This window comes from Ruditapes philippinarum, unplaced genomic scaffold, assembly GCF_026571515.1.
Source record: "Ruditapes philippinarum isolate M1 unplaced genomic scaffold, ASM2657151v2 ctg4318_1_1_1_1, whole genome shotgun sequence".
Taxonomy (NCBI): Eukaryota; Metazoa; Mollusca; class Bivalvia; order Venerida; family Veneridae; genus Ruditapes; species Ruditapes philippinarum.
The window spans coordinates 84,262-192,794 of NW_026853119.1; the positions used below are offsets into that span (position 1 = coordinate 84,262).

At 33.7% G+C, this 108,533-nt stretch overlaps 3 protein-coding genes across 4 annotated transcripts; all 3 read left to right on the top strand.

The window, feature by feature from the left end:
* Positions 1-7,428: 7,428 nt before the first annotated feature.
* On the top strand, positions 7,429-64,324 carry LOC132734445 (GRAM domain-containing protein 2B-like). 2 transcript variants are annotated; one of them, XM_060721191.1, is made up of 16 exons: positions 7,429-7,760; positions 11,089-11,130; positions 20,077-20,250; positions 22,320-22,368; positions 35,082-35,169; positions 36,223-36,326; positions 38,751-38,846; positions 40,182-40,262; positions 47,629-47,661; positions 49,216-49,263; positions 55,292-55,691; positions 55,872-55,929; positions 56,172-56,213; positions 57,360-57,470; positions 57,759-57,864; positions 58,935-64,324. In XM_060721191.1, the coding sequence occupies exons 1-16, from the start codon at positions 7,696-7,698 to the stop codon at positions 58,989-58,991; spliced, it is 1,554 nt and encodes a 517-aa protein (XP_060577174.1). In that variant the 5' UTR covers positions 7,429-7,695; the 3' UTR covers positions 58,992-64,324. The 2 variants fall into 2 exon arrangements, with proteins under 2 accessions (XP_060577174.1, XP_060577180.1); XM_060721197.1 differs by lacking the exon at positions 47,629-47,661.
* Positions 64,325-77,985: 13,661 nt separating this feature from the next.
* LOC132734389 (alpha-protein kinase vwkA-like) lies at positions 77,986-79,858 on the top strand. Its single transcript, XM_060721125.1, has one exon. It carries the CDS (start codon positions 78,083-78,085, stop codon positions 79,388-79,390), a length of 1,308 nt encoding a protein of 435 aa, XP_060577108.1. The 5' UTR covers positions 77,986-78,082; the 3' UTR covers positions 79,391-79,858.
* Positions 79,859-94,257: 14,399 nt separating this feature from the next.
* Positions 94,258-97,020, top strand: LOC132734462 (uncharacterized). The gene has a single exon (XM_060721206.1). The coding sequence runs from the start codon at positions 94,433-94,435 to the stop codon at positions 95,558-95,560; it is 1,128 nt and encodes a 375-aa protein (XP_060577189.1). The 5' UTR covers positions 94,258-94,432; the 3' UTR covers positions 95,561-97,020.
* Positions 97,021-108,533: the final 11,513 nt, after the last annotated feature.

The window sequence follows — 108,533 nt, forward strand, 5'->3', positions numbered from 1 at the left end:
GTCACACTTACCCCGGCAGCACTACGGTAGTTCCCAACTAACCACCCAGGATGCGCTCCGGATCATCCAGGCAGAGCCCAGGTGAAGCTACGGTTCATGCCGGTGCTTCCCCGGTCGTTCCTGGATGACGCCGGAAGAGCCCCGGTTGACCCAGGCAGAGCCCCGGTCGATCCAGGCAGAGCCCCGGCAGAGTCCAGGACGATCCAGGCAGAGCCCCGGTAGAACCCCGGTGGATTGAAAACGCCCGAAAATGATAACATTGATACATAATTTTTATTTAATATAATATCTATTCTTCCGGAAAAGTAATTCATGATGATTTTCTGAAAAATCCTTATGCCATATTGGATAGAAGGGAAATGGGAAGGGTTTTAATACAAACAAGTGAAATCATCTCAAATTGTCGTTATTCATTTGAAATGATCCGGGCTTTGCCGGGGCTCTACCGGGATCAACCGTAGCTCTACCTTTATCCTCCGGGGCTCTGCCTGTAGTTACCGAGGCTGTGCCGGCATATACCGGGGCTCTACCGTAGCTCTACCGGCTATATCATACCCCTGATCATCCCCGGTTTGTGCCGGCAGAGCTACCGTGCTTCCCCGGTATAACCCCGGTCGTTCCCGGCAGAGCTAAGGATGAAGCCGGCAAAGCTATACCTTCCCGGATCATCCCGATATTAAATATTTTATTCCATCCGGGGTCGAATGCCGGATATTCCGGAATCATCCCGGATCATCCCGAACGTTGCCGGCAGAGTTACGGATGTACTCCGGGTGTTCCCGGTTGTACCCCGGTCGTTCCCGGATCACCCCGGACGTCTACCGGGGCTCTGCCAGGGGTTATAACTGATTTTCCCTCTCTCTCTCTCTCTCTCTGTCTATTTTTATAATAACAAATCAAAGTGCTGCAGCACTGAATGCGACGGACATGCAACCGGGGAGACATTTAGGGTTATTTAGAAAAAAAAAAATAAAACACAAAATATAGGAATTTATAACAGAGAAAATTTGTTCCATACAAGGAGCAATATATTTTGTGTCCCAATCTGATATAATCCAGATTTTCTACTTTCAAGCAGAATGAAATATATGCCTAAAACCCTGGTCAAACTTGTAAATCAGTGTCATTATCGATTTATTCCAAGAAATGATATGTAAATGGAAAAAAAAACTTTCAACGACATATTTCTAAAATAAAACCATGCAAATAGACTTCAAGCATAATACATTATACCACGGATAAATCCGTGATTATACATGTGAGAATGTTATTTAGAATTGCTTCGTGTTTTAACATAGTGGGCATATAGACAATAAAATATAAGTCATTTGTATTTTTATTTCTTTTGGATATGTACGTCTCATTAAAAATATCTTTGGTTAAAATCATCAGCAATTAATAGTCACCGTATTTTTTAGATTTCTTTTATTTGCAAGGGCCAGAGCACATCGTTTTTATTTTAATCTAAATGTCACAATTTTTTTTTAAAAGCACTATAGTGTTTAGTTGTCCTTTTCATTTTCACACTAAATTACATTTTCAACTTGTTTGCTTCTTACAATTGTATAGAATTTCTAAAAGTATTGCATGTGAACAAAGTAAGTATCCGCTGGTTTATAACATGTATAATGTGTACTCCCTACTGTCCGAAAATCAGCACAGGTAAAGCAGAATCTATTTTTAGAATAGCGAAGGTTAACTCATATCGTGACCTAGAAAATGTATCTAATTTATTAATAACTGCTGAATATTCAGCTAAACCCGCGGTATGAGTCACGAAAATAGTTCTTCTTTTATTAATGCGCGAGTTATTCTAGAGTCCAAAAAACTTTTGATTTGTTAATAATAATGTTTTGTATAATGTAGAAATATTTATTTCCTACTAATAATTTCTTGGAACTCAGAGCTTACACCTTTATTATAGTATAATTTGCTGTCCTATTTTTTCGACAGCGGTAAATCGTTTCGGCAGTAATTTGCATAATTGCGCAATAATACTACGGGACTACAACGTTTTTATCAATCATATACGTCCATATTTTAACTTGGATAACTTAATTTGAAATTGAAAAGGCTAAATATGGAAGATTTTAAGATATCCCGACATAGTATGGGAGTTTTAAAGGATCAAATTCATGTACTTTTTCTTGGGCTGTTAATCGGTTGAGGACACTTTGCGCGAGTGTAGCAGACGAAATCCCATGTAGATGACTTAGCTCTGAACGCGCCTGAGGGCGCGTCCGTCGCAAAAAGTCGGACAGCGTTCTCAAGTCGATGACTGGCACAGTATAAATTGCAACAAGTTCAAGATGCCATGATGCCAGAATGGTGAAGTCCCCATCATTGTCCATCTAATTTGACATTAAAGGTGGCCATTTCTACATTAAAGTAAAACGGGTATTTCTTATAAGAGAAAAAGAAAGAAGTGATGAGATTAAGGAGACCATTCTCATTGCTAAACAACTCCAACGGTATAACCTTTTTAAACATTTGCCTTTCCAAACTGGTGGTTTTTTTTTATTTATCTTGATATAATACATGTATATATTTGTATTTTTTACGTAGCGGTGTTGTTGTTCTTGTATGTTTTTATCATTTATTATATGTAGTGTTGTAAACAGTATTTGCTCTACTACCATCAGTCATTCCTCTCTTTGTGACCTGTTGTATGAGGTTTGGCGTTTAGTTGTGTATTTGTCACTCATCTAATTTTCCCTCTCCATACTATATTCTGTCACCTCGATCCCCTCTGCGCACAGAGTGCCCCACTGGATGGCATTCAAGTATGTCTCGTCTTCTATATACATTTTGTATATCTGGGGGAAATATCGTTCGGTTTTGGGATCCCTAAACGTAGGTACACCCACTTTTGCGTTCAAATGGTCAACTGCATAATTTACTCTGCGGAAAAAAAAGAAGCTGCTTTTCTAAGATTGTATAATATTTAAGATACAGCTGAAATAATGTATGTTACAATATTTTGAAACATTAAAATATGACGTCAATATCGTTTGATTAGAATGTAGAATATGATTTTGAAACAGAGAATTTGTAAATAATCTACTAAAGTTTTAATTTTCTGATCCAGCAGACTGCTTTAACATAGATTAGACCAAAACACGAATAGCGCATATATATTATTTTCATTGAAGAAACAATAATGAGAATAATTCCTTATGTATATAACTGCTTTTTAAATTTGTCTTTTGACGTCTTGTCTGTGATATGCAGGCTTCATAACCTCAGATTCCCTTTCAAAATTCCATTTTATTTAGTTCCGCCCATTGTTTTCTCGTTAAAGGCACACGCAAACTTTTACTTGGGGACTATACGTCGCTTTTCATGGAATGACACTACTGTGTCACATTGAAGGTTCCATGATAACCGCCGTAAGAACACATCTGCGGATGTTTCTGAATTAAAAATTTCACAATTTTTGTGTTTAAATGTTGAATTCTGCTTAAGCCAGTGCTAGGGGCGTGGACGATAACTTGCACTTTCCAGTACCGTCCATGAACAGGCTCAATCAAACCGAATCTGCAACATTTTACAAGTTTGCCGTGTTGGGCTTTCTTTAGGGATTCTGTTTTTCTCTATTTCATTGTCACATCCGTGTTATTTGTGCCGTGTGGCGGCTGTAAAATATCTCCCCGTACATTTAATCAATGATGTTATATTTTTGATCCTTGAAGATCGTTCAGCACGACATTATTGTTGTGTATACATTCTAGATGTTATTTATAGTTTCTTATATATGGAATTTTTCAACTTGGATGGTTCCAGTATTCCTACTTGAATACTGTATAATAGCCCTTAGGATATGATGCCTGCTTTTTATTTGTCTTTTGACATCTTGCCTGTGATATGCAAGCTTCATAACCTCAGATCCCCTTTCAAAATTCCATTTCATTTAGTTCCACCCATTGTTTTCTCGTTTAGGGCACACGCAATCTTTTACTTAGGGACCATACGCCGCTTTTCGTGGAATTGCATTACTGTGTCACGTTGAAGGTTCCATGATAACCGCCGTATGAACACGTCTGCGGATGTTTCTGAATTCATAATTTCACCATTTTTTGTGTTTAAATGTTCAATTCTAAAAACAGAATCTCCAAAGAAATTCCAACACAACAAAATTGAAAATGTTGCAGGCTCGGTTTGATTGAGCCTGTCCATGGACGGTACTGGAAAATGCAAGTTACCGTCCACGCCCCCTAGCACCGGCTTAAGCAGAATTCAACATTTAACACAAAAATGGAGAAAATTGGAATTTAGAAACATCCGCAGATGTGTTCATCCTAAAAAAGAATTTGCATTCATATAGGTCAGTCTAAAGACCTAACTGTGTTTTAATGGTCTTTGACGGATGCCTTCACAAATGTCTTCAATAATTATAATTTCTTATAAAATCCACACTTTTCAGCTATCGTTTTGCACACAAACAAAAACTTTTAATAACTTTAAGATATGTTATAATAAATCTACTTTGATTACTCAGTACATGTACCAATTAAAACTGAAATATGGTGGGTGATTAGTGACAAGTATAGTTTTTCGTGTGACCCATCGCGATAGGACGGAATGCGATTTCGTGACCGCTTTCCTGTGTTTTTGAACTTTTGCCCTATGGACGTGAACATTTGAAGATGCAACAAAATTATGGAGACAATGCAACACATTTTAGGTGTCGTTTTTCGCCTAATATTCTTCATAATTTGACTTCGTCGTCCAATCGCCTTTATGCCGCATCACGTGGAAGTTTATAATGCATGCCGCACTTGGTAAAACCACTCAAAGTGTATAAAAACTAAAACCAAGTAGAATCCATTTGCAAACATTGCAATTACTAGTATGTGTAAGTGATATGATTTGGATTTATTTAAGCAAATAAGGGTCGTTTTCGGTATTTAATCATTTCATCGAATTCTTTCACTGATTTAAGTAAACATCATATGCTTTTTATGACATAGACATTAATAATTTCATTATTGAATTTGATTGTCACACTGTAAAGGCACAATATTCCTCAGAAATTAAAGCATGTTTCCTTCTTTAGACAGGACAAAAGTGAGTTTTATCTAAATGATAATGGTTTAGAACACGAAACGTACATACTTAGAAAGAAGCGCTGAGTATGAAACTACAATTATGTATTTGTAAAAGAATATAGACGAAGTAGTTTTTTGACTTTCATTTAAATACATAACAACAATTAATGTACTAATTTATGTACTAATTGCCAGAAGGAAACAGACGCAATAGATGATTCAGGTAGCTGGCTAAGTAGTTACTTTTTGGAAACTAAAACAGGACATCAAAAATAAAAATAAAAAGTTTTTAGAGATACAAATGTATCAAAATTAAAAAAGAAATGCTGGTGAAAGGTGCCTTAAATTTGTATAAGAGCTCAAAACATTTACTGCTTCATTGTCTGTAATATTCTAAAGTACATGTATAATGGTGACTTGTGCAAGAATCAGAGATTTATATCACACAAAAAACCGCACAACTTTAAAAGAACTAAAAGGTACTGGAACGTTATAACCAAGTTATTCTGCGTTACGTTCACGTTCACATCAAATTATCATTTCACTTGGTCTATGATAGGCACTTTGAAAGAAAGAAAACAATTTAACTACCTTATTTTCTTTGTTTCATACGACGTGTCTCGGGGTCTTCATTTTTATCCCCTGAACACACTCTATCAAACCGAGTCCTTGTTTCCCCATTGCTCGCGAGGATACTTATTTGATTGTAAAATAGCTTAGGTATATAACTACCGTACAAACACATTTAAAGTTTACGGTTTTCAATATTCAATAATCTTATGCAATGATTTTTCATTCGTCAACTGGTCACTGAAATATGATACGTTAGTTGCCATAAAATATGGTCTTCCACGTAACTATGCGTTCATCCCCTTACAAGTTTTTGTCACGGTAAAAATACATGAAATATTTATACCTGTTTTCCTTTGAATAAACTAATTCAACTTTTTGGGACGCTAATTAAGGCGCTCATAGATTTTAAGAGATAATAATGATATTAAACTGGCGAATTGCATTGATTTAACCCTACGATAAGTGTGATGATAACAAATTTTATTTTTTAAACACTTCGTTATAAGAATACACATCTTATTATAAATTTGTGAAGGGATTTGTTTTCAGTATGTTAATATCAAATAATAAAGTTAAATATGTTAACATCAACTTTTCACTGAAGACAAAAATATTCAAAAATTATTTTGCTGAGAAAGGTCACAATAATTTCCCTTTCTGTTCGGATGTTTGATAAAAAAATGCTTATGTAAGTGATGGATATTTAACAAAATCGCGGTAATTAAATTTAATTCCCGTGTAGTGTCGCCTGGTATCCGAGGTCAATAACGCAATGAAAACAACATTCAACAGTGTCGACATAACGACGGTGTCATTAAAGAATAATTATATAGCATGTTTGTCCTAAATTTTGATCACACGATAACCTTATACATTCATTTACTTGTATAAATCAAATCTGAAATCAGGTGTATAAAAACGTATCATATTTCAGTGACCAGTGGACGAATGAATAAATCATTGCATAAGATTATTGAATATTGAAAACCGTAAACTTTAAATGTGTTTGTACGGTAGTTATATACCTATGCTATTTTACAATCAGTATTTTTTATAGTATAATAGATGTTGAATTTTATTTTATATCAGGGATCTTGCTGTTATCTAAAATTATTCAAGAGTTAATTCATGTACACCATGTGCTTTTATTTGGAAATTCATTCGATAAATTAAAGGAGAAGGGTAGATTAAATTTAAATACCAATTTTGGATTAAAATCTCATTCATGTTTTTAACAATGAACAATTAATCGCAATTAACAATTAATCGAGCATAATAACATTACAAATGATAGTACATTTGTAATATATTGAATATAAGAGACAAGTTGTTGATTTTAGTTTTTGTCTTTTTTTTATTCTTTTCTTTTTTTAATTTTGTCTTGTTTTTGTTGTTGTTGTTGTTGTTCTTTTTTGCTGTTGTTTTTCTACAATAAAATCATACTCACTATAGAAGACTTTCAGTCGCTAAGTTCTAGTTATAAGAAATATATATATAGAGTTTATAAGACAAAACTAGGTCAATCATGTAAAAAGAAGAAAAAAAATATATATAGGTGAAGAATAATTTACATTTGAAACTTTCGTGTTTCCAATCTCGATGGGGTTTTAACGATTTATTTTCTTTTACAGAAAGACACGTTGCAGAAATAATAACAAAGTGCTAAATGTTAAAAGCCGTGCTTTGGTTTAAATCGATTAACTTGATCATTTATACATGTAACCTGAGCTACTACTTTTGTTCTGCTATTTCTAAATACACTGTCAATATAACCTTCAGATTTTTTAGTGATTTAAATGTAGGCAGTATTTGTAGAGCATAATATTATTAAAGACTTTAGTGCCACTTAAAATGGAATTTAAAATTACACCGCTACAAAGTACAAAATGTGTTAAGATATACCCGAAATTTTATTTTCGAATAATGACCATTCAATATAGCTGAACATAAAAAGTGATCGGTTATTTTTCAGTATACTATGACAAAGCTATAAATCGAAAGGTAGTGTCAACAGGTTAATTAGGATTTGATTGAAATAACCTACACGAAATGGAATAATACTCAGTTTACTGGAATGTCCGTTCAACACGGAAACCACGTGCGGTACCCTTTGCCGAAAAAGAAACTGGATTTCTTAAGGTAAACATTAAACTATGTCTTTGTTTCTATAATGTTTATTTCTGATCAAGTTTAATGATTATTGGATTGAAAATCTTTTTAATGTCTAACATTTTACTATAGTATGGTCATTACTAAATATAGATATTCTGTAAAGAACATTAACATTATGTTTATTATGAAGCTCATAGTGTAAATTAATTTATATAATTATTATAATCTGATTGTACAGCGGGACGGATCAAAAGAAAAATATTATAAATAGGCAGGGGAAAAATGAATTAAAGTAAAAGAAACATTTGAGTAATTAAACATTTCTACCTCTGTCTTATTCTCAAATGCAATATTTGTCAATTAGAAATATTTATTAATGACTTAAAGCAGCATGCCTCCAGATTTATGCTAATGTTCACGAAAATTTTGAAAATGTATTTGAAAGTAAAATACTGTGAAAAGACCAAAGAAAATAATTCACATATTGCAAATGGCACTGACATTCCACGTAAATTACCAAAAAGAGGTCAAAATATACATAAATACCTCTAATTACTGCGTTAGTAATCACAATTATTCTTATAAAGCGGGTGTTCGGTAGAACTTACAAAATTTATAACAAATTCTGCTAATTACAAACATGTAATTAATCATATGCATCCCAATGTATGCGGTTTATTACATCTAATATAGAAATAAATAAAATACTCAGTGAGCCCACATTGAAATGGTCAAGAAATGTTCCTGACATGCCTTTATCGCCTTTATTTTTTTACTTTTCTTAAGATCTTAATACATTTTTCTAAAGACTGAATTTCTTGAAATGTTTTGGCTCATCTGGAGGCGCGCAGCTTTAACAAATCATTTTGTAAGAAATGGTTCCCTTATAGTTGCATTTTATAGATTGTTTACAAGTCTAATGATATAAGACTTCAGGACCATGGAATATACTGAGTTTCAAAAAAGAGTGTGCACCTGCTTACATGGAAATTTTGCATATTTATTTTAGTAAAATAAAGGCATATTTGATATCAAAATTTGCAAACCGTTTGACTATACGATGGTTTATATTTAATTGAAAAACTTCATTATTATCAGAACTTTAGTTACGTGTAAATAGGTGAGGAATGAAAAATAAAATTTGCAGAATAGTGCATTTTGTATATTCTTTTTTGCCTATGGATATTAGAATTTTTGAATGGAACATCATACAAACCTAAGTCTATAGTCCATATGACGTCTTGTCCATGCAGTTTTGAACACTTTCGTTAATTTAATGATGAGATGTATGCAAAAGATACTAATTAATGGTCATGCACGCAACGAGACAAAAATGCGATAAAAAGCACAGTTCCGCAACTTTAACTTTCCACCCTCTACCCTTCCGTCACTTACACGAAACAAAAATTCTGATAATTATCGAATTTCAATACAAATAAAGAATTGTATGCTCAAAATACATTTCTGCAAATTTTGATATAAAGTTTGCCACTATTATACAGAATTCCCAAATAATCAAGTGCACACTTTCTTTTGCAACTTAATATAGTACGGCCAGTAGAAATGTTATATAATCTATATCCTTGTCAGAAGGCAAATCAGGAATACATGTACAAAAGTTGTGTGTGGTAAAGCAGGCTTCAGTGGTGTAAAAAATGCAACTCCATAACATGGAGCGATTTAAAAGTAAATATACAGTAAATATATGTTAGTAAGTAAAGGTACCTTAATTAAATTAGAATTTTATAGCGAAAGGATCCTTCAAGCATTATGAGATCTTTATTGTTGAGTACAATATTAAATCCTACTGGACGAGTACACAGCTGTAAAATCTATATTGTATGAGTTCAATACCAATATAGGTTTTGCAGTTGTGAACGAATCAGAATTGTACTCAACAATGTATAATGATAACTTTATTTCACACCACTAATTTTTATCATTTTGACAGAATTTTGTTTTCATTAAAAACGATCGTTGCGTCACATCGACTTTATGCTTGATAATACACAGTTTTAAAAAAGCGTCTCAAGTCTATAAGAGAGATAACTCGTACAAGAATAATTCACGACGGCAGGCAGAGTTATTTTGAGTACAATATGGGTTTCATATGAATTTGTTGGACTCTGGAAACGAGGCTAAATGGATACAGTACGGATATGATATGTTTTAAACTCTTAATTAAAGGCAATATTTTATAAGGACCATCCAAGTGATACATTTCGATTGATTTTATCACTACATGTATTTGAAAAACTAATGGAAAATGTGCACATTGTATCCATTTTAATACCAACATTTACAAATAATGTACAAGTATATATAATGCCATTTAAAACATTTTGAGAGAAAAAAATATATAAATAAAATGCACATACAGCATGGTTTCAATTCATTCCATCTTTTATTTGTATAAACAAGAATCTGGCAACATATCTTTAAGAAGATGCTGAATTATCTTGAACTATTTCCGAATCAAGTTTACATTACATGGTGCCAAATAAAACAACCTAGCAGCAAATTTATATAAACTTTTGTATTGGGGTGAATATACACGAGCTGTTGTAAAATTATATCACTTTGTGATTTTTATGTTTTCTTAGTTATTGCGGAACTCCTCGCCGATTCACCATTATAATTTCTGGAACAACAGCAAATGAAAGAAGCTTTGCAACAATTATTGATGAAACTGACTTCAGCTTTAAACGACAGCACAATACAAGTCAAGTGAGGTCCAAAATTATGCTAATCGCTTTCCTTTTCCGGAAATTCCAACATTTGTTTTGTCATTTAAAAAAAAAAACCGAAGTCATTTAAAATACACACAAAACAACGTTTAAAGTCATCATATGGTTAATTTGGCAAGTATTTTCTACAATGGGCTAGGCCCAGGGACCAAGCGGTCGCTGAACTGTGTTCTGGTCATTTCAATGTTGTTTACTACCGTAATCTGGAGGGTTAACTACCACCATCAGTACCATCAAGCGACAGTCAAAAATACGCCAGAATCCTCGTAAGGGCGACAACTTATATTTAAACGCAATAAGTAGGAAACGAAAGTACAACACATTATGTGGTCATTGGGTCTCAAGAATTTAGTCATTTGTCTGGTTGAAAATCAAAATACTGTCATAACATATTGATACTTTGATAATCAAAGACAAAAATTCAACCCAGTACCCTTTTACTATATGATACATGTGATATAGGACGGGTGCAGCTATTTCGATGTGGAGGGGATTTTTCTTTACTAGTATCAGCATAGACTATACAATTGAGCCAAATACCCGAGTATTTCATCGTAAAAAACACCGTCTATAAGAGATGTGAACCTTTCCTTTAATTTGTTTTTCAGGTCAGGAAGTTTGAAGGGAATCCGTTTGCAGAAAAGTTTAAGGTATTTTTGTTTTTATTTATCTTTCGCAACACATTTTTTGGCCTTAAATCTCAATGGAATCATTAACAGTTTAGAAATGACATTGATTGAATCATGTTGACATATGGTTACCAAGTGAAGTTTTGCATGCATAGTGATATATTGCTTTCTCAATAAAGGGAAAAACGAGTATACATGCGTGAAGATGTAGATATTTTATAGATAGCTGGTCAATTAAAATTAACGCTATCAGTCCTGCTCATACAACTTCTATATAGGCTCTAGAAAATGTTTGTTGCCGAGTGGATAAGATCGTTGATGTCTTCAACCTAAGAGTGTCCCTTATCCCTCCATGGACTATATGGATTCTTTCATCAGTTTGCTTACTGAACGGCAGGTTCCCGCTTGTGCCTGTAATAAAGCATAGAGGGGCACCCGTCACCCCACTAATTAAACTGGAAAACACTGTTCGGTATGACATGAACCCCAACCAGTCAATAAATCAATCAATCAATCAATCAATCAATCAGTTATCAATCAATCAAACCAAGACTCAGATGGATGAACTAGATAAATCTTTGAAAAAAGGGGAAAGAATTAAGATCCCAAAATATGAACAAATACCATGACCCAAATGACAATAGGCATGCTTTATGGAAAAAAAGGTTTTATGTACAATATGATATCAGTTTTTTACCCAAGTTTTCAACATTTCATAATGAATTCTACTTGATTTATATTTTGCAGATAGCAAATGTTGTCGTTTAATCAGGCTAGCGATTATCACTTTCATGTACACTTTGAATACCTGGAAGAGTTGTTTCTAATGGAAACAATTCTTGGAAATTCAATAAAATCAGCAAGGGTGTGGGGAAAGCTTCTTTAAATTGTTATGTTAGTGTGTACAAATGAAGTATGATTTTCAATCCATTTTTAAAGTTTTGTTTACTTACATATTTGAAATTTTAAATAATGGGGCTATCAAGCTAATAATTCATCACATGAAAATAATTTTAAAGAATATCGGTTTTGGTGCTTAAAAAATCAGGAAAAAAAAAGAAGACTGAGGCTGATTCTTACTATGTACATGTAAGGGCGGGAATTTAGTGGAGGGAAAGGGAGTGTAAATTTTAAGCAACATTGAAAAGTTCTTGTGATAAAATTTTCCTTCATTTGAATTGTTGAAAAGGCATTTTATCATAAATGAAGTGCGAGAGTGCTAATCATAGAAACAAACTAACCGCATATTGCACTAGCTTATATAATTTATAATATCTGCAGCCACAATACTGTAAAAGCTATATGTATGATCCATTTTAAATGACACGGTTGGTTCAAAATCAAGCAAAACTGAGCAAAACTTCACTATTGTGGTCAATTTTACTTTTTCTCTTTAAGAAATTTCATCATCTGTGATATTTTCCCAATGAAAAGATTATGACCTATATACACGTGCTATCTGTCATACATGCGCTTCTTATCATTTTACAATTTACTTCCTTGAAATTGGATGGATATATTTTCTGTTTCTGACCGGAGTTTTAAATGCGAATTTTGAATAATTCTAATCTAGCATTAATGAGCATTGAAAAAAAAGAGAAAAAAAAAGGTTTACATTATTTTCCCTAGTCAGAAATACCTGCACGTTTAAACACTAGTAGCACGAATCATAGTGCAGTAAGCAGGGAACCAGATAATAGTCATGCGATATCTACGGTTTCGGTACGAAAGAACATCTTTTATCCCAGTTAAATCCGGCTGTCCAATCAAATGTCATGATATAAATCACCTTATCCATCATGGCTGACCACAACAAATGAGGTGACATTTAAGAGAAAGTAAGCAATGCTAAATGAAACAGGACGTAAAATGATACCGGTAAACACTGCAATAATTTAAGTACGTATTTTACTTTATTTTGCATGATAAAAAATTATGGTTTTTCAAGCAAGACGTGTTATTTTGGCATATTTTTAATGTTTATTTACCACCGATTCGGTCAAAATCGGTGACACTGACGGGGAAATTCCTGGTATGTTAATTAGTCCAACATGACAAGGTGTGAATCATTTGCCAAACTTCCTTAGTGTATTATACATTGCATTCAGTCTTCTTTCTAGTCTAGAAATAGAAAATTGTTCAGTGTTGCTTGACTAGAATCTAGATGGTGGCCTAGTCCTATAAATATGACGTCGCTTTGAGATATTTTTGCTTCTGGGCAAAGCAACGTCATATCGAAATTGCTCAAAAACCCATAGCATGTTCCGCCAGAAAATCGGGCGGAACGAAAAACAATTAAGACAGCGTGTATTTACATAAGTTTTGACCTATTTATGAACAAAACTAAAAAATAAATACCTTTTGTCAAAATAATTAAACTGTCACATCCGAAAAATCATGATTTAATCCTCTCATGTATTTCAATTCTTTTTACAGCCGATAAACAAATGGCGGCCATAAAGTGCGCGAAATCTGATTGGCTAATTCAAATGCAAGCGTTTAAGTGAGGCAGAACAATCTAACGGAATATTTTTTGAACGAAATAATTGCCCATGCACCGTCAGTGTGTTCGAATATATTTTTCCGTTCAAAAATTTGGAATCAATCTGTAAAGCACCTTGCTTAACCAGTATGGCTGATAGACAAAAATAGATTGATGTTTATATTTTATTTTAAATTGATAAGTACATTGTTTGAGAGTTTTTGTGTATGATTGAGCATGAAATTGAAAGAAAAGAAGATAAGCTTTTGAATAAAGCTTGAAAGGCAAGACAATAGACATTTTTTGAATTTTTTATGATGCTATGCGTTTTTGAGCAATAACTATTAGACGTCAGGCTTGACCGACATAAACTATAACAAGCCTGTAACGTCTAATATATTGGACTAGATGGTGGCCATAATTTTTGGCACAATCTTTTTAATAAATAATATGAAATCAGGCAAAGCATATGAACCGGGAAGTCGGTTAAAATAATCGTTCATTTTTATTTTACATTTCCGTTTTGAAAGTACCATTCGGTATTCTATACACTGTTAATCACACACCCGTGCCGATTTTGCGACTCCGTAAATATGGTATTGCACGGCCGTGCATATATTTTGACGTGACGTCATTAGTGTTATACAATCAAAGTGTAAAGACGCGCTAAATGTAAGCGTTATACTATAGGCGCGTCAATAAAAAATGACTCTTATTACACTTTAAACGGTCTTTTTTGGGGGTATGTGATAAATAGAATAATATGAAAAAGGCAAAGCCTCAAAGCGAGCTCGATGTACTTTTTACGTGAAATAGTATGAAATAATCACTCATTTTTATTTCAAATGCAGTAACGAGTGCGTGTACCGTCACACGTACTGTGTTATGGCTCCCCCCTGTCGTGAAATGAATAACGAGTTTTGAAAATGTTGATAAAACTTTGTTTATTTTATTTCACTCTATAATTTATCAAGCGAAATAAAGATTATTTAAAGTAAAATTAATGTAAAACTTAAAACGTTTGCGACATAAAAATAGCGTACTTGATTTATTTGTTTTGCACGTGCTGTTTGGCGCTACATTGTGACGTCACGTAAACAATACTTTAAACGTCTGTACAGCGTTAACGACTGAATAAAAGATATTGGTGTTCGGATTCATTTTCTTAGTTAGACCATTTTCTTTCATTCTAGATAGTTTTCACAACAAAATTCGACAAAAAAAAATGTTTTTATTTATCAGATTTCAAACAAAATGGCGCCTTCGATTTTCATTTTTGATACACAGCTTCCGTTATTCTGGTTCCCTGTCCAATTATTGTTCCCATAGACGTGCGCGGGTGACCAGTCTACACATCCGTTTTCAGTCAGAATTCCTCAGTTTTTATCGTTATCTTTAAATTCGAAAGGTTGCGATGTGTCCAATTCGGTACTTTGGACGAAAGTTTTCAAAACCATCACTTAGCAGGTACTCGCGTTACCGTCAAGCCCGCTTTGCGAGCAGGCCCTTCGGGCCAGCTCGTCGAGCTCGCTATTAAATTCGTGTAAGTTCATTACTGAATTTATTGCACTCGTAGAATAAAATAATATTGTGCTCGCCAGAGGCTCGCATAATATAATTGCATTCAACTCGTGCAATAAATACAGTATTGAACTTACACTCATTCAATATCCTCTATTTCTGTTTATTCTGGTTCCCTGTCCTATTATGGTCCCCAATGGTAGGCTGCAGGGGACCAGTCTACGCATCCGTTTTCAATCAGAATTTCTCGGCTTTTAACGTAAACTAGTAAGTCGAAAAGTTGCAATTGGCCATTATCGGAATACACTGCCGTTTATCATTGCGTTACGGCGCCCAACAAGAAATGGTACTGAAAATTTCGCTGATAGGTATAGAATTCTATATGTTTTTTTTTTCTTTTTAAATATACACCTGTATTCTATAGCCGGGCAAGCAAAAGTCCGGAGCAGCTTCGTGGCCCCAGGCTTAGACTTCCCCGTATTAGATAAATGAATAATTAATCCTTATGGCTCTACATTAGCTGAGAATTTTAGATTAACATGAAAGAAGGCAAAGTTTATGCCTAATAAATTTGTTACTTGAAAAGTTATTTATAGACATTAATATGAAAAAGGCAAAGCCTCAAAGCGAGCTCGATTTTCTTTTACTTTAAAATAGTATTAAATAAGCGTTCATTTTTATTTTACATTTTCAGTTTTAAAATTGTCATTCGGTTTTTTATACACTCCTTCCGTTTATTCTGGTTCCCCCTCTCTATTATGGTTCCCATATAAGTACGCAGGACACCAGTCTACGCTTCCGTTTTCAATCAGATTACATTGGCTTTTATCGTTATCTTGTAATTCGAAAAGTTGTGATGTGTCAATACGGTACTTCGGACGAAAGTTTTCAAAACCATCACTATCTAGCAGGTACTCACATTACCGTAAAGCTCGCTTTGCCAGCTGACCCTTTGGGCCAGCTCGTCGAGCTCGCTATGAATGGTTTGCAGAAATATCTTTTTCTATCATTCAGTTGTCTGTGTAACTGTTATGCAGTCGGGTAAATTCAAGGTGTTACAATTTATAGCTGAAGTTTAATTTTCAATATTGACACTTTTGTATAAACCATCGTAATAGAAATTTTTCAGGCTGCTGGTTAAGCAAATTTTGATCTGAGGTGAGTCTTTGAATTTGTAAAATCCCCGCTGGGCTTACTGAAGTTAAACTTTAGAGTTTCACTGCAAATGTCTACTGGTATTAATTTAATTAAAAAAAAATAAGATTAAAAAATCTCATTATCTAACATTAAACAATTTATTTGCGATTTCAAAATTATCATTTGATATGAGCCCTTTTTAGTAAAAAATAACAAATTAACAATATCTTTATTTATAAGGTCATTGTCAATTACATTAATAATATAATCACAATATCTGTCCTACTCAATCACCATAATGATTGCATTTAACATTTTTTCACCTTCAGCTTTATTATACCCCCACCACAAAATGTGGGGGGGGGCTATAATGGATTTGCTTTGTCGCGTCGGTCGGTCCGTCCGTCCGTCGGTCCGTCCGTCCGTCCGTCCGTCTCCATTTTCGTGTCCGCTCTCTAACTCCTATACCAATTGAAGGATTTTCTTCAAACTTGGCTCAAATGTTCACCTCAACAAGGGGATGTGCAGAACCCATATTGCCCATGTGTCAGTTCAAGGTCAAGGTCACAATTGAAGGTCAAATATCAAACACTATCAAATATTACACAGTATGTTGTGTCCGCTCTGTAAGTCCTACACTACTTGAAAGATTTTCTTCAAACTTGGCTCAAATGTTCACCTCAACCAGGGGATGTGCAGAACCCATGTGGCCCATGTGTCAGCTCAAGGTCAAGGTCACAATTGAAGGTCAAATATCAAACAATTAAATATTACACAGTATGTCGTGTCCGCTCTGTAAGTCCTACACTACTTGAAAGATTTTCTTCAAACTTGGCTCAAATGTTCACCTCAACAAGGGGATGTGCAGAACCCATGTTGCCCATGTGTCAGCTCAAGGTCAAGGTCACAATTGAAGGTCAAATATCAAACAATCAAATATTACACAGTATGTTGTGTCCGCTCTGTAAGTCCTACACTAATTGAAAGATTTTCTTCAAACTTGGCTCAAATGTTCACCTCAACAAGGGGATGTGCAGAACCCATGTTGCCCATGTGTCAGCTCAAGGTCAAGGTCACAATTGAAGGTCAAATATCAAACAATCTAATATTACACAGTATGTCATGTCCGCTCTGTAAGTCCTACACTAATTGAAAGATTTTCTTCAATCTTGGCTCAAATGTTCATCTCAACCAGGGGATGTACAGAACTTATATCACTCTTTTGCTGGCTTAAGGTCAAGGTCACACTTTAAGGTCAAAAATTGATTTAGAAAATATTCTTAAATTTTAACATTTATTTGAATATTTCTAAATCTAGAAAAGGTATTTGCTTGAAACTTAATATATTTTTGAAGGGTCACAATTCCAATATGCTGTTCGTTCAAGTTTCATTACTCTGTATTGCATTTTACCAAAGTTATGCCCCTTTTTAAGTCTTCAAATTTACATACAATCAAATATTAGACAATATGTTGTGTCCGCTCTATAAATCCTATACTAATGGAAGAATTTTCTTCAAACTTTACTCAAATTTTCACCTCAACAAGGTTATGTGCAGAATCCAGAATCCATGTCACCTTTGTGCCGGCTAAAGGTCAAGGTCACACTTGAAAGTCAAAAATTGACTTAGAAAATGTTCTTAAATTTTAACATGTACTTGAATAATTCTGAAACTAGCGCAGGCATTTGCTTGAAACTTAAAAGATATATGAGGTGTGCAGGTCAAGTTTCATTACTCTGTATTGCATTTTGACAAAGTTATGCCCCTTTTTAAGTCTTCAAATTTACATACAATCAAATATTAGACAATATGTTGTGTCCGCTCTATAAATCCTATACTAATGGAAGAATTTTCTTCAAACTTTACTCAAATTTTCACCTCAACAAGGTTATGTGCAGAATCCATGTCACCTTTGTGCCGGCTAAAGGTCAAGGTCACACTTGAAAGTCAAAAATTGACTTAGAAAATGTTCTTAAATTTTAACATGTACTTGAATAATTCTGAAACTAGCGCAGGCATTTGCTTGAAACTTAAAAGATATATGAGGTGTGCAGGTCAAGTTTCATTACTCTGTATTGCATTTTGACAAAGTTATGCCCCTTTTTAGTCTTCAAATTTACATACAACCAATACTAGACAATATATTGTGTCTACTCTATAAATTCTATACTAATGGAAGGATTTTCTTCAAACTTTACCCAAATGTTCAACCAAACTGGGTGATGTGCAAAACCCATGTTACCCTTGTGCCAGATTAAGGTCAAGGCCACACTTGAAGGTCAAAAATTGACTTATAAATAAAATGTTTAATACATTGGGAAAATGAAAGGTTATTTGTAACTGTTTAGAACATGATTTGATAATATATATTTATACTATTACCTGTACAATTAGTCTTTTTTTCACCAGAGATAATTTCTTTTTATGTATTTGTGCCACATAAGTTATTCCCTTAACCACCTTTCCTAGTGGTCTTCTGTCAAGGACATTGGTGGGGGTATGAATCGCATTCAGCGATAGTTCTAGTTTAACTTGTGTAAAGCACAAAACTGAAAAATGGGTTTGGTGGGGGTGAAGTGTTGACAGAAACAGGGAATGCTTGCAGATTTGCAGAAGTGGCTTGAGGAAGTGTCGTAGAATGATATGCCTGTTAATCCAATTTGCATCAACTAATTTTTGTGTCGCCTTGAAAAAGGCGACATATTATAAGGGGTTGTTTTTGTCGGCGTCCTCTTAATCTTGTCCGGAGCATAAGTCAGTCACTATAAGTTTGATTGACTTCAAACTTGGTATGCATGCTTCTAATAATGACCCGAAGTGCAGTGTACAAGAATCGGTACTGTGCACTTCTTAATTTTTGAGTTATTGCCCTTTGTTAATTTTCATACTTTATTTTTGTCTGGGCCATTTCTCCTAAAGTATAAAAGCTATGGGCTTGAAACTTCATAAGATGATAGATCTCATTAAGAAGAAGTGCAGTGCAAAAGAACCGGTACTCTGCATTTCTTATTTTTTGAGTTATTGCCCTTTGTTAATTTTTATACTTTATTTTTGTCCAGGCCATTTCTCCTAAAGTATAAAGCTATGGACTTGAAACTTCATGGGATGATAGATCTCATTAATAAAAATTGCAGTGTACAAGAACCGGTACTCTGCACTTCTTATTTTTGAGTTATTACCCTTTATTAATTTTCATACTTTATTTTTGTCCAGGCCATTTCTCATAAATCATAAAAGCTATGGACTTGAAACTTCATAGGGTGATAGATCTTATTGATAAGAAGTGCAGTGCACAGAAACTACTGTACCGCACTTCTTATATATAGAGTTATTGCCCTTTGTTAATTTTCATATTTCATTCTTGTCCTGGCCATTTTCCTAAACTATATTGTTCACAAGGCTACACATTCGACTCGCAGAGTTCTAGTTTGTTACATAAACATGTCCTTAGAAGTAATTAAATTGTCTGCTTCTTTTTCAAACAAAAACACCTGGGCAACAGTTTATAATGTTACTTGAAGGTAACATTCTACATGTAGCGCTAAAAAGAGAAAGGAACCCTGTTTGATCACTTGTTTTGAAGAAATGTTAAAGCACTACATACAATGTATTCTACTTTGTTAAAATCAAATTTTAGTAAGATTTACTTTTGTCCTCTTCTTTGGGCAGATACATATATCAGTAAAATGAATAAAAATAGGGGATTCAGAATCTTTTCCAAAACTTGGTGGAAAATATATAAATATATATTGATTCAATGGTGAGGCTGAATTTAAGGGTCCTGCATAAACACATAGCTACAATGTTGTATTATTTCTTTTTTCAGAAAAAGTGCAAGTTTACCAAATACTCCACTCTCAGAAGAATTAAAATTTAATATTGAGGACAATGTAATTGAAGAATCTAACATAGATAAGAAAGGTGGTGCTGACACACAAAAAGGTTCAAAGAGAGCAGACCCTAAAAAAGTTCTCGATGAATCTGTCGTCGTAAATAACAGGTAATGTTTTAATGATTCTAAGAATCGTCTACCTTACATGCAATTAGGTACATTAGTTTTAGCTGGAATTTCTGGAAAGTTGTGGAGCTATTCCAGTGATTTTTTCTTTCTGTATTTTACAGTCGAATAAGGCTGTTTCCCCTAGCCCTATATAGATATATTTTTCCCTGTGCACTTAATCAACAGAACCGTGACTTGCATGTAATAGCAGATGAAGTTCATCAGCTAGTTGATAAATTTAATTGACTGAAACACTGTGAGTGAGACAGATGTACTTTAGATAGCCTCTGCTATGTACCAAGCATGATGAATTTAAATTGAAATTGAAATTTAATAAAATGAGTGGTTGTTAGAATTTGACTTCAGATTATCCCCTTTTTCTGATTTATTACGTAGATTTTCCCCTTCAGAAAGCCACATGTTGTTTTTAAAATTGAAAAAAAAACAACAAAGAAACTGTCATTGTCTTCCGTCCAAAAAATATCCATAACAAATCAATATCAGATGACAAATATTGATAATATATAATTTAATAACGAGTATTTTCTGACTTACTTTTAATTTCACATCTTTTTTCATGATTTCTGTAAAAAAAAAAGTTTTGTGCATAGAAATATGATGCACATATGTTCATAAATGGCCTCTGCATGTATTTTCTGATGATTCTGTATCTTTTGTCATCATTGACCTGCTTGTATAGCTTTAGACATGCCGTTTTGACAGCTAGTGCACCTGCTTCTGTTGTGTTTTTGTTGAAATTTTGTAATTTTAAGACATTTTGTCAACAAGTCAAAATTATTGAATTCTTAAAATTTGTATTCATAGAAATTTATGACGGATCTGAATTTTGCAATTGATTTTGTTGTTCTCAGATAGAAAAAAAAAACAAACAAAAAAACTTTTATTTGAATTGGATAGGAATGATATTATAAACTCCTAGGTTAGACACTCGTCTTATATATAATTCAGCCTTAATTGTTGTGTTCAAATGCTAGCCAGCTTGTAAAAAGATAAGACGTGAAACACTTGACTCAGAATGATTTGTAAAAGATCATTCTGAATGTCTAAAATTTTTATACAAAACTTAATTGATATATGTTGGTACTTGAATATTTATGATCTGTATCATGTATAATAGATATTTAATGCACTTTAGTGATATGATAGTTTTGCTTAGTCTTTTTTTACCTGACAATATGTGAGTTTTGGTGGAGGCATCTATTTTGACAACAAATTGTTATTGTGTTGAGACAATCATAGTCACCTAATATATGGCAATGTGTGTGAAGCCTGTGTTCTTAGTTTAATTCAATAATAAGACTGTAGCAGCATGGCTGGGTGGTTTACACGTCATTCTTACAAGTAATCTAAGGATTGCTAGTGGCATGGGTTCAAGCCCTCTAGGGGACAAGCTGTGGTTTCCTTGGGCAAGAAACTTTACTCTTATTGCTCAGCACAGTTTGGTTCCAGGAATGAATGCAAATGTGTGACTATATATATTCTAAATGTGTTATTTTTAGATGAATTATTTCACATATTTGTCAAATCAAAAGAATTAAGGTGTAAAGTGAAATTTGTCATTGATAACATACTTAAACAATAAAGAAACCCCTCTACAATACCTCTAATCTACCATCGACTCTCTATGTTATTCATTAGTAAAGTGGATGATTCATTTCCCAATCCTTTATTTTGAGAAACGAACATCACAGTCCTGGGCCATAAATAGCTTTCAGGCTTCATTTAAGAAAGGCTTAACTGTGACATGATGTACTTTTCCTAGGTATTATTATTGAAATACTTAGTTTGAAACATTGCACGTAATCGTTTTTCCAACAAAAAGTAAAAACTGAAGACTGCCTAAAGCAGTGAATGTAATATTACATGTAAAATTGTTCTGAAACAGTTGGCCTGCCACTGCTGGGAGTAATTTACTGATTATCAAGGCTTGAATGTAATATGTGTTAAAGTGTACTTGCAAAGTGCAAGACTGCCTCGGAAACTGTACGATTCCAGCATGCTGCTTGCTGACTTGTTTTATTTAGAGAATGCTCATTATTTATTTACAGGTCTGTTGACTTTGCCAATCTCACACATAGAGGTGTTTCCTTTATAATGGTAAGTGAAGAATCTCTTTATTATATTTGCATGCTAGACAACCATAGCTCATTGCTTCTAATCAATTTTAGGTTCTTGATGCTAATTTATTACAACACACTAATTGACGAGATTTTTATTAAAGCTTGTCTGATAATGTGCTGATAGCGGAAATATATGGGAAAATTATGACATGACGTGTGTGTGCGTGTGTATATATAAAGCTATATATCTTTCCTGTGGTTTGCAGAATTATTTTTTAGAATAAAAGAACACTGGTACTTCTAGATGCCTGTATGAAAGAAATGTTTATTAATATTTCCTATAAAAGATGCACAAAATCATTTCATACTTAAAGTTAACTTAACAGCATAAATACATGTAGTTTGCTATGGTGAACATTTAATTTTTTCTGTGTATGCACATTGTTGACGTGTGTTAGCCAAGACATTCTATATTACAAAATTGTCTGTTGAGAAAATCAGCCATTTTTTAAGATAATTTTTCTGTAAAGCATTTCATAAGATATAGCTTTTTAATTAGAAGTAAAAAAGTCATTGCTGTTTTTTTATTTTTTATTATAGTCTCCAGATAAGTTACCGGTAGCAAATTAAAAAAAAAGAAAAAAACAGGTTATATGGCCCTATATAAACGGTTGTTTGTATATATAACCCAAAGAAATTACTTCATAAATCGGCTGCAGAGGTATAAGAAGATTATGTAAACGCCACAATTATCCAATGAAAAACAATGTTACAAAACATGCTTTATTATATTAAATGTACATAATTATAGCGGGAAATCAATGTAATTGTTTATTGAAAAATAAAACAAGCAATTTATCCTTTATAACATTATTATTGTGACGTACATTTCATGATATATTCCATTTTATCATATAAAATAAACAACAACATGCTATTATACTTTAATGATGAAGGAAAATCAACTTGTTTCGGTTTTAAACCATTTCGCCATTATTGAATAAATTGTAACAATTTCAGTGATAATAAACAAAAATCATTGTATCAAGTAAATACAAATGTATAGGATGCACATTTGATCTTGTTAAATGAATCATCATATTGAGGGGAAATCGTTGCGTTTTAAATCTGATCGCATAAATTTCCTTGAATTTTCGATTTTAATGTACCCATGCGTCACTATTAAAACTGCTCAGTGGTTGTTTAACATTCAAAAGCAATTTAATATTTGAGTTTGAAAATTAAACTTTCCTAACAGTGATAACTCATTGGTTGTAATTATTTCTATCCAGGAAATTAAGTTGCATTTGGAATCTGAAAATCAGAAATCATTTTAATAGTAGGAATTATATGGTCTTTAATATGAAATTTCGGGAATAGAAATGGTTTTGTGAGAAAATACAATTTATGACGGACTTTAGAAGTTTAGGGAATAGAAAAGATTATTTGAGGAATTATTGCGAACAATAACAAACAGTGTCAAGTCATGAAAGAATGTGATGTGAATTTGTCAAAGAATTTTTGCAGTGCAACTATAAGATATATGCTAGAAAAGGTTTGCATGTTTCTTTATAGTTTGTATGATGATTGTATATTAAAATCATTTTGTTGAAAAATGATGAGCATTTGTGTTAATACGAAGTAAATTTTTGTATCCCAGAGTGAATTTCATGAAGAAGGTCTTGAAACCACTTGTAAAAGTAGGAAAAGGGAAAAATATTACCCTTGACATTTTTTCAGCGAATTTTTTTTTTTGATTGAAAGGGGGAATTTTGAATGTATTCCATTGACAGTAGCTTTTAAAGTTTTATGAAAATTTTAAAATTTTAATGAAAAGTAATTCATTTATTTAAAATTGAAGAGCTGAAAACTTGAACTTTAACATGTTTAACATTTTTTATGACTGTTTGAAAACGCTATAAATAAAACTGCACCTGATTTACATCTCTAGCTAAAACTCAGCCTCGGGCTTGAAATAGATTTTCAAGTTTCTGTATTAAATTTAGTAATTTAAGTGACATTCTGTCAGTGTGACGGTTATCTGGCTATCAATTATAAGCACTGTCTGTGTTTAGGAAAACTTGACTGTCCCTTACAGCTAGGAGGTGTTAAGTTCAAACCTGTATAAATGGATTGCTATTTGATGAATTTATAAAATTATAATTATCACTTAATTTGTTCTAAATTATGATTAAGCTTGTATCTAGAGTCATCAAATTATCTCTTACATAATGCTTAACCTGCAGAATTTATTAAATGGTTAATGGATTTAAGTCACTACAGTGATAGAGCAGTAAGTCTCTAGAGGCTTGCAGAAATCATGATCATAAAATAGATCCTTACATTTTTCATTCATGATCGCATATAAATAGATTTGAAGACTTGGCAACTTAAAGTTCATTTCGTCGGGTGAAATGGCGAAATTTTAGCATTTGATCATTCAAGTTCCTTAATTGCAGGGTATTATTTAGTGTGGTTTTCCAACTCCTTTTTTAAATCTCAATGGGCTTGTCTAAATTCCATTTTTGGGATCATCCATTATCAGATATCAAGATCAGTCAGTTAGTCAGCCAGCAATATACAGGATGGTCGGACTGCACGGTGGTGCAGGCTGGCTTGGCTTTATACTAACTAATGACAAAGACTTATCGTTTTTTGATTCCAGCAAGGTTTGGATTAAAATGTGCATCAACTTTCATTAATTTACCTTCTTAGAAATTATTGTGTAAATAAGATCCATAATTAAAGTGTCGGGTTTTAATTTAAACCCCATCAGGGACAAAGTGTTGTTTTTGTGAGCAAAAAACTTAACGCTCATTGCTCAGTACTGGTTGGTGGTTCAAGAAAAGATTTGAGATTGTGTCTATAAAAGCTTAAATTTAATTTTATTATTCATTATTTCCCTTGACTTAGTAAAAACCGTTTCATTATGTTGTTATTTGTTCCTTGAGTGCTTGAGTTAGAATCAACCAACTTTACAGGAATAATGATCAACATCACCGATCACTTAATTACAGGAATAATGATTCACATCACTTTATTATATACTTATATATAATATTGAGAAATATTGATGAAATAAAATGCATTTTCACTGTAAAAACTTATTTTTCACTGCAGTGAATCATGTTTCCAAATTTTCACTAGTGTCTTGCTGGACAACTTTCTAAATTCAGCTACCAAACAAATTAAAGATGAATTCTTCCTTTTCATAAGGTTTAAAAAGAGAAATATTGTATATAAATAGAAAATTCAAGTTTTTTTTTCTATAAAGACAGGATTTGCTTTATCTTGTGGTATGAAAATTATCATATTTCACTTGTGGCTACTGCCACCCATGAAAAATTTTTTTTCATACCACTCGATGAAAATAAATCCTGTATTTATAGAAGAAACTTGAATATTCTTTATAGGTTCCTACACACTCAAACTAAAATATATTCTGTAAAAACTAAATTAAGCCTTGAGAATTTTCTATAATTACTACCATTCTAAATATTTAGGTTTTATGTCAATATTTCAATAACTTTTATGACTTATAACGTTTAAGGTATTTGTATTAATCAAATGTCATTTTAGTGACATTTCAATTAATAAATTTTGTTAGGCCAAAAAAGTAGTTTTGGTTCTGATCCCCAACAAAAAGTAAGTGTGAATTATTTTTTTATACTTTTATATGATAATTTATTATATATATATATTATTTATATTGTAAATGAATTTGCATTGTATATCTTAAGTTGTATCTTGTAAACTTTCTGGAGAAAAAAAAAACTAGGTGTATCTTTGCCTTTAGCAATAACTTATAGTATAATCACATTTTTTCGAAATTTTACATACCAATTAATATATCAAAAGCAATAAATATTTGATGACCAGTTGACAAAGTTCTGGGAGCACTTTAAACTCTGTGTATAAATGCAACTCCTATTGTATTTAAATCTGCCAATAATCAACAGTGATGTGACTGTTTAAACAAGTTACATCAAGATACGCATTTTTTACATGTTTCTTAATGCAATGTTTTTGTATAATTGTTTCGAGATTTGTAATAGGATTAAAGTGGGTTGTGTTACAAACGCTAACCCTTGTTCTGTTTCCATGTCACATGTGTATTTTATACAGTAGAAAACTTGTGAAAAATAACTTCTAGACAGGGAGAGCTCAGTGATATTTACAGACCCTCTAAAGTTGTGACATTTGATTAAAAATATATTACACTAACTTTTGGCATTAATCATTACCGTATATTATTTGGGAAGTGAGTGTTTATTAAATGGTAATAATAGTGGATGTTTGGAAATGGCAGTGAAGGTAAATGTGATTTTTATTAATTTATCTTTATTTAATTAATTTTTCAATTTCTTTTGTTAATATATATCATTTTATGAAGCATAGTAAAAAAAATAGCAAAAAAAACCCCAACATAAATTCAATTATGCAGTGTCAGTGCAGAAATTAAAGCATCATAATGCCATCGAGTAATATTTTACTATTATTAAGTAAAGAATTAAATATTATGCAAGGGGATAAAATATAAAATTAAGGGAATATACTAATCATGTAAAGTATTATCAATTCATCTTTGATATTAATATTAACACTGAAGAATATGCAGACATGATGTTTAATAACTGTATTGATTAGTCATATTAAGAAATATAATCATGCCTAGACTAGAAAATTAGAGCTTTGTTATTGTTAAAATTGTGTATAATTTCTATAATATTGGAAATTACATTGTTATATTATCCACAGAAGATTAAAATTATATTAATAAATAAGAGATAGTCTAAGAGTAAAATAATTTTAAAACAAGAAATCATAACGTGTGTGTGTGACCCGGGTGGGGGGATGGCCTTATTATTGGATAAGGTGTCAAATGGTCCTGAAGGGATTGTGGGTTTGAGCTCCCTAATACCAAAAGCAAACATCTGTGCTAAATATATTATGTTCTTGCTGTTTGCTAGGGAGTTCACTTTGCATACGCAGCATGCAGTGTACATGTTGTATACTATTGAAAAAAGAACACAATATAATGCGCAAAAGGATACTACATGTATAATTTACACTTGAAATACACTGAACAATGATAGGTAGTTTTAGAAGTACACTTCATGTACTCTGCAAGAATTATAAAATTGTCTTTAAAAAGAGAAATACACTTCAGATGAGCTCTTTAAATTGATCTTGACTATTAATTGTTTCCTGGTAACACCAGTAATTCATGGTTAGTTCCTAGGAAAGCAGACTTAAAAAGTGTTATTTAAATAGTTTCAAGAACTCGTTTCACTGAAAAAAATAATTTAAAACAGCATGCGTCCATTTGAGGTTCATGCTAATTTTCATGAAAATATTGAAGATTTATTTAGAAGAAAATATTGTGAAGTGAACAAATATATTAATTTACACATTACAAAAGTGCTTATGATATCCCAGTAAATTACCAAAAAAATGAGGTTAAAATATCCAAAAATAGCCATCACTGCATTAATAACGCAATAAATACTGCAAAATTAGCCATTATTTGCAAATAACATGTAAATTATTACTGGAATCTTTTTGCTCAAAATCTAAGTACAATTTTCTCAAGTTATAAATATGGAGGCATGCACCTTTAAAACTACATACATCTATGTGTGTCACTGTGAATATATATGTATTTTTTTATTTTTGGAGGGATGGGGGTGTGTGTTAATTTTACTATATTTCATATGAGTTAATAGAATTTAAAACTTTAATATCTGCATGTGAAATGTGATGAACATTCACCATATAGTCTGTATTATAAATATGTAGACATAATATATTCCAAACTCCACAGGGACAAGGTTCATATAAATGTCTTATATCATAGATATTATTCCACAGGGGGTACTCTCTTCATTAAAATCAATAGGGTTACGGTAATACCATGAATTCCCATTTCATATCACAATAGCTTAAAAATTGCCTCTTATGCGATCCTGAAAATTGTCTGATCTTGTAATCAGATTTACTCATAGAAGCTCGCGTTTGCTATTATAGTGAATAGACAAGCAATTTTGTTCACATCACAATAATTTGCACAATGAAAATACGTTAAGAGCTTCGTAATTAAATTTATCTGACTGAAGAAAACATTGTGTTATATAGAAAGAGTAAAAATTTAACGTTATCTGTAATTATCATTTATAACATGCTTTTCAGTAGATAGTAAAAACTATATTTTGACAATTAGTTCACAGTAACATTACCAAAATATTATTATTACACAGTTAATCGCTGAACTTTACAAATTTGAATGCTGATGAAATGAATACCTGGTATGTCATAAATCAATGGAAATTTTTGTCAGAAAATTACAGTTTGTCATTTCAAGCAAAAAAGGAAAATGTTGGATGATAACGAGAAGCACAAATATTTGGACACAATTTAATATGTTAAAAATGTCACTAAATTTCAAGAAATTTAACAAAATTATTTATCAACATGAACATGAAGTTAAAAGCTTATGACATGATGCAGCAAAAAATAGTACAAGTATTAAAAGTGTTTTAAATTTAAGTTTTGGCTGCTTTATTGGTGGGTTAAAATTGGTCAAAAGTCCTCCAAGAATTTTTGTTTCAGTGGATTTTGTTGTATATTAAGAAATAAGAATACATGTATATCGAGGAGATTAAAAGAAGATGCAGGTTGACAAATTTTAAAGCTAGTAGCCACTGACTGAGATGTTCGTTGGCAGTCATGTTTATTTTGCTTCATGAACTGCTGTTTACCAAACTGACTCGTTGACATGTGTCAGGAACATAAATGAATATATTTTATCAATCCCACCAGCTCTGATTGTTTAATTATCAACTTTTAATAAATTTTGGTTGTTTAAAGACTGCAGTTAAATTATTGAATTATCTTAATTTTGTTTAATTCAAAGATTGCTGACTAAAGGAAATCATTTGCTAATTTCACAACTAAGGGTAACATCACAGTGACTGAGGGTAATCACAACAGAGGGTAAATATAATCAGTTATCGGATGGTGAATTCTTTCATATAAGGAAACTATGTTGGGATAGGTTAAAAAGGTCATTGTCACAGATTCAGTTCAGGGGTGGGGGTCAATGATCATAATTATCTAAAGTGAAATATGGAATGAGAAATGACATTATATTAACTTAATTACAGAGTTTGCATGACAAATAGGACATAATTCAAAATTGTTCACCTTTAGAGCAGTGGCAATCTCACATTCTGGTACGAAAAGACACAATTTCTCCACAGATAAATTTGTAGGTCAAAAAATGGGATAAAAAATCCCTTTAAGATGCATTTCTAGGTCATAGGAGAGGTAATAAAGCTTTTGAGGTCATAGGTACATTAACTTTGGAGTATAGAATAAAATTTTAAGGGAAAAAAGCCTCAACAAAAAGTTTTTTTAAAAATTATGCAGAGTGTAGAAAAATGTACAGTTTATAGTAGATATTATTTTGACCAATAAAAGGCTCTTGGCTTAATAAAACGCAAGAACTTCAAATCATAACTTCTTTTTTTTTTCAAACTTTTCAGCACTCTAGATTTCTAATTTCAATAAAACAGATATCCATTAACTATTTAACATGTTCAGTTGATAAGAAACTATAAATATTGTGAATATATGATTAGTTAAATGTCAGGTGTAAATGTTTAATAAAAGGAGAGGCTATATAAGAAAAAAAAACCAGCATCTCTGGTATATGTCTACGCTTTATCAAACATGATGTAATTGATAAATAAGATAACATCTGATATGAATTTATTTACCTATGATAACTGAGATATAGACATTTAGAAATGAGGGGAGAAAAAAAATTGAAAATTTCCAAAATGCTTAAAGATTGCGAATTGTGGCAGCATTTCTTTTTTATTATTATTTTTTTTTTTTTTTTTGTATGGGAGGGGGTGAGTGTGGGTGGGGGTTTTAGGTTTATATCTTATTATGTCACTGAGTTTGTTTTGTTGGTGTTGAGAGTTGTTACTTGTTGTCAAGTATACTGAGGGTTATATTAGAAGTGCTCAGGGCCAGGGGATGGGGAGTGGGCAGTGGTTACAAAGGCACGAAGAGGGTTTGGGCCAGTGTCACAACTTGCTGTTAGATAAGTGCACTATACATATCAAGAAATACAAAACAGAATTTTTGGGCACCTTCAATAATATGAATTAAATGTTAGAACTTTTTCTAAGCTATTTTCGGAAACATGAAATGATTAATAACCTGACAAATAAACTACCGAGATATGGTGGCTATTTTTAAAACACATACAATTTCAGACTAGCTCTCCAACTGCCTTTTAACAAATTACTTCTGTTTCAGCTAATTAACTTTTATTGAGAAAATAATCAACTTTAATTGAATAACATGCACCAACGCAGTATTGATTATCGGGGTTTTCTGCTTACTGTAAGGTCAAAGGTCATTTCTACTATTTCTGGCTATTTGTTTTTCAAGCATTTCATCTGTCCCATTCTTCGATTTGTAAAATACACATGTAAATTTAATTGGCTCGCAGCATTTTCTTTAGGATAAATTTCATTATACCTTTTGCTAGTCGATTCATTGAAAGCTATATTTAAGTGATTTGGTTCAATATTTTTTTTAAACCCATTGCATACATCCCTTTCATGATAAAAATAAAAGTTCCATTATAGATCAATTTATGGTATATTTTATACATATTTTAATGTGCAGGGCCAAAAAACCCTTCTTTGTAGGGGCCGAATATAGGCTACTTCCCCAACCAAACTAACTGCTTTTTTTCCCCAGTTTGGTCCTTAAAATTCCCCAGTCTTTTGAAATTTCCCATAGAATTTAGAACAAAATTTAAATGATGTGTTGAATTAAGGATTTTGACTGCCTTATTTGTATTTCCCAGTGCTTTTTGCTTTTCTATTTTGAAGAACTTGTTAAAAGTTTGTGGTTAAAATTTAAAGACCCTTTTCCAAAGTATTTGCCAAAATCACGCATATTTTCCCCAAGAAAAAGGCTGAGGTCCCTTCCCCAAAAATGGTGTTTTGGCACTGATGTGTTAAATGAATGTAAAAGCCATAAAAACAAGTACAGCACAAATTACTTCTGTGGCTGATGAATTGACTCAAAATTGAAAAGTGTATAATACTCCATTCACATCTAAGAATCCCTGTTAAAATAAGATTTTAACACATTTTCTATAAAGAAAACAAATCTTGTTTATACCATTATAATATTAGTGAAAGACCGGGAGAGTGCATGGGGATAATGGTCGATTTTCCGTTATGTGCAACTTCTACAATTTTGAATAGGTTTTAACTTATTATGCCACCCTTGGAAGAAGTGGGGGTATATTGTTTTGCCAATGTCGGTCTGTCTGTCTGTTCGTCGGTACACCATATGGTTTCCGCTGATTATCTGAAAAAAACTATTTATCACAAAGTCTTCATATTTCACATAGTGATTGGTCATAATGAGTAGATGACCCCTATTGATTTTGGGATCACTAGGTCAAAGGGGCATTATATGTCAGAATGGTTTCCACTGATTATCTTCAAAACTATGCATCACAAAGTCTTCATATTTTACATAGTGATTGGTCATAACAAGTAGATGATCCCTTTTGATTTTGGGGTCACTAGGTTAAAGGTCAAGGTCACAGGGGCCTTAAATGTTAGAATGGTTTCGCTGATTATCTTGAAAACTATGTATCACAAAGTCTTAATACTTCACATAGTGATTGGTCATAACAAGTAGATGACCCCTATTGATATTGGGGTCAAAGGTCAAGGTCACAGAGGCCTTATATGTCAGTATAGTTTTTGCTGATTATTTTAAAAAGTATTCATCACAAAGTTTTCATATTCCACATAGTGATTAGTCATAACTTGTAGATGACTCCTATTGATTTGGGTCACTAGGTAAAAGGTCAAGGTCACAGGTGCCTTAAATGTCAGAATGGTTTCTGCTCATTATCTTGGTTACTATTTATCACAAAGTCTTCATATTTCACATATTGATTGGTCATAACTAGTAAGTGACCCCTATTGATTTTGGGGTCACTAGGTCAAAGGTCAAGGTCACAGGGTCCTTGAATGGTAGTATGGTTTCCGCTCATTATCTTGAAAGCTATTTATCACAAAGTCTTCATATTTCTAATATTGATTGGTCATAACTATTAGATGACCCCTATTGATTTTTGGTCACTAGTTCAAAGGTCAAGGTCACAGGGGCCTTAAATGTCAGAATGGTTTCCGCTCATTATCTTGAAAACTATCACAAAGTCTTCATTATTTTTTTTTTTTTCATAACTGAACACTTCCATGTACCCCTTTATGGCAAGTTTCTATAACAAAATAACCAATAATGTGAGTCAAGGGCTAGAAAGGGGGGCATATGTGTCATTCGATATTTCTTGTTTTAGTCACATTAAATATAGTATATCACATGTAACTTGTGCATTTATTGCTTTGTCACTGTGGACACTTTTTTACGGCAAGCAGAAAATTGCAAGGGATGTTCACTGGACAGACATCATGACAAATCACTGTGGACAATTAATAAAATTCGCTCCAATCAGCAGTGGAAAATCACTTTTTAGGTCTTTCAAAGTTTTTATTTCTGTCACATCTGAAATTTGTTAAGTAATATAGTCAGTCTCGAAAGTAATACATGTACAGTCTTTCAAATATCACTGTTTCTAAAATGAGACTTATAATAAAGTAATCTAGAATATTTTCACGGACAATGTGCTTTTATCGTTAAGTAATGTACATCTCCGTTAGTGGAAAATACCATCTTGGGAGGCATTATGTACAAGTTGTAGACAGCTAAACTTGACAAGCTGAGCTTTTCGACCTTAAGTGCAGACGAAATTTCTTGCTACTGAAGGTGCTAAATTGACATCAGTGTGGGAAGGAAACTTTAACATTTAGTTCTCTCTGACCTTTAGTTTTGGTGGAATAGACTGGAGAAGTTTGAGGCAGGATTGAAAGTGATGGCAATGTATATATAAGGAAGAGAGTTACATGCATTTTTCATGTGATTTTGATGTACAAAATTTAATGTAAGAATGATACACTCTCACTCTGTAATATTAGAATAATGATGCTTTGTACTAAAATTTGACCTGGGTACTAGTATGCAATTTAGCATTATTTTTCCTTCCTGTTATTTGTACTGATTTACTAAATATGTACATAGAAGAAGGTAAAATGTTAGGTGAGAAATTGCTAATTATTATTCAGTTTATGATCATTACATACATATAGTACAGGGGCCAGATTGAGGCTGTTGCTGAGTGGTTAAGGTCTCTGACTTCAAATCTCTTTGCCCCTCACTGCTGTTGTTTTGAATCCTGAGTCAGGGACTTTGGATTCTTTCATGTGAGAAAGCTATCCCGGTAGCTCTGTGCACTCTTCACATGATTCCAGTTTGCAGCAAGGATAATGCAAGAACAGGCACCTGAGGTCTTACCATTCATCAGTGACGCTCGAAAGTCAAGTTATGGTGTTTTTATGTACCAACAGAACACTCAGAAACCCAACACATCAAACAAAATTACATGACCATTAATTGCTGTACAATTAAGATATAAATAATGCCAGGGATGATCTTGAGCATAACTCATTTATTTTTATACGAAAAGTGTATACATGTACTTCACTTGAGCCAGGCAACAATGTTTCCTTACAAAACTTGATATCAGTAGTTAAGTTCAAGCCTAACTTGATTTACAAGAATGTTTCCTTATTATAAGAAGCAGGAAGCTGATTCTGAAATGATATGTATTATAAACTTGTATATACGTTACTTCATTTGTTTAGTTTTTACTGCAACTCTTTGATTTTAAATCTATATGGAACTAAGCAAGCAGGAAATTCTTTATTGAACTTAAATAAACAAAATGCCTGTGAAATAAATTGTCATAGACTTAGTTCATTTAATCTTTGCAATCCCACCAAGATCTTGCTTCAATTATGGAAGACCTTTACCGCCATAATTATTAAGCTCACCTAGTCAGACATTGTATTTAGTTTTACATGTGTACATAATCAACTGCTCAAATTGTAGTATTTCTATATTGACAGTCCTGCAATTGAGAATGGACAGCCCATAATTCACCAGTCCATAAACAGATTGTTATAGTTGATATGTGTTTACAATATTGAACAGCCAGTCTCCTGTGAATTTTGTTTTTGTTTACTGAAAAGGTCGTCCATGCAATTGATATGTATCTACAAATGTATATCAATATTAGTGCATTAGTAGTCTGTAAATTATTTATGTGGTAACAATAATTTTGTTTCATGTTATGAATCATATGGCATTTTATATTTATTGCATGTTTTCTGTATTGTCTGGTTGATTCACAATTTTAAAAAACGGGCCCGAAAACTTTAAAAAACCCAAATCCATGAGAGTGTTTGGGGATACTTTTTACGGACAGAGAGACCTGCTAAAATTTAAATACGGCATTTGGGTTTGGCATAATTTTCATTCCCAAAAAAAAAAAACCCAAAACATATTGGAATTTGTAACAGTTGTTACAATCATTTGAAAATTGTACACAAAAAGGGTTTTTAAAGTCCAAACTGTAGGATTTATTGTAAATCCAATTTGATGAAGGCTTTTGTTAAAAGACTTTTTGTTTCACAACAATAAATGTCATTACAAGTACCAACCCCTCTTGTACATTCTCACAGGCTTATTCAAATATTTGTGAAGATGTCAAATTACTAAAAAGTAAACTCTTTTATATTTTTTCAGGACTCAACTCCAGTATTGAGTAAATCAAGGACACAGAAGTTTCATAAGCTGTTCAAAACTGTGCCGGAAAATGAGTATCCAGTTGATTGTAAGTCAGATTTATTTGTAAATTTACTTGGGTTTGTAAGTAAAATTAATTTTTAAATTAAAGGGTTTCATTTTTAAATTAGTTAATTGTAATTTAACAAAAATTTCATTTTTTTAGAATTATTTTGTAAATTAAAACTTTCTTTTTAAGGGGTTAATTTTTTAAATTTTCAAGCATTGATTTTTTTTTTGATTGAAAAGCATCATAACAAAGCTTTCTTTTTAAAAAAAAAGAAATTTATAGTGGTGAGCTTCTATTCTTTTTTAGTAGAAAATTTATTTTTATTTACTAAAAGACCCAAAGAGCCCCGCCACGAAAAAAAAAAAACATAAAAGGGGTTTTCGACAGCATGGGCCAGCCCGCCCCGCATCCCCGCAGTTGATAAGGGGAAGTGTTCCTTTAAATCCTAAACAAATAAAAAAATGAACGAACAGGCTTTGGGTGCGGGGGCCCGTTGGATCCATTGCCCAAAGTTTTGGTTTTTGTACGCGGCCCTTTATTTTTTTGTTTAACCCAGATCTCTCCCTCCCCAACTTGCCCCAGCCCCCCCAAAGAATAACTATTACAGTCTGTTATATAGGTTGTGGTAATTGACTGTTGGTTTACTGGACAAATATTTTTTTTTTTAAATGATTAAATGTGGTTTATATGATAATAATAAACAATTTTGCAAGTTTTGCTTTTATGAATTCCAACGTTCACTTTGAAGATATAGTAGCTAAATATTTGCAGACTCATGTTTACTCAGGGAATTAGGATCTGACAGTAACTTGATGCCATTATTTGATATCATAATGGCATATTTGATGCCATAATGACAAATACATGGTATATTATTTGGAGCATTGTATATCATAGGTTTCCCACTTGACACTAAAAAAAAATTAGAACGCCAGTTATGATGTGATTTATTGCTACAAGTTGCCACAATTTTTTTTTTATATATCATAATGCAACATTATCTGTCATATTTTTACTCCATATATTTTAATTAATTGACAGTTTGTGTCTCAAAATTTTTAAATAACAAAGATGACATTTTGTATTTTACAGACTTCTCGTGCGCGTATATCGGAGATATCCTATTACAAGGAAACTTGTATGTCTCTCAGAACTGGTTCTGTTTTTACTCAAGAATCAGGGGACGTGGGCGATTGGTAAGTAAGATTTCCAGAGGGAAAACATTTAAATTGATATTTTACCTTTTTAATCTGTTACAAATTTGTAGCCCTAAAGTTTTCTTACTATAACATGCTGTGGTTTTACATGTGCACAATCTGCGCTTCTAAAGTAATTTATATTAATCCTGACCACCCTAAATATTTTAAATGGACTCATCCATATGTTTCAATTTGGATAAAACCATTCATCATGTGTATGGAAATTTGTAAATTTGTACTCAAGTGCATCTGTGTTCCTATAACTTGCACTTGATACTGTATTAATCACTTAATGCATGCGTTTTGATATAAATTTCCTATGCTGTTTACAGGAAAGGAAATTCCACATAATTCTTCAATAAATCTTTTTGATATTCCATGAAATCAAATACTTTGTATGGGAAAAATGGTGTATGAATCACATGTGATCACTGTTATATAAATAATGATTCCAGAAGAGTAAACATTGTGATCAAATTAATCAATTTGTGCATGAAACAAATGCAAGGAAACCACAGAGATATGAATGTGTTGAAATCCACATAAAGACCTGGGGGGAAATTAATGCAGAAAAATATAATTTAGTAAATTGAAGTTCCTATAAATCGTTTGATGGCTACAGAATTGACCTTTGCACACTCAGAGTAGCAGGTACATCTGTGATAATGTTAAGTGTTTGGTCAGTCCATATTTTGAATGATGAATGGTTTTGTCCAGATTGAAAGATGGTCAATTCCTTTTAATATATTTTGCATGGTAAGAGTAGAAACTAAGGCCCAAAAGCCTTAAAAAAAAACAAAAAAAACTAAGGCAAAAACAAAACAAAAAACTGAGGTCCAAAAGTCTTAAAAAACAAAACAAAACAAAAACTGAGGTCCAAAAGCCTTAAGAAAAAAAGAAAATCTCTCAAAGATCAATTAGGGCTCATAAAATATGCAAAAGATGATAAATAAATATGATTTTTTACAATTAAGTAGATAATGGATTTTTTTGTGTGATTTGAGTTAAAAGTGTTAAATACTTTTCATTGTTTGGTTATTTTGGACAATTTAAATGATTATTCTTGTAAAACAGATTGGGGGAATGATCTGAAATGTTGCACACAAAGTAATGGTCCCGACCAGTATATCAGATGGTACCAAAAATATATTCCAGACTGCTGACTGGAATCCCTGTAGAGCCATAGTGCTATATTCACTGAAATGAAACAAAGAATCTTTCAGCAAGAATGAATAAAATATTAGTATAAAATAATCATTGCTGTCCAAAATTGTTTGAATATTAAAGAATCTGACTTGTGTATCATTTCTTATTCATGAATTAGCAACGCGAGTATCCCCTCTGAATTCCATATAGGTAAATGAATTATCAGTTTGTACTTTTAGTCACTTTACTAACTTAAGTCACTTTACGAAGCGGAACATTTCACGGGTGATTCTGAAAGTTGGTCATAAATTCGTTTTACGATACATATATATATCTCATGAACTTTTTTTTCTCACAAATGAATACAAGTGTATAGTTATCACCAATAAATGATGTCAAGCTGATCGTAACATTCCCCGATATCATTGGCAGAAATGACATTGATTTTCCCACTAAGCAAGAATTGCCTAAGCTGCGAGATGAAAAATCACTTTGCCAATAATTTTTTTCTTTCCGTATCAGCTCCTCTAGATATCTATTTATATAGTGATGGAATAATCTGTTACTGATTGTTTGTTAAGATTTCTTAAATTAGAAAAATGCTAAGTACAATTACAGGTCAATCTTCAGTTCCATTTTATATTATGTGTGGGCCTACATAGAAAACCTAATTAAATAACAAATACAATTTTTTATTTCTTGTAATCAGATTTCAATTATTTTTCTGAGTTTTGCGAAGACCTGGGCCGTTTGATCATGGTCTCCTCAGGTTTGTTGGTGCTACATAATACCAAACAACCCCTCCCCCAATATTAAAAGGGAAATTGGAACAAAAAAAGAATCTTATTATCATTATTCTTTTTATTGTTATCTTCATAATCATTATTATTATTATCATTATAAGTAGTAATATTCTCAATGAAATATAATGAAATAAATTTAACATTACTTGCTAAGTATATATTGCTAACAGAGAGTAAGACATACAACCTTATGCAGTTTGAACAAATTTGACGGAAAACATCATCATCACTTTTTGCGTTATTTTTCTTGTTGACGTCATTGACGTTATTTCATGTATGGATTTGTAAATAACAAAGTGTAAGAAAGAAAGAGGATTTATATGTGATTTAGAAAATAAACCCCATGAAAAGTTTGCGGTTGATGAACTTTGTGAAATAGATAGTTATTTGTCTAGATTGGAGGATGAGCATCTGTTTTATTATATTAAGCATTGTAAAGTTTTGAGATTCAAGTTTTATTGATATTTTTCAGTTGGAGATCCCTATGGACAGTGTGATCAGTATAACAAGAGAGAAAACTGCCATCATATTCCCTAATGCCATAGGACTTCAAACCAAAAATGACAAGGTATAGTCAACTATTGTATTATTCTTGAATGGTTTCTGCATTTGTTGAGTAGTAAGGTTGTTAAAGGCACATTATGCTTTGGATATCTATTTTTATTAAATTCTCTTGAAATTTCATACACGTGAATAAAGGATTAAAAGCATGTTGGATGCTAAACAGTTGAGGAAAGTAGCGCTGAATGTGCAGTAATGTTTCGTAAAAGTAGCAAAATGTAAACAAAGTAGTATACAAAATACTAAATCAATATAATAATATCAATGCCCAACAAGGCAAAAGGAGCAAAGATAGTTCATTTATACAGCAATTGAGTATTTGTTTGAAACTGTAACAAGATAACAAAAATAAAAAGTTTTTGGGGAAAAAAAAAAAGATTTCTGAGGCATACTCTGGGCCTTTAAGTGTAAAAGATTTTAAGCCCAAATCATGTGCTAAACACTATACTCCAGAAAAGTGTTATAAATCTAAATCTAATCCAAGATGATTGACTTACAATTATTATTATAGGGTTTTAACATTTGATAATTTTAGATTTTCTGCAGTCCTATTGCAAAATTATGTTCATCATTATATTAATGAGTCTGAAAATTGTGTTTTACCATTACCATTTGTGTAAGATTGGACTTTTCTATAATTGGACTTTTCTAGTTTCACTATGTGGTTTAATCATATTTATTTAAGCCTGATTGCCAAACAGGATCTTACAACTTATAATAATCACTTTCGAGTCCACTTCTGGAACCAACCAGTACTGGTGTCATATGAAGACCCATGGTCATGACTCATTAAGGGCTCGAACCCATGATCCATGGGTTGGGAGGCAAACACCATAACTACTAGGCCCCCGCTCCCCTTCAATTTGTGTATTCCATTAGCAATTTTAGGGGTTACCAGGATAAAAAACATTTATAAATTTGTGACCACTTAGCCTTATGAGACTGTATGAATGTGCCAACTAGCACAGTTCTATGCTGTTAGCCTCATAAGTTGGATGAAAAAAAATGACAACGTGATATTTGTTTAGTTATAAAATCTTTTGTTATAGATATTTCAAATTTCTGTTGAAATATTTGGCTATTACTTTAGTACATTAATTTTGTAATGTTTGTAATGATAATTATGGCCTTATTGTCATAGAAAATGAAAAACCTTGCAAAGTGTGTGAAGATAATGATAAAATACACATAATATTGTATGAACAACATACAATTTTGCTTGCTTTTCATTTTTTCATATTACATAATGAACATAGACTAATATTTGTTAGAAGTAAACTGTGCTTGTAAGGAAAACAGTGCCTAATAAAGTATATTAAATTTTGATTTTTTTTATTCACAGTATGCCTTTGGATCTTTTATATCCCGAGACAATACTTACAAGTTCTTTGTTAGCATGTGGAAGAAATCTCAGGAGGCCAAGGTATGGTATATTTTGTTTTTTATGCATATTCAGCCATTGTCTGAGTGGGACATTTAAGTTTAGAATCTGATTTGTTTTTGAAAAGCTAAGGTCCTGAAAATTCTGTTTTTAAAAAATTGAAAAAGTGTTGCAGCTATTTACTGTTTTGCTGCTATATTGTTCCCTGTTTTGCCAGTATCTTACGTAATGTTATGCCGTACAATGCATAGTATAATGCATACTGTTATGACGGTATATATCGCATACTGATTGCCAGAATATATTGCATATTGTTATGCCAGTATATATTGCATACTGCTTTGCCAGTATATATTGCATACTGCTATGCCAGTATATATTGCATACTGTTAAACCAGTATATATTGTATACTGTTATACCAGTATATATTGCATACTGTTATGCCAGCATATATTGCATACTGTCATGCCTGTATATTGCTTACTGTTTTGCCAGTATATATTGCATACTGCTATGCCAGTATATATTGTATACTGCTATGCCAGTATATATTGCATACTGCTATGCCAGAATATATTGCATACTGTTATGCCAGTATATATTGCATATTGTTATGCCAGTATATATTGTATACTGTTATGCCAGTATATATTGTATACTGTTATGCCAGCATATATTGCATACTGCTATGCCAGTATATATTGCATACTGTTATGCCAGTATATATTGCATACTGCTATGCCAGTATATATTGCATACTGCTATGCCAGTATATATTGCATACTGTTATGCCAGTATATATTGCATACTGCTATGCCAGTATATATTGCATACTGCTATGCCAGTATATATTGCATACTGCTATGCCAGTATATATTGCATACTGTTATGCCAGTATATATTGCATACTGCTTTGCCAGTATATATTGCATACTGTTATGCCAGTATATATTGCATACTGCTATGCCAGTATATATTGCATACTGTTATGCCAGTATATATTGTATACTGTTATGCCAGAATATATTGTATACTGTTATGCCAGTATATATTGCATACTGTTATGCCAGAATATATTGTATACTGTTATGCCAGTATATTGCTTACTGTTATGCCAGAATATATTGCATACTGTTATGCCAGTATATATTGCATACTGCTATGCCAGTATATATTGTATACTGTTATGCCAGTAAATATTGTATACTGTTATGCCAGTATATATTGCATACTGTTATGCCAGAATATATTGCTAACTGTTATGCCAGAATATATTGCATACTGCTATGCCAGTATATATTGCATACTGTTATGCCAGTATATATTGCATACTGTTATGCCAGTATATATTGTATACTGTTATGCCAGTATATATTGTATACTGTTATGCCAGTATATACTGCATACTGTTATGCCAGTATATATTGCATACTGTTATGCCAGAATATACTGCATACTGTTATGCCAGTATATATTGCATACTGCTATGCCAGTATATATTGCATACTGTTATGCCAGTATATATTGTATACTGTTATACCAGTATATATTGCATACTGTTATGCCAGCATATATTGCATACTGTCATGCCTGTATATTGCTTACTGTTTTGCCAGTATATATTGCATACTGCTATGCCAGTATATATTGCATACTGTTATGCCAGTATATATTGTATACTGTTATACCAGTATATATTGCATACTGTTATGCCAGCATATATTGCATACTGTCATGCCTGTATATTGCTTACTGTTTTGCCAGTATATATTGCATACTGCTATGCCAGTATATATTGCATACTGTTATGCCAGTGTATATTGCATACTGTTATGCCAGTATATATTGCATACTGTTATGCCAGTATATATTGCATACTGCTATGCCAGTATATATTGCATACTGTTATGCCAGTATATATTGTATACTGTTATACCAGTATATATTGCATACTGCTATGCCAGTATATATTGCATACTGTTATGCCAGTATATATTGCATACTGTTATGCCAGCATATATTGCATACTGCTATGCCAGTATATATTGCTTACTGTTTTGCCAGTATATATTGCATACTGCTATGCCAGTATATATTGCATACTGTTATGTTGATATATATTTTATACTGCTATGCCAGTATATTGCATACTGTTATGCCAGTATATATTTTATACTGCTATGCCAGTATATATTGCATACTGTTATGCCAGTATATATTGCATACTGCTATGCCAGTATATATTGCATACTGTTATGCCAGTATATATTGCATACTGCTATGCCAGTATATATTGCATACTGCTATGCCCGTATATATTGCATACTGCTATGCCAGGAAATTGCATATTTTTATACCGGTATATAGCGATGTATTTACTGTATAGCAAGATATTAAGTATGGGTTTTACTGTTTCATTGCACCACTACATGAAAGGACTGCAGTGATTAAATGTTTCAAAGAAGGTACACAAATTGGTATTGTTTGAGTTGATAATTAATGTGACAATTTTACATTTAGATCCCGTTTGGTGAAAGGCAGAATCTTAATCTTAAAACATGTCTGCTTTTATCAATGGTAAATACTTTAAATTCAAACATAGAAACTAACTGGTCTCAACCGTAGTTATAGTTTGAACGTAAATCAATGCAAGTGCTATTGTAGATTTGTTTAGGTATGTAAACGTAGTGCATCGATATCTTATATAAACCTTACATAAACATCTTATTTGTTGTAGGTATAGAGAAACTCGTTAATTTTCACATTTACAACAAATTCATTTTCTTCTGTCAAAGAAAAAATTTAAAAGGATATTAACCTTTTACCCCATGAGCATATTGCGAAAAATGGCCATTTTCATTAAAAAGCCTCCTGTCACAAGTTCATACTGCTATGAAACTATGAAAAATGCTTCAATACTAATGAAACTTGACACAAATGTTGACTACACCATAGCCTCTGTAACAGCATGCTCAATGGTAAATTTCCTGTTACCATGGCAACGGAGGGACGTCTCAAAATTGCCAAAAATCACTATTTTGCATTGTTTTTTTCCATCAAAACTGATTTCAAAGTGCTGCAACTTCTCAATGAATGGAGATAGAGTAAAAGGCTTTTCAGCGTCGGTTACTAGTTACCCTAAGATCAACCTGAGGCCATTTTTAGCCTGTCACATGTCCAAAATTTTCTTGGCGATGAGGGGGACTCCACCCCCCTTCAAACCCCCCAAACAAAAGGGGGCACATCCCCCTTCTGGCAACCCCGTGATGTAATATTTGGATGGGGGCCGGCGCCGAAAAAGTGGTCACTTTTTTTAACAACATTTCTCAAACGAAAAACAGTGTTTGGGGTCTAAAAGGGCATTTTTTCACTGTTTGAGGCCTCAAAAAGGGGGGTGGGGGGCAAAAAGCCGTTGAAACACGCTTATATAAGGGAAAATGTTAAGCCTTTGTAATAGGATGACAATGATAGTTTAAAGTGCTGAAAGCAGGTTATTGCTGCAAATGCCTTAAACATGCTGAATTTGTGAAATGGTATAGCCCAGTTTTGAATTCGGAACAGACCGTTTCCAAGTTCAAGGGAATTTCATAGCAAAATAGAAAAATAGTATTGCTGAGAAAAATGATAGATATATGTGAGTACTTTGTTGTATGAAGAAACTGGGTTAGAAGTTATAAAACTTTCTCTGAGCTTTGTCTCGAATCTCAGGATTTTCATTGGTCTATGTATTTTCTGTGCCAGATTCTTGACCAATCAAATATCAGAATTCTGAGTTTGAGATGAGAATGTTTCTATATAACATTGAACACTGGTACAAAAACAGTGTTGACAGTGCTGACAAGTATGTACTAGTAGATCTAGATAATATACATGTATAATATTTAAAGAATAAAATGCTATACATGTATATAGGAGGAGTGAATAAGATGAGAATATTGGCAAAAACTTTTTCACAACTCAATCAAATAAGTGTATTGAGATCTCAATAAGGTATATACAATGTAATATCTTTGATCAAAAAAGAAAATGACTTTATGAGAACGGAATTATTGCTATGGCAACTCAATATAGCAATAACAATAGTAAATAAGATATTGTGCTTTCTCATGATATTGTTTTGAGAGAAAAGTGTGATATGATTTTATGGAAATGAAAGCATTAAAGTACATGTATAAGGTTTAAAAATGTTTTTATATGGATCCACAAACAGCCTTGAGTTTATAAGTATGTTTTGCATATTTGTTGATTGTGGTTTTTCTGAAAGGTGAATGATAGATAGAAATATTTCACGGTTTCTTGCCAGAATTTTGCAAGATATTAATGAATAAGCAGAATTTTGTTTAGGTTAACTAAATATACATAAAAGCATGATTTTTTTTCACCAGTAGGGGAATAGGTCCTTTCCTTAAATTTTGGAGAGAAAAATTCAAGGTATTTTTGCAAAAAGGGGAACTTAGTCAAAACTTGATGTAAAGCAAAATTAAGGGGAAAACTGTATGAGTTTTATAAATTTTCCTTAGGGGGACGATTTTTATGCCCCCACAGAGTGGGAGCATATAGCGTTGCACTTGTCCGTCCGAGTGTCCGTCCGTACGTCTGTCCGTCCGTCCGTCCGTACGTTCCGAAATCTTGTGAACGCAACTCCTCTTAAACCGCATGGCAGATATTGCTTAAACTTCCAGGGATGAACAACCTTAATGTGTAGATGGTAGTAAAGGAAGGAATTTGTGCTGCGACCAAATTTAACAGAATTATGGCCCTTTGTTGATTTTTTTCACTGTATACTATGTAGAAATTTTGTGAACACAACTCCTCTTAAACCAGATGGCAGATTTTGTTTAAACTTCCAGGGATGAACAACCTTAATGTGTAGATGGTAGTAAAGGAAGGAATTTTTGCTGCGACCTAATTTAACAGAATTATGGCCCTTTGTTGATTTTTTCACTATATACTATGTAGAAATTTTGTGAACGCAACTCCTCTTAAACCGGATGGCAGATTTTGCTTAAACTTCCAGGGATGAACACCTTAATGTGTAGATGGTAGTAAAGGAAGGAATTTTTGCTGCAACCAAATTTAACAGAATTATGGCCATTTGTTGATTTTTTCACTATATACTATGTAGAAATTTTGTGAACGCAACTCCTCTTAAACCGGATGGCAGATTTTGCTTAAACTTCCAGGGATGAACAACCTTAATGTGTAGATGGTAGTAAAGGAAGGAATTTTTGCTGCGACCAAATTTAACAGAATTATGGCCCTTTGTTGATTTTTTCACTATATACTATTTAGAAATTTTGTGAAGGCAACTCCTCTTAAACCGGATGGCAGATTTTGCTTAAACTTCCAGGGATGAACAACCTTAATGTGTAGATGGTAGTAAAGGAAGGAATTTTTGCTGCGACCAAATTTAACAGAATTATGGCCCTTTGTTAACTTTTAGTTTTCAAATTGTGGCACATGTAGTCCAAAAAATATTTGACCTAGAGTCATAAGATTGACAGAACAGTGGCGTGTGGGGGCATCCGTGTCCTATGGACACATTTCTAGTTTTGATTTTTTTAGCTCACCTGAGCTTGCTCAGGGTGAGCTTTTAGGATCGGTGAATGTCCGTTGTCCGTCCACAATTGCTTGTGAACACTCTAGCGGTAGCATTTTTGCCTCAATCATCATCAAACTTGGTCGGGATGCATTACTAGTTGAAAGCTCGGATGAGTTCGAACATGGCTCATCTCGGATGAAAAACTAGGTCACAAGAGCTAAAAATAGAAAAACCTTGTGAACACTCTAGAGGTCACATTTTTGACCCAATCATCATCAAACTTGGTCAGGATGTTTGTCTAGGTGATAGCTCAGATGAGTTCGAACATGGGTCATCTCGGATGAAAAAGTAGGTCACAGGAGCTATAAATAGAAAAACCTTGTGAACACTCTAGTGGTCACATTTTTGACCCAATCATCATCAAACTTTGTCAGGATGCTTGTTTAGATAATAGCTCGGATGAGTTCGAATATGGGTCATCTCGGATGAAAAACTAGGTCACCGGAGCTATAAATAGAAAAACCTTGTTAACACTCTAGCGGTCACATTTTTGCATCAATCATCATCAAACTTGGTCAGGATGCTTATCTAGTTGATAGCTTGGATGAGTTCGAATATGGGTCATCTCGGATGAAAAAGTAGGTCACCGGAGCTAAAAATAGAAAAACCTTGTTAACACTCTAGCGGTCACATTTTTGCATCAATCATCATCAAACTTGGTCAAGATGCTTGTCTAGGTGATAGCTCGGATGAGTTCGAACATGGGTCATCTCGGATGAAAAAGTAGGTCACCGGAGCTCAAAATAGAAAAATCTTGTTAACACTCTTGCGGTCACATTCTTGCATCAGTCATCATCAAACTTGGTCAAGATGTTTGTCTAGGTGAGAGCTCGGATGAGTTTGAACATGGGTCATCTCGGATGAAAAAGTAGGTCACTGGAGCTAAAAATAGAAAACCTTGTTAACACTCTAGCGTTCACATTTTTGCATCAATCATCATCAAACTTGATAAAGATGCTTGTCTAGGTGATAGCTCGGATGAGTTTGATAGCTCGGATGAGTTTGAACATGGGTCATCTCGGATGAAAAACTAGGTCACAGGAGCTAAAAATAGAAAAACCTTGTTAACACTCTAGTGGTCACAATTTTGAATCAATTGTCATCAAACTTGGTCAGGAAACTTGTCTAGGTCATTGCTGGAAATAAATCGAACATGGGACATCTCGGATGAAAAACTAGGTCACAGGAGCTAAAAATAGAAAAATCTTGTTAACACTCTAGTGGCTACTGTTGTGATCCAAATATTCTGTTAAGTGGTCTGAAAGTTTGTTTTGATGATTTCTAAGTCAAGATCGAACATGGGTCATCTTGGATGAAAAACTAGGTCACACCGCCCAAATATGGAAAAACCTTGTTAACATTCTAGTGGTCACATTTTCGACTCAATTATCATCAAACTTGGTCAGGATGCTTGTCTAGGTAATTGCTTGGATGAGTTCGAAATCGCATGTGAAACTAGGTCACCGGAGCTAAAAATAGGAAACCTTGTTAAGACTCTAGTTGCTACTGTTTTGATCCAAGTATCCTGGAAATTGGTCTGAAAGTTTGTTTTGATGATTTCTAGGTCAAGTTTGAATATGTGTCACCTGGGTAAAAAACTAGGTTGCACTGCTCAAATATGGATAATCCTTGTTAACACTGTAGTGGTCACATTTTTGACTCACCTGTCATGAGACTTGGTCAGAATGCTTGTCTAGGTAATTGTTTGGATGAGTTTGATAAGTCAGGTGAGCGATCTAGGGCCATCATGGCCCTCTTGTTTTTGAAAGTATTCTAAGAAATATTTATTATTTTTCCGGAAACAGCTCCTGTGTGATAAGTACATAGAACATTACCAGGTATTATAATATCCACACCCCTAACTTTTATGCGAACTAAACTATAATGATATGACATTACTATGGGATGGCTTTATTATTTTACTATACATAGCACCTGCATGGGACGTTTTATTTTTATAACCTTTTTTATTATCTTTGAGTGAATTGTTTTTAACAAGGAATTTTTTTTTAAGGAAAAAAATCTGGTTACAAGATTGATGAATGTTACAACAGGCCAGTGTTAATAATTCTTTAAGCTTACATCTACTCGTACATTTATTGAGGGATTATACCCAAAACTTTTCACCAAGTGCCCTGTAGCATGCTGTCTTGGTTTAATTACTTGTTCCTGAATTATTGACAGAGTTATGGCCCTTTTTGAATTTAATAAATAGTCTACATTTTCAAGGCTCTTGTTTCACCATTTAGCATTATAATTGAAAGCTCATTTACAAGAAAAGACTTGTTCATACTGGCTTGCTGCAGCAGCAACAACATGTCAAAATTTAGCCATCATAGGAACAGGCTGGTTTATTTAAACAATTGTTTGTTTTTTCTTTAAATGTTTTGTTTAAGGATGACACTTGTATTTGATATAATAAAATAAATATACATGTATTAATCTGATATTAAATTTATCACTGGTACAGTATTGATTAACATTCTTGATGAAGGTATTGTAATATGAAAAAGGGCATTTTATAGTGTCCTAAAATATGCAAATAAAGTGTCCTAAAATATGCAAAAACAGTGTCCTAAAATATGCAAATACAGAGTCCTAATATACGCAAATTGAGAGTCCTAAAATTCGCAAATTGAGAATCCTAAAATAAGCAAATTGAGAGTCCTAAAATAAGCAAATTGAGAGTCCTAAAATAAGCAAATTGAGAGTCCTAAAATAAGCAAATTGAGAGTCCTAAAATAAGCAAATACAGAGCAACACCTTTTGGGAAACAAAGTTTTGATTGATACTGAGAGATGATGCTATAGAGAAGTTAAAGTTTTGTGGTCTTACTGTCTGTTTTTGTAAATATATATTGCTCTACAGATGGCCACTCTGTGGAGGTCACACTGTAATTTTGATTGGTGGCTTAAGTCTTAAAGTTTAAATTTCTTGACAGAGTTATCATTATTTTGTTCTCTTCTGGTCTGTTGATGAATACTGTACCAAATTCTTTATTTGCATACTCATGGCTTGACTAACATATTTTGTTTATATACATGTATATCAAATTTTGGTTTGCACTGCAATTACTAGGTTTCATTTATGTGTATGGAGATGTGTTTTTAAAAAGTTCAAGATAAGATGCCTTGGTTTTTTTGTGTTTTTTTTTTTAATTTTGACAGGCAAAGCCCTTTAAAAAGTCTAGACATTGTTTCCTTTTTTCAAGTTTTAGAAAATTGTTCATATTTAGATTTATTCTGTTCATTTCATAGAGAAAATGATGATCTTCATGTTAAACAAGGGAATTAAGTCTGTATAGTCACTGCATTTTATCAGATAGACTTGTCTCCCTTGAATGCATTAGAAAATATCAGTTTATTTTGAATTTATGCCTTCTTTACTTGCAGACTTCAGAAGGTTTGGATGGAGGGTGTGACACATTAAAGGCTGATAGGGTTAGTAAATACACTTTCAAATTTATTCAAAAATATCGTTCATTATAATTATGTAATAACAGTTGTGACTGAGATATTGAGTCAAACCTGTGTTAATAGACCACCTCTGATTAAATATCATCCTGTAAATAAAGGCCACTTTACAACAATCCTTTATTGATTAAAAAGAACAACATGACCTCCAAATAAAGACCACTAAGTCTTGTCTATAAAAGCCATGTTTAGTCTATCCCTTGTATGACCTTTGTTATCAGGTTTCACTGTAGATGGTTTAGGGCAATTTTACTCTTTATTTGTTGAAATCTTAATTATCCCTCTCCCTGCTGTAACTGAAAAGGATTAGGTTTTGCCACCAGTGAACCTGGCTAGTCTGACCAAGCTCTACACTGTTGTTTGACTCAACTTTAAGACTCGGTCTCACCATAACCCGGCAGAGCCCAGGACCATCCCGGTAAGTTACCGGGATGATCCGGGACGATCCGGGATGAAATTATTGTTGCGGTCACACTTACCCCGGCAGCACTACGGTAGTTCCCTACTAACCACCCAGGATGCGCTCCGGATCATCCAGGCAGAGCCCAGGTGAAGCTACGGTTCATGCCGGTGCTTCCCCGGTCGTTCCCGGATGACGCCGGAAGAGCCCCGGTTGACCCAGGCAGAGCCCCGGTCGATCCAGGCAGAGCCCCGGCAGAGCCCCGGACGATCCAGGCAGAGCCCCGGTAGAACCCCGGTGGATTGAAAACGCCCGAAAATGATAACCTTGATACATAATTTTTATTTAATATAATATCTGTTGTTCCAGAATAGTAATTCATGATGATTTTCTGAAAAATCCTTATGCCATACTGGATAGAAGGGAAATGGGAAGGCTTTTAATACAAACAAGTTCAATCATCACAAATTGTCCTTATTTTTTTTAAATGATCCGGGCTTTGCCGGGGCTCTACCGGGATCAACCGTAGCTCTACCTTTATCCTCCGGGGTTCTGCTTGTAGTTACCGGGGCTCTGCCGGCATATAACGGGGCTCTACCGTAGCTCTACCGTAGCTCTACCGGCTATATCATACCCCGGATCATTCCCGGTTTGTGCCGGCAGAGCTACGGTGCTTTCCCGGTATCACCCCGGTCGTTCCCAGCAGAGCTAAGGATGATGCCGGCAAAGCTATACCTTCCCGGATCATCCCGGACCACCCCGGTGATATTAAATATTTTATTCCATCCGGGGTCGAATGCCGGATGTTCCCGGATCATCCCGGACGTTGCCGGCAGAGTTACGGATGTACCCCGGTTGTTCCCGGTCGTACCCCGGTCGTTCCCGGATCACCCCGGACGTCTACCGGGGCTCTGCCGGGGCTCTGCCGGGATGTTAGTGAGACTGTAGCTTTAAGAATTCATCTTGATATCTTGGCTGCGTTTCATAGAAAACTCCGAAGTCAAGTATATTCTATAGTCCTAGGATTTAAAACAAATTATAGGATTAACATAAGTCTGTTTCAATGAATATTTTCATCTTTTGTCAAATTTTTAGACTGTAATTAATTTTAATTTAATTTTTCTTCAATCTTGACTCAAATGTTCACTTCAACAAGGTTATGTGCAAAACCCATGTTACCCTTTTGCCGTCTATTAAGGTCAAGGTCACACTTGAAGGTCATAAAATGACCTAAAAAAAATTCTTGAATTTTAACATGTATTTGAAAATTTCTGAAACTAGCACAGGTATTCCCTTGAAACTTAAAAGATAATATTTATATGAGGTGTCACTAGTAAGATATGCAGGTCATGTTTCATAACTCTGTATTGCATTTTGACAAAGTTATGCCCCTTTTTATGTCTTTAAATTTACATACAATCAATACTAGACAATATGTAGTGTCCGCTCTATAAATTCTATACTTATGGAAGGATTTTCTTCAAACTTAACTCAAATGTTGACCCCAATTCGCAGAACCCATCTTACCCTTGTGCCTGCTAAGGTCAAGGCCACACTTGAATGTCAAAAATTGACTTAGAAAATGTTCTGAAATTTTAACATGTACTTGAATGTTTCTAAAACTAGAACAGATAATCATTTTAAACTTCAAATATAAGAAGTGTCGCAGGTAAGAAAGTTTCATAACTAAAAAAAATGGGGGGGATAACTTTGTATTGTATTTTGACAAAGTTAAGTCCAATTTTTTTGTCTTTAAATTTATTTACTATAATATTTCTTAAACTAGAACAGATATTTACTTGAAACTTAAAATTTATATGAATGGTTACAAGTAAGCTCAGATGACGAAAGTTCTACAATTCCATTGAATTATGACACAAGTTATGCCCCTTTTAGGCTTAGAAAATGTTCTGATATAACCATTAATACTTAAATGTTTCTGAAACTAGAACAGATATTCACTTGAAACTATATAATATATGAAGGGTCATAACAGTGTGGCAATACCACGTGACATTGACGTCATTTTAGGCATCATTTCCAAGACAAATGTTGCTCGATTCGGAAAAGAAAATAGCCGTAAATGTTTTATTTCTGTACCAATTTCTTTGGGATATGCACCAGTCTACGGGGAAAAATATAAGCTTTCCATAGAATATTGGATCTTCGTCAGTTTATAAGCCGTTTTATCAAACACTTTGCCTAACCTTGGAAGTTGCTTGTATTAGAGCGGGCTTCAGTTGCAAGCTATTTCGTTTTCTGGCGTTATCTGGTCTACGCCATGATTAAAAAGTCAGGTTTACATCAACCGGGAGTACGGAAGGCAAAACTCTACCTAAATATGTTCATATTTTTATTACGAATGACATAAATCTTACATTTTTCTTCAATTGTCAATTCTGGCACCAGTTCCAAGTCGAAATAAAGGACTACAGTTTAAAGCAGATTTTAGAATCCGTTGCAAATGCGAAGCAACATGCCTACCGTTCTCTTTCTACAATTGAGTTTTTCATTGTTGATCGTTCACAGAGAGATTGTGAAAAAACTGATTGTTCCTTAAAGCAACAACACTTACTTGTATCGCATGTCAAATCACGTAGATTTAGTCCTGTCGGAAAATAATGTTTTGGTTCGTTTTGAAGATGTTTAAAGTATTGCTCATCTTATCCTATGTAGTAAAATTATTCTATTTCACAATGGCGAAATTGATAAGAAATATATGCTCTTAGTGAGAGAAAGAGTTAATATAAAAAACACTTTTGTATGATATGGAAAGGGTTACACTTTAACGCGAGTGTTGTAAAGCTAAAGGTATTTTTTCAGTTTATTTTTAAAAAGAGTAACGGACAAATACTGACACTCGTGAATGTGACGAATAGGTTATTCTGTCCTCAAAAGAGAGACTTTTAAAAGGTATATATTTTTTCTGGAATTGTTGTATAATAAAGGTCTATAGAGTTTGATAAACTAAAACACAATTTGAACTTGGAACTTTGCCTTGTAAATCTGATAGTATTGTTACTTAGTTGCATTACTTATGATTCTCTATTTATCAAAAAGACCCAAAATAGCCACGAATAAGAACGAGAATGGATGCCATGTGGAGTAAACAAAGTAGAAAATAGTAAACAGATAAATGATTTTACAAAGCAACAGCCATCGATCACAGTCAAATTTCTTGAAACAAAACATTCAAAAAGACAAAAATAACAATGATTATCAATAATTATATAAATATTTACATTAACATCTGTAATAGCAACATCGGCAAGATCTATGACTGGGGTCCATATGCCACTGATGCCATTGAATAATTGATAAAGCTAACATAAGCTTAGTAAAATTACGATTACATTTGAAGAGTATATTCATTTTTTATCCTTCAACTGTCAAATGACTTACTTCTTTATTTACATATCAGATAATTCACTTATTTAGTATATATATGCGTCATGTTTATCATGTTTTAGATTTTAATGTGCGATGCTTTTTTAAATCTTAAAATGCTACAAATTTTTAAAAAGCCTGTTGAGGACATCTGCAGGTCATGCCGCGTGCAATAATCCATGCATTTACAGCCAATGACCACATCGATAAGAAATTGTCCTTAATAGCCCTATCGTTTTTATTCAGTTGAAAGAGACATTATTGTTAAAAAGCTCTACTCGATTTAAATGTTTTCAAACCATAAATATTCCGTTCACTTTCTCTCTTTACAATGTTTATATTGGTGAGCTCCCTGATAAAGCTGAGTTGACTGATATTATTAACTAAATTTGTCAGATATGCAGTTCATCAACAGAAATAAATGCAATTATAAAATAGATAGGGTTTAATAGTGTTCTTAAGTAAACGAAGTTATATCCAGTTCACGAAAAACGGTTACCGTGGGTATGAAAACAGGATGTAAAAATATTTTTATCAACGAGTGCCACTGTGTTAAAAAGCTTAATCTATCATACTAAAAGATTGCTACAGGTTCTTTATATATATATATATACAAAGGCTCTTTACAAAAGAATAACATTTGACTTTAAAATTGCCGCGTTGAGGCGCAACCCTTTTCACAGCATACAAATCGAAGTGATCCTGAATGTGCACGTTAATTGGACAGGCTAGCTAAGTCAATCAGAGCCTGAAACATTTTCAATTTTGCCGTTTTGGGCGATATTTAGGGTTTCTGTTTTCTATTCCACGTTTAGTATTGCTACATGACACAAATAGATTTTTCACAATCATTACCGTGAAAAGAGCAAATCAATTTCTTTACAAATACAGACCACATTTTACGACTTTTAAAATCACTTATAGCGCAGCGAGTAAAAATCATTTAAATATTCATTTGTGTTTATGTTAATCGTATAGTAAATAAAATGTTTTTCATGGTTAACATAATAATAGAAAGAGAACGGTAGGCATGTTGCTTTGCATTTGCAACGGATTCTAAAATCTGCTTTAAACTGTAGTCCTTTTTTTCGACTTGGAACTGGTGTCAGAATTGACAATTGAAGAAAAATGTAAGATTTATGTCATTCATAATAAAAATATGAACATATTTAGGTAGAGTTTTGCCTTCCGTACTCCCGGTTGATGTAAACCTGACTTTTTAATCATGGCGTAGACCAGATAACGCCAGAAAACGAAATAGCTTGCAACTGAAGCCCGCTCTAATACAAGCAACTTCCAAGGTTAGGCAAAGTGTTTGAAAAAACGGCTTATAAACTGACGAAGATCCAATATTCTATGGAAAGCTTATATTTTTCCCCGTAGACTGGTGCATATCCCAAAGAAATTGGTACAGAAATAAAATATTTACGGCTATTTTCTTTTCCGAATCGAGCAACATTTGTCTTGGAAATGATGCCAAAAATGACGTCAATGTCACGTGGTATTGCCACACTGCATAAGTAAGCTTAGTATGCAAAGTTTTTCCACTCTTAATTACATTTTGACATAATTGTGCTATTTTCTTAACTTTACTGCTTTTGTTTGTTTTAGAACATTGGGAAAATGAAAGTGTTTCGAACATGATTTGACAATATATATTTATACTATTAACTGTACAATTCGTCTTTTTTCCACCAGAGATAATTTCTTTTTATGTATTTGTGCCACTTAAGTTACTCCCTTAACCACCTTTCCAAGTAGTCTTCTGTCAAGGACATTGGTGGGGGGGGGGGGGTATGAATCGCATTTAGCGATAGTTCTAGTTTAGTAGTTTAGGACATTTTCTTTGAAACGAAAATTGTTTCAGTTTTGGTCTTAAGACATATTTTAGGCTTAGGACTTTCCATGAAGTGCAACTCAGTGAAATTTGATAAAGGATGCATTCAAATATAGAAGCTTGACAAGTCCATTTATGAAATTTAGCAGGTTAAAGGGTTAACTTAATTTTTCTACCCTTATTCCCCTGTTCACTTATATAACAGTCAACATGTCCAGTTTGAAAACTCAACTCTAAATCTAAAGCTTGCCTGCTTAGGCTCCTCAGTTCTTCTTTCATAAGATTTTCTAGAATGTTATCATGTTATATAACCTTAACTAATTTTGGTATGGTCATAAAATCCAATCTTAAAATACTCACATTTTTTTCAGAGTTCGTCATCGTTTGCGCAAGACGGCTTATTAGGAAAGCGGGATAGCTCATTCAGCACGAACACGGCTGCCAACGGAAATCTGGAGGAAATGCTTTCAAACAGATCACAATCCAATTCTAAGTCAGACTCTAGTGATAATTCCGACTGTAGTATATGTATCGAAAGAGGCTCAGTAGATATTAGTGACATTAACGAGATGGGTTTAAATGATCTCAGTGTAAAGACGGATAGTAATTCAAGTCCTGTAAGGCAAGTGTCGCGACGCAGTAATAAAAGAATACCAAAGAAGTTGACAAATACGGATAAAAAAGGGGTACCGGTTAGGAAGAAAGGTACGGAATCGAAGGCGTTGACAAATGACGGGAAGAGACTCCAGTTTCCATATTCTGTGATTCATTGTGAGTAAAAATGATCATTTATATTTGTATGCAAGCAATAACATCTTTTAATGAGGTAGTGCAATTAAATGAAAAACACTAGGTAAAAATTTTAAAATATTGTTCTTGGCTGCAATTCAGTTTAATTTAAATAATAATTTGTAAAAATCTTCTAACCTAGTGATTTAACTTTATTTTCAGGTATTGACAGACAAAAGACTATAATGGCCTTGCAAACTTCTGCGACAAAACTTCAAAAGTAAGTATGATTCCTATATGAAGTTTTGACTTATCTAAAATGTTGATATTGATGTAGCTCTAAAAATTCAGTATCATGAAAGATATTTTAGGGATGGAGGTGTTTTCACTCATCTAAAGTGTTACTAAAGATTCTTTTTATTTTGAAAACTCACTTCTTGATCCAGTTGACGTAACCCTTATTATTTTTTATGCCTTATTTATTTAATGAGCTCATCATGCTTTGTATATTTAAACTTTCAGAATTCCAAGAACCAATCTACTTCTGGCAATCTGTACCTTACTGTAAGTATAACGTACATTCCTATCCAATATATGAATTTAAAAAGTATGCCTTATTCCTAAGCCTGCTGGTGGCAACTGATTTCTACCCATGTCACTAGTACAGACCAAGATCAGCCTGCACATCTGTGCCGCCTGTTTATGCCAACATGGTCTGCATTGTTTGCCGTTCAGTCAGTACATATTTTGAAATAATTCCTAAAAATGATGAATGGTTTTGTCCAGATAGAAAAATGGACAAGTCCAAGTAAGATATTTAGCATGGTATTAAAGTGTAAATGGTCTTTCTCTATAAAAGAAAGATAATATCAGTACTGGATTGTTTTACAATGTTAAACACAATTGTACTTCTACATCTTTCAAATCATATGCTAGTGATTAATGATATATTGTCTGTCCATCTGTCAGAGGATGGGATTAGTAGGGGTTTGATCTGTGGGTGAAGCGTAATTTGTCCTTGACAATTAATTTAGAACATTTGAGTCGTGCCATGACAAAACCAACATAATGCGTTTGTGACCAGCATGGATCCAGACCAGCCTGCGCATCCGCGCAGTCTGATCAGGATCCATGCTGTTCGCTTACAAACCCTATTACAAGGAGTGATACTGATAGCGAACAGCATGGATCCTGATCAGACTGCGCAGATGCGCAGGCTGGTCTGGATCCATGCTGGTCGCAAACCCATTATGTTGGTTTTGTTGTGACGCAGCTCATTATTATGCTAGTGATTAATGATAAATTGTCTGTCCATCTGTCAGAGCATCGGATTAGTAGGGGTTTGATCTGCGGGTGAAGCGTAATTTGTCCTTGACAATTAATTTAGAACATTTGGTCTAATGATCACTGCTTGTTCAGACATCATACAGGATTTGTAGTTGGTCATTTGTAGAGATATTGGTAATTACTGGTTAGTTACCCAGGAGATAAGCTGGATTGACGACACAGATTTGACCAAAGTAAATGTTTTGAAATCAGCATAAAAATAACTTAAAATCAAACAAATAAATGACTCAGACTCTTTAAACTTGTATGTTTTATGTACATTTCATTGATAAGGTGGACTTAAAATTAACTTCAGTTAAGTTCTGTTGTACATGTTTATGATTTATCATTGGTTAAACTTTGTTGTTGTTTTTATATTTTCAGAGTATTATTTTTAATGTTATCTGCAGTGGGACTAACTTATAAAATTCTAAATTTGGAAAGTAAGATATCGGCTAGAAATGTGTGGACAGAGGCTGATCACAATTTTAACAGGTAAATATGTGGGAAAAAAGAATTAAGAAAACTTTATGATATTTTGCTCTTTAAAGCACAGCATTAAGCCCTATAGTTGTGGAATGAGACTAAAACATTTTATGAATTGTCATGTGTGAAGTAGGGGAGCAGTGGCTTAGTGGTGAAGGTATACAATGCTGCTCAATCCAGATATAATTGGTTCAGGCCCGAATCTGGTCATGACCATGTTTTTTCGAATGACACCATGTTTTAATAAAGATTCAGACATCAGTGAAGATTGTTTTACTGTTATATATTGTGTTATAGAGATAAGACGTACATGAACGTGATGGGTTTGCAATCCGTGATGAGAGATTCAACAGCTGAACATGTTCAAAATATATTACAAGCCAATATAAAGATTTTACATGAGGTAGAAATATGCTTACATTTTATATTGTCCTAATTTTGTCTTATGAGGGTTAATTTGAATCGGATTATCTATATGAATAAAGCTATATCTGCCATGTTAAGTTAAAAAATGTTGAGACATTAGGTATGCATTTCTGACTGTGTCTGCATTTCGAGAATTAATTTACCAGTCTACAAGCCTATCTTGTTATTGGTCAAATAATATATGTTATTTTGGTTTTGGAGTGATATATGTGGATATATTACCTGTTAAGATTTTATATCACCCGAGCCGTTAGGCGAGGGTGATATTTTATCTTGGCAGGTAATATATCCACATATATCACTCCAAAACCAAAATAATAATCTTATTACCCTTCCCCTGCCGAGTTTAGACAATTTTTTAAAAAATCATTGCTGTTTCAAATGAAACGTCGAAATAAGATTCCCTTTAGGGTACCTCTTCGTCACAACATGACGTCACATAAATACATGACGTATTTTTCCCGTACCTACCGAATGTAAACAAGAGAAAAGGAGTAGTCTATTGAACGCACTTTTTTGTAATTAATATCAAGCTTTCACAAGGTCATATTTGTTTTAGATACTGATGAGAATATGTATCATTACTCTACTTTGGTAAATATTTATCATTTGACAATTAAAAAGTGCTTTTAAATCGGAATTTACACCGCGTAAAATCGAACCGTACGCGCATCACCTCAGCGCATGTTGTTTACAACGTTGGGTACCCAACGGGGAAATTTAGTGTGTATATTACCCGTCTGGCTCGGTTATATCAATTTCTTTCGGGTGATCAATGTCCAATCAAAAAGGTGGAAAAAATCTGGAAGGGTAATAAAAACCTATATTTAGAATCAGCCAATCAGATACTTCAGATTTAGACTGGGTCTCATTAACAGTTTTCATAATCATGCCAAAGTGTATTAATTACTGAAAGTATGTTTATTTAGCTGAAAATTGGAGTAATTTTCTGTTATTTTAACATTGTGGGAATTAGAAAAAGTATGAATTTGGAAAAGGAAAATGTATTTAAACAATATTTTACCATTCTTAATATTTTATTTTCAGATTAATTCAAGTTTGCAAAGTTTAAAAAAAGCGGGAGATAAATCTGGCAATGTTTGACAGTGTGAGGAAACCTGTTTTACTACATCCACCACAATGTGCTATCCTGGTAGTTAACCTCTACCAACAAAAATCGTAACAGCGGCTAGAAGCCAAAGACATTTCTCAGGCCGAAATTAGAAGATAAAAATTGAAATCTGCAAGATCTGCACAAATGTATATCATCGCACATGTCAAAGGTTTATTAAATTGAAAAAATTAAACCAGTCTATAGATGGAGCTCACCCATTGGTTGATTTCAAATCAGTGCAAAAAATTAACCAATCAAATGACTCGTCTTAGACTTGTCACTAGTTATACTTGGAAATATTGGAAAGGCTTTAACTGTTGCTTATGCTGGCATGTGTATTATAAAAGTAAAGTTATCAGGCTTGATTGATCTGGAAATCTGGAAACTGTGTTATACACTTAAATGTTTCTTGCAACATGCTGTCACTTTCTTTTTGGAAACGGCTTACTAAGTAAGCGTTTAATCATGTACATCTACTGTGATACAGCCAGCTATCAATTTAAAATACTGACAATTGAGTAAATAATACAAATGCTTCTATTTTAAAGCAGTAATGATTTATAATACTGCATGTTTGAAACATCAATTTTTATAGATCAATCATGGTGTGTATATTTACCAATATACAAGGCTGCAGCAATTTTATGATTTATTTCCAATTTAAATCAAAGTTAAACAAATTTGGCAGTATTGTAAATTTGTTATTAGACCTTCAATAAGTTATATGGCCTTTGTTGATATGGTTATTTGCTATGTAAACTTACAACTGTTTTTATTGGGCCATATAACCTGTAATATCTATTTTAGTTGATAATGATGGTGTAAGCAGAATAAGGACAAAAATACCAATGGCTGCCTCAGTATGAAAGTGATATTTTCTTACTGAAATATTTCTAACCAATATACTAGTGTACCAAAGACTTGGACAAAAAGTCATGTGATCAGCATTTTTCCTGTAAAATGAACGAAACATTTTGAAATGTTTAAAACAACATATGTCTGTGATCTATTTTTAGCATTTTTCTTTCAGGACCCGTAAATACATTCCTGTGACAAGTGTAATCAGTATCTGTTGTTTTATATGTGTTGTTGTTATTGTTGTTGTTTTTATATGTGTTCCATATAGTCATGGTTTACAGTTCATTGATGATTGATGGATTGAGTATGAATAACAATTGGACTTTGAATGCCATAAATGTAAAAATAATGATGGTTTACATAATTATAAGACAGATTTTAATACATGACTGTGTAAATAAATGTTAAAGATATACTATGCTCATCCTTGAGTAAAATATTTTAATCACAGAAATTGATTGAAATCTATAAAATTCTTACTGAATATGTCTAATTTGAATAAAGTAATGAATAAACTATGTAAGGGAAGCTGAATTCTCTATTATTGGTTAAGCAAAGTTGGTACTTTCTTTAAAAAAAATGGCATTTTTTAATGACACTATATATTCATAGTGTGACAACATAATTATAGTGTGTAGAGTTTTAAACATATCTACTTCATGTGAAGCCAGAACATGTTTATTTTTTATTTACAAAATCATCAATATAGTTTCTAACATCAAATTTGAGCATAGTGTGTCTTTAACATACATGAGTTTTTTTTGTCATTATGAAATTTGTGATAGGAAATTTGTGCCAGGATACTGATAATTTACCCATTTCTTGTTTGTCAGTTTGTCCGTCTGTCTGTCTGTTCAGAAGCATTTATGCTGATTTTTTTTCTTATCAAATCTGTTATACAGATTTTGAACATTATATTGTATATTTCATCAGTTACAACCTATAAAATAAAGATATTTCTCTTGGGGTATTTGTAGTTTTAAGAAATACAGTTAATTTACAAGTAGTGCTGCTGAATAGGGCAGTTTGATTTTTTTTTCAAAAGTTTTTTTTTTTTATCTGTTTCGAAAGTTTATGTTACTGAAAACTGGTATATATTTTTTGTTTGTAAATAATAAAAAGTTTTATTTATTTGTCTAAATGATGCTTAAATTAGGATATACATGTATGTAAAGAAACTTGAAAATTGAAGTACTTTGTACAGTTCAAGATATTTTTTTAATATATTAGAAAAGTGCTGTATAAGGAAATACTAAAATCAGCTTTTAGCATACCAGGAGATATTTAGACAGGTTTTGATACGCCAGGAAGTACTTTAAACAGAATTTGGTATGCAAGATAATAGTTACTTAAAACAGCTTTTGGGATATTGGTTTTTGGTATACAAGGAATTATTCAAACAGAATTTGGCATACCAGGATGGTTAAAAATAGCTTTTTGAGATAATGTTGTTTTTTTTTTTTTTGGTAAACAAAGAATTACTTAAACAGATTCTTGTATACCAGGTAGTTTATTTGAACTAGATTTTGGGAAAATGGTTTTTGGTATACAAGGAATTACTGAAACAGATTTTGGTATACCAGGAAGGTTTGAAATAGCTTTTGATATACCGGTAATTGTCTTTTGGTAAATAAGGAATTAGTTAAACAGATTTTGGTTTACCAGGAAGATTTTAAATAAATTTTGCTGAAATTTGTGGTATACCGGATGTAGAGCTTTTTGTAAGAAAGTACTAAATTAGCTTTTTTGGGGAAAATTGTAAAAAAATAAAAAAAATTGGTATTCAAGGAACTAGTTAAACATCTTTTTCGGTGTGTAATACATTACTTAAACAGCATTATTGTGTGTAAATGTTACAATATTATATTTAGATGTCTTTTGCTATATCCGAGTTATTTTAAAGAATATGTGATATTGTATAGTCTTTTCAATCATGACCTTTTTGTCATCATGACATTTGCAGAAAAAAATAATGACCTTTTCAGAAAAAGGTCAAATGGATATTCTTCATAAATCTCTTCATGACCTTTTTGTCATCATGACCTTTCACGAAAAAAAATGATGACCTTTCCAGGAAAAGGTCAAATGCAAATTCTTATTTTAGGTATAGCCTATGAATAGAAAGAGGAATTCATAGCATATGTCAAAGCCTGTTTATTTATTAATTTTTTTTTGATATTGGAGAAATCCATACAGATTATTTAGATTTAAAAGGTTATCTTGGAGTGAACTATATATATGTATATCTATGTATCTATTTATTGTTCTATGAACTATATTTATTTATAGTGATGACATATCATAAAAGTAGTATTATTAAGTATCAAGAGTTGTTAAAGGCCCATTATGCCCCAGTATGCTTTTATATTTATTTATCAAATGCTCCTTATTTTTGGTGTCCCAATATGGTTTCCAAAAAATTTCTCACTGGTCAATTACCTGAATCATCTTTTGCTGTTACATTTTGACAATTAGTATAGTTGTAGTGATTAAGTATTTTGTATGGAAGTCAAAATGCTATACATGTATTTTGTTTATGTTTTACTACTTTTTATGGCAAATATTGAACTAATTTTCACATTGGGCACTATTTTCTTCAGATAATAAGCATCTATAAATGCTTTTAAACCATTTTTAACATTATAAAACTCATATTTGCTCTTTCTAAAGAAGGGTAAAATTTATTTGTTTATGAGGCATAATGAGCCTTTAAAGTAGTTCATTGAGTAGCAAGTTAGTCAGTCCTGTCAAGAAAATTAATGTGTATACTGTAATAGTCATAAAATAATGAATGCTGAATGTATTTTACTTTGACTTTGCTTTTCAGAAGGAATCTTTAAAATTTTAGGAGAATTGCATATTTTAAGCAGAATGCTAGTATGTTTTGGTCAAAAAGTTCTAATATTGAAATCAAAATGTATATTCAATACTTTTATTTTTTAAACACTTAAAAAAAAAAATGCTTTTGTATTTCTGTGATGTAGATTTTTATGCTAAATTATAATGTTAATTAATCTATTGGATATCTGTAAAGTTCGAGTCTTTTTTTTATTTGAGGCTGTGACAGAAAGAATGATGACAGTATTATGTCTGACACATGGCATAATTTTTGATGTAACAAACTTCTTGACAACTGATGCCATTCACTTATGACATCATCATTCTTTTGACACCATAGATTTTACTACAACATCTGACATTCATTTACAACATTTACCAATTTGACACCATATGTGTCACATCTGACATTTCTTCACTTATTTTTCACTCATGATATTATCATTTTGACATTAAAAAGGTTTCACAACATTTGACATCATGTAGTGATGACATCATCATTTTGACATGCAGTGATGACATCATCAATTTTGACATCATGCAGTGATGACATCATCAATTTAACATCATGATGTTATGACAACATCATTTTGACATCATGAAGTTATGACATCATCATTTTGACATCACAAACTTGCTCACTTGTACATTTAGATATAAATTGTAAAGACACTGCAACCTATCCATGATGATCTGTAGTTGACAGTTTAAAAATGTTCCTTGTTTAAAGGAACCCCACTGAGGTCTAAAGGTAAAATTGTCTTATAATATCTTACAATCTAAAAACATAAAATTTGAAATATTGCAATTATCTAGAGAAGCACTAAAAATTGAAAAATCTGCGAATGATAACAAAGAAATATACTCAAAATTAAATTAAAAATCAATTTTATGTGTGATTATTAGCCGGATTTATAATGAGAGAAAAGCGTCTCAACACTTTTCACTTTTGGAATATTTTTCACATCTAAAATGATTATCCTGGGAAAATGAGGACAAGTTACTGGAAAAGACATGACTCAATTGGTACACAAATCTCCGAAAAATATTTTTAGCCTGTCAAGTCTTAAAACCTCAGTGGAGGCCCTTTAAGGTGTTCATTTAGTATTAAATTTATTATTAGGGCAAATGAAACGGCAGCGTTTATTTTTATTTGTGACATGTTTTCTTCATGTGATCACTGCTCAGAGATGGTTTACCAGATCATGCTGTTTGGGTATAATAGATTTATTTTGCATTTGAGATCAACTTTGAGAGGCCCTTTCACATCTATCAAGGCAGTCAGCATTGGTCTTGTAAATTTTGTTTCATCAGAAACTGTTAATAATTAACATATTTAAAGTAAAATCAATAATAAAAAAAATTAGGATAAATTTTTCAACATCATTATTTGTGGAGCCCTAATTTTTGTGGTTTTTGGGGGATAGACCAATCCACGAATTTAAGATCCAACGAAATGTTGTTTCGTCTGCTGTACAAATATTTTAGTACATTGTAATTTAGTTTGCAAAAACAGACAATCAACAAATTTAAGAACCCACAAAATTGACATTTTTGGTAGGACCACGAAATATTTTCATTCTCTCGAAATTAAGTGAATTTACAGTATATACTTTGCATACTTCAAGTGATCAATTGAGAAAAAAAAAAAAAAAAAAAATTTCAGGATAATTTAGATATGAACCTTTTACAACTTGATGTCTCAATAAATGAAAAGCTATGGTATTGATTGAATTGAATAGATATATATCATGTAAAATCACAAGTTTGAGTTTGTTTAGATTTTTTTTTAAAGCTTTTAATGTTATTTAAAGAAAATTAGAATGTCATGTTTTTATAGTTTTTTAGATTGTTGTAGTAGTTTATAAAGGACTTGCATAATAAACTCTAATTTGTGTTCAGCGTGTAGGGAAAACACTCATTTAGTCGCGAGAGGTTACACTTGCTGGGAACAGTATGTGCTGTAAAATATCACCGTCATCTAAATTTACAATAGCCTGACAGTAACATTCAATTCTAGGCTAGTAAACCCTGATATTTTGAGAATACTGGACCATTAAGTCAGTTGCGTTTTATTTATGATATTGCTAAGTGTTAATTTATTTTCATGACCAATCTATGTGTATATGACATTTTGACCCATGGATTTTTGTAAACCATGGACAATTTTATAGAACTATGATTTAAAGAATCATAAACTGTAATAAAAGGTCCATGGACTATTTTTAATTGAACAACAAACCATACATATTAATTTTAAACATTGGGTTATTTTAAAGGACCATGGTTTATTTTTAACTGAACAACCATGTATTTATTTAAAACAGTGGACTATTTTAAAGGACCATGGACAATTTTTAATTGAACAACCATGTATTAATTTAAAACAGTGGGTTATTTTTTAGGACCATGGACTATTTTTAATTGAACAACCATGTATTATTTAAAACAATGGGCTATTTTAAAGGACCATTGACTACTTTTAACGATGGACATATTCGCCATGACTTTTAGAGTATAGGAGTTATTGATTGAACCAGAACTAAATCATGTTTTTGTGGTTATTTTTGTGTCAACTTATTTTCTGTTCTGAATTTGATTCACAATTTAAAGTAGCATGCCTTCAGATTCATGCTAAATGTCATGGAAATTTTGAAAATGTATTTAATTAAAAGTTAGATATTGTGAAGTGAACAAAGAAAGTAATTTACACATTGCAAATGGCACTTAAAATCCAGATAAAATGCCAAAAAGAGGTCAAAATATGCAAAAGTAGCTCTTACTATGCATGGTGATAAATACTGCAAAATCAGCGAAATCAGTCATTAATCGCTTTAAAATGTAAATTATAACTTGAACCTTGTTACTTTCCTTAATATTTTAGTATATTTTTCTCAAACTTGATTTTCTTGAAATATTTTGGCCCATCTGGAGGCATGCAGCTTTAAACATTCTCTGTTTTCCATTTTTCTTAAATGTTATGTTTTTTGCTCCAATGTTTGATATTTTGTAAATGGCAGAAAACCTTGGGGTTTAGCAATGTATGTTTTATTAATTTGTTCCTATGTTTTTAATGTTAACAAATTTTATATTTTACTAATACAATCTTTGGTGCAAAAAATTTCCATTGTAATTTGATTGTTTTAAATTACTGTTTGTAGTTTTTGTTGATAAATGATTTCATTTAGTTTTTTGTTTATGCATGTATTCAAATGTTTTAAATATGTTAAACACTTTTTTAAGACCATTTTATTAAAATAGTATTTTTCCATTATTATAAAAGTATTTATTGTAAGCGTATTTTTGCACACTAGCTTAGGAATAATTTTCTTGTTTCATTCAATATACAATGTACAGTGTTTCTTTTAAAAAGTAGCTTTAACTAGATATTTAAAGACTGAATTGAAGCAGATTAAATGTAATAGAGTTGGTAAGTGAACAGCATGGATCCTGATCGCAAACCCATTTTGATTACCCGGCTCAAATGTCTTTACTTAAAGGTACAACTGTGACATGCATGAGACATAAAGCTTTCAAATATGTTTCCTGTTATATCCAAGGTTTGAAAAAGTTGTCAGTATGGTGTTTTATTTACTAATTCAAGTGTGTTAGAAACCTTACATACATGTGGTGGGCATTATGTGTGTGCAACACCATTATTTTATGTGTAGATGGGGACCATCAGTAATATTTTACCACTTACATATCCATACAGGCTGTGCCAGTCTTGTGTTACAGAATTATCCATTGTTCTTTTTTTTAAAGAATGTATGTTTTTTAAACTGTTTGTTTGCTTAGAGCAGTTACAATAGCCTTTGCAAAAGAGCGTGGTACCAGACAAAATGTTGATTACCAGGTACTTATCATTTTTACAGTTGTCCTTGTTGGATAACATTTTTATTTTTAAATCCAAGAGATGACATTTTTAAAGCATACAGCAATTTTCCCAGAAAGGAAAGTTTTAAATATGAGGAAAAAGGTTTGATTAATGAGTCACATTAGGTAATGAACTGTTATTTTTTAAGAACAAGGGAGTTAACTATGTGAAAATTACGAGTAAATGACTAGTAGCAGTTGTCTTTTCATAATTATGATTTGTTGTAGTACATCATTAAAATACCTTTAGATTTTATTTAATAAGTTTCAAAATGTTGTGTTACACAGAAATTGTAAATAAGAAATATGGCATAATCTATTAATCCAACAAGTTTTTTTTTTTTATCTGAAAGACCTCTTCTGTTTTGAAATAGATTAAGTTCTTGGTTTTTTATGTCACTGTGAAATCATACCGCCATATATTTTTCCTTTCTTTGCCAAAAAATCATATGCTATGTAAAATTGAAATTCATTGAACATTTTAAAAAAACATTTACTCCAGTTACTAGCGAGTATCTTTAAACAATTTTCATTCGATTGATTTACAGTTCCAAAGTTTAATATCCAAAGTTTAATATCGAAACTAACAATAGCCTAAGGTATTGCTTCAACTGCTTGAACTGAAAATGATAAGCGTTTGCCACCAGTATAAAGCCAGGCCAGCCTGCACATTTGATGCATACTGACCAGGCTCTAAACTGCTGGAAGCTCAATGTTTTTGTATTTTGATATTGAAATCCCTTAATTTTTCAATGGAGTGTTCCAAATTCAAAGCAGGGCAAATCCATTACACAAAATTCAGCAAGTTAAAGCTGCATGCCTCCTGATTCATGAAAAATTTGAAAATATATTAAAATGTAAAATATTGTGAAGTGAACAAAGGAAATAATTTTCACATTGCAAACAGCACTTACAATCCATCTAAATTATCCCCCAAATAAGTCAACGTATGCAAAAAATAGCTTTTATTGTGATAGTAATGCAGTAGAAATATGGTGAAACATACTGGAAAAAAAAATGGGGTAAAAACGCACATAACACAGAAATTATTACTTAATACTTTTTATCTTGAATCTGTTTGCTTTTCTTAAAATCTGAGTACATTTTTCTCAAGTTTGATTTTCTTGAAATATTTTGGTTCATCTGGAGGCATGCAGCTTTAAGGTTGAACGCTTTCAATATTGTTAATAATTCAATCACTCCATTCATTTTCTTTTATTTTCTATGATTTGTTTGAGGTGTTGTCATACATTTTGTATTACACTAATATTTGTTATTGAGGACACTTTATCATCAGATTTGTTATTGTATCTTATTTATTCGGAAAAAAGAAACCAGATTCGCTGTGCGAATTCTTTATATTCTTTTTTTTCCCATTCTTTTTAGGTATTTTCAATAAATTCTTTGGAAATGCTAGTTTTGTTTGTCTTTACTACAGTTCCCTTATCCTGTAACAGTTCCCCCTTTGCTGCTTTGTTCAATAAGAAGAGCTTCGGAATAGTAGTCCAGGGGTCGATGGTTTGATCCTTGGGCGCAGACAAAATTTCTCCATTGCAATCGGCCTTAACTATTACTTGGTAATTATTCAGGAAAGCTGGGTAGGTGGATTGGCAGACATAAAAACATTAATAAAAACACAAACAGTTCCGCTTTCCTTGAAAATTGCTCAGACCTCAATTCATGATTCCAAGATTTAAGATTTTGGTCTACTATTATGAAAATATTTCACCACAAGGAAAGCCGGGAAGTACAATATGAACTTAACAGTGCCAGCGTGCCTTAACCACACCCCCAAACCCAATAAAAATCTGAAACAACAACAAAATAGCAAACTATGGAAAAGAATTTGACATCCTCTTGTGACTGACGCGTTGCCACCGTTTATCCTGAAGAATCGTAAGGGGCGACTAAATGGGTTTGAATAACTGAAATCTATGCATCTCTTAGCTCTAGCAGATGAAATGGTTTTGGCCCCAGGTGTTGCTTTGAAGTTTGTAACACCCGAGGTAACCAAAAAATCACCTTTCCTGTTTCGACGCCATATAACCTATAACGTTTTGGTGCGCAGTAAAACCAAACAAATCAAACAGTTGACAATTTAAAGTTTGTGCCATTGCCTGCCCAATACGCGAAATCATTGTCATATCATTATCATCATCATCACCACTATCATCTTCTTTATCCATGGTTCATACAGACTTCTCATACATAAATTTAGGGGCTTTAGGACCTTTATTACTAAATTTAGGGCTTAATTTTCATGACATAAACATGAGTCTGATTTGTAGTTCTTTGTTTATCATACAACAGTTAACTCCTTTAAAGTGATCTCCTTCAATAAGTAATGCTACCAAGTTACTTAACAATGTGCCGCATTAATTATTGCCATGATGATGGGCTAATATATAGAGGATATTGAATGAGAGTAAGTTCAATACTGAATTTATTGCACGAGTTGAATAAAATTATATTATGCGAGCCTCTGGCGAGCATAATATTATTTTATTCAACGAGTGCAATAAAGTCAGTAATGAACTTACACGAATTTAATATTCTATTTATCACATACCCAAAATAAAGACCGTTGAAAGTAAAAAAGAGTCATTTTTCATTGACGCGCCTATAGAATAACGCTAACATTTAGCGCGTCTTTACACTATGATTGTATAACGCTAATGACGTCACGTCAAAATATATGCACGGCCGTGCAATACCATATTTACGGAGTCGCAAAATCGGCACGGGTGTGTGATAAAGATCATTAGATGTACTATTTATTTATTCGCCCAAAGGACAAAATTATATGTTATTAAAAAGATGTTTATTTTGGCGCTCAATTGCCTTGTAAATCATTTAGATTTTGATAATTAACGGACCAAATAGTTTCCAAACTAAATTCTAAGGTCTTCTTTTTTAGTAATGTAGGGCCAGACAGTGCAAATTTAGGGGCTTTTTCAGGACCAGCCATGCAATTTATGGCCTTTTAAAAAGAAAAAAAAAAACATCAAAATTTAGGGCCTGTACGAACCCTGTTATCATGTACATTATTTTTACAACTACTGTGGCTGCTGCCGCTACCACCTAGTCCACTACCACCTAGTCCACTACCACCTAGTCCACTACCACCTAGTCCACTACCACCTAGTCCACTACCACGTTCACCACGACGATGCCAACGACCACAACTACTACATGTGTATGTACCACTATTATTATTATTATTTCAATTATCTTTCCCTATACACTGTATGAAGGTTACCAATTTATTTCAACGACCTTGATGGGATTACGAATGCCTATATATCATACAAGATGTATTTACTTATCTTATTAGATGTATCTACACGTATATATAGCTTGTTAGATGTATTAAATGAATCATAGACGCTTTTCAGAAGATAACTTAAATATCACGGTGAATCATAACTTATTCTAACACGGTTCTCATTATTTCCTTAATTAAACATTTGAGTGAGTAAGTGTTTAATTTAGTATAATTTCCTGATATATATTTATTTTCCTTCTAATTTTTCTGTAAAGAACATCGAAAACGTTGTACGACGTCAATCATTACTTCATTAAAGCTTACGAGATATGGCAGTATAAAATGAAACTAAACGGAACTAGATTCTACAAAGTAGCATAAACGTTGTATCATATAGAGCGTTACGCTTTGATGACGTCATAATGCAGAGCGCGTAATGTTACGCTACATACGTCATACTATCTGAAAAGTACGAAAATAAAAAAAGAGCGTTCCCTCCAAATGTTAGATCCCATTTCATCACATCACCGTCACGTCGCTCGCTTATTAAGATTATATGTTTATTTCGTATACTTATTTCTTTATATTAACACCAGCTTTGATAAATAGAGGATATTTAATGAGTGTGAGTTTCATAGCGAGTTGAATAAAATATTTTACGCGATCCTCTGGCGAAGCATAATATTATTTTATTCAACGAGTTCGTTAAATTCTGTAATTAGATCTAACTTACACGAATTTAATATTCTTTTTTTATCATATTCCAAAAATAAAGATCGTTTGAAGTGGAAAAGAAAACATTATCCATTGAGCCGCCTTGAGTATAACTCTAACATTTAGCGTGTCTTAAATGGACGTCACGTCCAAATATGATATGCACGGCCCGTGCAATACATTTTTACGGAGTCAACAAAAGCGGCAACGGGTATGTGAAAATTAGCCGTTACGATTTGATGACGTCATGATGCGAGCGACACCGCTTTCGCTTATATATGTCATACTGAATAAAAAACGTTTATCTCATCCCATCTCATCACCGTCACGTCGCTGGTTTTCAATATTACATGATAATTTCGTACTTATTTCTTTATATTACACCAGTTTGGTACAAATGGAAATTTTGCCTTTTACGGCGTTTTCTGGCTAGATGATTTGATGTCATATATTAAGCATCTTACATACGTTCTCCTTCCATACAGACTTCGATTAATGTCATTCCAAATTTGACAGAGCTTATTCGTTTAATATACAAGGAACAAAATTTAAAGTGTAACATTTAGTATACCCCAATCGTCGAGATGTACAGTATGTCGCAATTTTATTTTAGGAAAATATTTTAAGAAATCTGGAACTTTTATGTGACTCGAGACTATAATTTCACATTCTCACGATAGGCGGAAGCGCCGAGCGTGACCAATTCTAATTAAGTCCATGGAAGCTAAATACAAATTAAAGATCAAGATATTCCAAATATATAGAGGACATTATTTTTTTTCTATAAATACAGAATTTATTTTCATCGTGTGGTATGAAAATTAATATTTCAGAAGTGGCAGATAGCCACGGGAGTGAAATATTGATAATTTTATACAACTAATGAAATAGAAAAAAAATCATATTATCATGTTTTTATTTAGTGTAGCGAGGTGTTGATCATCTACACTTTGTTTATTCTCGACTATTATATTAATAACATAATGTAAGTAGGCGGCAAGCTACACCTAAGCCGGTGAAAACTAAAGAAACCTTACTGGCTGTTTTTCTAACATGCAGTGAAAATACTCATATATTAGACGTGAAAATACAGAAAATAAAAAAACGTGTTTTATTTCATCATTATTCCATTTATAAGAATATAATAAAACAATTTTATATAGCTTACATATTCAACCATAATTAACTTACGTCATTCTGGATCACATATATTTTATTTTTCTAACGAGCGTATTTGTGCATGCGATACATTCTATGTGTTCAGGTAAATGATTAATTTCGACTTAACTTTAAGCTGGGATGTACTCCAGCTTTAAGCAGCATGCCTCCAGATTCATGTTTATTTTCTGAAACTTTTGAAAAGTATTAAAAAAAATAAAATTGTATTGAAAAATAAAATAGAAATCTAAAGGCATTTTCAGGTGAACAAAGGAAGTATTTTACTCGTTGCAAACGGCACTTAAAATCTACAAATAAAAAACCAAAACAGATATGTCAGAATAATGCAAAAAATAGCCATAACTGCGTTAATTACGCAGTAGAAATACATGTATATAAAATCAGTTTTTACTGGCATATCGCATGTACATTATTTCGTAGGTTGTGAATATTTTTTCTTGACTAGTACAATTTTTTCTCAAACTTGATTTTCTTCAAAAATTTTTGCTCATCTTCAAATATTTTGGCTCATTTGGAGGCAATCAATTTTAACTGATCTCTGCTACCATTGCTGCAATCGCAACTTCTCGGACCTTTCCGTCAAACTTCGGATATGAAAAATGGCCGAGATGTTCCGATTGCTGACAAACACAGATCGCGTGCTCATGGTAAGCACGAGAATGGTTATCTCTCGGAAAACGATCGCAATTAGCGATAATGGATTTCTTCCATTAACATGCATTAAAAATATAATCTGAATTCAGTGTAGCCGGAAATCGGAAACCTATCTATTTCTAACCCCCTGTAGGGTCTCTTTGAAAAACTTTGAAAACTTGAAACTTCATAGGTGGATAGATCTTATTGAGGAGTGCAGCACACAAGATTGATAACCTTCCCTGCATTATTTTTATGCCCCCTTCGAAGAAGAGGGGGTATATTGTTTTGCTAATGTCGGTCTTCTGTTCGTCGGTAGACCACATGGTTTCCGCTGATTATCTTGAAAAATATTCATCACAAAGTCTTCATAATTCACATTGTGATTGGCCATAAATAGTAGATGACCCCTTTTGATTTTGGGGTTACTAGGTCAAAGGTCAAAGTCACAGGGGCCTTAAATGTCAGAATGGTTTCCACTCATTATCTTGATTACTATTTTATCACAGTCTTCATATTTCACATATTGACTGGTTGTAACTATAGTAGATGACCCCTATTGATTTTGGGGTCACTAGGTCAAAGGTCAAGGTAATAGGGGCTTTGAATGGTAGAATGATTTCCGCTCATTATATTGGTTACTATTTAATACAGTCTTCATATTTCACATATTGATTGGTCATAACTAGAAGATGACTACTATTGATTTTGAGAAAGGGGGGCATATGTGTCGGTTTTCTCAATAAAACACAGCATTTGATGTTCCACTGGGTAGCTCTTATACGAAGGTTTTTCTTGAGGTCAAAATGTTATTAGAAAGGTGGCTGCCATTTTGTCTAATAGGGACTCTCTCAGTTTTACATTTTTATCTGGTATTTTTCTTTTACAAGTACCATTAATACCATGAAATGTAACATACGTTACTGTCGCCACCTAGAATTTTCAACTTTGAAATTGTGTTTCAGAAAAATAAGTTCCAGAATTAACGAAACATGTGCAATTAGTCATTGATGCATGTATATGCACTTTGATATATTATTAGTAAATTTATATTTGACTGTTAAAAATCTCATTGATATAATGAATGATCAAATGTCGCCAAATGCAGATAAATAAATAGTGACAAAACCTAAACAATAAGAAGCGAAACAGAAATTACATAATTGAATCGATGCATGCTTAATAATATAGCATATATATAATTAAAGCAAAAATAAGCTTGCAGCCTCTCAAATATCATTCTGTTTTCGGAAATTTTCATTTTTTATTCAAATCTTTTCAACAGCATTTTAAAAAGAAACATACATTACCATTGTTTAAGAGCTAATCCATTCAAGGAAGACTCCAAACAAGTAAGAAAATTAACATGTGTGTAACTCTGATACATTAACCACAAATTATGGCAGGTTATACGCTCTTGCGTCCTTTTCCAACTCATTTTCAATGTAAAAATGAAACATACCTTACAAACTTTTTAAAGAAATTTTATCAAAGGGGTAATTGAAGTCAGAAAGCACGTATAACTGCAACATAAACTTCAATTTAACATTAGTAAGTAAATTTTGTTAACTTTGGTCGAGTTTTATCTTGTTTAAGTAGCCACAGTGAAAAAAACGTTACTTTTATCAAACATACTTTATATTGTTTACACATGCAAATATAAAAACATAAAATCGCATTTTTATGACAATAGAATGATGTACATTTGATTCCTAAATAAAGAAATCGATTTGCATGTAAGTTTCAATTAGTTCAAAAATATGCCAGTGTGATTAAACGTACGTTACTCCAACTAACAATTCAACAATTTCTGAAAATTAAAGATAAAGTTGGGATAAGCATGCCTGTTAGTAACGGTTACCTTGTATTAGATGTAAGAAGATACAAAAGTGGTTTTGCATTAAGGAAAGATATTTTCATAATATGTTGATGTACCAGCAAAAATTGTTAAAAACATATTACAAGCTGTTGAAGTTCTCAACAACAACTAATTCGTTTCTGTAAAGAGATTATTGGTCGTATTTCATTCTATATAAAATAATGTTAAAATAATATCGAAAAAATATAAATTATTTTACAAAAAAAATACATTGTTTTCATAATCTTTATTTGTATTTGAATAAAATGAAACATACGCGACATGCTATATGGGGATAAATATAGAACTGCTCGGCAATAAATTTTCCAAATATGAAGAAAGTGAAAAGTTGAATGTTTTGAAAAAAGGTTGCTAAATACAACATATGTGTATGCATTCGACCTCTCATATATTATATATGATATATATCCATTGAATGAAGACATAAAATAATCGTTTCCAAAATTGACGCTACTTGCTTTCTACGAATATTTAACTTCGGAGAAATTAAATGAAAATTAGCAAGGTACCCAACTTCCTTGAATTTTCCTGGGTTAGAAAGTCCCTCAGGATAGAGAATTTACAGATTTTGATATATTTAACAGACATTTGTTATTTATATGCAGCCAATATGTTACATTATTAGATCTGAAATCTACGTTACCGAGGAAATACAGTGTCATTACAGAAATAAATGCCATCCTGTTAAAAAATTGTTATAGTTTCTGGTTGAAAATATTTCTGGCAAACATGCAAAATACCCTAAACTTTTACTTCAACGATAAAAACTGACACAATGACAACATCAAATTTTTAATATTTTCCAACCTCAAATGCTTTATTTTATTGAGAATGGGCGTATTGCCCCTTGTTATTTTTCATACTTAATTTTTGCCCAGAGCAAAATCAAAAAGCCTTTGAGATATCAACATGAAAATTTCATAGGTGGATAGATCTCACTCAAGAGGTGTGCAGTGCACAGGAATAATAACTCTACCCTTCATAATTTTTTAGTTATTGCCATTTGTTATTTTTCAAACTTACTGTTTTCCTGAGTGAAGCATAACTCAAAAAGTCTAAATGAGATGTCAACATGAAACTTCATAAGAGGATAGATCTTATTGAGGTGGAAATGCTGTGCTAAATTAGGAGTGCAGCACACAAGAATGATAACATTCCCTGCATTATTTTTCAGTTATTTCCCTTTGTTATTTTTCATACTGATTTTTTGTCCAGAACAGAACTCAGCAAGAGCACCGCTAGGCGGAGCATGATATACACGATAACTGTTTTTTTTAGTAAGGATAACAGAAAGACACCAGGGATATAACATAATATTAGCAAATTTTAGGGCATATAATTAATGTACTGAATATAAGTGATAATCCCATGAAATTTGACGGTTGTAAAACTGTTAACAATATTAAGGTCATTTGATATTGACCTTTGACCTTGTGACCCCAATGTAGATATGGATCTTATATTCAATATAGGCAATCATCCTATGAAGTTTGAACACTGTAAGCCAAATGCATCTTGTGTACCACAATTTTCAGTGTTAATGTCATTGTGACTTTGACCTTATGACCCTAAAACATGTGTCATGTATTGGACATGGCTGTTCATCCTATAAAATTTTAAAGCTGTAGGTTGATTAATACTTAAGTTATTGAGTTATTAGTGACCTTGACTTTTGACCTTATGACCCAAACAATGATAGCGGTCTTCTACTCAATATTGACAATCATCCTGTGAAGTTTGAATATTGTGGGCCAAAGGATCAGACTCAATCAAACCTTAGACCAAAAATATACATTTTTGACCCCAGATCAAGCCGAATCTGCAATTTTCATACAGTATTGTTGGTTCACTGCTTCCGAGAGATTATCATGATTAATATTGTTAGTTTTCACATTTGTGAATGATATACCAGAAACATTCTCCGACGATGCATATATACATATTATACAGCAGATATTCTAAATATAAATGTAGCCTACACTATATGGTTTGAATTACCTTGTTTTGCCGATTTGAATTTATTTTGCCATTTAAATCGGTGTAGTTTTGGATACATATACATATTAATTGATCAATTACAGCCATAGGCGGAGAAAGTCATTCTTATTGATATTACACCATAATAATTTGTATTGTTGCCCAGCAACAACACGAAATTTGAAGTTAATGCCATGATATAATTTAAAGACATCTGCTCGGCTCTTGAAATCTAAGGATATACATGTACAAATGTAATATACGTTTCTGTATGCACTGTCGAAGTCACTTGCTTGACATTCATCGCAATGGGTTGGTTAATTAAAAACACACCTTATTGGGAAAACTGGGAAGTTTTATGTCTTTGTGAGATCATTAATAGCCAAAGTCACAAGATTTTGCACATGAAGTTACTTATTTACCTAATGTACAGAATGCCGTTAGGGCCATCGCCTATGAATGTGTTGATCTAAAGCACGAAAGTCGATAGTACGATGGTGAAAACGCGAAATCACGAAACTACGATGGTGAAAACGCGAAAGCAGGATGATGAAAACGCGAGAGTACGATGATGAAATCGCGACAGTACGATACTACGATGATGAAAACGCGATAAACTATCGTGTTTTCACCATCGTACTATCATGTACGGAATGCCGTTAGGGCCATCGCCTATGAATGTGTTGATCTAAAACGCGATAGTCGATAGTACGATAGTGAAAACGCGAAATCACGAAACTACGATGGTGAAAACGCGAAAGCACGATGATGAAAACGCAAAAGTACGATGATGAAATCGCGACAGTACGATACTACGATGATGAAAACGCGATAAACTATCGTGTTTTCACCATCGTACTGTCGCGTTTTCACCATCGTAGTTTCGTGATTTCGCGTTTTCATCATCGTACTGTCGAGTATCGCGTTTCAGATCAAACCATTCATAGGCGATGGCCCTAACGGCATTCCGGAATTCCGTTAGGGCAATCGCCTATGAATGTGTTAATCTGAAACGCGATAGTCGATAGTACGATGGTGAAAACACGAAATCACGAAACTACGATGGTGAAAACGCGATAGTACGATGATGAAAACGCGACAGTACGATGATGAAATCACGACAGTACGATGGTGAAAACGCGATAGTACGATGATGAAAACACGACAGTACGATGATGAAAACGCGATAGTACGATGGTGAAAACGCGATAGTACGATGGTGAAAACGCGATAGTACGATGATGAAAACACGACAGTACGATGATGAAAACGCGAAATCACGAAACTACGATGGTGAAAACGCGACGGTACGATGGTGAAAACACGATAGTTTATCGCGCTTTCATCATCGTAGTATCGTACTGTCGCGTTTTCATCATCGTACTTTCGCGTTTTCATCATCGTGCTTTCGCATTTTCACCATCGTAGTTTCGTGATTTCGCGTTTTCACCATCGTACTATCGACTATCGCGTTTCAGATCAACACATTCATAGGCAATGGCCCTAACGGCATTCCGTAAAACTGTACTCTGGTAAACTCACGGTGGCTTACTGCCGTGATCCAGAGTGAAAACTACCACACCGCCACCAGTGTGGCCAAGTTCTGATTAAATTGTTTGAAAATAAGAGGTTTGTGTAACTTTCCATAACCTATACTTTTTGCGCTCTATTCATAACATATTGATAAAAGTAGCTGATAAGGCTATAAATAGATAAATTTGATGACGCAGTTAAAACTTTAACTATAACTACCAAACAGGAAGTAAATTAGATTTTACACCTGAATTCACGGAAAACCAGTAGCCATTAAACACACAAATTAAAAGCTTGGAAAAGTTTAGATTTGGTATATTTTTTTTAAAATGGCGACTAAAGGAAATGCTTTGCTGGATTTAGCTTTTGCTATGGACTGTACGGGAAGTATGGATCCATATATAGACGAAGCCAGAGAGAACATCGTAAATATTGTGGATGAAGTTGTTAAAACTGAAAATTGTACAGTTAGACTAGCTTTGGTGGAATATCGCGATCACCCTCCGGAGGATGAAACCTTTATCACACAAAAACATGATTTTACTAACTCTGTCGAAACTATGAAATCATGGTTGGAGGAATGCGAGGCTGACGGCGGAGGTGATACCCCTGAGGCAATTGCCGACGCTTTAAATGATGTCCTACATCTTTCGTGGAGAGAAGAAGCGACGAAAATATGTGTGTTTATTGCCGATGCACCTCTGCATGGTCTAGCTACTGATGACGACGAAGATTCGTTTCCAGAAGGCTGCCCAGACGGACTAGATCCAATGAACATATCGAAGGATCTTGCAGGAAAAGGAGTTGCACTTTACGTAGTTGGTTGTGAACCAAGCGTTAGTGATTACAAAGATTTCTATCTTGCTTTGGCTGAAATAACCGGCGGACAATATGTTCCTCTTACAGATGCAAACAATTTAACAAAAGTTATTATTTTTGGATCTAAGGAAGAAATGTCGTTGAAAAAGCTTGAAGCCGAAGTCGAAGAAGAAATAAAAGTGCTGACGTCATCTGGGATTGTTATAAATGAGGAGGAGCTTTCATCGTCCTTGCATAAAAAATGGTCGGACAGAGGTGAGAAAACTAAACAATTGATGCTGAACCATAAAGTTTTAGAAACAGCAAAAAATTCTGCAAACGCTTCGGCGATGGCAAAAATGGGATTTGAAGGAGTACGAAATTTATTTGCAACGTCATTACGAGAGGCCAAAAGGGACTCTGGGAAATGTCTTGATACCTCAAAGTCAGATGGGGGTGGCGATAAAGATTTACAAGAAGAAATGAGCAAGGCTGATAAGGTAGCTAAGGCCACTCGTGCGTTGGCAGATCTTAAAATTGGACAGAAATCTGTGGATAAAAGTTTTAAAAAGGTGAATCCTGGTGAGCTATCGCAAACAATTGACTTTGGTCCGGCGGAAAGTTGCCAGAAATCTATTTCCAAAAGTTGGATTAAGGTGGATCTTGGTGAGTTACCACAGACAGTTGACTCTGGCCCTGCGGAAAAGGAGGCTCTATCGACAGAGGAAGGATCGGAGTACCAGTGTATCGATGAGGGAGTGACGATGTCCCAAACCATGCGAATTATTCAAAAATCTATGATGAAAATGTCAAGAAGTGGTAAGGATGATAAGAAATGAATTGAAATTACAAATAAAAATAGCCGAATTGTCCCGATTAAATCTATGAAACAGAAGCGGTATGCTTAAACAATTAATCACGTACATTTGTATATTGAGTCTATCAATAACATTTTTAACTCATTATTATTATTATTATTATTATTATATCACTAATTTTATTATTATCAAGGTATTTCTCTCTTTTCCATATTGTGCACATTAAATACAATTCATATCAAAATTTGATGTGTGCTTTGTAGAGAACTAATTTCATGTCTAAATAATCATAATTTCATAGTCTTTAAAATATTTTCCAAACACTCATCCTCTGTGTACGAACTTCACAATAGTCTTGAAGAATCATTTTGTGTTTATATGGTTTTCGTTATAAAAACAAAATTTAATTATTTCTAAAAATTGTCTAATTGAGTAGAAATTTGTGTATTCTACAAATTACATACATAATAGTGCTATAATTTAACATTTTAGTTTACTTATTATCTATATTATTATAAGTTGGCAGTAGCAATAGGACAGCAGTAGCAGTAGCAAAATTATAAAACGTGAACTTGGCAGTAGCAGTACCTCAGCAGTAGCAGTAGCAAAATAATAAAACGTGAACTTGGCAGTAGCAGTACCTCAGCAGTAGCAGTAGCAAAATTATAAAACGTGAACTTGGCAGTAGCAGTAGCTCAGCAGTAGCAGTAGCAAATTTATAAAACGTGAAGTTGGCAGTAGCAGTAGGACAGCAGTAGCAGTAGCAAAATTATAAAACGTGAAATTGGCAGTAGCAGTAGCTCAGCAGTAGCAGTAGCAAAATTATAAAACGTGAAATTGGCAGTAGCAGTAGCTCAGCAGTACTAGTAGCAAAATTATAAAACGTGAAGTTGGCAGTAGCAGTAGCTCAGCAGTAGCAGTAGCAAAATTATGAAACGTGAAAGTGGCAGTAGCAGTAGCTCAGCAGTAGCAGTAGCAAATTTATAAAACGTGAAATTGGCAGTAGCAGTAGCTCAGCAGTAGCAGTAGCAAAATTATGAAACGTGAAAGTGGCAGTAGCAGTAGCTCAGCAGTAGCAGTAGCAAATTTATAAAATGTGAAGTTGGCAGTAGCAGTAGGACAGCAGTAGCAGTAGCAAAATAATAAAACGTGAAATTGGCAGTAGCAGTAGCTCAGCAGTAGCAGTAGCAAATTTATAAAACGTAAAGTTGGCAGTAGCAGTAGGACAGCAGTAGCAGTAGCAAAATTATAAAACGTGAACTTGGCAGTAGCAGTAGCTCAGCAATAGCTGTAGCAAAATAATAAAACGTGAACTTGGCAGTAGCAGTAGCTCAGCAGTAGCAGTAGCAAAATTATAAAACGTGAACTTGGCAGTAGCAGTAGCTCAGCAGTAGCAGTAGCAAATTTATAAAACGTGAAGTTGGCAGTAGCAGTAGGACAGCAGTAGCAGTAGCAAAATTATAAAACGTGAAATTGGCAGTAGCAGTAGCTCAGCAGTAGCAGTAGCAAAATTATAAAACGTGAAATTGGCAGTAGCAGTAGCTCAGCAGTACTAGTAGCAAAATTATAAAACGTGAAGTTGGCAGTAGCAGTAGCTCAGCAGTAGCAGTAGCAAAATTATGAAACGTGAAAGTGGCAGTAGCAGTAGCTCAGCAGTAGCAGTAGCAAATTTATAAAACGTGAAATTGGCAGTAGCTGTAGCTCAGCAGTAGCAGTAGCAAAATTATGAAACGTGAAAGTGGCAGTAGCAGTAGCTCAGCAGTAGCAGTAGCAAATTTATAAAACGTGAAATTGTCAGTAGCAGTGATCAGCAGTAGCAGTAGCAAATTTATAAAACGTGAAATTGGCGGTAGCAGTAGCTCAGCAGTAGCAGTAGCAAAATTATAAAACGTGAAATTGGCAGTAGCAGTAGGACAGCAGTAGCAGTAGCGAAATTATAAAACGTGAAATTGGCAGTAGCAGTAGGACAGCAGTAGCAGTAGCAAAATTATAAAACGTGAAATTGGCAGTAGCAGTAGCTCAGCAGTAGCAGTAGCAAATTTATAAAACGTGAAGTTGGCAGTAGCAGTAGCTCAGCAGTAGCAGTAGCAAAAATTATAAAACGTGAAGTTGGCAGTAGCAGTAGCTCAGCAGTAGCAGTAGCAAAATTATAAAACCTGAAGTTGGCAGTAGCAGTAGCTCAGCAGTAGCAGTAGCAAAATTATAAAACCTGAAGTTGGCAGTAGCAGTAGCTCAGCAGTAGCAGTAGCAAATTTATAAAACGTGAAGTTGGCAGTAGCAGTAGCTCAGCAGTAGAAGTAGCAAAATTATAAAACGAGCATTGAGCATTGACATAAATAATACATTTTCAACAATTCGTATATTACAACTTCCACAATATGACTATTTTCAGCGTTAATTTTTAGTTGATACAAATTTATTTTATTTTGTTATTCAACATCAATTGGTAAAAAATAACACTATAAACTGGGTTGAATAAAGCAGTCAATCTAAAGTATGGGGACATGTTACAGAAAGAAGGAAGACAATTTTATATATATTGTTTTATCATATATGTAATTGTATTTTAGAGAAATTTTAAATTTACAACCGAAGATCGGTTGCCTTCGTAATGCCTGCCGAACACTTCTGAATACTCCAGGTAATCGATTTCATGACCGAACATAACATAATTTATCAATAAATGATTTATATATGATGTACGTCTTTTTTCAAATTTACAAACTGGACAATATTTCTTTTTTTTTATTAAACGAGAAAACTTTAACTTTCAAAATGGACATAGGTGCGTAATTCGACATATAATTTTCGACATTTTCACTTTTCATAATATTTTCTGTAGTTGGTAGTATTAATCGGGTTTCATTTTTTCCCAGCAAATCAGAAAGTACTGACCTTTGGTTAATGCACATCCAAACGAAACATGATGAAAATTAATTTCTTTAAAAAAATAATTTTATGTTGATTTTTGTATTTTCTGATCGTAAGATCAGTAAATAGATAGCTAACATCCACGGTCTAACACAAAATTTCCTAACAGTCCTACCAACGCAAAGTAGTTCTCACTCAAAACTGCTTAAAAACCAGCAATTTAAAAGAAAGAATAATTTTTAATGTAGGCATTTAACGAATTACAGTGCATTAAAAGTTTAGATTAGTCAATAGAAATATGAGGTTACAATCACAAATTTCGCGGATGAATATCTTTTTTACCCAATGAAAAATGTTCGGCTATTTCCGTAAAGCTTCGGATTATCATGAATATCATTTTAATCAATGAAAATGCTATTTTTAGCTATGCCGATTACCGAATACTCCAGAGCGTAGTACACAAATAAATCTGACTGTCGAGTAGTGGAATATATACATGTCGGACTGTTTTGGCGAGAAGATTTTCATCAGTGTTAAACAACACGTTTATCGTGAACAAAATACCTCGAAATTAATAAGGATTACAAACACGAAATGGAAATTCTCAATTTAGAATTACATAATGTATTCGTTTTTATTCCAGGTTCATATGTATAACTTCGCCGTGGTGCAGAGGTAAGCGGTCTCGTTGAGGGTGTGAGAGGCCTATGGTTCAAATCCTAGTCGAGGCAATTCTATTTTTTTCATGCAAAATTCCATATGTAAATCTCAAACTGTTATAGAAGAAAATCTAAACGCTGTCGCTGCGTAAGATGAATTATAGTATATAAAAAAACTTATACAGGAAAGTACATACAGATAGTCAGTATGATTTAGATTGCAAAGATCAGAAAATACCATAGAGCTGCAGCCCTTTGATTTTTAACTGATTCGAAGACATGTGTCAAGATATCAGATGTGGTGTATTTCCAAATAACTGGTTTCTTACATTAGAGTAGATTGAATAGGACGGAGCTATGAAAAATGATACTCTGATGCTAAGATATTAATTATATCACTTAGGAATCGGCGTTGATAAGCAAGACATACAAAATACAGCGTTTTGCTTACTGTCTATTGCTTGCTGTGCATATTTTAAAGCAATAATATCAAAACATTCCGAATATTGTGATAACGTTACAACAAACAGTGTACTGTCTACTACCTATTACTAACTATTTTCTTCTTGTTTAAAAATAAAAAATCTATTGCAATCACATTGGTTAAAGAACTATATATACAGTTGCCGAAATAGTTTGTGTTTTTTTGTATTTACTCATCGAAAGCAGTCACATATAAGGCACGCATCAATAAATTTTTCTTGTTTATTACGTGCGCACACGATAGCTTTCCCTTACGTGGCCACGCGATACTATTACGTGCACACGCGGATAGGTATTCCGCATTTTGACCCTGACCGGGATCCTCGCATGAATAGTTCGACCAATCGCAACTACTCGGCCCTTTCCGCCAGTCTTCGGATAAGGACCTCGAACACAATAGTATGAATACACAGAACGGATGCGGTATTTCGGTCCAACCTATATACGCTAAGAAACTAAACATGTTAACAAATGGTAATTTAATGCTGGGAGTTGTTGACATGTTTATTTCCAATATATGTAGTAAAAGTCCACCTAAAACAAGTGAATTTATAGGTACAAAAGCAAACAATACATTATTTATATATTTTTTATTATGGTTGTAGAAACGAAAGTACAAAAAACCAACCTGTTGACATTTAGTCGGATTTGTTTAAAATTGAACGTCAGTAGGCATATTTAAATTACAAATTGTTGTCAGACATATTTCAAGCATAATAGTACCGGAATAGTGGTAGAACTACTTTCAATCCGTATTGTTTCCGAGGTTATTATAGATAATAGCCGAGGCAGTTCAAAATGTAGTTCGACGCCCCGTGTAAGTGCCGAACCTAAAGCGGTCAGGGGCAAGTGTTTTTTTGAAATCACTCGGTCACGGAGGCCCTTAAATGATCTATGGAAGAAAATAAGAAGACCATTACACAGTTTTGTTTTTTAATCAGAAATATATGTATAAAAAAACGTCATTTTCCAAGAATTGCGGCTTTCAGATCCGCAATTGAAAAAGCACTTACAGCATGCATGAGTTCCTAAAATAATCCGGGTAATGCCATAATTATGGAATATCGGGCCACTCAGAATCGGGCGAGGCGAGACATTCCGATGAGACACGAAGCGAGGCACGATATTGAAACACGAGATCTCGCAATGTCGAAGTATCCCGTACCACGAGATTTCAGAAATTAATTAATTTTTATTTCTTTAGATAGGGCAAGTATGAATTGATTAATATTCAAGTAATGATTTCTGAGGAAGTTAGATGCATGTAACCCAAAGGAATTCGCGTTAAATGTGAAATAATGCGTCATAAAAATGTAAACAAAAGTAGTATTTTGACTTCAATACAAAATTCTAAATCACTTCAACTGTGCAAACTGCAAAAAAGTAGCAGATGAAAAAATGCTTCAGGTAATTAGCCAATAGCCAATGAGTATCTTTTAGAGCTATAAAAGTATACCAAAAATAAAAAAGCTTTAATTTTGAGGAATACAAATAAAAGCATTTTCAGGCATAATGGGCCTTTAAGTGATTTATGTAGACTATATAGGGAATACTACTTACCGGTATATGACCTGGAACCAATTTCTTGTCTCGCGTCGACGAACAGGATGCGAAGCGAGACGCGAGAATTCGGCGAGATGCAAAACGAGTCACGATATTGTATCATTCAGTATCAACCGATTACGGTGTTCCGTTTAGACATAAGTAACATTTTTGTCTCCCTTAACAGCTGTGCACAATGGTAAAAAGGTGAAAATAAGATGGTACGATGATACGATGGTACGATAATAAAATCACGATGATGCGATGACACGATAGAGAAAATAATATCGCGTTTTCATCATCATGCCATCGCAGTTTCATCATATCGTTCCTTCGTATTTTCACCATCGTAACATCGTCTTTCACCATAGTACCATCACGTTTTCATCATCCAACCCTCGTTGTTTCACCATCGAACACTCGTTCTTTCACGTTCGTACCATTGTGTTTTCACCATCGCACCATCGCGTTTTCATCAACGTACCATCGTGCCATCGCGCTGTCGCCATTGTACCATCGTGAACGGGATTTAGTATGTTTCAGTCTATGCCTTCAGGTTAAGCAAATCAATTTCTTGAATTAGAGATATTATAATTAACAGTTCACTTAAGGTTTTCATAAAGAAAGCATAAGCAAACCTATTGATGATTACACTTGACATGAGGTAAAACGGCGAAGAATTTCTGACGTGGGGAAATGTGTTACAAATAATTCATAAAAACTGAAATGAGACAAATGTGCTTTCTTGTCCCTTAACAAACTTGATCGGAGCACATTTGTCACACAAATGAGTTTTTTGGTATAGACATTTGCGGTCCCATTTGTCTCATGTGCACACCGTATTACCGGCGGCAGTGATGGCAGATCACTGCAGTGATGGCAGATAGCTGAAATTTACCGCTCGGTACAGGTAGGTTATACATTTGGTTGGTATTATTATATTACACAAATACGGCCCATTTCATTGCTATGAAACTATTGTCCATTGACTGGAGATACTGTTAGGTTTTAAGTTACACTCGTCTTTCCTGTTTTTTTCTTCAACAGGACCAGATTGAACGTCTGTAAAACTTTCAAGAAAAGACTCGCGGGGTAGATATTTGGCTTGCGTGACCCCAATGGATGAATGTCTATATTAATAACACGGAGTCCTGCCATTTAGTTAAAACTTGAGATATTTTGAACAAAAAACAGACATTTTCACGGATTTTTCCGAAGCTGTCACTTTTAACCTGCTCAAAATAGTCTAAAAACAGGAAAAGCAAGTCCAAAATTACCTAATAGTGTCTCCAGTCAATTGACAATAGATTCATAGCAATGAAATGGGGCGTATTTGTGTAATATAATAATACCAACCAAATGTATAACCTACCTGTACCGAGCGGTAAATTTCAGCTATCTGCCATCACTGCAGTGATCTGCCATCACTGCCGCCGGTAATACGGTGTGATGTGGGACAAATGCGACCGCAGACAAATGTGCTCCGAGACAAATGTGCTCCTACAAGGCTCCCTCAAAACTGTTTTCACTGCGACTATAGATATTAATAAAGGATCGATCTTTATAGCTGACGTTTTATTCTTGTTGTGTGTATGACGGTCATGAAACAACATTAGATTTACAAGACTGTTATTCCGGGAGAATGGATCACTCTCACTGAGATTACCAACTCGTCCTATCCGACTCCTAACACAACGAATTCACACAGTCCGAATAAAGTTCAATACTCCGTATTACCGTTTCTTGTATTCTAGTATTTCTAGTATTCAAGTTCAGTATCCCCCAGACATAAACTAACCAACATCTGTGTACGTTGGGCAACCGGTACTAGTACCAACGCTTAAAATCCAATTTGCATATTAGTACTTTGTGATAAAGTCGAACGTATTTAAAGTGCGAGGTCGAATACTTGAATCTCGACTACGAGTTTGAAGGCCACCTAGTTCAACAAGCAATAATCACAGTATTGCAAGCAATGTAGGAGCACATTTGTCTCGGATCACATTTGTCTCACGAGGTGTGACCGATGTGCTCTTAAACATTTATATTTGCGAAAAATGGGAAATGAGACAGATGTGTTCGACACACAATAGAAGGACACTCGAATGACATTTGTCTCACATTATTCCATAAAATTCTAAAATGGTAATAATTATTCCCGTCCGTATCATGGCAACAAGTCATTGTTCTGTGTTGTTTGTATTTATAATACCGTTTTTATGTCACTTCCGACCGATCAAAAACTTCCTACCTCTGCATAGGAGTCCTATATTAACTAAAAGAATATCCCTGTTCTGCGTGTCACAATGAAAATTTCTACCAGTGCAGTATCCAGAACTCAAACACATATGTAGAGAGTCCACTCTTATCGTTATTAATTGTGACACGTTTCTTTTCGATGCTTAAAGATTATAAATAATTTAAGAAATATTCTTTGCAACACCAAGGTAGTATCCACGGTGGCATATAGGGGACATAGTATCTTCTTATCTATTACATGCGCACGCGATAGCTATTACGTGGCCACGCGATACTAGTACTATTACATGTGCGCGCGATAGCTTTTTTAAAGGGACACGCGATTTTAGACATTTTGGTAAAACAAAAACGCGAGCAAAGGTGTTATTTAATAAAGTGAATTTCAATCTTAATATTGGTGTTTTTTCCACGTCATAGCAAATTTTACAATAACAAATGATACGCTAGACATTTTCTTTGGAGATACATTTTTTCCGTTTTATCATAACTCTTTATTTGTTCTCTAAAATGGATCTAGCTATGTTTTGTAGGTCTTTGAAAAATGTCAATTTTATATAGAATATAGAGGGAATATTTAGTGGTACATGGCCTCGAAGGATTTTCTTGTCTGGCGTCGACGTACGATATGCGAAGAGAGACGCGAGATTCAGGCGAGATGCGAAACGAGTCACGATATTGTATCGTTCAAATATCGCCCGATTACGGTGTTTCGTTTGGACATAAGTAACAATTTTTGTTCCCCTGATACACTATGCACGATGGTACAATTTTGTAAACGTGATGTAACGATGGTACGATGATGAAAACACGACGGTACGATGATGAAACAACGATGGCAGGATGGTGAAATCACGCTGATGCAATAACACGATGGTGAAAATAATATCGCGTTTTCATTATCATGCCGTCGCAGTTTCATAATCGTGGCATCGTATTTTCACAATCGTACCATCACGTTTTTACCATCGTGATTTCGTAGTTTCACCATTCGCGTTGTACCATCGTTGTTTCGCCATCATACAACCGTTTTTTACGTTCGTATCATCATGTTTTCACCATCGTACAATTGCGTTTTCATCATTTCATCAAGGTGGACGGGATTTCGTATGTTTAAGTGTATGCTTCAGGTTCAGCCAATCAAATTTCTTGAATTGGAAGTTTAATAATACATAGTTCCACTGTAGGTTTTAGGTTTAAGATTTTATATAAATATATGTACAAACCTATTTATGATGACAATTGACATGAGGTAAAACGGCGAACATCGATTCTAAAAAGCACATATGCAGCTAGATTTTTATCGTTATCAATTGTGACACGTTTCTTCCCGATACTCAAAGTTTTATAAATGATTAAAGAATTATTCTAAGCAACAAAAAGGTAGCTAAAGGGACTTAGGATTTTCTTATTTATTATGTTCACACGCAAAAGCGTTTACGTGGCCACTCGATACTTATATCTGCGAACGCGATAGCTATTACGTTCAAAAGGAATAGTTATTGCGTGCGCACGCGATAACTATAACGTGCGCACGCGGATAGGTATTCTGCATTTGGAACCTGGGCGGGCTTCCTCGCATGAATAGTTCGACGCTCCGAGTGCGTGTCAAACCAATAGCGGTTAAAGGCAAGTAGTTTTTTTTTCAAATCACCCGGCCACGGAGACCTCTAAATGATCTAAGGAAGAAAACGAGATGACTATCCCACACGTATTTTGTTTTCATCAGAAACATATAAAAAAATATTGCCATTTTCAGAGAAGTGCTACTTTCAGATCCGCCATTGAAAAGCACTTACAACGTGCATGAGTTCCTAAAAGAATCCGGGTAATGCCATAATTATGGAATATTTGACCGCGCCCAATCGGGCGAGACGCGACATTCCGACGAGACCAGAAGCGAGCGAGGCACGATACTGTAATGAGATCTCGCCATGTCGAAGTATCCCATACCACGAAATTTCACGGCTCGCTTCATGTTTTGCCGGAATGTCGCTTTTCTTGTCTCTCGCGCATCGCTTCGTGCATGTGCTTCTCAAATGCCTGACTATGACAAAGGAACATATTCCCAACAGCTGGCAAAAAAAAAATGTTAAATTTCCTAGACAATTAGTCTTTTCTGACATGTTTCTTTAAAAAACTAACGACTATATATCATACACACTATTACTAAATCTTAAAGAAATATATTTCGTTAAAATTTATTTATTGACACCATGCCATGATAAAAATCACTAATTTAAAATATAAATATATTAAATTTCAAAGGTTTTAAGTTATTGAGCCGACAAGAAAGATGCATTTGTGCCTTTTGTGAGTCCGTTTAATCACATGATGCATTTCGTAAAAAATAAATAGAAATTCATAAAAACAAACATTAATTCGTAATTACGAGATATTAATTCGTTATTACGAAACATTCGTGATAACGAAATATTAAATCGTTTTTACGAAATATTACTTCGTAATTACGAAATAATATTTCATTTTCACAAATTAATATTTCGTAATTACGAAATAATATTTCGTAAAAACGAATTAATATTTCGTTACTACGAATTAATATTTCGTAAAAACGAATAAATATTTCGTAAAATTGAATTAAGTCTGGGAAAAAAGTGTGGAAAATGTCACCTTAGGGACTCCGTATTGTTGCAATTTTGGTAAATAGTTTACACATACATTTATTAAACTATTAATATTTTATAATATCAACTGCCTGCCGAAATAGCCTTTTCGGGACGGGAAGATCTTTTCAGCATTTAATATACATTGTAATAATGTACAGTAAATGACAATGAGGTTTACATTCTTACATGTATATTAGAAACATAATACGTCTAATGGGAAAAATCACAATTGTTTATTAAATTGAAGTGCACAACAGACGCCATTTAACATTTTGAACTGTTGAAATAAAAACTATTTAAGCACCATATATTTTTGTTTATATTGTTATGATGGTTGTTATGATGGTTTTGTTACGATGATTCTCGTTAAAGTTCCATTACAAAAGAAATATAAAGCACTTTTTGCCTGGTTGAGAAATAATTTAGTAACCAATTACTCAGGTATATTATTTTGCTTGCTGTCCTCATTACTGAATGAAGGTATTGTGACTGTTCATGGTTACTCAAAAATGGAATAGGATTTCATAAAAACGAATTATTATTTTGTAAAAACGAATTAACATTTTGAAAAAAAAAACGAAATATTTCGTAAAAGACGGATTATTATTTGGTAATTACGAAGAAATATTTCGTAAAAACGAATTATTATTTCGATTACGAATTAATATTTAATAAACACGAATTATTATTTCGTTAAAACGAATAAATATTTTGTGAAAACGAATTAATATTTCGTAATTACGAATTGATATTTCGTAAACATGAATTAATATTTCGTTATTACGAATTAATATTTCGTTTAAATGAAGTCCCGGGAAAAAGTGTGGAAAATGTCACTTTAGGGGCTCCGTACAATTATGATTAAGTTTGTTTGAGAAAGATTTTTGCAATTAAAGTCAGAGATGAGCGTGCGTAATACCCACATATGAGAAACACACGAGCTGCATATCTGGAACAATTCTTATACTTTCAAGAGATTTATGAGAGATGGAATCCAATTCCGTCAATATCTACACGATATAGAGAGTTCCAACAAACCTAGTATAAACAAGATCAGGAAAGGTTAAATAGATAAAATGATGATTTAAAGAAATCAGTTTTAAAGTTATGTTACTGTAAAAAATCTGGAAACAAAGTGATCCTTCGGATGCATTTATCACAACAAAATTACAAGAGAAATGCAAATATAATGAGTAAATACAATAACAACTTTGGTGAAATTATCTTACCCGAGTATGTAAAGTTCAATAAATTAATATAAAATATTCAAATAGATCTGCTTATACGAAACAAATACCAATAACATCATGTCTGATGTATGTGAAGCATATTTTAAAGAGAATAACGTTGTGTTATGTCGTGAATCATATCAAATGTATGTTAACAAAACATAATCACATATAAAAAGTTAACAAGGGCATGCAATTTTCTGAATCAATTTTATAAATACTTGAACAAATTAATGTATTATCTCAACAGAATTTCGCACATAAAACTCGAAAAATGATTTTTTAAATTCATTTGTGTCACTAATATAACTTTACTGTTTTTGCTTCGCTTTTTCAATTTCGAAATAAAAAGTTCATAACATAATCATATACTTTCTACATATAGTCTCTCTTTGAATTTGTAAGATATAATGATATTTTGTCAGTTTTAACTTTTCATTGAAATCAACAAGAAATAACACGATCTTTAATAAAACGTTTCATGCATCATTAATACGGAATGCAGATATTGTTTTTCCTATGCTTTTTATGAAATACCATAATGCATTTATACATTGAGAAATAGATCTACTATTCAATAAAACCATTAAAGCATCAAACTTTTATATATAGAAAATTTATATAAGGTAAATTCATTTGTAAAATGAGTGACATTACAGTTTTGCCAATACATCGATACCGTACTTTGTCTAATGTTCTTACTGACCGGGTCGCCTGAACCAGTGGGCGGAGCGATCCCTTCTCTGGCGTAATGTCAATTAAGTTCCTGCTGAGAATTATGCAATTAAACAGGAGGCAGCTCGCAGTAAACAGGACCAAGTGCGCATTAAACAGGACACTGTCATGTATGAAATTCCATAGTAAAAAGGATGATCCCCTTCATTTACAAATAATTCCATTCCATGCAGAATTCGTGTTGTTGCATACGACCGTAAAAAAACTTTTAACTCTATTTCACGCCAATTTTGATTTTCGGGTATATATAGAACAAAATGAAATAATTCGGTTTTCGTAGGTAAAGCCGAAGTGAAGTGACTGTTCATCTGAATGAAGTGTAAATTACGGTCAGATTGGTTTTTCATTGTCGTCTGAATGGCGATTGTAACACGATAAAATAACGCGAAATCGAAATGCAAAACAAAAATCCCGCTTGCTTGCGGTTCATCCTGTGATATATATCGGATGTAAATAGGGCAAAATATTGAGCTATTTTTTGCGGCCTTTTCTCCTCTTGTAGTAGTAAAATCGCGAAAATGCGTTGCTGTTCTACTGCTACAATATTACTGCTACTGCTGTGCTAATGCTACTGCTAAATTCACGTTTTATAATTTTGCTACTGCTACTGCAAATTTCACGCTTTATAAATTTGCTACTGCTACTGCTAAGCTACTGCTACTGCCAACTTCACGTTTTATAATTTTGCTACTGCTACTGCTGTCCTACTGCTACTGCCAACTTCACGTTTTATAATTTTGCTACTGCTACTGCTGAGCTACTGCTACTGCCAACTTCACGTTTTATAATTTTGCTACTGCTACTGCTGAGCTACTGCTACTGCCAACTTCACGTTTTATAATTTTGCTACTGCTACTGCTGAGCTACTGCTACTGCCAACTTCACGTTTTATAATTTTGCTACTGCTACTGCTGTCCTACTGCTACTGCCAACTTCACATTTTATAAATTTGCTACTGCTACTGCTGAGCTACTGCTACTGCCAACTTCACGTTTTATAATTTTGCTACTGCTACTGCTGAGCTACTGCTACTGCCAACTTCACGTTTTATAATTTTGCTACTGCTACTGCTGAGCTACTGCTACTGCCAACTTCACGTTTTATAATTTTGCTACTGCTACTGCTGAGCTACTGCTACTGCCAACTTCACGTTTTATAATTTTGCTACTGCTACTGCTGAGCTACTGCTACTGCCAACTTCACGTTTTATAATTTTGCTACTGCTACTGCTGTCCTACTGCTACTGGCAACTTTACATTTTATAAATTTGCTACTGCTACTGCTGAGCTACTGCTACTGCCAACTTCACGTTTTATAATTTTGCTACTGCTACTGCTGAGCTACTGCTACTGCCAACTTCACGTTTTATAATTTTGCTACTGCTACTGCTGAGCTACTGCTACTGCCAATTTCACGTTTTATAATTTTGCTACTGCTACTGCTGTCCTACTGCTACTGCCAACTTCACATTTTATAAATTTGCTACTGCTACTGCTGAGCTACTGCTATGCCAACTTCACGTTTTATAAATTTGCTACTGCTACTGCTACTGCCAACTTCACGTTTTATAAATTTGCTACTGCTACTGCTGAGCTACTGCTACTGCCAACTTCACGTTTTATAATTTTGCTACTGCTACTGCTGAGCTACTGCTACTGCCAACTTCACGTTTTATAATTTTGCTACTGCTACTGCTGAGCTACTGCTACTGCCAACTTCACGTTTTATAAATTTGCTACTGCTACTGCTGAGCTACTGCTACTGCCAACTTCACGTTTTATAAATTTGCTACTGCTACTGCTGAGCTACTGCTACTGCCAACTTCACGTTTTATAATTTTGCTACTGCTACTGCTGTCCTACTGCTACTGCCAACTTCACGTTTTATAATTTTGCTACTGCTACTGCTGAGCTACTGCTACTGCCAACTTCACGTTTTATAATTTTGCTACTGCTACTGCTGAGCTACTGCTACTGCCAATTTCACGTTTTATAATTTTGCTACTGCTACTGCTGAGCTACTGCTACTGCCAACTTCACGTTTTATAATTTTGCTACTGCTACTGCTGAGCTACTGCTACTGCAAACCTCACGTTTTATAATTTTGCTACTGCTACTGCTGAGCTACTGCTACTGCCAACTTCACGTTTTATAATTTTGCTACTGCTACTGCTGTCCTACTGCTACTGCCAATTTCACGTTTTATAATTTTGCTACTGCTACTGCTGTCCTACTGCTACTGCCAACTTCACGTTTTATAAATTTGCTACTGCTACTGCTACTGCTCACTGCTACTGCTAACTTCCTACCGGTCTAAATCAAAGATAATTAAGGATAGTATTTCTCATATACTTCTAATTACAACAAGCTGTATCTATGATTGGATGTATAATTATTGTAATCATAAAGTTAAAGTTATTTTGCAATACTTCGTGATACTTGTAATCTACTATATAGTTTATGCTCTGGATAATGTTGTTGTAAACCTGTTTATCAATATAGATTATAAAGTATGATGACGTAGTACAAAGTCTAATTCAATAGAAACAGGAACTAAATTAGATTTCACACACTAGGCACACCCGAAGTCATGCATAAACAATTTACGTACAATAAATCAGAATAGTATACTCTGAAAGGTGTAATTTATCTTTTTAAAATGGCGACAAAAAGAAAAGGTGAGCTGGATTTAGCTTTTGCTATGGATTGTACGGGAAGTATGGGATCGTACATATCAGAAGCCAGGAATAACATTGTTGATATTGTAAATGAGGTTGTGAAAAGGGAAAACTGTGAAGTAAGACTAGCTTTGGTTGAATATCGTGATCACCCGCCGGAGGATAAGACTTTTATAACGAGGAAGCATGATTTTACTGAATCTGCCGATACAATGAAATTATGGCTAGAGGAATGTAGAGCTGACGGCGGAGGCGACACTCCAGAGGCGGTTGCCGACGCTTTAAATGATGTTCTTTACCTTACCTGGAGGGAGGAAGCTACAAAAATCTGTGTGTTCATCGCCGATGCACCTCCACATGGTCTAGCTACTGAGGGCTGCAGGGACGCGTTTCCAAAAGGCTGTCCAGATGGGCTGGATCCAATGGACATATCAAAGGAACTAGCTGGGAAAGGAGTTTCACTTTACGTAGTTGGTTGTGAGCCGAACGTTAGTATTTACAAAGATTTCTATCTTGCATTGGCAGACATAACCGGCGGACAATATGTTCCACTCAAGGATGCAAATAGTTTAAAGAACATAATCATATTTGGATCTATTGAAGAAATGTCGTTGAAAAAATTTGAAGCCGAGGTTGAAGAAGAAATAAAAGTGCTGACGTCATCTGGAATCGTCATAAACGAGGAGGAGCTTTCCTCGTCCTTGCATAAGAGATGGAAGGACAGGGGAGAAAAGACGAAACAGTTGAAGCTAAATTCAAAATGTTTAGAAACAGCAAAGAATTCTGCAAATGCTTCAATGATGGCAAAAATGGGATTTGATGGCGTACAAAATGTGTTTGCAACGTCATTAAGAGAAGCGAAAAAAGGTTCTGGAAAACATGACGCCTCAAAGTCAGATCCCGGTGACATTGATAGTAAAATCAAGGCTGATAAGGTGGCAGTGGTCACAAAAGCATTGGCCGACCTTAAAATTGGACAGAAATCTTTGTCTGGAAGTTGGGTTAAGGTTGATTCTGGTGACTTAGCACAAACAGTTGACTTTGGACCTGCGGAGGGTAACCATACATCTACGTCCAAAAAGTCGATTAAAGTGGAACTGGGTGACTAACCACAGTCAGTTGATTTTGGCCCAGCGGAGAAGGAGGGTTCGTCAACTGAGGAAGGGTCTGGGTACCAGTGTATTGACGAAGGAGTGACCATGTCTCAAACTATGCGAATTATACAGAAATCAATGATGAAGTTGTCAGGTAGTGGTAAAGCCGACAAGAAACTGATGTAACTGTCCATGTCGTAGTAACTTTCGTATACATTGACAACATACAGAGAAATCTTGTTTTGTACTGATGTATTGCAATTCTTTACTTGAGTGGTAAAGTGACTTTTAAAATGAATTATGACTTAACTTAGTAATAAATTAAACAGTCTAGACTTTCATTAAATTTAAGTATAAAGAAGTGAAACATTGATAGATTTTCCGCTTATTTCTTTTTGTCTTCGCTTTCTAAATTAGCGAGTTGATATCCTTTGGAACCTGGCCAATAAAGAAATGCGTTACAGCTGGACTAAACTATATTGTGGCCCTGTGAACTGAAATGATACCGGGCTGCCATTTTGGGTAGGAACTTTAATATCGGACAGGGAACCAGGCTATACCGGATATAAATATCTTCATAGAATTGATAAAAAGAATATATATTAGAAATAACTTTAATTTATTGGGTTTGAAGGACAACTTTGAGGGTTTTGAAAACAAAAACGCACCGTGGTGTGCTTATTTTTAACACTTGTCTACGCTCTTGTCTAGATTTTAAAGATAAATATTTAATACTTGTTTGTGTAAATTATAATTTAGGATATATCTTTTACTTCAAGACGTTTTGTATCTTTTCATCGGCAACCCAAAAGAGCAACCACAGTTGACAGTTCAGGAGGCATATTAAAGGCCAATTATGCCTCAGGTATTTGGTATCTTGTTACAGTTTCTAAAAACATACTCATTTGCTTTACACATCTTGTGTACCTTTAGTTCAATTTGGCAATTGTTATAATTATAGTCAATTAGTATTTTGTATGGAAGTCATAATGCTACTTTATTTACATTTTTCTACCTTAACAGCACATAACTGCATATTCAGCGCTACTTTTTGCAGTTGTAAAAATTCTTACATGCACTTAATCCATTATTTAAACATTATAAAACAAAAATATATTTGACAATTCTACAGTATTTAAAATATGGATTTCTGAGGCATAATGTGCCTATAAGTTCAAATCTATTGGACTTAACTCGGGAATATTTTTAACGTAAAATACAGAAAAAAGTATCTATATATGTACATGTATAACTTTGGAAATTTCTGTTTCAAGTCAACCTTATCATTTGTCCTAAATTTTGACACAGATTCTGTATGTATGAGAGATATGTTAATTTAACATAAAGTTATATTAAGCTATATGTTATGACACGGTTTATTTTTTCTATTTTTTATCATTGTTTAATTTAAATTCTTTTCTGTTAAAAGAATTGTTAAAATGCAAACTGCAAAATAGTAAAATAAGGTAAATGCGCTGTAAATACTTATATCTTTACCTACATAATATTAACCTATCAATTGGTATTATTATATTCCGGGTTACCGATATACAAGTGTGTCCATTATCGTTTGTCAATAAATGAATGAATGAATGGTTTAATATATTGAATTGTTTGGTATAAAATATTTTATCGTCCTAGGATCATAATTTATTTGATTGTACATACAGTTACACATTAAAATCTACTAAACTAAATATATAAATGTGTGTATTTTTGTTATTCTTACAATGGTTACTGAATGAGAAAACTTACTCACTTACAATATGGTACCTAAATGATCTAGTTGGTACAGAGACTAACAAGAAACATACCATTAATCAAGCATTTTAAAGATGCTATTTGAATTTATACCAGAGTTCTGATACAAAAAATTGCCGGAAATCCTCAGTGGCGATTAAAAAGACGACATGACTGTGCGGAGTGTAAAAGATAGTACCCTCGGGAAAGCCACTTAGTGCAGAGGCAATCGACAGAGTGGTTAGAATGGTCCAATAGATGTAATCATGCCCCTTTCTCCTCGTTTGGATTTTCAAACCACTGGTAAATATCAAGGCTCTGCCATGCAGAGCCATTCATTAGGTTAAATATCCGCTTAAAGCTCCGCACTGCGATTTTAGCAATATCCCAGGCTATTTTGCCGCAAAAACAAAACCACCACATTGTCTCTGTGCGACGGGTTTTTTTATGCAAATGGGTGCAACAGCAGTAAATTATTTGTCCAGAAAAAGTACAAACAAGTAAATGAAACTTAACTAACTTGGTCAGAATTCATTCTCCTTCATTTTAATATTATATTACGACCCGTATCTTAGCATATATTATTTTATAGTAAACATTTCTGCTTTATTCTGGACAGAAAAGGGCCGCTCTTGACTATTAAGTTTCACGTACAGTTTCCTGAAGTCATCTGATAAAAATGAGAACATACAAGGCCTTTCCCGTTATGGAACTTTGTTTGCTTTTATAACTTTTCTCAATATTGTTTAGATCAGTTTAACCTCAAGTTGCGCAAGGATACGAATGTTTGCAATTTTTAACAATACGTTTGAATCGGATATTTATTTTCTTGACAATTATAATTACTGTAATTAGGTATGTAAGAACTTCTAAAACTGATATTAATCAGAGGTGACGCTAAATAGTGCAGCGAAAACACTGTTTGACTACAAATGAATGGGTTGAAACCCCGCTAATGCACTAAAATTACTCTCAATCTTTTGGATAAAAATTTAGAAAAATAAAGGTAATTTCCACATTGAGATTAAAAAAAAGTTTTTTCTGGAACTTACTTATTTCTGAACCTGCAGCCATTCTAACATTATCACTTACAACTCACAGTTAACACTACTCACTTAGAACCACTCACTTAGTACTTATTGCACAGTGAACACTATTCACTAAGTACTTATCGCACAGTGAACATTATTCACTAAGTACTTATCGCACAGTGAACATTATTCACTAAGTACTTATCGCACAGTGAACACTGTTCACTAAGTACTTATCGCACAGTGAACATTATTCATTAAGTACTTATCGCACAGTGAACATTATTCACAAAGTACTTATCGCACATTGAACAGTATTCACTAAGTACTTATCGCACAGTGAACAGTATTCACTAAGTACTTATCGCACAGTGAACATTATTCACTGAGTACTTATCGCACAGTGAACACTATTCACTAAGTACTTATCACACAGTGAACATTATTCACTAAGTACTTATCGCACAGTGAACATTATTCACTAAGTACTTATTGTACAGTGAACATTATTCACTAAATACTTATCGTGTGGTGAACATTATTCACTAAATACTTATCACACAGTGAACATTATTCACTAAATACTGTAGCACAGTGAACATTATTCACTAAATACTAATCACACAGTGAACATTATTCACTAAATACTTATCACACAGTGAATATTATTCACTTAATACTTATCACATGGTAAACATTATTCATTAAGTACTTATTGCACAGTGAACATTAATCACTAAATACTTATCACACAGTGAACATTTTTCACTAAATACTTATCACACAGTCAACATAATTCACTAAGTACTTATCTTACAGTGAACATTATACACTAAGCACAACTTGCACAGTGAACATTTCTCACAGAGCACATATTACAAAGTGAAATTTACTCACTGAAAACCACTCAAATTGTGAGCACTACTTACACAGTAAACATTGATTAATCATTGAATACAACCCAAATAGTAACAACTATTCAGTGAACAAAACTCACGTAGCTCAACTAAAACGACAACAATGCACATTAGACAATATTATGTATCGGACACTAGGCAGACAGTAACAAGTTGGGCATTACTTACAATGCACAACTCACACAGTGAAGATTACTCGTGCACTGAGCATAACTCATTTGTAATTGAGCAAAACTCAAATTGTGAAGATTGAGCATAACTAAATCTGTTTACATAACTTACAGAACGCACTCACACTGTGATCATTTGTAATTGAGAATAACTCAAACTGTAAACATAACTTACTGACAACCCACAAATTCAAGATTTAAAATTGAGAATAACTCACATAGTTTTATAACTTACAGAAAACAACTCACACAGTGAAGTTTTAAAATTGAGAAGATTAAAATGTTTTATACTTTCTTTTTCTTTATTAGGCTTTATAAAGCACCGACATAGTATAGGAGATAATGGCGACTTTTCAGCTTTACTGGTAAAAGGAAGACCTCAGGTGCCCCTCTGTACAATATTTCTGGCACAAACAAGCACATAAGTAGAACCACCGACGTTCTGTAAGATAGCTGAATAGCTTTCTCACAGGAAGTAAACAACTTAAACACTACTCCAATATGCAATAAATACATTTATAAATTTATTTTGAGTTTCAATTTCTGTAACAAATCAACCTTGACAGATCAAATCATAACATAAATATATACAATGATCATGTGTTATCACCGTAGGGAACGTGTTACAGTATCGCGTTTTTCGGTTACAGTATAGAATTTTAAAGATGGAGGATTATTTATGTAAAGAGAGGTAGGTGATTTTTATTCCGGTCCATACTTCAAGTAGTTTAGTTTCTAAAAGATGTCTTTGTGCTTTGCTTGTAAGGAACAGAATCCGGTATCTAGTCATATATATCTTCAGACCCTGCACCGCAGATTTATCGATATATTGTCTCATAAATTTGCAGATTTGAAAGTTTGAAAATTTCAATCGAGAGACCAACGCATTTTTCTGCAATTTCGACATTATTTATGTATGCCTAGAAAAAGTAAATCTACAAAACGTTAGTGCTTTATGTTAGGAAACGTTTATAAAAGTAAATGACTTGTTGAACCGATTTTGCTGTTGGTAAAATGCGTTTGAAGAAATAAACAATGTTACAGTATAGAGCGAGGTAATTTGTGCAAGGTTACAGCATAGACCTAGCGATTTGTATCCGATTTCGTTACAGTTTATACCCAGGTTTTTGTTACAGTTTAGACTTCGATATTTTCTATATAATTATACTTGGTACTATGTATGAATGTTACATAGACTTTTAAATCTCTGTGAGCTTATTGGCACGATGGCTATTCGTCCGTCTGTCGTACACATTTGTGTGCAATCTCATCCGCTCAGTATAACTACTTGACTAAATCTGATGGAATTTACATGACTTTATACCAATTAAGTTGTTCAAATGGTTTCGGTTGCAATCGGGAATACGAAAACCCAAAACATAGATTTTGAAAAAGGCAATGTTTAAAGACCCTTCTCATCTCGAACCAGAATCATTCAAATCAAATCATGTTATGGCGTCTTTTCAAATGCTTCTTTGTTGAAGTTACGATTATTTTGTCATCATTTAATTTAAAGGCGTTTTTTTTATTTCAGACATCCTGTATAGCAGTTTCATGTTTCTGAAAAAGAAAATAATATTGAAAGTTATAGAGTATAAATTAAGGTCAGACAATTACAATATCTTCTCTAGTGAGCCTGATGGAGGTACATAATATAGTGGCAGAGTCGGGATAAGGCCGTCGACTTCAAATCATCTTTCATTTACTGCTGTAGTTGAAATCCAATCATGACTTTAGATTCTTTGTATGTGAGGAATCTATCAAGCTAATTTACGGAAAGCGGTGGTTCTAGTCAGGTGCTCATGTTTGAAAGTTTCATAAAGGGTATCTGGGGTCTTTCTATACACTAAAGCAGGAATGTTTTCACATGACCTCAGTGTTGTTGAAACTTAAAATCCAAGAAAGCCAAACGTAACAAAATAGAGTTAAACATAATCCCTAAAGAAATTCCAACACAACAAAATTGAAAATGTTCATAAACCCTTTTAAATACTTACAATATACATTATGGTAGATGGAAATTCCGACTTAAAAGAGAATTTAAGGTTGCAGTATTGCTCACTTAGATACTGTTTAATCATTCTTAGGGTATTGCCTGATTGTTAATTGTGTCTTTTGACAGCTTATATATGGTATGCAGGCTTCATAACCTCCGATCCCCTCTAAAATTTCATTTTTTTAGTTTCACTCATTGTATTCTCGTTTATGGTACATTTTTAACCTAGGGGTAATATGCCGTTTTCCATAGAATGGCAATAACGTGTCACATTTATGGAACAGAATTAGTGCATTTATTCAATCTTTGGACTTACATTATGCTTGATTCTATACTTCTTTATGACAATGGAAACCTACGTATTGCTGAATACAGTCATGCATTATGATTACTGAATGCACTATCATGTAATCGCAACTTCATGTGTTCCTTTCTGAACCATTAAACTCACATATTTTAATATGCTTTATGTTTAATTGCATCTTTTTTAAGGACAGCGTATAATGTTCGGTGTTTAAGATAACATTCTTTGCTTGTTCTTGATATAACTAGATGTTAAATGGTAAGTTCCTGAAAGTACCTTTAATTTGCTATAAATCTGCCACTTACATATTGTCGACACTATTTCACAATAAATAATTGATTTTTATCAATACTTGGGCGAATTTGACGTGTCTTTGCATTCATATGCTGCCATATATTTACTTATTACAAATATAATGCAAGACATGATCAGTGCGCATTGACAACGAAGATGACAACGATAACATTATTATAATCGCATGTTACAGTACGCACTAAGCAGTTGGCAGTAAGCATAATGCGAGTTGCAATATTTTGTTTTCATATTATGACAGCAGGTGTCCCTTTGTCGGTACATCCCGTTATGTTTCGAATGGTCCCGCTATTTGGCACGTGGGGTAAACAAAGTTACGTCCCCTTTATATAGGGGCGTATACCGAACAGTGTTAGTTGGGGCTGACATGTATAATGTGGAAAATTATGAGGAAAACAATTGAGTGTTTTTGGAGATTTGGCCAACATGTGACAAAAATATAATAGATGTCTCTTATTACTCATCCTACAAGTGGCAAAACACCTCTTATACATTGTTTATACAACTTTTTGAGCGTTTGCCGTAGAGTGAAATTGAATTTAAAGATAAATTATCATGCTCCGCCAGTAAACAAGAATACGGGATAGACTTGATATAACTGTTTATTAACACGAGCACAAAATGTCTTTCTTATGAAATACAAATGGAGAGCTAAAAACAAGGGAGACAACTCCCTTACATATTATGTGTAGTACAACTAAATGTTCATAGGTCATTGACCACTATAAATATAGTGGCGTGACTTCTTTTTCCTTTCCCTAGGAAGTACGGATACAATTATGCAACATGTTTGACTAATGGTTAATTTAAGCAACATACAGCATCTTAGTATTAAGCAAATTTATCATTTAAAACATTTAAAAATAATGTTGAATAAAACGAACTACATGTAGAATAACATTGACTTAAGAAAAATGTTCTGGTGTTATAATGTGAAATCAAGTATTAAGACAAATCATAGTCATTGAGGTAAGTTGGAGGCTTTCGGACCCTTTGTGGTCGCTCACTTGTATTAATGGTGCGGAGTTCAACATTAGAATGACTAGAGTTTATATCATGCTCATCAACTACTTCTGGAGAAAGGTCCAAAGATAAGTTATTTTCAATTGGTTGATTTGGCAGTTCATATGCTGGACGAGACAAAGTGTCCGGAATGTTAATAACTTCTGGTATCGCGTCTTCATCCTCACTTACATGATCATTATCACTATAATATTTCACTTGATTTGGCAAACACTCAGTAAATTGACTTGGAACTCTGTAGCACTCACTAAGTTTTATTTTGTATGATGTAGCTCTTAACTGTGAACCGGAAAATGTCTTAATGTAACATCATGGATTTTCAATAGATATAATTAGATATCTGTCACGAGCCTTGAGCTTACTTTTCTCATTAACAAGATAAACAATATCGCCAACTGATAACTCTTGACAAGACAAGGGCTTATGTCCCTTGATTTTAGATTTTTCACTGTATGGGTGATTACGTAGGCGGTTTTCATGCTGACTTAAAATGAGAGCTCTATCCGATAAAGGTAACTGTTCATTTGTAAACTGGTTTCGTTGGGTCCAAAGTTCTCGTGATGATAAGCCACAATTACGAAAATGTGAATTCAGTCTTGCAATAACAACTGACAGTCCTAATTCCAAAACTGGACCGCCAAGGGGATCATGGCGAAGTAGTTCGTTTTCAAACTCAAGAATTGCTTTTTCTGCAACAGGGTTCTTATTTACATTTTTCGCGCAACCAATTTCAAGTACAATCCCAAGTGACTTTAGTTTATCGTCTTCTCGCAAGGCTACAAATCCTAGTGCTGTGTCACATCTGATGATGGCACTTTGACCCTCAAGTGGGTGTAATCCGAGAATACGTTTCAACAAAGCGATACATAGTGTATCATATTTTTCATTTTCAATTATACAAGCTGTGGTATATGAGCTTACAGTTTCACGAAGCACAAGTATCAATTGTTTATTCCGTTTTAAAACACCAGTTGCAAAATAAATTTCCACAACCTCTGGTGGAGGGCACGTTGTTTGTTCATTTAAAGTATTTTAATACTTCTTCAAAAAAGTACAAGTATGACATAATTCACAGACGCTGTAAATAGCTTTATTTAAGTCTAAAGCAAAAACGTGTCTTTTCATTACAAGTTGCATTTAAGGCTTTGTTGGATGGTTTCATTTCAGATGAAGTGCTTTCACAAGTCCGTCTATGACTGAGCAAGGTACAACCTTGAGTTCATTGTAAGGTGTAAGCGCGTCATTTTTTGGTACAACTTATAGGTTGTCCTTAGCGATAGAGACCACATTAAGATAACGTTTAACATCTTTAATATTAGTAAGTTTTTTTGAAGGGCGAGTGCCTTGTTTAAGATGAGCATGAGTTCTGCGAAGGTCAGGGCAGTCAGATTGTATATCTAACCATGCGGAGCGGGTTGTGAAAGGTAAATTAGTCAAATTATTCAGAATGTCTTTCACCTGGACTGATCGGACAACAGAATCTTCAGTTTCTATTATAAAGGAGCAGATCTGACAGTGCGGTTCTGTGCAGTCTGGGGCATTGCGACTAGCGAAGTCTGATGGTATGTTAGCAGATCCAGCTAAATGCCGTATGTTAAGATTATACCGGCTGACTAATGACAAAAACGAAGTCAATCTGGGACTAGCAGAAAACTCTCCCCTGTAAAGTTTCTCAATAGCTTGAACACATGGCTTGCTATCCGTCAAAATACATGACCTATGCTTAGATTGAACAATATACGGACTGAAATGTTTAATAGCAGCGGCGATTGCTAGCGCTTCGATCTCACAAGGGAGCCATGTAACTTGGTGTTTTCTTAATTTGGCACTAAAAAAACCAGCAAGTGAAAGTTTGTTGTTTCTTGTTACGTAAAGGGTTGCACCTATGCCATGTTTGACAACAGACCCATCTGTAACAATCCACAATTGATCTGAAACTCTAGGGAGAACGATAGCCTTATGCGTGTTTATAAGTTTCTGAGCATTAGCAAAGTATACATGTAAGTCATCAGTCCACTCCAGCTTTTCCTGTGAGGATCGTCCTGCAATTTTGTCATCAAGAGGGGCAAGTATAGAGGAGCAATTAGGTATAACCCTTGCAAGCACTTTGTAAGCACCAATGAATGACCTAAGGCCACGCACCGTTGTAGGGGGTGGGCAAGTAGACAGTACAGAAATGCGGTGAGCATTAGCAGTGATAATGCCGTTTGACCATGTCCAACCCAGAATTGTTGTTGAAGTTGGAGCAACGACGGTTTTAGAAGGTGACAGTCTCAAGTTTGACTTGTAAAGGGCTGTAAGGACACGTTTCCAATTGGTGTACAACTCATCAGGTGTGTTGTTACCACAATATAAGTCATCCGCCAACTTAGCGACAATACCGCCCTGAAGACACATGAGTTCCTCTAGAGCTGTCTCGGACCCTGGCATACCCATAGCAGTGCGAGTGTACACTCGCACACCTTTAAAAGGTGTTACAATCCCACAATATTTAATAGAATCTTTGGAAAGTGGAATTTGGTAGAAAACACTATTAAGATCAGTTTTAATAATGTACTTCCAAGGAGCAATTAGGTAAAGAATAGAATCAGCATCAGGCATAAGAGTGGTTGTAGTTCACTATACCGACCGACATCTGCAAAATCAATTAGTTATATCCACCCTTGGGTTTTATAACCAAATAGGATGGGCTAAGCTATTCATCAGATATGTTAAGATCTTCTGGTCGACAGAAAACACATTGACATTCAAGTTCATCAAATTTATGCTTGAATTGAACCAACTTATCACGATTATATTTGAGGTACTCTACCCCTCCGTTGGAGTGGTTTTACAGGGCACATATTAATCTTAATCTGAAAGAGACCAACATCCCCGTTGTAGCGTCTTTTTATGTCACTACTAAAAAAAATCAAATTTATCATGTAGGGACTGAAATTCAGAGCGAGACTTTGGTGGAAGGATGTTGTCAGGATCTAAGTTAACAGTGCCCGAGTTAGCCGTGTGTTTGTCATGGGAATTCTTCACATGAGTCGAAGCAGGGGATAAAGTAGCATCATCTAAAGTACTAGTGACAGTTGTGACGGGAGAAGTTAGTCTTACTTGACAAAAATGGTCATGCTTATGAAGCTTTTGTGGATCGGCGGAGTCATTAAGTATGCGAATTTTGCCATCAACCGCCTCTATTAACTGAGGTGGTGGCCAGTTCCCAACCGTTTTGCTATAATCATATCGTTTCTCAATGGCAAGGGTGGCATCGGCATGAGCATTATTTAAAATATCTACTTCGATGTATTCTCCGGGCCAAACTACAGCAGAAGAGGTAATACGCAAAACGAACGGTGGAACATGACGGATGTTAGTGTTTTCAGTTTCGGATTTAAAACTACTATAGATAATCTTCTGATTATCACCGATATTGATTTCGTGTTTTGAAGGCCTGACTGAGATATCATTGTAGGCCATAAATGAAACGCCGGCTAAAATATCAACATCAAGGTTATCAACTACAAGCGCATCAAGTTTGAATTGACTTTTGCCCCGTGTAAGCATGATATGAGTCTCCCCAGTAATATTAAGAGGAGTTGACCCATCTGCTTGAAGTGCATTTTGACTGGTAGATTGAATAGTTGCTCCAATGTGTTTAGCAACAGAACTCTTGATCATGCTAATTTCTGCACCAGTATCAAGCGTGACAATTAATGCGTAATGCTTATGAAAAACTTTCATCGTCGGCGATTTAGTAGTACTAACCCTACGCGAAGATGATGTGACAGCGGTATAATGTGTCGGAGGGATATCATGCTCATCTTGATCATCTTGGTCATCGGTTTGACAAAGATTCTCAATAAATTCGTTATCTTCAGTGGTCTGTCTCACCCTGGAATTCAAGAACTGTTTATCAGAGTCAGGTAAAAAGTTACATTTGCTTAAATAATGTTGGTAGCGTGTTCTGCCAGCTTGTTTACAAAGTGGGCAGGTTGGTGTGCGTTTTGAACTTGGCGGAAATCTGGATTTGAATGAAGTCCTAAGAACCTTTGATTCGTTAATTGAGTGAATTTCATCCAGTAAACTGTCTAACGCCTGAGAGATCTCGGGTTTAATTGAAGCAAGAGTCTTCGACCGGAGGTCAGTTCCATAACGCTGCTTGACAAGAGCTGGAAGATTTGGGTGAATCAAGCGAAGCCATGTCAGAATGATGAAATTTTCCATAGATGGTGTAAGATCTTCATCGTCAGTTGGGGCATCCCCATGATGTGTAATATTGCCACCTGCCTTGAGAAGGTTGTCTTCAGCAAAACTAATTAATCTCTGATACAAATCCTCAGGGCGCTCATCTGGTTCTAATTTAATGTCATTTAAGTTTAAAAAGTTTGCTCCTGACCGCTGAAATCCATAATGAAGTCGAATTGCCTGCCAGATATTTGATAAGGATGTTGAATTCTTGACAATAGTATTTCTTGAAATAACTGGGCAATAATTGGCAATTTGTCCCAGCATCAAATCCAGTGTGTGTAACTTTTTGTTCGGCGGTACGACGTTTTGCCTCTGGGACTGCTTCCCCATCGTCGGTTAGGCCACGAAGTGGGTTGCCAGATTTTTTCAGCCATGTAAACCGTCAACCAGAAAGGGAGCAAAATTTGAGTCTAAAGACAGGATATATTGCAGGTTTTGTTGCCACGATTCAAACGATGTTATTGTTTCGTTTTTAGATAATGTCCATTGTTTTGGAGCACGATGCGTAGCCATTTTGAATTGAGTCGTGTTTCAGTTACTTGTCACGTCCCGGCCGCTTTTGGCTATATTTTTGTTACCAGTTCGTTAATGACGATACTAATCACGTATACTGGAAGTCTGGGTTTTTATCCGACAGCTGCCACCACGCCAGTAAACAAGAATACGGGATAGACTTGATATAACTGTTTATTAACACGAGCACAAAATGTCTTTCTTATGAAATACAAATGGAGAGCTAAAAACAAGGGAGACAACTCCCTTACATATTATGTGTAGTACAACTAAATGTTCATAGGTCATTGACCACTATAAATATAGTGGCGCTCAAACCTGATATTTGAAAATATTGATTTTTGGTTCACAGTCTTTTTGTAATATGAAATATTATTTTTGCTTATAACTATATACATGCTGTACTATTAAGCATGCATCGATTCAATTATTTAATTTCTGTTTGGCTTCTAATTGTTTTAGGTTTGTTACTATTCATTTATATGCATTATTTTGGCGACATTTGATCATTCAATATATCAATGAAGGTTTAACAGTCGAATATAATTTTTACTAATAACCAAAGTGCATATACACGCAGCAATGACTAATTGTACATGTTTCGTGTATTCTGGAACTTATTTTTCTGAAACACAATTTCAAAGTTGAAAATTCTAGGTGGCGACAGTAACGTATGTTACATTTCAGGGCATTAATGGTACTTGTAAAAGAAAAATACCAGCTAAAAATGTAAAACTGAGAGATCC

Bases quoted from the DNA above. Each gene is read 5' to 3' on its own strand.
- LOC132734445 (XM_060721191.1), top strand. From the start codon at position 7,696: ATGTCCGTTCAACACGGAAACCACGTGCGGTACCCTTTGCCGAAAAAG. The intron at 55,692-55,871 runs GTGAGTAAAAAT...CTTTATTTTCAG, and splicing joins TCCATATTCTGTGATTCATT to GTATTGACAGACAAAAGACT. The intron at 55,930-56,171 runs GTAAGTATGATT...TTAAACTTTCAG, and splicing joins TCTGCGACAAAACTTCAAAA to AATTCCAAGAACCAATCTAC.
- LOC132734389 (XM_060721125.1), top strand. From the start codon at position 78,083: ATGGCGACTAAAGGAAATGCTTTGCTGGATTTAGCTTTTGCTATGGAC.
- LOC132734462 (XM_060721206.1), top strand. From the start codon at position 94,433: ATGGCGACAAAAAGAAAAGGTGAGCTGGATTTAGCTTTTGCTATGGAT.